We start from the raw sequence: 121,896 nt of genomic DNA on the forward strand, positions 1-121,896 counted from the left end.
AGTTCTAAAATTGCCATCAACTTTACTGCTCTGCTATGAAATACACAGGTCATGTGTTGTTAGCTTTTTATTGTGGTTATATAAGTAAATGTAAACTTAGAAATTTATTGTAAAGGAGTTCCCAAAGTCTGACATTACCTTTCACAATAGTACTTTTATAGTTAGTAATATAAAATAGTCAGTTTCCTCCCTTGTCAGCCTAAACAAATGTATTTTTATTTCCTCTCTGTTTAAGAGAGTACTGTCAAAAGTTTCATTGTTGCTTAATTTTCAATCATCTGCTTTAACAGGTAAATTCACTATCACTCCAGATTTCTTTCTGTGTCATGTATGTGCCACTTCATAGGTTAGAAAATGTCCTCTTTTGATGTATTTTTAAAGCAGTTATATTAGTAAGGACTGTGTAACTACTGTCCCCAAAGAAACTGAATTCTGCCCTTCATCTTCAGTGTCCAGAAGATCACAGGCTCCTCCTGTCAATCAGCCACCCTTTCTTCATAACTATCAAAAAGAAACAGCAAAGAAATCAGTCAGTAGTGACATTAAAGACATTTTCCTTGCGTCTGTAACATGCGCTGTTGAGTACCATATACACCGTTGATTAGAACTGTTTTTCTTGTAGTTCTTTAGAACACTGGCATCTGTTTGTATTTTTTCTTTTGTTTCGTTTTGTTTTGTTTTGTTTTTCAGCAAAGGCTGGCTTTTTCCTCGGGTCACTAGGTAGCTTTAGCTACCTCTTTTCATGCATCTTGCTTTCGTCCTTCAGGGGCTCTGGACAGCTGAGCTGTGCAAGGAATGCCTATGATGGATGGAAATGGAAATCTGCCTTCCCTGAGCAAAGAGCAGAGAGTGCCCAGAATATGGCCTGGGACTCATCTGGTGGGTTCCAGCACACACCCTCAGCTCCCTCAGCAGGAACATGAGCTCACGTGTTGTTTACCCTGGAATGGCTCTTTTCCTGTTAGAAAGGGTCACCCTGGCCAGGCGGTGGTGGCGCACGCCTTTAATCCCAGCACTCGGGAGGCAGAGGCAGGCGGATCTCTGTGAGTTTGAGGCCAGCCGGGTCTACAAAATGAGTTCCAGGAAAGGCGCAAAGCTACACAGAGAGACCCTGTCTTGAAAAACCAAAAACCAAAAACCAAAAAAAAAAAAAAAACACCCAAAAGGGTCACCCTGAAGCTTGGGGCTGGGGACAGGATACTTTCCCTTACCTGTGTAAACACATCTCTTCTCCAGATATCAGAGCCACAAGGGCAATCATTTAAGGCAGGATTGGTTGGTTGGTTGGTTTAATACACACATACACACACACACACACACACACACACACACACACACACACACACACACACACTATATGTGATATAGATAGGGTTTTGTGGTTGTTTGGACAGACTCTCACTATGTAGCCTAGGTTGGACTTGAACTCTTGCTTCTCCTGCTTACAACCATACATGCCACACCTGGCTGAGGCGAGGCTTTTTCCAGATAATTTGAAAGTTGGTATCCTGGAAAGGGGATCTCTGGGATGATCCTAGTTTATCGATGCTTTGTCTCTGCACCGCCGCTCACTCAGGGATAGCCACACCCGCTGGGATAAGGCTTTGCTGGGGAGCTGCTTGCCAAGAAATTGGCCAGAGCTAGGTATGATTTCACATGCCTGTTATCCAAGCACTGGGGAGGATGAGGCAGGGAGATCACAAGCTCACATCATATTGATTAGCGTGAGTTCAAGGCCAGCCTTGGTAACTTAGCAAGACCCTTTCTCAAAATGAAAACTAAAGATCTGGGGCATCAGGCTTAGGTGTCCAGGTTCTGGATCTCACTCCCCCAACATCGGGGAAGAGTCGGGGAGACTTGGCCTGGAGGCCCTCGCTATGGCCTCTTTCACCTCCGTTACTCACTCTGCTCCTGAGAAAGCCGCCCCTCACCTGGCATGCTCACTTCTTTCTTTGCCGTGTTCGGAGGTGTGGGTTTCATTTGTGGCCTAGGGAGACGTAGAGAGGCCCAGTTGGGGGGTGATCTTTACTACAGCCCACACCCACCTGTGAAGAGGGCGGGACCATTCTGACACCCTCAGCAGCCCTTCCGGGAACTTTGGTATCAGCTCCATAGATCCCGGTCGTCCCTGCCCCACCCTCCCCCTCCACCCCTGCTCTCTTTTCCCTCCAATATTAACATGGAGCAGAGTATTAGATGTGGGAGACTATGGAGAGGAGTGTCACCAGGCATCCGGGTGGGCACCGGGAACGCCAAAATCCCGTTCGGACTATGCAGGCTGGTCTGCCCGCCTCCCCACCCCCGCAGCTGGGGGGAATTGAGCCTGAGAGCGGCTTGCTGTAGGAAGAAGCGCTGACTCTCCTCTCCCAGCTGGGTCCATCTCTCCCGGGGAGGGCTGGAGCATGGCTGGCCAAATCTTGCAGACAGCTGAGGCTCGGAGCAACTCACCAGGGAGAGGGCGGAGCAGGAGGACTGGGTGCCCCGGAAGCGGAAGCGTTTGCGCAAGGCTTCTAGTACCTGAAGGGATGGTAAACACCCGCTTGTGTTGATGGAATTTAGGCCTCTGGGTCAGGAGTGCGGGGAGCTGACTGGGTACTCACCTTCTTGTCTGTGAGGCAGCCAAACACTAAGATGAAGACACCCTGAGGAGAGGGGAGTTAGGGAGCTGGTTAGTGTCGGGGGAGGCTCACTCCCCGCTTCCTCTCCCCACCTTCTATTCTCAGACCCTTTTTCTGATCCATATCCCAAGTCACCGCCTCAGTTTCTGCACCGGTCGGCCCCATTTGGTATTGTGTGTGCACGTGTGCATGCATGTGCTGTCTACATGCTACAGTGTGCACGTGGAGGTCAGAGGACAATGTGAGGGGTTCGGTTCTCTCCTTCCACCATCTAGGGCCCAGGGATCAAACTCAGATTGTCAGGCTTGGCGGCAGGCACCTTTACCTGCTGAGCCATCTCGCTGGCCCTCGAGTGCCTTTCCTAAGATCGGGTTAAGATTCGGCACCGGGGGTTGGAGATTTAGCTCAGTGGTAGAGTGCTTGCCTAGCAAGCCCAAGGCCCTGAGTTCAGTCCTCAGCTCCGGAAAAAACAAAACCAAAACCAACAAACAAAAAAAGATTAGGTACCGATGAAATCTAGACTTTGACACAATCATAAGAAAACCAGAGCGCAGAGAGGTTATATAGTTTGCCCAGAGTTACCCAGCCAGGCAGTGAAGGGATGGGATCTAGATTCAATCCCCTTCTAAAATTCTTGAGCCCAGTGATGGGCAGTGACTTAGACCATCATATATAGCACCCACCCTTGCCACTTACCTGGAAGCTGTTGAGAATGGTGAAGACGTACTGAAAGACGACAGAGCCTTGATCAACTATAACGGCCACACCCAGTGCCCAGGTGAGGCCAAAGATGGGCGTGAGAATAAGCAGGGCCTTAAGCACCCCCATGAGAGCGTGGCGCTTTTCCGAGGGGGGTCCCTCTGACAGAGATGGTCTCAGGAGCTTCAGCACAACGATGACCAGGACCAGCGCGTTCACAGTGACGATGGCCAGCACCGGCTCACTGAAGGCGTGCAGCGTGACTCCGTCTCCACTCAGCAAACATTTCCCCTCCCACAGGTATTTCCCCTGAGGCAAGTAGAGGCCCAGGGTGGCCCCTGCGAACCCCAGTGGGCACAGGTAGCCCAGGATCACCATCAGGGAGAGGACCAAGTACTTGGACAGCTGATGGAAGACAAAGAGCAGTTGGTGAGCCAGCACCAGGGCCTGTGCCAGCATCCAGAAAAAGGTGGCCAGGTAGAAAAAGTGGCACAGGAAAGCGGTGGCTAGGCAGGGAAGGCTGTGGTGCCCCGAAGGAACGAACGGGCTCCCCAGGAAGCACGCGTCTGCGACCAGCAGGCAGATCACCATGTTATACAGGGCCGCGTGGCGGAAGAAGGCGACCTTGTTTCGAACCACCATGCCCCACACCAGCCTGTAAATGACCAGGCACAGGAGCAGCGCCAAGACGGAAGCCCCGACACCCACTTGGCTCAGCAGGTCCAGGGTAGGATTCTCCAGGACGGTGTGCTGGGACATGAGGATGGAAAAAGCAGTGAGATGCCGGCAGAAGCACTGAGTGGCGGTGCTGGCGTTGGCCGCCTGTACCTGGCACCCTTTATCGGACCACCCGCCCTGACCCTGGTGGAGACTGTGGTCCCAGAAGACACAGTGCAGGGTTCCATTCACGTCTGCAAAGTCGATGAGAAGCTCTGCCTTTGTGAAGGCCTGGCCGTCTGCTGTGATGGAGACCACAAGGATCAGCCCGGGAGTGGCATACGGCGTGTTCCACAGCCCTTGTATATAGTGTGAGGGCAGGCGGTGGTCCAGTTTCTGCAGTACTAGGCTAGTAATACTGACATTAGTTCCATTTTCGACCAGCGGGGCCAGTGAATGCCATGGAATCTGTGCCTGCAGGAGGGGCCAGGCCGAGAAGGACATTTGGTAGCCGGAAGGAGAGGTGTGTGGGAGGAGCTGGCTCTGCAGGAACACATTAGATGAGCGGAAGAGGAAAGGATGCCGCTGTGGGCTCAAGCTGTGGACCAGGGTCTCCACGGCCGCCAGGAAATCTGAGCCCATCGAGGGCTCCTGGGCCTGGGCCAGAGTCCACAGGGCGCTGATGTTCCCATCTAGAATCTTGTCTGTGGTTGTCAGGAGATCCTGGAGGGACCAACAGTAAGGAGGCGTGTGATTTGCCAGTCTCCAGCGGCCCCCGCACCTAGACTGCACCCCGCCCCTCCATGGCAAGACCCCGGGCTGGAGAGAAGATGATTACCAGAGGACAGGTCTGTGAGGAGACCATCTAGAGCAGGGGAAGGGGTCACGTCAGCAGCTACTGGGTCCTGTCAGGTTCACGGTCTCCAAACCACACCCAGATCCTCTGCCTAACGCCTCTTCTCCCACTTGCATCCCTCGGGACCTCCCAAGTCCTACAAAGGTCCCTCTTCAACTCCATAACCTGTCCACTTCTGAAAAGCCAGGAATGGTGGCCAGTGGCAAGGGAGGACACTATTCTGAAGTTGAAAGCCACGTGAGGTCTGTGTGGCCATCACTGCAGTTTAGTGGGTAACAGGAAGGGTGTGTGGTATCTTGGGTCTTTTTTTTTTTGAGACAGGGTTTCTCTGTGTAGCCTTGACTGTCCTGGAACTCACTCTGTGCACCAAGTTGGTCTCCAACTCCCAGAGATCCACCTGCCTCTGCCTCCCGAGTTCTGGGATTAAAGGCATGGGCCACCGCCACCTGGCTGCCTGGCAACACCAAGGGCATCTGGGTGTCTTTGTGCCTATTGGGTTATCATGTATGGCGAGTGTATTCGATGATCCCATGCTGTGTGCCCGCGCATGTCTATGAAACTCATGCCTCCACATCCCTCCCTGCCTTCCAATATCAGGCTTTCTTTACTCTCCATGGCTTTGGAGACTGGTCTTTAAGAACAGAAGAAGTAGGAGCCAACACCTAGACTCCAAAGGGCAAGGGATAAAAGAGCCACCCCCAACCCCCAGTTGGCTCCCAGTGCGGCTCCGAGATCTTATGTTGGAAAATATTATTTTAAGGTGTGTTGCTTTTGTTTATGTTGCATTTGTTTAACTCTGTGAAGCTGTGTTACTGTGTAGTGGGTAGCCATTCCAGCTTGGTTCTGGAAGTTCCAACCCCCATTGAGACTCTGGCAACTGTCACGACTACGAGGCGGGGTGAGGGGAGGCGCCTGGGGACCCGAGAGCTGGATGGGCCAGCGCTCTCTCTGGGCACGCTCTCGGTGCCGGGACGCTGACCGGTGCAGATTGACTGTGCAGAGCTCCGGAGAACACTGCTGGACTGCGTTACACCTTCCCCAGACCCTGCGACCTACCCATTACTTAATTTGTGAGTTACGCCATTAAACAAATATCCTTTTAACTACGTGGAGTGGCCAAAATAATTTCTCCAATATTACTGTGCCTGTGTAACACACCTGATGGTCTAATAAAGAGCTGAACAGCCAATGGCGAGGTAGAAGAAAGGACAGTTGGGGCTGGCAGGCAGAGAGAATATAGAGAAAGAGAAATCTGGGAGACGGGGGAGAAGAAGGAGGAAGACTTCAGGCATCAGCCACCCAGCCACCCAGCCACCCAGCTACACAGCCAGACACGGAATAAGAAGGAAAGAAAAGGTATACAGGAATAGAGAAAGGTACAGCCCTGAAGCCAAAGATAGATGGGACAATTTTAAGTTAAGAAAAGCTGGCTAGAAACAAGCCAAGCTAAGGCCGGGCATTCATAACTAAGAATAAACCTCCATGTGTGATTTATTTGGGAGCCGAATGATGGGCCCCCAAAAGAGCAGAAACAAACAACAACAATCTCACCTTCAGGGCACTGTCTGTCAGCTCTGTTCTTGTCTCTGCTACCACACTGGCCAGGAAGGTCACAGTGCGCAGCATTTCTCGTAAGTCAGAGGAGGTGCTGGCCACCCCCACCTGCCCTTGTAGCTCTCTCAGGATACGCGGCACCTCCTCGTCCGGCTTTCCCTGGCCTTCCAGCAGCAGCTGACAGAAAAGACAGTGGGAAATCCTTTCCAAGGAGGAGCCACATCTTCCCCCAACTCAGTCAGCTCCTTGTCCCTCTGCTCCAGAGCCCTCGGAGAAGAAGGGATGGGCAGGTAGAAGGAGCCGACGATGCTGATGTTAAGAGGAGAGACACTACTTGATGGGACTGTTTGAGACAATCACCCACCCACCCCACCCCAGCCCAGTCCCTGGAGGACCCATTCCTTCTTCCTAGGTCTGCTAGGAGTCCAGATCAGAGAGAGGCTGAATGACAGGTAAGCCGACATCAGCAAAGTTTCCTGAATCTGAATCCTAAGGGAAGGAGAAGGAGAGGCATGGAGGGAGGGAGGGAATGCAGGCAGGCAAGTAGGCAGGTAGGTGGACAGACCGGCAGGTGGGCGGGCAGTTAGGTGTGGTTTACTGGGACAGTCATGGAGGTAGCATCTTTACCTGGGCTTCAAGACACAAGCTTAGGATCTTTGCCTCTGTGCAGCTGTTCTGGATGGGCCCCCAGATGCCATCAGACCCACAGAGCCTTTTTACCATGCCCCTCTTATTCACAGGACACGGGGCCTGTGCCACGAAGCCAGCCTTGGTGACATTCCAGGCAACCACTGAGAAGTCCTCGGGGCAGGTAGTGTCTCCATCTGAACAAGGATCAGTGAGGCCTCAGCAGCCACAATATAGCCAGAGCCTTTGTTCTGACCAAAACCTATGCGGGCCTCGATACCTGACTTAGTGGCCCCAAGACAAGGAACAACAAAGGAAGAGACCCCGTGTTCCAAGGACAAGCCACTTAGAGGTCAGCCAAAGGGACCCAGGGCCCACATACCCTGGATGACGGTGATGGAGACAGGAGCCACGAGAGGAGGCAGGTGCGGACTGTGAACGGTACACGTATATGTGGTGTCAGCTGCTGGGCAGCGCTGAACAGTCAGCACCAGGCATTGGGAATCTGATGTATTATACAAGGAGGCTGAGGGAAGAAAGAAGAGAAAAGTGAACCATCACTGGCGGAAGCAGGTCCTAAAATGCCACTTCAGAGTGGTCTTGGAGGACAAAACTGTGAGGAAGAGCTGAATGGGTGTGTCAGCATCCTGCTACTGCATACAGAATTTGGGTTTCACTGAATGTGCCCTATCAGCTCTGGGACTTGGTTTCAACATATTTTAAATACTCGTTCTTGCTAAAAAGAATCATTTTAGTTTGAATTATGCACATATCTATGTATCTTTGTGTGGATATGTGCATGAGCATCAGTGCCCACGGAGTCCAGAAGGGGGGCTTTAAGATCCGCTGGAGCTGGGGTTACTTGTGGTAAGCTACCCGCTACGGATGCTGGGAACTGATCTGGGGTCCTCTGGAAGGGCAGCAAGTGCTTTGGTTGCTAAGCCATCTCTCTAGGCCCAGTGCCCCCCCCCTTTTTAAAAAAGGATTTATTTATTCATGTATCTTATGTATATGAGTGCTCTGTCTTCATGCACACCGGCAGAGGGCACCAGATCCCATTACAGATGATTGTGAACCACCCACCATGTGGTTGCCGGGAATTAACTCGGGACCTCTGAAAAAGCAGTCGAGTGCTTTTAACCACTGAGCCATCCCTCTGGCACCCCAGTTTCCTCCTTTTTAAAAACAGGATGCTATTAAGCTAACCTCGCGGAGTTTACTGCAAGCGTGAAATGGGAGTGTGAGATGGAAGGTTTCTATCAACAGAACAGGGATTGCGCTGATGGGGTGAGAATACTGTTGAACATGGTCACCAACTCCCGTCCTAAACCGTAGCCTGTGCCGCCCAGAGGGACCCGTCACGTCGTTCATCTTTGACGGTCTCCTACCTTGGCTGCCCTCCCCGGGACTCCAGAGAGCAGTGTAGTTCAGTTTTGTGAGCGGTATGCAGCAGCTCAGCTGGAAGCCGGTGGAGGCAGCACAGGAGATGGACAGCTCGTCTGGGAGCCGAACCACGTCTTCCGTCTTCAAGGGCACCTGCACCACCCGATCCAGCCTCCGCCTGAATCCCTGGGCCTCAAAGATGCTCATATACGTACCTGCAGAGACATACCCACTCTGCCTCGCCCAGGTCTGCCTGCAAGCCAGTTCTCCGCCTCTTTCTAAGTCACAGCCCAGGAGCTCCAACTCTTCCCTCCTCTGCGGAGCACCAGGAGCTTACTCCCAGCCAGAAGGTCCCGGGACGGCCCTTTGGGAGGATACTCCCTCCCCAAGGAGAAAGAGATTTCTAAACAAGGCTCTTGGCCTGTCTGTCTTGGCCAGGGCTGATGAACTCTAAGGCGAGTCCTGTCCCCACAGTGCTCCCATGGCATCTAGAGTAGTGATTCTCAATCTGTGGGTCACGACCCCCCTGGGAATTGAATGACCCTTTCACAGGGGTCAACCTAAGACCATCAGAAAACACAGATGAGATTTACATTACAATTCGGAACAAAATTACAGTGATGGCGTTTCGAAGAAAATAATTTTGTGGTGGGGGGGGGGTCACCCTAACACGAGAAACCGTATTAGAGGGCGGCAGCATTAGGAAGGTTGAGGACCACTGCTCTAGACAAGCACCAACCAGTCTTTTCTCAGCTGGAACTGAGTGGTCTCGGTTTTTAACGTCCCCTCGTATTGTGAATCTTCAGCAGGATTTTTTTTTTCCTGAAAAGTAACTCTCAGATTAACTTTTTGGACATGTGCGTGCGTGCGTGCGTGCGTGCGTGCGTGCCTGTGTGTGTGTGTGTGTGTGTGTGTGTGTATGCACACGCACATGCACAAGTATGTTTGCTGTGTGGGTGGGCGTGTGCCACAGCATGTGTGGAGGTCGGGGGACAATCGCAGGTGCAGTCACGTATCTTCCATCTTGTTTGAGGCAGGGTCTCTTTGTTGTTTGATGTTACGTCTTCTGAGCTCTTTTTCCCCCCTCGCTTTCCTTTTTGGAGGTTTCACATAGCCTCAAAGCCACTGTGTACTCAAGGATGATCTTGAACACCTCGCCTTCCTGCGTTCACCTCTCGGATGCTGAGATTATGGGTGTGCACCACCATGCCTGATTTATGAGGTGTTGGGAATTGAACCCATGGCTTCACACCTGCTGGGCAAGCAAGCACTTTACCAACTAGAGCTACATCTGCAGGCCAGGCCAGTCATTTTAACATGTAAAAGAATGCCTGCTTCTCTGTATTTGCTCCTGTTGTGAAATATTATTTTAAGATGTGTTACATTTGTTTATGCTGTGGGATAGTTGTTTAATGATGTAAAGATGTGTTGCATTTGTGTTTTTTTCTAAATGTTTGATTTTTAAAAAAAGATTTATTTGTTTATTATGTATACAGTGTGCTGTCTGCACATGTCCCTGCAGGCCAGAAGAGGGCGCCAGCTCTCATTACAGATGGTTGTGAGCCACCATGTGGTTGCTGGGAATTGAACTCAGGTCCTCTGAAAGCCACCAGTGCTCCTAACCCCTGAGCCACCTCTTCAGCCCTTATGTTGCATTTGTTTAACTCTGTGAAGCTGTGTTACTTTACCTGTCTAAAACACATGGTTAGTCTAATAAAGACCTGAACAGCCAATAGCGAGGCAGGAGAGAGAGAACTAGGCGGGGCTGGCAGGCAGAGAGAATAAATAGGAGGGGAAATCTAGGCTTGAGGGAAGAGGAGGAGTAAGCAAGAAAAGAAAAAGGAGAGGAGGACGCCAGGGGCCAGCCACCCAGCCAACTACAGATAAGAAGGAAAAAAGACATGCAGAATGAAGAAAGGTAAAAAGCCCAGAGGCAAAACAAAGTTAAAGAGAAACGAGATAATTTAAGTTAGAAAAAGCTGGCTAGAAACAAGCCAAGCTAAGGCCGGGCATTCATAAGTAATAAGCCTCTGTGTATTTATTTGGGAGCTGGGCGGCCAGCCCCCAAAGAGTAATCACAAAAAAAAAAAAAAAAAAAAAAAAAAAAAGCCTGTTGTGCCTGCAGCACACCATTCCCATTCCCAAGACAGAGGCAAGTGACGTCATCATCCCATCATCCCCTTTGTTTGTGTTTTTAACCTCTTCATATATCAGGACAACTTTGGGTTTTTTTGTGAAGCCGAGAAAAGGTCTTAGAAACCCCAGACTACAATGCAAACAGTTAGCTGTGGTACAGAATGTTTCCTCACTATGAGAGTCTCTCTGCCTTTGCTTCCCCAGCAAATGGAAGGATGGAAAAGGTTCAGAAGAGGTGAGCGGGGGGGGGGGGGGGGGGGGGGGGGGGGGGGGGGGGGGGGGGGGGGGGGGAGAAGAGGAAGAAAGAGGAAGGAGGAGAAAGAAGTAGGTGGCGTATGCCTGTAACCTCAGCACTCAGGAGGCTGAGGCAGGAGGATTGCTGTGAGTTTGAGGCTACAGGATGGGCTACAGAGTGAGACTCTGTCTCAAAAATCCCGTGGGCGGAAAGGAGAGAGGAGACAGTTGAGGGCTACCTGTCCAGTAACGGGATAAGCTGGTGACGCGAAGGCCAGCCTGGCCCTGAGTGGACATCTGGAACACATTTGTCCCTGGCCGTAGGAAGATGCGTTTGTGGTTGTGTGGGTGCTGCAAGTACCACCTCAGGTTGGTGGCCTCCGCTGTCTTGAGAATGAGGTTCAGGGTGTCCCGAGGCAGCTGGGAGTCCAGGGTTAGGTCTGCAGAAACTATGGGGAAGTAAGAGACAGGGCCTTGGCTAGCAATTCCTCTTCTTCATCTCCTGAGGCCTGCCTCTCCACACCCCTCCGGCGCATCTTCCTTCCTGGCCATGCAAGGGTGACTGCTCCACCTCAGCCTAGTAGACCCTCCCGCTGAGAACTGAAATGCCAAGCTCTCTGGCTCACAACTTTCACTTTCCAGAGATTTGGGGCTGCTTCAGGGAAGCCCTGCCCCACCATATGTCTTCAGAGCTGCTTTCTTTTCCTTTTCCTTTTTGTAATATGAATTTTAAAAGGTCTTATAATAAAAAACCCAGAGCCAGATATCAGAGAAGCGGAACAGCCAGCCACTAGCTTACCTCTATGAAATCCTCAGCCTCAGGAGAGCGAGTTCCTGTTTCCTCATGCCTTGTACACCTTTCTGTGTCCTGCCATATTACTTCCCGGGAGGATTAAAGGCATCTGTCACCACTGCCTGGTTCTGTTTCTCTCATGTAGCCCAGTGTGGCCAAGAGCTCACAGAAATCCAGATGGATCTCTGCCTCCTGAGTGATAGGATTAAAGATGTGTGCCACCACTGCCTGACCCCCTATGTCTAATTTAATGGCTGGCTCTGTCCTCTGATCCCCAGGTAAGCTTTATTGGGGTACACAATATATCACCACACTTTTTTTTTTTCTGTGTAACAGCCCTGGCTGTCCTGGAACTCACTCTATAGACCAGGCTGGCTTCTAACTCCCAGAGATCCACCTGCCTCTGCCTCCTGAGTGCTGGGATTAAAGGTGTACACCACTGCTGCCCGGCCCAGAGCAACTTTCTTTAGTCTCATTTTTCAAGTCCCAAGCTCAGGTCTTTCTTCTTTCTATTTATTATCCTCAGTCAGAGGAGTAGCTGGGCTTGGACTAGCTGCCAGAAACATAGGTCTAAAGAAAAAGCACAAACAAACAAAAAACCCCAACAACCCAGAACAATTTGGAGATGCTAGTTTCCAAGTTCCCAATCCCTTCTTACCAGGTGGCAGCGACTGGCAGTAGCCAGGAGCAGGACCGTGGAAACTGCGGCATCTACAGAGATCGCTTTCCGATCTGACGTCGCTGTAGCAGGTAGGATAAAGGGAGCAAAGCCTAGCATTCCACCGGTAGCCAGGGAGGCAAAAGCAGAGCCGAGTCCCATCCTGTTTGACGCGACACTCTGTGACGGAGGCAGACAGACTGAGAAAGTGAGGCTGTGGGACCAGCCAGTGTCTGATTCCTGGGAGGTCTCAGGGCGGGCTGACACTAATCTCCAAGTCCCAGGAGATCAGTCCCACCCACCCAGCCATCCAGGACTCCGAGCAGCAGACCATGCTGAACAAGGACACCCCGGCGAAGTTCCCCCACACTCTGCCTGCCCCTTGTACCCTCTGCTCAAGTTAGAACACTGAGGCATGAACAGGAGGGGAGGGGTCTGTCCGGAAAGGAGATGAGGAAGAAACTGGACCAGGGAGAATTAATCCAGCTGCAACCCGCGGGAAATAGGGAGAGCTCGCTGTATCTTGGGCAAGCTGGTTAGCTAGTGAGCTGGGAGTCTGTGTACTGTTCCCAAGGAGCCCCGTTACCGGCCAGCTGCTACCTGTTGTAAGGCCAAGGGCGGTAAGCATTCTTGGGCGAAGGAATGTCCAGGCGGCTGGAAGAGTCAAGTTCTTAGGGAGCTGCTGTGGCTGGGTCCTGTTTGGAAACCCCAGCTGGACGTAGCTGGAGACCAGCGCTGATTCTATAGATGCAAAAGGGCAGCAGAGAAGAGGCGGCGAGGCCCCAGTGAGGCCCCCTTGGCCTTTCCGTACTCAGCTGGATGTCTCTGGGGACGCAAGCAGATGTCGTTTCCCAGAGCCTGCCTAGGTACACACAGGGTGCAGGACAGCCACGACTCCTGCTTAGCAGAGGTGCGTTCTGGTCCATGTCATCATCGCAAAGGTGCACATGTGTCCCCAGGCCTCCCACCTAAAGGCTGGTGTAGGACCTGTCTGCCCCCGCCCCCCAGAGTCTGTCCTCTCTCTGCCCACCTCGCTGCCCCCCCTCCTGTTCTTCTTTTCCTCTTCCTTACCCCCACTCCCCACCAGCCCCTCCACTCACCCCCTACTCCATTGTTTGGGTTCAGTTGCTGCCCAGAATTCCCTGCTGATGGTTTGAGTTCCTGCAAAGAGACAAGAGGAGAGAGATCTGAGGAGAGGAGAGCCTGGTCCCGAGTTCCTCCCAGCCCACCCCAGGGGCAGCCTGGCTATGCCGCTATGACTTAGTCTCTTAGAAACTTTTTTTAGGCTAGAGGCCAAATGTAAATATCTGGAGGGAGAAAAGGCCTTCAGAAGATGGGGGGACAAAGACACAATCCCAGGGACCCTGACAGGACCATCAGTCCCATCTGAAACCAGGAACCAGGCACACCCTGGGAGTCAACATGCTTTGCTTAGCTGCTTCCTGAATTTACCTGTCCCTGGGCCTCTAGGCTAATTGAGATGGCTGGGTCCAGAGCTCCCACAGGGAGGCAAGGGGCCTGTGAATCAACCCACTCTTTCCTCTCAAAATCTCATGTGCACAATGCGTCTCTAAACCAGGTGGCAGCACACACTTGCAATCCCAGCACCCAGGAGGCTGAAGCAGGACTTGTAGCAAGTTCAAGGTCAGCCTGGGCTACATAGTGTGTTCCAGACCAGCTTGGGCTACAGAATGAACGTTTATCTCAAAAAACAAACAAACAAACAACAACCACTCCCAAAATATAAATAATAAAACCAGAAGGAGACCAGGTATGGTGGCTCATGCCTGTAATCCCAGCACTTAAGATAATGAGGCAGGAACATCGTTTAAGCTCAAGAGTTCAAGACCAGCCTAGGCAACAAAGCACACACACACACACACACACACACACACACACACACTAAAAACAAGAAAAAAAAACTTGGTGGATCCATAAATACGAATATAATATAAACAGATAAGACTCAGAGAAAGCTACTGATAGGAATTTAGAGCTGGGAACTGCAATAGATTTGGAGTCGTAGATAAGTCAAGAATGATATCCATGCCTTCCTTGGAGGAAACATTACAGAATACAAGCCCAGGCTCTACCACTGCCTCCCAGACTTTCTCCCGTCTATGCCAATAAGCTTCCAGCCTGCAAAGGTTTTCTTTTCGGTTCATTATAAACTGCCAGTCTGGCCAGAAGAGCCTTTGTCCAAAGTGCAGCAGGTGCCACGGGACTTCGTAGGGTCTCAGACAAAAACATGGGCGTGTCCCGTCACCCTGGGCAGGAAGACTGGCTTCTTTGGGGGGTCTTGCAAGCTGGTTCCTTCCCTCCACCTGTCCTCTCGTCCCACACCTTGTGGTCCCTCGCAGTCTGAGGCTCTGGTTGTGGCCTCTGCAGATGTCCCCGGCCGGGGTCGTCATCCCAGTACTTACTGACTGGACTGTGGGGACAAACGTTGACTCCAACTCCAGCCGGAGAAGAGTCATGGCCAGGAGCAGCTGGGAGAGAGCTAGAGAGGCCATGGCTTGATGGAGCAGTCCCTAAAAGCCCTCCAGCTGTCCCATGATGCAAATTTCCCCCTGCCCCCCCCTCCCCCCCGCCCCGAGCTGGCAGGGCTGGCACAGGAGGAAGGGAAGGAAAGGGTAGAGAGATCCAGGCTGAAGTGACAGAGCAATCACCACAGCCTGCGATGCAGTCAAATATGTTTCCAGGTCACTGGGCCACCTGGACCCCACATGGCTCTGTGAGAGGAGTGTGCCTGGATTCCCCTGGGCTCTAGACCAAGGAGGAGGGGATACAGTGTGGTGGTAATCTAATTGTACTGAAATATTATTTTGATTGTATGTTAATAAATAAAGTTGCTCGGGGGTCAGAGCTATTAGAGCCATAGCAAGAGTGTGGCGGTGGTGGCACACCTTTAATCCCATAGATCTCTGTGTGTTCAGGGATACAGCCAGCATTGGAGACATATGCCTTTAAGACCTGGAGGCTGTACATTCAGACAGTGACGAGGCAGTCATGTGTTTGGGTTTGCAACCAATGAGAAGGCAGAACAACATACTATAAAAAAAAACGAACAGACAGGAAGTAGGTCTCTTTTCGCGAAGCTGGGACAGCAGGAGGAAGGGTGAGATTTTAGCTCTGACCTCTCGGCTTTCTCCTTTACATTGTTTCTGTGTTTCTTATTTAATAAGACGGTTAGTTACATCTACAATACAGATGCCAGGTCACAAGAAACAATGGGTCACGGAGCCAGGTTCAGGCATTGGTCCACGGGAGCTAGGACACTTGGATCATTTTTGGAAGTCCTCCCGGAAGCTGGATCATTGATCCAAAGCCAAGGTTAGAAAAGAATATAAGGGGTTGGGGATTTAGCTCAGTGGTAGAGCGCTTGCCTAGCAAGTGCAAGGCCCTGGGTTCGGTCCTCAGCTCTGGGGGGGAAAAAAGAATATAAAAGGGGGCAGTGATGGGCGGTGGTGGCGCGCACCTTTAATCCCAGCACTCGGGAGGCAGAGGCAGGCAGATCTCTGTGAGTTCGAGGCCAGCCTGGTCTACAGAATGAGCTCCAAGACAGCCAGGGCTGTGACACAGAGAAACCTTGTCTGGAAAATGGGGGAGGGTTACGTACAGTGAGATGACTCAGAGGGTAAAGGTGCTTGCCGCCAAGCTCAACAACCTGAATTGGTCCCTGGAACCCACATGGAAGAAAAGAGAGAACCAACTCCTCTTCCATCAAAGACCCTGAATCAGTTCCCTGTGCTGGTACATCAGAATACTTCAGGCTGGGTAATCTGTAGCAAACAGAAATCTATACGGCCCACTGTGCTGGGTCCCGGGAAGTCCAAGGCTGAGGGAGTGCATCTTCTGATGGGCTTTTGAATGTGGCAGGGCATGGAGTGTTATAAGAGGGCATCCTGAGAGGCCGGCGAGCCAGAAGGCCAAAATCTTTTCTTTTTGAGATAGGGTCTTACTCTGGCTGTCCTGGAACTCACTATGTGGACCAGGCTGTCCTTGAACTTAGAGACCATGCCAGCTTCCGACTCACAGAGATCTACCTGCATCTGCCTCCTGGCGCTGCGATTAAAGGCTGTTGACAAAGAATTAAAACATTTGGGGCTGGGGAGACGGATCAGTGGTTAAGATCACTGGCTGTTCTTCAGGAGGCTCCAGGGTTTGTGTCCCAGTATCCCACACGGCAGCTCACATTCATCCGTACTCTCGTCCCAGAGGGTCTGCTGCCCTCTTCTGGCCTTTTCAGGCACTACAAGCATGGGGTGTACAGGCAAACCACACATACACACATAAAATGAAAAATGAAGAAATCTTTAAAAAATTAAAACATTTGAGAAATGTGTGATTTAGAGACATAAGAAAAGCCAATTGGGGGCTGGAGACATGGCTCAGAGGTTAAGAGCACTGCTTGTTCTTCCAAAGGTCCTGAGTTCAATTCCCATCAACCACATGGTGGCTCACAACCATCTGTAGTGAGATCTGGCGCCCTCTTCTGGCCTGCAGGAGTGTGTGCAGACAGAACATTGTATACATAATTAATAAATAAATAAATCTTAAAAAAAAAAAAGAAAGAAATGCCAATTGACTCCCAGTAACTTCACAGCGGAGAACAGCTCTGGGCACAAAAGGGGAAGAAGAGATGGCGAGCAGCTGTAGTAAACAAGCTACAAGCTCTGCTGAACGACATATGGCAGATGGATGACACCATTAACTCCTGGCGCTGGATATCTGGATGTTGAGTATCTCTGACCACACGCTATAGCTAATATGGAGGATGATAAAGAGAGGTGAGGAGCCTTTCTATTTACAGTTCACATTCACAGATCTGAATCATCCTTTGATTTTTTTCCCCTAACATGTAAGCTTTTGTTTTGTTTTTTAAAGATTTATTTATTATGTGTACAGTGTTCTGCTTGCATGTATCCCTTCAGGCCAGAAGAGGGCATCAGATCCTCTGGGACCAGAAGAGAGACCTCATTATAGATGGTTGTGAGCCACCATGTGGTTGCCGGGAATTGAACTCAGAACCTCTGGAAGAACAGCTAGTACTCTTAATCTCTGAGCCATCTCTCCAGCCCTAAAAGGTACATATATATATAAAGGTACATATATATATAAAGGTACATATATATATAAAGGTATATATATATAGTTAGGACACAGACAGAGTGATGCATTTGTTTCATGATGACATTTTCATCCATATTTATCCTGACATTTTGTCTGTATTCATCTCTACACTCCATTGACCCACCCCTCACCTTCTTGCTAGTCACCCTCTTCCTCACAAGTAGTCCCCCTTCTGATTTCATGTCATATATATTCTGACTTTTTTTGTTTTGAGACAGGGTCTTACTGGATAGCCTGACTAGCCTAGAATTCCCTACATGAATCAGGCTGTCTTTGAACTCATGGAGATAGCCTGCCTCTGCCTCCTGAGTAAAGGGATTACTCCACCATGCACAGTATGACATGATATGTGTGTGTGTTTAAATCCTCTCTTCCTCTCTAAAGCTCTCTCCATCCTCTTTCATATCCTGTTTTTAATTTCATGTCCTACACACACTCGCACACACACACACACACACACACCTAGATTCTGCACACAAGAGAAAAACATACACTATTTGTCATTCCGAGCCTGGCTTATTTTGCAGGGCGACCCCCAGCTCCATCTACTTTTCATGTGTCGCAATTTCATTCTGTACATGTACCACATTTTATTTGTCCCAGATGGTCTTGTAGGTTGGTTCTGGTTTTTAAGCTATAGTAAATAATGCAACAAAAATATGGGCATGCAAGTTTCCCTGTGGTATGTTGACACAGAATCCTCCAGGTATAGGGATTCAAGGATGTGACAGCTGGGTCATATGGTAGTTCCATTTTTCATGTTTCGGGGGAGCATCTCCATACTGATTTCCATAGTAGCTGCACCAACGGCAGCTGATCTAAAGCCATGGTTCTCCACCTTCCTAACGCTGTGACCCTTTAATACAGTTCCTCATGTTGTGGTGACCCCCCAACCATCACATTATTTTCGTCGCTACTTCATAACTGTAATAATTGCTGCTATTATGAATCGTAATGTAAATATCTGTGTTTTCAGATGGCCTTAGGTGACCTTTGAGAAGGGTCCGTCAACCCCAAGCAGTCGCAACTCACAGGTTGAGAACTGACGCACTGCAGGCATTTGAAAAGCTTCCGCACAGGAAAGAGACAATCGAGTGAAGAGACAGCGGAGTGTGGGGGGTACATCTTGGTCAGCTGTATACTAGTCTGGAGATGAACCCCTAGAATCCATAAAGAATTCCAGCTGGGCCCAGCGGTGTGTGCTTGTAATCTCAGCACTTGGGAGGAAGAGGATAGAGGATTACCACGAGGTTGAGACCAGCTCCCTGGATTTCTGGTCTATTATGAAAGGTTACATATAACTGAAGGTCAGCCAGATGGAAAACATACACAGCAAAAGGCATGTGAAAATGGGCTTATTTCAATGCTTTATCTGGGCATGCCCCGCTCCCTCTACCTCCACATGGACACCAATCCAGAGGCACTCTGGACTTCTCAGCTTTGAAATGTGTATGGAAGCTCCATGACACATGCATGATTGACTATTTTTGTTTGGTTGTTTGAGAGAGGGTTTTCTGGCTATCCTGGAATTCACTCTGTAGACCACGTTGGACTTGAACACAGAGATCTGCCAGCCTCTGCCTCCCAAGTGCTGGGATTAACGGCGTGAGCCACCACCTCCTGACCAGGCAGGATTGATTATTATTCACGAATCCCCAACTCTGCTCTCCTAGTTGGGTGGGGAGGAGGGTTGACATTTCCAAGCTTCTAATTACAGAGCTGGTTCCCCTGGTAACCTGCCCATCTTGAGGGCAGGAGCTACCCAGGAGCTGTATCTGTCATCTGAATAGCATATAAAAGGACGTTCACCACTATGGGGATGCCTAGGGTTTTAGGGGCTATGTGCCAGAGAACTAGGTAGATACCAATAAAGTGTGTGTGTGTGTGTGTGTGTGTGTGTGTGTGTGTGTGTGTGTGTGTGTGTCTCTCGTGCGTGCATGCATGCATGCATATGATGTCATGGGGAACAATATTTCTAGGCCAAGGGCATCCCAGAGACAGGGAAGTAGTGGTAGCTAGAGCTGGCTATGAGGCACTGACTTTAATTGCCTTAAAAAAAAAAAAAGCCGAGCAGCAATGATGCACGCCTTTAATCCCAGCACTTGGGAGGCAGAGGCAGGCGGATCTCTGTGAGTTCAAGGTCAGCCTGGGCTACAGAGTGAGTTCTAGGAAAGGTGCAAAGCTACACAGAGAAACCCTATCTCAAAAAACAAAAACAAACAAATAAAAAAGATTATTCCTAAACCATTCCAGGCTTGATTTTCTAAAGGGAAAGTCTTGACTGCCAGGCCACACATTTTAAAGGGCTGTGCCTGTCGAGAGAGCTTAGAAATCAGCTTTTCCAATCAGTGCTTGACTAGACTTGATTTTCTGGTGGCTTTTTGTGTCGATTCCTTTGCTTGCTTGCTATTTTGTTCATTTGTTTTTGAGGCAGGAGCTGACTCAGTAGCCCAGGCTGACCTTGAACTTGTGACTGAGCCTCCTGTTTGACTTCCCAAATTCTGGGGTTACAGGAATGCACCACCATGTCTGGCTTCCCTGTACCTTCTGAGGGCTCCCCAGGACAACCTGACAGATTATACAGGAGTCAAGGCATTCAGATTTATCATCTGTCGGGGCATGGTAGCGCACCTCTCTTATCCCAGCACTTGGGAGGCAAAGGCAGGTGGATCTCTGTGAGTTGGAGGTCAGCCTGGTCTACATGGCTTTGTTCTATGCTTATCAGAGCATGTAGTCATGTATGCTGTTCTAACACTAGGTGGCGCTCCAAACCCAGGTTTGTACCAATTTTGCTGTAGCCTTAGAACCTAAAAAAAAAAAAAAAAGAAAGAAAGAAAGAAAAAAGAAAAAGAAAGAAATTTGCCAGGTGGTGGTGGTGCATGTCTCTAAACCCCGCACTCAAGAGGCAGAGGCAGGTGGATCTCTGTGAGTTCGAAGCCAGCCTGGTCTACAAAGTGAGTTCCAGAACAGCCAGGACTGTTACACAGAGAAACCCTGCCTCAAAAAACCAAAAAAGAAAAAAAGGAAAAAGAAAAGAAAAAAAAAAAGAAAAAGAAAATTGATGGGCGGTAGGTGTGGACTCCAGGTAAATGGGTAGTTGTCTGTCACTCTGCAGGCAACCCTGAATGAACTCATTCTTCTCATCACGATAGACTTGCATATGCCATTCTATGCGTGGCTGGCATCACCCCAATTTGGAGGCAGACATTTCCCCAGGTAATACACAAAACTGTTTATTACCTGCCCCTGCCCCTAACTTATTTACTTTTTAGAGGGACTGTATACTTTCTTACATTACAGTTTTGAGTTGCCGTTTAATGGGCACTTGATTGCTTCTGTCTTCCGGAGTTATAGACGCGGTTCGCTGCCATGCTGTAGGAAAAACTGTTTTTCCCACCCTCTCAACAATCAACACTTCTGACATCAGGACAGGATGTTCTCCCCCCAACGTCAACAGGCGTTCATTTCTGCACCAGATTCTGTAGCAGACACTGGTGGAGTCTCTTCTAAATCCGTTCACTTCTGACCCGATCTGCCCGAAGATACCTTTGGACCCCCAGGGCTCACCCACAAGGCTGCTGTCCTCTCCTGGTGCCAATCTCGGGCCCCAGGTTGTTTTGCTCATGTCTTTGACCCACGAGCTGCCCAAGATTCCCATGATATTTTCCTTGGATTCAATTGATTTGCTGGAGATGTTCATACGACTCAGAGAAGCACTTGATTTCCTTTTATCCGTGTATTGGCGGTTTGCACAATCAAGAGACGCAGGAGGCAAGCGATGTGGGGAGGCATTCGGAGCCCCCCTTTTCCCTTAACTATACCAACTTCAGGACCTCCGCATACAGCAATCTAGACGCTCCCCAAACCCAGCCCTTTCGGGTTTTAGAGGAAACTTCATGAAGCAGACATGATTGATTGTATCTTTGGCCATCAGTGATGAACCTGTACCGCCCCCCCTTCCTGGAGGCTGAGGGTAGAAGCCAAAAGCTCCACCTCTCTACCATGTCTTCATCCTTCTGGTGACCAGCCCTTATCCCGATGCTATCTGGGGTTCCTCAGCTACCAGATTTCCCATCAGAGAGACATTTCACAATGTCACAGGGTCTCTTTCACTTTTGCAATATGTCCCCACCCCCCAGTTATTTCCTAATATATCATTCCAAAGTGAGTATGAATGAGTATGAATATTGCTTTGGCACTTGCTGATGTCGGCGATGTGTATTTCTTTATTCTCTTGTGATTCATCTTATCTCGATGAACACGCACTGAGGGCCTCTTGAATACCAGACACTGTGCAAGGTCCAGGTGTATCCAGATGTGGCTCTCCCCACAGATAAGAAGGGTGAATGAGGCATGCATGAGATGCTGTGGGAGCACAGTGGGACAAGTCTAGGTGATGTGGAGCGGGAACCGAGACGCACATGTTTTCTTGGAGTTCTTGAAAAGCTGAGATGGGGTGGTTGAGTTTGAGGTTAGTCAGGGATATATAGCGAAACCATGTTGATTTTATTTATTTGTCTTCAAGTTTGGGCTACGTGTGGTGACCCATGCCTTTAATCCCAGCACTCAGGAGTCAGAGGCAGGTGGATCTCTGAGTTCAAGGCCAGTCTGGTCTACAGAGAGAATAAAGTTCCAGGACAGTCAGAGCTACACAGAGAAACCTTATCTCAAAGAACAACAAAGTTTTGTGGAGGAAAAGGAACAAGATGGGCCTTGTAATTTGAAGGCTGGACAGAGTTAATCGGGCATAAAAGAATGCATTCGACATACAGTCAGCGCTGTCTGGGAATATCGAATAATCCTGTATTCCAGGGAGATTGGGAGTGTGTGTGTGTGTGTGTGTGTGTGTGTGTGTGTGTGTGTGTGTGTGTGTGAAAGAAAAACTCCTAAGAGCAGGGGGAATTGCAAGTAGCGGAGGAAGCAAGCAGGAGTGGGAGGAACCAGCTGCAGGGGAGATTCTGGAAAGTGACAATCAGATTTAGGGTCAAAGAGGAACCCGGGGCACAGCTTTACCTGGAGTTCTGGGTTGGTACCTGGACTGGGGGACTGAAAAGTGGGCAGAAGGCACCTCGACAAGAGTTTCGAGCACTTTAGTTTGGCTTTGTCATTCTTTTCCTGCACACCTGATAACAATTTAAAAATAATTTAAAGGGCTCTGGGGCAGGGGGGAGGGGGAGAGGGGAAAGGTGAAGCAGGGGGATGGCACTTTCCAAACCAGCCGGGGCCACAGACCAAGACCCTATCTCAAAAAAGCAACAATCTTGTAACAATTCAAGAATATGTCAGGTTTCTCTCCACCCTCATTTCTCCCAGCAATCTTACTGTGTAGCGTAGACAGGCCTCAAGCTCATGGCAACCCTCCTGTCTCAACCTTGTGGGCACTGGGATTACGGGAACAAACCAACATCTCTGGCTTTCCAGATCTCTTCTTAATGGAATGAGCTTGCTCTCTTGTTTTTTAGCTTTACAAATAAAGTGATAGATTGTTCACAATGCCTTTGCCTCATGACTCCGCTATTCCCTCCCCTCAGCAGTAGAATCTAACCAGGCATTGGGGCTCACGGCTGTAACCCCAGCACTCAATTTCTAAGAGTTCCAGGCCAGCCTGGGCTACAGAGAGAGACCCTGTCTTTAAGAAAAATCAAGACCAGGAGCCAGAGAGATGTCTCAGTGGTTAAGGGCATGCTCTACTCTTCCAGAGTACCCGAGTTCAATTCCCAGTACCCACATTGGGTGGCTCACAATCTCCTGTAAGTTTAGCTCCAGGTAGAGCTGTCCTCTCTGGCCTCTGCAGACAGACACACAGACATATAATAAAAAAAATGAAAGTCAGCCATAAAAAAAACCCAACAAACCAACAAACCAAGATCACAAAGGAAAAGGGTGCTGGGATCTCTTCCTCCTCACCAGGGCTGGCTTTGTGGTCTCTTTTGCCTGAGGAATGACGCAGGAGCAATGTTGTATAGTCCTTTTCTTTTAATTAATTATTTCAGTGCTGGGGAGTGAACCCAGGACCTTGGACTCGCTGCAGAGGTGCTTGGTGCTGAGCCAATGCCCAGCCCTGACTTCTAAGTGGAAGTTTTCAAAGGGTCAGTTCTATTGAGGTATGACAGATAACAGTGTGTATATTTAAAGTGTGTAATATCATGCATCCTTGTGAAATGATTATGATTTATCAAATAAGACTGGAAGAACTGTTCCACTTAGTCCAATTCAAATGGCTGACCCACAGGCTTACAAGCAAATGTAACAGGTGCCAGGGAGGGATTTTAGGTTATTAAGTTTTGAGGGATTTGTTTTATTGTTATAAAACCCTTTCATTCCTTTATCTTTCTTTCTTTTTTTTTTTTTTTTTTTTTTTTTTTTTTTTTTTTTTTTTTTGGTTTTTTCGAGACAGGGTTTCTCTGCATAGTTTTGCGCCTTTCCTGGAGCTCACTTGGTAGCCCAGGCTGGCCTCGAACTCACAGAGATCCGCCTGCCTCTGCCTCCCGAGTGCTGGGATTAAAGGCGTGCGCCACCACCGCCCGGCTCTTTCTTTTTCTTAAGAGTCTGACGCTGTGGCCTGGCTTAGCCTGGAGCTACATAGCTCAGGATGGTCTTTAACTTATGGTGATCCTCCTGCTGTAGCTTTCTTAGTAGAGGAATAAGCCACCATGCTCAGCTGTCAATTGCTTATCTTTTAAAGTAGGTGTTTTGAGCCGGGCGGTGGTGGCGCACGCCTTTAATCCCAGCACTCGGGAGGCAGAGCCAGGCGGATCTCTGTGAGTTCGAGGCCAGCCTGGGCTACCAAGTGAGTCCCAGGAAAGGCGCAAAGCTACACAGAGAAACCCTGTCTCGAAAAACCAAAAAAAAAAAAAAAAAAAAAAAAAAAAAAAAAAGTAGGTGTTTTGTTTTGTTGTGTGTGTGTGTGTGTGTGTGTGTGTGTGTTTTTGCCGTGTTTTATTGAGACAGGGTCTCTCTATGTAGCCCCAGCTGACCTTGTATTCGTGATCCTTCTGCTTCAGCCTACTGACTGTTGCATTATAGATATGTACTACTATACCAGACTTATAGTGTATTTTCTTGTAGTTTTTTATCTGATAAAAATTTAAGATTTTATTTTTAATTAAGTGTGTGTGTGTGTGTGTGTGTGTGTGTGTGTGTGTGTGTATACATGAGTGTAGGTACCTGCAGAGGCTAGAAGTATCAGATCCCCTGAAACCGGGGCTACAGGAGGTTATGAGCCATCTGAAGTAGGCACTGGTAATTGAACTTAGGTCCTCGGCAAGAGCAGTAATGCTCTTAACCTCTGGAGAGCAATCTCTCCAGCCCTCATTCATAATTTAAATAGTTATCTTTGTATCCTATATTCTAGATTACTCACCAAAATGCTAACGTTAACACCTGGAGAATGTCAGAGTATTAATTCGAAGTCCTTTCCAATTATGGTCCCAATTCCTGTATTTAAGGTGGTTCTCTGACGAAGAAAGTATATCTCACGCTCACGGGGAGTGGAGCGAGGACAAGGATGGAGAGACTCTGTGCTGGCTCTTCACAGGGCGCAGTAGTAACTCACTGCTGACCGAGTACCACTTTACTTTCTATCTCTCTATAGTCTTTGGTGCTGTTTGCAGCTGGCACAAGGTTGCTACTCGAGGACACGGGCAGGAATCATGAAATCCCTACCTTTATACATTGTTTCAGATTCCTAGTCTTATTTTCTAAGAGTAAAGCCAGTCCAAATTTGCGTTCTGATTAAGCAAGCTAAATAGCCTTGGCCCCAGCACCAACATTTCAGAGCTTTACTTTGTAGCTATTTGCATTGGTAATCTTGGGGCTTCAATGACTGCCCTGGCTTTTCCAGGAATCCCAGAGGAAAGTAGCAAAATTTCCTGCCCTCCTGCTCCACTTACTTTTGTCTTTACTGGCACCATTGACTTCCACCCAAACCAAAGGACCACTGAGCCAACCCTCTCAAAGGTCCATGAGGTTGAAAATGAACACAGAAAAGTAAGCCAAATGACGGTGGCTCCATGTGACTCCACCTGCGGGACTGACATTAGATGGGAGTAGGGCTTGGAATCAGAAATAAGAAGAGTCACCCCAGGGCTGATGGTTCCTCATCTGAAAGGTCTGTGGCTTGGGCTCCATTTGGGTGCAGCTCCAGTGGGGAGGAAGACGGGGAGGATGGGCATCAATGGCTTCTTTGTTCATAACATGCAGCTGCTCAGTCACTCTCCGCACTTCAAAAAAAGCTGAAAACCAAACCGTTCTGTACACAACTTTGAGATCGGTTGTTAAAATTCCATTTGCTTATTATTGTGTATATGTATGGTGCGTGTGTGTGTGCGCACAGTTAGGATAACTTTTGGGAGTGGATTCTCTCCTTCTCCCGCGTGGGTTCAGGTCATCAGGCTTGCGTGGTAAATGCCTCTACCAGCTGAGCCATCTGCCTGCCTGCCATCACTTTGAACACTCTTATTTTAACAGCCAGCCTCACCAGTAATGCTTCTAAGAAATGATTGCTCATCTTTCAAACAAACTGGTGAGTATGTGGGTCTAAATAAGTTCCTGTATCTGTGGCTTTCACACCGAGACTGATTTGGGGGACCCCCTTCCTGGGGCTCTGGGCAGGTGTTAAGATTGTTATAAACCATCAAGAACCATCGTCAATGTTAAATGCCCTTATTACAAGTGTTCCTGGTGTTCAGTTTCCCTGTAAATAAGCTAGAATTTTACAAGATAGGGTAGCTTGACCCCCTGACTGAGAACTATTAGATTCCTGCCTGGTACCCCAGATGCTTCAGGGAAGGACAAACAGCCAGGTGGCCAGCTGACTGCCCTCAGACTAGCCCTTGAAGAAGCCACATGGCAACCTAGCTGCTTGCTGTTAAGTACAGCTTTCCCTCCTGAAGGCAGAACTCAGGCACAACTGTTTCAAACAGTTCCTGTTGGATGTTTCTGTCCTCGGAAGTCTTGGTGAAATCTAGATGATCCCGCACCCACCACCCAGGACAGGAGGAGCATCTCCCCTTGTGGCCTAGCAGAGGGACTTCCGTGACTGGTGCCAGACAATGCCACGGCGAGTGTGACCACAGTCCTCCGTTTCCATGAAGGGCTATTGCATAAATGCCACTCTTCTCGCTGTCCGGTTCCCGGTGGGAGCCGGCTGGGAGTAGTCGTTCTGTGCTACACCACTGCTGTTCCGATGTGAGGCCCAGTACCAGGGTCCTCTCACGATCTCTTTTCCGGCCTACCTCTGATCTTTGCCATAGAGGGGGCTGGCTGTGGAGACAGCCACGCTGGTGGTAGCTGAGGTAGTGGCAATGGAGAGAAGAGGGGGCTGAAGAGTGCCAGAGGGCGTTAGGTTGAGAGCCGAGAACTGAGGGAGATGGGAAGCCTCGTTGGGCGTGTATGCACACTTACAATCCCTGTATGCACTCCTGTATGCACTCAGGAGTCTGGGGCAGTAATGTGAGTGTGAGGTCACATAATAAGACCCCAGGCTAGCCTAAGCTACATGGTGGAAACACCACCACCACCACCCCACACACACCCACACCCACACAGAGCTATAAATAGCCACAGAGGACAAACTGCCGACCCTGGTCCCTGGAAAAGTCCCAGAGAGCTATCAGAGATTAAAGGCCAAAGGTCTCAGATATCGTGGGCCCCAAAAGCTAAAATGCCCAACCTTGTTCAGGGCTGGGGAAATCTTCAAATACCTTAAACATGAAAACTGCTTTTTTTTTTTTTTTTTTTTTAAAAAAAAAAGGCTTTAATGGCTAGGAACCCCAACTCTTTAGACCTGCACCAAGGCTCAACATTTGTAATCGTACAGCTAAAGGTCATAGTACCCAGGGTTCCCGGCATGAAAGCAGTAACAAAGACTATTGCCTGCTGTTGCTCTCGGTCTTCTACTAGGGCTCGCTGCTGCTGAGTCAGGAAAGGCGCCGAGGGCGACCTTTCCTATGCCCAGGCTTCTCCTCCCTTGCCTGGGATTCCCACCTGGGTAAAGGGGCCCCGACCGACCGGTTGATTGCTGACAATATCAACCTGGGCCTCTGCCGTCCCCTGAACCGTCACATTGCCTGCCTTTGATTTGGATGATTACTCACAGTACTGTTTGTTCCATGTCTGGGGAAACAAAGCTGGCCCTAACATGGTTGGGAAGCCGGTGGACATGGCCACTAAGAGAACACGGTTCCCATCTTCCTCCATCGACACGAGAAGCAGCAGGTGCTAGTCGATGTCGACTCTCGGCGTACCCCACACACGGTGGAACAGGGGGTATAAATGACCACCCACTCAGAGGTTCCTAGACATTCTTATGTAGGACGACTATTGAAAACTAAAAGCAAAGGGGAAAAAAAACCAAGTAGGCTAAATCCTACTTGAGGTTTAGTACAGCCAAGGACTTTTTTCCCCCTCCCCAAAACAGGGTTTCTCTGTGTAGCCCTGGCTGTCCTGCAACTTGCTATGTAGACTAGGCTGACCTTGAACTCAGAGATTCACGTACCTCTGCTTCCTGAGTGCTGGGATTAAAGGCGTGAGCCACCAAATTTCATTTTTAAGGAGCCATAAAGGGCTTAATGCCTGTTGGACGCTTTCCTAATCTCCTCTTCTACAAGCCTTAGCCTTGATTAGGAGCTGGTTTACAGGGTTTGGCAATGGCACTTGGTGACAGAGCGTTTGCCTAATATGTGAGAGGCCGAGGGTGTGATATCGACCGCTGCAAAACAATTAGACCTATCCTTTTCTTCTAACTCCGTATCATAGTAACTTGTATGATCCAGTGGTAAATTATTCAACTCAAAGTGGAAGTCTTACCACAAATTGAGTAATTTGGAGGCAAAAATATGACTTTTCTTTTGCTCTGTTCTGTACAATGGGAACAACTCTCTGGCCCCTGGTTGCTAGGGTGGACTAGTGATGCCCACTTGTTTCGAGAATTGGTGGTGGTATGTGTGGGAGGGTAGGTACCAGGGCTGAACCCAGAGCCTCCTGCATTTGAAGCTAAGTGCTGTATCCCAGGCAAGGACTATAAAACTTATGAGACATTATTTTTTATTACTGTATTATTATTTTGGTGCTGGGGTTAATAGTAAACCCAGGGCTTCATGCATATGAAACACTCATGCTTCACCACTGGCTTAGACCTCAGGCCCTAATTTTATTTCATTTATTTAAATTAACTTTTTTTTTTTTTTTTTTTAAATAAGGGCTCACATTGTAGCTCAGGCTGGCCCCAAACTTACAGCAATTCTTCTGTGTTGGTTTCCCAAATGCTGGGATTGCAAGTATGAGCCACAACATCTGATCTTATTTATTTTTTTCCTTTTATTTTATTTTACAATACCATTCAGTTCTACATATCGGCCACGGGTTCCCCTGTTCTCTCCCCTCCCACACACCCTCCTCTTACCCCAGCCCACCCACCCCCCATTCCCATCTCCTCCAGGGCAAAGCCTCCCCCGAGGATTGCGCTGATCTTATTTTTATTTAAAAACGAGAATAAAGCCATCACAAACTTCCATGGAAAGATTTTGTTCATTTCTATGACTTCAATAACTTTTATTGGTGTTATTAACTATATTAGTTCTTTAACTTCCTAGCTATTTTTACTTATCTGACAACATTCTTCCTTCTGACTAAATAAAACAGAAGCTACAAGAATTAAGTTCTTTTCAGGTGATATCACAAAGATAACATTTTTTTTTAGTGTGAGTTGATATTTTCTAAGATTACCATTCTCGAGGGTAATATGTTTGATTTTGAGGGCTCCAGATGGAGATGTCCACCTGGTGGAAGTGAGGCGCTAGGCTCAGTCTCCATCCTGGTGGAGGGGGATGGGGGAGAAGAGAGAGACATGGGCAGGAAGGTCAAAGAGGTAAAGTTCAGTGGCCGAGGTGGCAGGCAAAGGAAGCAATAATAAACCACACTCACTGCTGTGGCACCCTGGGAAGAGGAACAGCCAGGCCAGTAGAAGACAGTCCCTGCTCACTCTGGGCTGCTTTGATCATAAAAGCCTCCTTGAGTGAGATTCAGGAAAGAGGAGACAGGAGAGTGGTTACTTCCAAAGGCAATTTTGTTGAACACTTTTCTCTTTCTAGGCATTTTCTATGTGCGGGGGAAGCTGACCCAACCCTATGATTCATAGGACTCAGGAAGTCCTATCTTACGTGTGCCTGGTTTTAATGTAACCACCTTAAGCCACATCATTTCACATGACTGGTGTAATAACTGAAGGGAGAGCATCTTTCCCCAGATGAGTTGGTTTCATCGGAGACGTTAAATGACATAGTTTTATTGGATTTCAGAGGTGAATAGGATTTTAGCGTCAGTCTAACGCCTTCTTTTATAAATGGAGAACGGAAGGTATAGCAAGATGGTTCAAAGGGGAAAGGCGCTTGCTGCCAAGGCTGCCGACCTAAGTTAGATTTCTCGGGACCCACACGGTGGCAAAAGGAACCCAACTGTGGAAAGTTGTCCTGACTTCCCCAGGCCCACTACCCCCAACAAAACATTATTAAAACCAAAAACCAAAACCAAAACCGAAAACTGGGGCAGAGTAAAATGGAACTGTTGAGGATCCCTCAGACAACAAGATGTCAAAGTGCCAACCAAGTTCTCTATCGTTTCTGTTTAAGATGTCCTTGGGAGCTATAATTGATTCTAAGTTGCAACAGCCTTCTGCAAAGGAGAGGCCCAAGCTTGCCTTTACAAGCTGCAGGGCTGGAGAGTTGGCTCAAGAGCCGAGAGCACTTACTGCTAAGCTGAGGACCAGACTTTCTCCTCAGCACCCAAGTCCTGAAGCTCACAACGGCCTGTAATTCCAGCTCAGGGAGATCGGATGCCTCTGGCCTCCTCGGGCACCTATACTCATACACGCATACATAATTAACGAATACACACATAATTAAAGGTAACAAAGAAGTCTTTACAAAATTCAAAGTTGCTCTTTAAAACATAGTTACTAAATTGCTTTTGAGGTAGGAGGACCATGAGTTTGGCTAAAGTGATCCTCCTGCCTCAGCTTTCCAGCAAGCTGAAATTTTAAGTGTGCATCTGCACATTCAGCTCTGGGGAAAAAAAATAGTTGGGTGGTGGTGGCACACAACTTTAATCCCAACACTCAGGAGGCAGAGGCAGGTGGATCTCTGTGAGTATAAGGCCAGCCTGGTCTACAGAGCAAGTTCCAGGGCGGCCAGGGCTACACGGAGAAACCCTGTCTCAAAAACACCCGCCCCCCCAAAAAAAAGCCACATTGAATTTGCTTCCTTATGAAGTAACAATGCAGTTTATGTAGTAATATTAGCTTGCACCCATGCTACTTTTTTAAACATTAATTTTTATTTTATGTGTACTAGTGGGTGTTTGTCTGTATGCATGTCTGTGTACCATGTGCATGCAGTGCTCTTGGAGGCCTGAAGAGGGCATCAGATCCTCTGGAACTGGCACTGCCATGTGGGTGCTAGGAATTCAGTCAGGCCCTCTGGAAGAAAAGCCAATGCTTTTAAATGCTGAGCCATCTCTCCAGCCCTATCATATCACTTTTTAATGGTTTTCCAAAGTAATTAAAATATGTTAAGTATGAAGTTTGTATTTCTGGTGGAATAGTACAAGGCTTATATTTAAAAACCATTTGATGGCAAGATCCCTTTCTTACTAGAAGAAATATACAGAAAAGATTTTATCTTGGCTTAACAACTACTTTATATGCATCAGTTCATTAAGAATTGTACACTTAAGAGCTGGGTGTGGCGGCTCACACCTACCATCCTAGCACTTAAGAGACTGATAATATTTGAGGTTAGTCTGGGCTGTATTATGAGTTCCCAGCTAGCTGGGACTACATTATGAGACCCTGTCTCAAAAACAACCCCACCCATTCACACTCCCTAGACTTTAGAAAGGAGGCTGCAACTAAAAATTGGGCTTGGCATATCTTAGGTCCTAATAAGTGAATGACTCTAAGGCTTATAAAAGGAAATTTCAAATTAATTGCCCTCATTCCAGGAACTAGGGAGCCAGGCAAACTCACTGAGGTAGTCATTTTAATAGGACTACATTTCTCCCCACTCCCCCGGTCCCCCCAGACAGGGTTTCTCTGTGAAACAGTCATGCCTGTCCTGGAACTCACTCTGTAGACCAGGCTGGCCTCGAACTCACAGAGATTCACCTGCCTTTGCCTCCCAAGTGCTGGGATTAAAAGGCCTGTGCCACCATCGTCCAGCAATAGCACTATATTTCTAACTGGGTTGACCATTTCCAACCAAATAAGTGTCTCTGGAGAGGTAATGTAATCTGAATTTCTTTTTGCTGGTACTGGGGACACACAACTCCTGGTTTTGTGCTAGGGGAAGTGGGGAAAATACCTCTCATCTCAATGTTAATGGGTTGGCGATAATCTATGCATGTTGTCGGCAGGTAGGGCACGCAATAAAAAGTAGCAATTATTATTACACATTTCCTATTATTAGATACATAGTAACCACTGATGACTCGTTCTTTCTGCAATGCACTGGGATCTAGTTGTGTGAAAACACTCCTCGCAAACACAGTTAAGGCCTCGTCGAGATTGAGAGATCAATGGTTTTATGGGAGATCGAGGAGATTTAAGCAATTGGAATTTGCACCGGATTGAACCAGTGGAATTGGACGACGCAGTCCAAGGTTCATAGGCCACACCGATCTGAGGGGGACGGACTCCGATGGCTTTTCACGTCCCTTTATTGGACCGCTCCCAGTCTCCCGTTCTCCCGGCACCATCAATCCAGGGCTCCCGAGGCTCCAGGAGCTCGAGGCCCGCCGGGGCAGGAACCTGGCTCCGCCCTTGCTCCCGAACTCCCGCGTGCACACTCACCCAGACCACAAGGCTATTAAGGGAACCCCACTCAGCCTCCCCGCGGGTCCTAGACCAGAGAGCAGAGCAAAGGCTGCTGGGAAGCCGACCCTTCACCTCGCCTCTGACTGCAGTTCACCTATTTTGACTCTAGCAAATGAATCGACGAAGACCGCGGGGGGGGCGGGACTTGGCGGTGGCCAGCCCGTGCCGATTGGATGGGGGCGGCGCTAGGGGCGGGCCGTGCGAAGGGTGGCGTCCCTACCCGAGTGGGCGGGAGCCGCGGGGGTCTGCGCTTGCGCGCCGGGCCGGCTACGCGTGCGCGGTGGGCGGAGCGCGCCTCTGCCTTCTTTACCAGCCCAGGCTTTTCCCGTCCCTGCACAGTGCCCGTGCGCTGCCCGCGTTTCATCGCCCGGTCGCGGAGGGTCGCTGCCGCTGCGGAGTGGGCGTTCGGTTTTCGGGCCGTCATGGCTGGCTACGAATACGTGAGCCCGGAGCAGCTGGCCGGCTTTGACAAGTACAAGGTAGAGCGGGCGAGCGGGCCGGCCGGCGGGCGGGCTGGCTGGCTGGCGAGCGAGCGGGCGGGCGGGCGAGCGGGCGGGCGGCCGCCCCTCTCCCCCTCGCCCTGGCCGCGCCCTGGCGGCTGAGGGGCCGGCGCGGTCCGTGTCACCTTGTGCCTGCCGCGTGGCGCGCCCGGCGGGCGTTGTTGCGGGGATCCTAGCGGGGGCTCGCGGTCGGGGAGCGTGGGATCCTCCTAGGCCCGCCGCCCGGTCTCCGCACCCCGCGGGAGAATGCCTTTTTCCTTAGGGCACCCGAAGAGAACGAGAGAATTCCTTTCTCCCCTTTTTCCTATTACTTGTCACTGCTGTGCTTTCTCAGCCTCGTCCAGAGAGGGTGTCTGTTCCCTTCTTGTGCCCTTCTCGTGGTCTTCGTTTGAATGAACTTCCCATCTGCCTGTCAGTGCTTACAACTTCGGGAGGTCGGGATGGTCCTCTGGGGGATGCTCAGGGAGGGGAAGTGACTTCTCCAGGCCTTCGTGCAGATGCGCTCCACCCTGCCTCTGGAAGGAGGCTTCCCCTGTGGCTCGTGGCGCTGGCGCTGCTGGTCGAGACACATTGTGCGCTAGAAGGAACTGGGTAGTGCAAAGAGCGCGCGGGCTTTCGAGCACATAGAAACCCGATGCCAAAGTCAAGTTTCTGTTTGGCTTTGGGCGAGTCGTTGAAAACCCCACTATTAGGTTCTTAGCCCAAGTGTGAGTTTCTGTCATGCTTAGTGGATTGTAAAGGGTTGGAAAGAGCCTGGCACGTAATAATCCCCCCAGGAAATGATGGTTTCCCACCCAGATTTAGTACTCCCACCAGGGAACTACTGGCCATCTAGTCGTCTTAGCCTGAAATAATGGGCCTTTAGTGTTTCATCTTTGGTAAGCCTTTCCTGAGAGCAGTCTGTTCCTTTATGAAATTAATGTGCCTGTCGAATAGAATAGAATGTCCGAATGATGAGGAGGCATGGTCAAAGCACAGTGCTACACTGCACAGTTGGCATCCAGCAAACATTGGTGCAATGAATGAATATCTGGGGGAGGGTGTCTTAATTTTGTTTAACTAGAATATAAAAAAAAAAAAAAAAAAAAAAAACTCCGAGGGGCTCTAGAAGGCCCTAGGATATCCCTCTTTGAAGCAGCATTGGACCGTACCGTTCTGAATTGAGGTGGTGACTTGTCTTAACACTGTAACAGGGAAGAAGTCCCAGAACCTAACGTGGATCAGGGCCTTACAGCTTGTGTTCAACTATTAATACCTCTTGTTGTGTCGTCAGCCTCCCCGCCTCCCCTTTAATATATATGTTGCATTCTGTAAAGATTGACAGTTAAAATGTTTTCTTTTTCCTAGAGCCTGACAATTAGAGCAAGTTTTTATAAAAGAGCAGTTGAAGTTTAGTGAACCTTGTTTTCCTTACAGCCTTTTCTAGGTTTATGTTTTCCGCTAGACAGGAAAAGTCCTACTTTTTATCAGACATTTCAATGTGGTTTTCTGTGGGGATCCCCTCCGCCCTTATCTGATTCAGTTCCTGTGTCTGGCAGCAGGTTTCCTACCATCCTGGAAAACAAAGGTCAGTTTAGCTAGCGCCCCAGTGTTAATTCACTAAAATAGCTTGTTTATGTTATTTTAATTACAGTGAGGCTTTTTTTGGGGGGTGGACGGAACACATCCAAAGTCAAATACAAAGTTATTTAACATTCTTGTAGTAGAAGAAGGTTCTTTGCTCAATACTATACCACATTCCTATCTAAAGAAAGAATCAGAGGTGTCCAAAGAAAAGGAATCTGTGTGGTCAGTTTTGTTGGCTTGTGAATTAATACACAGAGATCTTTTCTTTCTCATTGTGTGGTCTTCAGAGAGCGCGTGCTTTATGGCTTCATGAATTGAAACACCACCCCCAAATGTGCCGTCAACACACTTAAAGAGGTTTTTATCCTCCAGTGTGACCTTTTATAATACAGCAAAAAGATACAGAGGGGAAAAAAATGATACTCCCCGAACAGCTGGTGGAAAAAATTACTTTTGAACCAATTTAATGTCTTTGTCGTCCCTGGAGGTACATCTGAGAGCGACTTGTGGAAACCTGGCGTGTGCACAGCGTGGCCGCCGAGAGGGGGGTGTTCACAGAGCGGTAGTTAGGTTTCTGTAGGAAGAAAGGGATGGTTGTGGGTACAGAAGAAAGCCTGGCGTGGATTCTGTTTTGTATGCTCTCGTAACACTTGTGTCCCCTGGCGGAGTGTTGAACACAGCCCTGTTCGGTACTTAGTTTGAGAATGAGTTGACTGTCTGCCCTCTGTGTTAGGACGGGAGCTCTAGGTAGGCAGAGCTCATAGCTGTCAGGTTCAACATGATTCGTGTCTCCACAGCATCCTGAGCCAAAGAGATGCCCAGTAAATACTGAAGGAATGGAAATGGAAAGAATAGTAGGTATTGTAAGTGTGGTAAAAGGAGCAGTACACGTGGGTACCGGAAGGCTTCTTTTGAATTTTCGCTTTGAATATGAGGGTGCCAATTTAGAAGTTCTGCTCCCTTGCTTCATGGCGACCTCAGACAGTTGTGTTGAAGAAGTCCACCTTCGTGAGGTTTATCATTCCTTTCCTCTACTCACTGTTTTTCCCCTTTCCTTGCTCCTGCTACACAGATACTCACTGTCGAGGGACTCTGTACTTCCATGGGTTAAACTGTTGTGATTTGCTTAGTCAGACCTAGGGAAGGCGCAGTTTTAATTTATAGTGCTGCGCCTGGTGTCACATTGTATCCTTTTGCTTTAGAGGGGAAACGAGCTAAGTACCTTGTTTAGTTTCCAGAGGAGAATTGCAGGAATTGTTTTCTGCTGTTGGTAGTTAATTTACGTGGCTCATGACAACTACCTGGTACAGGGACTGTAGTTACTGTGAATTTGTTACTATACTATTACAATTAAGAAGTTGGAAAGAGAAACGGTATTTGCATCTTGATAGCAAAGCCAGAGAACCAGAATCCAAACTGGCCTTTGGTCTTACAGTGGGCCATACAGTGTAATTTTATTCATTTGGCAAGCATTTATGGGAGATCTGCTTATCAGGCACAGCACTGGGGTTGCAAAATTAAGCTAAGTTGAAATTTCTGACTTCAAAGAGCCCAGTTGGGCGGCCTAGGGACGGGGTAAACAAGCCTTTATAAACAGCGAGTACAGGTCGTAAGTTCCAGGTGCCGTGGAAAAGGGTAGGAGGCACCACACACCGGTAGAGATGAGAGGTAGGGATGAGAGCGGATGTTAGACCTGAGGAAGACTTCACAGGTGATGGAGGTGAGGGCAAGGCCGGTCCAGAAAGATGAAAACTGAGTAGAGAGAATGCGGAAGGGAAAAGGCAGCCTGTCGGATGAGAGCCATGCGTTGAGAGACGGGCCTGAGAGATTTTCTGAGAACCACAAAGTGTGTGTTTGAGTCTAATGGCGGCGTGGCAGGTGAAACTGGCGAGGAAGGCAGGCTCCTGGCAGAGTGGGAGTAATTTTGTTCTGTGGGTTGGTGTCTGTGGCCCACATTTATTGGGTATCAGAATCACTTGGTGTGGGGGTGATTCTGATGCCAATAAATAAATACATCCCCACCTAAGAAATGTTGAAGGTCTGACTATTATGGCAATGGGGACCGAAAAGAGGGACTAGAGATTGTCTGTGTGTGTCAGTGTCCCAGTGTGCCTTAAGCTCCTGATCTCTTGCCTCGGTATCCGGAGTCCTGAGATGACAGGTCTGCGTCACCATGTCCCCCAAGAGAGCAGAGACCCGCCTTCCTTCCTTCCTTCCTTCCTTCCTTCCTTCCTTCCTCCCTTCCTTCCTTCCTTCCTTCCCTTTTTTCCTCCTCGACAGTCTTGATCTGTAGCCCAGCGAACCTCCAACTGCTGATCTCCCTGCCTCAGCCTGCCTAGGACTAGGATTTCGGGCATGAGCTACCACACCTAGCAAGGGCGAGGAGAGTCTAAAAAGAGGTCACAACCGGTAAGCCCAAACTGAATTTATCCAGCAGATACATTTAATTTGGCCCTTACTTTGTTTTAAAAAATCATTCTTTCCCATAAAAGTTCAGATTTCCAGATGCTCTTGAAAAATCAGAATCTTGGGCAACACTGTCCTTGAACTTCCTCTTTTGGTTCAGGCCCCGTGCCTAACTTCTTTTAAAAAAGGTATATGGCTGGGCGTGATTGCACCAGAGAGGCAGAGGCAGGTGGGTCCCCGTGAGTTAGAGACCAACCAAGGATACACAGTGAGACTCTATCTGAAAACAGGGGATGGGCGGAGAAATATGGCTGGGTGAGGAGGCACGTGCTTCTATGAGCCTGACATCTCTGAGGAGGTGACAGAATATCAAGGACAGTTCCAGATACACAGCAAGTTTCAGGCCATCCTGGGCACTGTGAGGCAGAGTCTCCAACAACAAAATGGAAAAACCTCCAGAAATCATGAATGAATAATAGAGCACTCGCTCTCCAGTTTACCGTTCCCCACTGGCCCACGTATCTCATGTAGGTCTTCTTTGTTCATTTGTCCTTTCCATCCCTGCTCTAAGACTGACAGAACGTGGTAACTGAGCGGGTAGCTGGGGGTGTTATTGGGGGGAGGGTAGGGGCAGATAAAAGGTAAGGAGGAGCCAGGGATGATTCAGGATCTGGTAGGTAGGTGGACGGTGGAGGAAGGTAGCTGTTGTGTGAGGCAGGACTTTGTGAAGCACTGTATTGTAATGCTTTAAAATTCTTTCTTAAAATGCCTTTGTTACTGTTTTTGTGTGGAATGGGGTCTCTCGTAGACCAATGTGGTTTCAAAGTCTAATGTAGCTGAGGATGCCCTGGAACACCTGGTCTTCCTCCCTGTCCCTCCCAAGTGCTGTGACAACAGGTTCTGTGACTCTATAGTAAACTAAGGTAGGGCATACTTTGTTGGATGGGGACACATGAATAAGTATAGTGTAACACAAATCGCTAAACAGTCTTATTAATAGACAACCCGGAGCCAGATATTGGGGTGAACGCTGAAATGTCAGAGAAGCAGAACAGCCAGCCACTAGCTTACCTCTATGAAATCCTCAGCCTCAGGAGAGCGAGTTCCTGTTTCCTCATGCCTTATACACCTTTCTGTGTCCTGCCATATTACTTCCCGGGAGGATTAAAGGCATCTGTCACCACTGCCTGGTTCTGTTTCTCTCATGTAGCCCAGTGTGGCCAAGAGCTCACAGAAATCCAGATGGATCTCTGCCTCCTGAGTGATAGGATTAAAGGTGTGTGCCACCACTGCCTGACCTCTGTGTCTAATTTAGTGACTGGCTCTGTCCTCTGATCCCCAGGTAAGCTTTATTGGGGTGCACAATATATCACCACAGTATAGTTTATGGATTTAGAATTAAAACAAAACTAATTGTTCTAAAGAACTCGCAAGCTGGGCATCGTAGCACATGCCTATAATCTCAGCACTCCGAGGCTGAAACAGGCAGAATACCAAGAATTTGAGGCCAGCCCAGGCTACATAGCAAGACCTCGTCCCAAAAGATCAAAAGGAAACAAAGCACCAGCTATCGTTTGTGAACGAGCTGTCCTCTGTTAAAGACAGTTTCTGTAATTTCAAAGACTAGCATGCTTCCCGAGTCTCAGTAGAAATAGTATGAGGAATTACTGATGTTTTGATTTTTGATTGTATTTGGACTGCACACTGCCTGTGGTGTTATCTCACATGTAAATATGGCAATGCCTAGATGTCAAATGTTACTCAGGAACAACCCATCATCAGTGGCACCTCAGTTGCCTTGATGAGATCATTCCTAGCACGTACATTAATAAGCCTTGGAAATACTCTAGGGATTTTAGGAAAAGGTAGGCAGTTGCCAGGTGTGATGAGGCATACATGTAATTCCAGGTGTGATGAGGCATACATGTAATTCCAGCACTGAGGAGGCTGAGGCTGGAATTCAGAGCCACCCGGGCAACAAGGCAAGACCATATCTCAAATTCACTCCTTCCTTTTCCTCCTTCCTCTATCTCGCCTTCCTTCTTTCCCTTTCTAAGCCTCCTGAAGAATCGTATCCTGAAGGACAAAAGGCGAGTGGATGGGGGAGTTCTGCCTGGTTCAGGGAGAGGCTCAGTAGTCCAGGGAGAAGGTCACTCCCCCGCTGGTGCTGTGGAGGAAACACTCAAGGACCCTCCTTCCACTTACAGTGCAGTGGATTGAGATCTGACACCAGACAGTTGGATCTAGAGTTTGTGTTCTTCTTGCTGCCTCTTCAACCTAGGAGTGGAGTATAAGCTATTCCTTGTTGGTACAAGCTGTATAAGGTTGGAATACTAGCCTGTAGTAATAAGCATAATCGGATACGTGTCTAATGGTTTGCAGATGAGAAAATGTGCAACGGAAACCAAAGTGCCATAGGTGGGCTATGAGTGCATTTAGTTGACTCCTGTGGATCCCTTATGTGCAGGGATGTAGTCCAGGACATTCAGTGGATACCTCAGCCCTGAGGCAACACAGAACTTTGTCATGGAATTTTGCTACAGAGCCATGCAAACCTATGGTAAAGTTTAATTTGTAACTTAGGCACAGCAAGAGGTTAATAACAGTAACAGTATACTCTAATAAAAATTCCATTAACATGGTTTCTCTTGATCTCTGTCAAAATACTCACTCTAGATCACACTTCTTGTGCTCATGTGACATACAGTGCCTAGTGGTGAGCTGAGTGAAATGAGTGACCCGAGTTGGGGATATGATTTTGAACATAATGTGATCTCACAATAATCGATCTCTAAACCTTGGTCCCTACTGAATGACTAATGGGTGGCAGTCTGTATGGCATGGATGTGCTGAATGAAGGGACAGTCCACATCCCCACCTCATGGGGCAGGAAGAGGATTTCTTCGACACTCTGAACAGCATTAAAATTTAAAACTTATGAATTGTTTATTTCTGGAGTTTTGCATTTAATATTTCCTGTGGTTGACTGAAGATGTAGAAAGTGAAACTGTGGATAAAGAGGGACATTTCACTCACAGCTCTAAGAATGAGAATGATTTTTATTAAATAGTAGGGGTCTAATATTTCAGCAAGAAGTACACATTCTATTTGTGGTCTTTAACAGGCATTCCGAACTCTCTAGCTTTTCTCTTCTGTGAAATTTGATAGTTCTTACTTCACAGAACCATTTTCAAAGTTGAATGAGTTAATATTTGCCAAGGGCCTGGTATAGAGTGTTAAGTGTATGAAAACGTGAACCTGCCATTCACGTTTCCCTGCTTGTAACATTAAGTGGCATATAACATACAAACACATCCCACTAATCTCACCCTGAGGTTATACCAAGTAATATTTATGTACTACCATGCATAGCTTTCTTATGTGGGTGCTGGGAATCTAACTCAGGGCCTTGTGTGCTTTATAAACTGAAGTATCTTCCCAGCTCCAGGACAGACATATTGAAGCATGGGGATCTCGGTTAAGAGCCCAGCTTGGGGTACATGCTACCTTTTCTCAAAAACCCAGGATCCCAAGTCCCAAGCTACACACAAACCTTGGTGTTTTTTGTCAACTTGACCCAATACTAGAGTTATCTAGGAAGAGGGAGGCTCAGTTGGAGAAATGGCTCCATCTCATTGGCCTGTAGGCAAAAATCTCTGGGACAGTTTCTTGATGAATGATGGATATGGAAGGGCCCAGCCTATCTCCCAAGTGCTGGAATTATAGAGATGTGTCAAAGCATCCTCTGGTTTGGTAGTCTTTCTCAGATTTCTTCCTGTTTTTCTATACATAACACAACAGGCAGAATAAGTATTTTTCCTCAAATACAACTCTCCTATGTAAGAATCTGCAGGGACCTTATGCATTTATTATCATATGCTTGATATCCAGATCCTCAACAATTATTTCCGTTCCCTTACTGAGGTGGACCTGCTTGTCGTCACGGCTCGCCCATCTCCTGGCTGTAATTCTCCAATCTGCTCTGACTTGTTAGCAGACGTAAATGGCAATGCTCACTGAAATGAGACCTCAATACTCTTTGAGTCATGTTGTCTGTGGGTGTAGTTCTTAGAGCCTCATAGTCATGAAGACACTGTAAGAAACTTAGTTTCTATTCAGGGTTCATACCCCTCCCCCAAATGCATTTGAAGTTTAGACTTAATGTTTTTGCATGTTTGTTGTGGCACAGTGCTTTCTTGCATTTAGCAGGCTTTAAATGGATATTTGATGTTTATTAAAACTGTGTTTGCCTTTTGCTTGCAATGTGATGTTTAGCATCACCCCCAGGAGGTGTCTGTGTGGCCACTAAGCTCTTACTAATAGTTTTTCCTTCAGTGAGGAGTCAAGTCTGTGCTTAGTTTCCCTTCAAAAAGGTTTGTTAAAAAGGCAGATTCTGGTGCACACCTTTATCACCTCCCCAACTCCCCCCCCACACTCTAGGGGCAGAGGCAGGTGGATCTCTTGAGTTCAAGGCCAGCCTGGTCTACAGAGTTCCAGACAGCCATGGATACACAGGATCCTTTCTCCAAAAACAAGTAAACAGACAAACAAACAAACAAACAAACAAAAAGGGCAGATTGGGTGGTCCCACTCTTGGGGGCCTTGATGCTGTGGATCTGGTTAGGGCCAATAATTTGTGTTCAGTTTGAGACCCACACTTTGAGAACTACCCTGCATCAAAGAAATATTAATTGTATCACAAGAAAAGGATGTGAAGGAGACATTATCTTACTGTAATATGCATACATTAGCTCTCAAACATCAAGTAGCTGTGGTTTTTCTTTTTTTTTTTTTTCTTTGTAGTAGTGAAGGTCAGATCCAGAGATCTGTCCACACTAGGCAAGTCCTCTGCTGCTGAGCTGTATCCCTAAGTCTTTTTTTTTTTTTTTTTTTTTTTTTTTTGAGATAGAGTCTTGCTATGTAGCCCAGGCTGGCCTTTTACTAGAGTTGTGTCTTCCTCTTCTTTCCTCCCGAGTACTGAGAATGTGCAACCAGGCTTCAGCATGTCTGTTCTCAGGCTGGGAAGAGAGTTGATAAAGTGCGTGAAGACCTGAGTTGGGAGTCCTAGTTCTCATATAAGAAGGCTAGGCATGGTGGCACAGGCTTGTAAACCCAGGATTGAAGAGGCAGAGATAGATGGTCCCTGGGGCTCACTGGTTAGCCATCTTGGCCTAGTCAGTGAGCCAGGTTCCTGTAAGAGAACACCACTCTCTCTCAAAACAAAAAGGTGGGTGGCTTCTGAGACAGAGTGCCAGAGGGTGACCTCTGGCCTTCACATTTATAGTACATCTTAGAAAAGAGGGACATCCGTCATCCTTGCTGTGCTCCGTTGGTTAGAAGCAAGCCACAGGTTCTACCTACCCTCAGGGAAGCAGAATGAGCCATCGAGGAGACACAAGGGAGCCACTCACGGGGAATCACCGTGAGATGCATGTACCATACACTGGGAGAGAAGAGTCTCTGGGAGAGCTTGTAATTATAGTGTAACGAATCTAGGACAGCGCTTCTCAACCTCCCTAATGCTGCGACCCTTTAATACAGTTCCTCATGTGGTGACCCCCAACCCTAAAATTGCCACTTCCTAACTGTGATTTTTCTATTGCTATGAATTGTAGTGTAAGTATCTGATATGCAGGATGTCTGATATGCGACCCTAGTGGAAGGGTCGTCCGCTCCAAAGGGGTTGTAACTACAGGTTGAGAACCACTGGTCTAGGAGTTTATGGTTGTGTCAAGACGGCATAGTCTGCCTTACAACAACGCCATCAGTTTCACTGGAGTGTTGTAAGATGACTTCATCTTACTGGACTCGGGATGTATACCTTAGACCTTCCCATTTATTACCTGTGCTGGTCGGATTTTATAGCCTCTTTATCTGTAGGATGGGGACAGGTAGTCGTTACCTTAGTCTCTTTTCCTGTTGCTAGGATAAAACACTCTTGACCAAAGCAACTTAAAGGACAAAGGATTGATTTTCCCTCCCAGCTGATGGCAGGGAGGCCAAGGCAGCTGGGGTTGGCAGCAGCTGCCCACATCAGATCCAGGAGAAGAGGGATGGATGCTTCTGCTGCTCAGCTGCTGCTCTCCATTCTACCGTCCAGGGTCCCCTGCCCAGGGGGGCAGGGATGGCGGGTCCCACCTTAGTTAACATAATCCGCACATGCTCAGAGGCCCATCTCCCAGGTGATTCTAGAGTCTGTCAAATGGCAATTAATACTCTCATATAGACTTTATAATATTAAGGGGGGAGCTGATAAAATTGTCCTTTGAACACAAAACATAAGACAAGTACAGTATGGTACTGTTAACAGGGGACCGGTTAGGGCAGCTTCCCGTGATGATGTTAAAACTTTGCTGTGGAGGGGGCTGGAAAGATGGCTCAGTGGTTAAGGGCGGAGGACCCAGGTTCAGTTCCCAGCATCCACTTGGTTGGCTCCTAACCACATGTAACTCCAGTTCCAGGGGGTCCCATGCCCCTCTGCCAGTACCTGCACCATGTATACACACACACACACACACACACACACACACACACACACTGGAGCACCTGCACCTGACCTGGGTGTTGGGACCCAGACTCTTGTCCTCTGCAAGAGCAGTACATACTCTTAACCACTGGTCATCTCTCCAGCTCATGGCTTCTCTTTTGAGCCTCATACATGTCGTGGACCCTGTGGTCTAGCTTCTCTTGCTTGATACTGTGTTGTGTACATTGACTACCTTCTCACCTTCAGGGGCACAGTTGGTCTGACCACTCTGACTAGGTAATGGGGGATAGGTCACATCTTCTTTGGTTTCCCAGAGATGCCATAGGAATTGTTATGCAGTAGGTGGCCTTAACATAAATTTGTTTTCTCACAGTTCTAGAGGCTAGAAAACCAAGGTCCTGGCAGGGCCACACCCTCTCTTAAAAATGCTAGGGGAAAATCCCTCTGCCTCAGCCTCCGGTGGCTCTTGGTATTTTTGGTGTGTGGCAGCCTTTCCAGGCTTGGCTCTTCTCCCCATAGTGCCTCCCTCCCTTCTGTTGGCCTGCCTGCCTGCTCTCTCCCACAGCACAGTTTACGTCATTCATAGCTTGTCTCATCTTGCCTCGTGATGTGTACCGTGCTCTCCCTTACGACCTAGCTCATGTTAGACTACAGACTCACTGAGCTCACCAGACACTGGTTTTCTTCACTATTCTCCCGCCAGTGATGTAGCACAGCCTCTGTCAGAGAGCACAGGTATTCGTAAATGTTGTAGCCTACGGATGGGGGAAGAGGGCATTATGCTTTGTTTTCCGACTCCAATTGAAATATTAAAACAGCTTTTGGTTTAGGCTCTTTGGGCAAACATTGCTTAGAGTAACTGTGGATTTCACCCAGACTATGAAAGTCTCTTACATAATTGCTTTAGATGACATTACAGAGTTCTGTATCCAGATAAAAATGGTGAGATCTAATGCAATAGTCATCCCGAGGAAGTGGCCTAGAAGTTTTACCTCAATTGGCATTTTTCTAAGACCTAAGGAATGGTGTTATTAGCATGACTAGAATTACATGCTGAGAGTTTGGGAGGCACCCTTAACTTTCTAGGGCAATTTCATCTAGATGTTAAAAATAAAGCTATCAGGGAAGTGTAGCAAATGAGTTGAGTCTAGCAAGATAAAGTGTCAATGGCCAGTGTAGTCTTAGGCTTTGCCTGTGACGGCTAGCTGCATACTAGTATAGAGCAGGGTGGCCCAGTGGCCTGTGTGGGACAGTCCTGAGGGGCCAGGTGACTGAAGGTATCTGGAGCCTGGGTGTAGATTGTTGCCAGAGGACATAAATTGTCTGAGGAGTCTGCCTTGTCGAGGACCGGAGGCTTCTGGTCCTGTTTCCTTCCCACTCAGCATCACTTGAGTTTCCTTTTGCCCTTGGTCAACCACTGAGGAGCCACAAAAGGCATATGTGTGGGAACAGATGAGGGCAAGTTGCTGTGATCGGGAAGGCTATTGCCAGGTGTTGAGAGGCCTGCTAGTTAGGCCTCCTCTGCTTAACTTGGTAGAGCAGATTGAAACACAGGGTTGAGATGCTGGGGTGGAGGATTTTTTAGTGTATGAAAAGTTGCTTAGCATCAGACTGTCTTCTTTCGGGAAGGGTGAGGGTTTTGGTCCTTGGTAACCGGAAGTACTTAAAGGGCCAGGTCATCCAGACTGCTCAGTTGTGGATCACACATGCCCTATAGACTGTGAAGCCAAAGCAAGCCATGCTAGACGTTCCCTGGATGAGTTGCTAGGGCCACATTCTCTGGGGTGAACCAGAACATCGCAGTGCAAAGTCAAAGTGTACTCAACAAACACGAGCTAACACCTCTGTCGGGTTAGTTAGCACCTTTAGTCTGTGTACTGGCTTTCTCCGCATCGTGAAGCTGTCATTGCCACCTTACTCCTTGTGACTCACGGGACGGTGAAGATTGGTTTACATGATGTGTGGCCTTCGGAAAGCATGGCTCTAGGTGGAGAGCTGAGTGTCTGTTAGGGCTGTCGTTTGCTGAAGCGCACACTGATCTCCTTGCTGTAGTATACTTGAGCTCACTGACTGCTATTGAATGTCAAATTAGGATCCCAGAGGGTAAAATGGCCCTTTTGTATTTATTTTATATTCTTAACTTATTCTGGGCTTCTGGAGTAGAGGTTTAAAGTGTCAGACATAAAAAGAGATTTTTTTCACACTGAAATGCCATCTATTAAAGATTTTCTTTTGAGATGGCGGTGGTGGCACATGCCTTAATCCCAGCACTCTGGTGGCAGAGGCAGGCAGATCTCCGAGTTTGAGGCCAGCCTGGTCTATAGACCGAGTTCCAGGACAGCCAGGGCTACACAGAGAAACCCTGTCTCAAAATAACAACAACAACAAACAAACAAAACAAAACAAAACCTTTTTTATTTAATTCAAAATTATGGAGAGTCGATGAACCAGACTCTTTGAATAAATGGAGTTTCGGACATGGCGCTCATTAGATGCTCACGTTGTGCCTTAAACTGTTTCCTCCTCACTTGAACTTCTTCCAGCTCTGGTTTGCAGCAGATGGGCTAGAAATGGGTGTTTTTCCAGTTTTTCTGGCCCCCGGCTCCATGCCATGGTCTGGGTACACTGTGTTAAGTGGAGGCCAGGGCACTCCCATTGAGTCATCTCTGCTGTAGACTACGTTCAGGCACCTAGGGCCGGAGGGCCAGGTGAGCTGCCAGTGCCGGTGCCTCCTTTCTGTGGAGCTCCCATGCGGTGACGTCTGATGCATTGTGTGTGTCTGTGTGTGTGCAGGTGCTTGTGTGGAGGTGCGAGGACAACTTCCGGGAGTGGTTCCCTCCTTCCACCATGTGGTCCCTTGGATGAGCTTGGGTTGTCAGTCTTGGCTGCAAATGCCTTTTCCTGCGGAGCCATCTTGTTGGCATTTTGGGGTTCTTTTGATACATGGTTATCACTATGTAGCCCAGGCTGACCTGGAACTCATCATCCTGCTTCAGTGTCAGTGATGGGATCAAAGCTTGCATCACTCTATCTGGCTCTTTCTAGTTTTATGTCTCTTCTCCCCTCTGCCTAGAAGAGGCCATCCTGCATTTTGTGTGTGTGTGTGTAAATTATTAGCATAACTTGTACATATTTACATATAATTATCTGCTAAAATTTCTTTGCCATTCTCCCCCCCCCCATTTCTTGCTAAATATTTCAGTTGTAATTGGGGTATAATATAACTCACCTACCGTACAACCCTAACTTTTGTGTTCGTTCATTTATACAATCTGCTTTTCTACTGGGAAAAGTTTGTCACCCCTTTGGTGCCCAGCACCTGTAGTAATAATAGCAAAGTCTAACATTGCCCTCACTATGTGTCACATACCACATCCTGTGATTGCCCTCTGAGAGAAGGGCTGTCACATTCAGTGCACAGGTGAGTGGGACAGAAAGGTCACTCAGAGTTGTCCAGTAAGAGTCTTAATGGTGTGTGTGAGGGGGAACAGATAGACCCCTGTAGATTAAGAGGGATGTAGGAGATTGAGAAAGTGCCTGGTCTGTGTTTAATGTATACAATATGCATATTACATATCCTGTATAATAACTGTAACAACTGAAAACGTGTACACATATATTTCCTTTTCTTTTCTCTTTCTTTTCTTTTCTCTTTCTCTTCTCTTCTCTTCCCCTCCCCTCCCCTCCCCTCCCCTCCCCTTCTCTTCAGAATGTTCCCTCAGTGCCAGTGCCTAAACTCAGTGCTTTATCACTCAGCTCTATCCCTGCTCAGTGATGTGACTGTCTTTACTGAAACACTGTAACATTATAAAGTTGATTTGAAAGACCCCCAGGGGAGATCTTCCTTCAGGAGAGACCCCAAACCCAAGGAACACACCGAAACCACAGATCAGATGCAAAAGCAAGAGGGTTTATTTAGACCAGGTACCCGGGGCGAAGTCTCTAGGAGGACTTGCTTCCTAGGGCAAGGGGGACTTTTTATGGGATCCCAGGGGCAGAGGCGCGGTTATAGAAGCGAGAAGCATAGTTACAGGGTTCCTATTGGTTGTTTCAAAGAAGGCCAGGGTGAACTTGGGGTCGGATGTGTGTGGCTGACTTGGCCTTGCCCAGGGTATAGTGGGTGTTTTTCCAGCCCAGCTGCTTATTCCTCAAGGCCAGGGGGCCAGTCATAAAATATCCTGATTTGACTCAACTGTTTTTCTCCCAAGGCCGCCGACCATAGTTATCTCTCTCCCAAGGCCGGATGGCTAGCCAGCCACAGCTGTGAACTCCTGTTTTTCTGATTCCTTTAGAATGGCGCTTCTTAGGCTAAGTTATTGGGGGGGGGAGCATTTCATCGGCCCAACGCCCCAGGTCCTCATAATGGAGTGGGGGTCTTTCAGATTGAGAGGCAAGGATGAGTTACTGATGATCCTGGCAGTTTGCACTTGGTGTATGTGAATGAAACAGCCACATTAGGATTAAGTCCATGCTTTGGGTTGGCCTGTGTACTTCCTCTGTGACCCTTCCCTCTTGTCATAAAGTAATACCTGACCACTTAACAGTTTTGTCCCATTGGATGGCTACTCTAGTGTTGTTGTCCAGAGGTTATAGGATACCAATAGATGTGCTCTCCAGGACTGTTTTGCACTATTGTTTTCCTTTAATAAATACTACTATATGTTTTAGTAATAAGGGTTAACTCTGAAATGTTTCATTTCTTAACAGTACAGTGCTCTGGATACCAACCCGCTCTCTCTGTATGTCATGCATCCATTTTGGAACGCTATAGTGAAGGTAAGATTATTAATGGCGTGCTTTTTTGTTTGAACAAATTGTGAGTGTTTTAACCCATCTCACAGAGTCTTATCGCTGCCACCCTCAGTTTATTCTTTGCAATTCTAGTTATTAGGTGGTCCACACAGAACTGTATCCTCAGCCTTCTTTTTACTTTCGGAAAATTTTGCTTTTAAATTTATTTATTAAATGTGAGTGTTTTGCCTACATGCATTTCTGTACCATGTGCATGCCTAGTGCCCTTGCAGGTAAGAAAAGGGCATCAGATGCCCTGGACCTGGAGTTAGAGATGGTTGTGAGCCACCATGTGGGTCCTGGGAATCGAACTCAGGTCCTCTGGAAGAACAAGTGCTCTTAACCACTAAGCCAGCTCTCCAGCCCCTTTTTGCTTTTAAAACAGGGACTTGCTGAGTTGATTTGGACTTGGAATCCTCCTGCCTCACTGTCCTGAGTAGCTGAGATTACAGACTGTGCTTGCAAGCCCAGCCAACAGTGTTCTTAGTAAGCTGTAACAGAGGTACCACCCTCTCACCCCTTTGGGGTATCTCCCTGTTGAAATCTAAATAATTACACTGTAATTGATCATCTTTATAAAAGGGCTTTGAAACCTTCTAAAATTAGCTGAATGCTATCATTATAGAAGTTTGTGCATTAAAGAATCATTTAAAGATAGGGGACAGGAGAAGAAAGAAATGTTCATCTACCAGCTGGAGTTATTGTTTTTATTTTAATATACCTAACACCTGCATATGATATTTCAAACTGATAGCGTTTTATGACCTAATTTTGTATGTTGTGATGTTTATTGAACAGAGCTTTCTTTACTTATTTTACAACTATTTTGAAAAAAACAACAACAGGTATTTCCTACTTGGCTGGCTCCCAATCTTATAACCTTCTCTGGCTTTCTGCTGGTTGTATTCAATTTCCTACTTCTGACATACTTCGATCCTGACTTTTATGCTTCAGGTAAGAATTTTATTATCTTAATACATAATTTTAAATGTTTTGAGTAGCAAAAATAAGGTGTGGTTAGTTAATTTCTGAATCTAAGGTGCTTATGTTTCTGAAAGTTTTGGGTGTTAAAATGTTATATTAAGATGCTGGAATTGTATATAAAACTAAGTTGTTTTTATATTATGTATATTCCGTTAAATTTTAGAAATATAGTAGTGCTAGGCAGTGGTGGTGCACACCTATAATCCCAGCACTTGGGAGGCAGAGGCAAGTGGATCTCTGTGAGTTCGAGGCCAGCCTGATCTACAGAGTGAGTTCCAGGTTAACTACACGGTAGAATCCTGTCTTGAAAAACAAAACAAAACAAAACAAGCAAAAAAGGAAAGAAAGAAAAGAAGTACAGTAGCATCCTACCTATTACGTTTAGATATGCCGTCTAAAAAGCAGCAAGGCTCTGGCAAATAATGAATAATTAGAAGCTGGGTGTCATGGTGCATGCTTATAATCCCAGCACTTTGTATGTGGGGGGGGGCAAGAGAGTCAGGATTTCGGGGTGAGCTTTAGTATATAGCATAAGTTCACAGACATTACAAAAAAAAAGATTTACATGTAGACAGAACTTTAGGGTTGTCAAACTGTCTAAGAATCAGTACTAAGTAGGGCCCACCAAGCCTACAATGCCAGGGATGACCCTCTCCTATCTCCAGTCATAGAAGAAAAATCACCTCTCTTCTTCAGGGAAAACGGTGTCGCCTTCCATCTGTTCATTTCTTTTCTTTACATGACTCCTGGTTTCCTCTGAAAATGGTCCTTAGTTGGGCCTTACTAGGTTTTTTGTTGTTTGTCTTTTTTTGTGTGTAATAGGGATTAAACTCAGGGCCTTACACATGCTAGGCATGTACTGTACCACTAAGCTTTAAATCCAGCTGAATTTTTCAAATTTTATTTTGAGGCAGGGTCTTACTAAGTTGCCCAGGCTGGCTTCCAACTTTCCATCCCTCTGCCTGAGCCTCTTGAGTAGCTGGAACTACAGGCCTGAGTCCTACTAACCTGGGACCTGCTAACTTTCACTATTAGTTCTGCATCAGAATACGTTGTGAAGTAACTTAACCTCTCATTAACAAGTAGCCCCATTTCTCACTGGCGGCAGGTGGGGTGGGGAGAGCTATTGTAATTAGACTATTAAAATCTTGGTTGCTTCCCTTTACAGCACCAGGTCACAAGCATGTACCTGACTGGGTTTGGATTGTCGTGGGCATCCTCAACTTTGTAGCCTACACTCTAGGTAAGAAACTGGCAAATGCTCATTTAGCCGTGGCTGGCATATCAGCAAGACTTCACTCATTAAATTATCATTTTATTCTATGCTTCACTCATTTTAACTAGGGTCTGTTAATGTCTTGTTCATTTATATTTTTGAATCTGTGAAAAGCAGCGTCACTGCTAGGGATTCAGAATAAAATAGGAATTGGCAGGCGACTGCTTGCAGGCCAAATCTGGATAGCTTCTATTTTTGGAAGTAAATAAGGTTTTGGTTGATGGTTTTTGTTGTGCGGTTTATTTTTGTTGTTCAGGAAATTTTCCCGAGCTCTTTAGTAATTTCCTGCATACACATCGTATGTCTAGGTTGTAGACATACACTCCTCAGCTTTCTCGGAGCCCCCTCCGCATCCTCCCTCTTCCCAACCTCATGTCCTCTTCGCTTCTTTACCCACTGAGCCCGGTTAGTGCTGCCATATGTCATGGGTGGAGTGAGCGCCATCGGGGCAGCCTGCCAAGAACCACACCCCTGACGAGAGTGGCCTCCCTTGGCACGGCTTTGCTGGAGCACAGCGGCCGGTGTGCCTTTCCTTATGTGCTCTCTGTGGCTGCCTTCCTGCAATAAAGGTGTGTTGAGGGGTTGCAGCCGAGTCTCACCATGGGTATGACCATGAAGCCGAAAATATCCATTATTGGGCCTTTACCACAGATTTACCAGCTCCTGGAGTAAGACACTATTTTGGCCTTAAGTTTGGCAAGGAATCCTGACCTGGATATTAAGACTGAGTTTATTCTTGTTTACTGTTACATCATACGTTTCTAGAACATTGCCTGGCACCCAGTATCAGTTCAACATTTGGTTTCAAATACATGTAAAATAGCAGACCTGAAGTTCAAGTTGTTTAAGTGTTTTCAAATACAAATAATTTGTTCTCGCAGAACCAGTATAATGTGGCACATTAGTGTTGATGTGGTTAGAGGTGAGAGCCGTAAAAGAGAAGAGATCAGTGAGGTCTCTAAGAGCCAGGGAAACCTTAGCTAAAGGTTACATGCTTGAGTAGAGGCTTTATACACTTGTTAGAAAAGGTGAGCAGGTTTTGAAGTGCTGCTAATGGAGTTGGTTGCTAAGGGCTGCCTGAGGACTAGGGAAAGATGGGGTGACCTGTGAGCTCTTGCTATCCGCAGCATTTCATATGAGCCTGCTAAGGCTCCATGTTCCGGTTATTTCAGGTCCACAGTTCTGCAAAGAGCCTCACTTGATACAAGCAGTTGGCTGCAGAGCTAGTCCTGAACTAACAGGAGGCAGTTTATAGTCTTTATTAAGTGTGACTGTACGAGCATTGCAGTTATTTGGCACAGTAGTAGTTTTGTTAGGGTTGAGCATGTCTTTCAGAATAATGGAGTGTCTTATAAATCACCACCATTCTGAGCAAAAAATGACATTCTGAAACATACTCAGACCTAACGTAGGGAGCTGGAATGAAGTTGCTGGAAAAATGCAGAAAATCTAATTAATATGTATTTTGTGTATTTGATGGTTTAACCATATGAGTTGCACAGAAATTAGAAAATCGTTAAGCCAGTGAATAAGAGAAAGATTTATTTATTTTTATTTTAAAGCTGTTTCAGCTACATAGGAGCAGAAAAGAATCCCAGCCCCGTGTGCCCCACCCCCGCCCCGCTTCATCTCCCCTTCCCTCTCTGTGAGAACACTGCTGCTCTCCTGGTACCCAGGCTGGAAACTTGGGCACCTGTCTTCCTGGGTCTCTTGTGCATCCCGTCTTTATGTAGTCTCTCAGTTTTACTTGTTTGGTTTTCTCCGAGAGTGTCGCTTGTGGCTCAGCTCCAGTTGAGACCCTCTTTTCTCTGTCACCTGAGTGGAGATCTGCACCCCCGCACCCCAGTTTGGGTCCTTCTTTGTTACCGTTCCTCTGCCACCAGCTTTTCATTCCCGTGGTGCTCCCCCTCTAGCTAGGCTAACCGACTAGGGCCCCTGTTTCCAGCCTGACAGTCACACTGTTTGAGCGAACCTAGCTAAAGCATGACTTTGTCTCGTGTCCTAGTCATATGTCTTTTTGTAGCTCCCTCTAACCCCCAAAACGTTTGGAGTGGCTCAAGTCTCTTGTTAGAGGTTTTGTTTGTCTCTAGTAGAGGACCAAGTGTGGTGGTTTACTTTTTTTCTGTTTTTGATGTATGAATGTTTTACCTGCGTGTACATATGTGCACCATGTGCATGTCAAGTGTCTGAGGAGGCCAGATGAAGGCATCAGATCTCCCAGAACTGGAGATAAGGGTGGTCGTGAGCTGCCATGTGGATGCTAGGAACCGCATCTGGGTCCTCTGCAAGAGCAGCAAATTCTAAGCCAGCTCTCCAGCCCTCCTTGAGCCTTCTGATACTGCCTCTGCGCTACTAGCAGCTTCTTCTTCTCCTCCTCCTCCTCCTCCTCCTCCTCCTTCTTCTTTTTTTTCTTCTTCGAGACAGAGTTTCTCTGTGTAGCTTTGGAGCCTGTCCTGGATCTCACTCTGTAGACCAGGCTGGCCTCGAACTCACAGAGATCCGCCTGGCTCTGCCTCCCGAGTGCTGGGATTACAGGCATGCGCCACTCCTGCCTGGCCCTACTGGCTTCTAATCAGACCCCACTGCTCCCGCACTTTCTGAGCATGAGTTGTGTTCTCTGACATCTGAATCTGCACTGTGGTTTTCCAGCCCAGCCATGTTGCCGATAGCACTTCTCTCCTCTTGAAAGGGCATACTCCTGTATCTCTTACCTGCTGAAATCCAATTCAGTCCTCATGTCCCCACTCACATTTCAGCGTGTCCTAAAGGCCTCTTTCATGCCTTTAGTGATTGTCTTCTGTCCCTTTCTCAGTTGTAAGCACTCCAAGGGCAAACTCAATTGTAAGAGTCTTCTCATTTTTACTTATTTGTCTTAATTGTACATATGTGGGGTGTTTTGCTTGTGTACATGACTGTGTTCCATGTGTGTGTCTGGTGCCTGCCGAGGCCCGAAGAGGCTGTCAGATGCCCTGGAGCTAGAATTACAGATGGTTGTGAGTCACCACGTGGGTGTTGGGACTCAAACCCGAGTCCTCTGGGAGATGAACCAGTGTTCCTAACTGCTGAGCTGTCTCTTCTGCCCCTTCTTATCATTTTTATAGCACCAAGAATAGTGCGTGCGATGTGCAGGTTCAGCCAGTTGAGTCATAGTGTTTGCTGACTGACTTCAAGTGAGGGAAGAGCAGAGCTGTGAAGAAAGACCCTTAGCTCACAGAGGATGAGAAGAGTGTGATAACTGAAGTCCTTTGATTCTTGGAGCAAGAAGTGGTTAGTTAGAGAATTGTAACGAGCAACCGTGGGAATGCTGTGAGAACTTGTGCCCTGTGTGGAGGAGTCCAACTAGAATGCTTCCTTCTTAGATCTAAAATGACGCCATTCGCCGGGCGGTGGTGGCGCACGCCTTTAATCCCAGCACTTGGGAGGCAGAGACAGGCGGATCTCTGTGAGTTCGAGGCCAGCCTGGTCTACAGAGTGAGTTCCAGGAAAGGTGCAAAGCTACACAGAGAAACCCTGTCTCAAAAAACCAAAAAAAAAAAAAAAAAAAAAGACGCCATTTTTTTTGGTGTAATATGATTACACTTGATGTAATATGATATGAGCTTTTAGATTCTACCTTGAGAAATTGTAGGGCTGGAGGAGGAGGGAGGGCTCCGTGGTAAGAGTGCTGTTGATCTTCCAGGGAACCCGAGTCCTGTTCCCAGCTCCCAGAGCGGGTGGCTTACAGCTGCCTGTAATCCCAGCCCCTGGGGATTCAATGCCTTCTTCTGGCCTTCGGCACCTTTTACACATCCGTGGCTCAGGTGTGTGCGCTCGAGTGCAAACAAACAAACAAATGATCTTTTAAGAAGGAGCTACCTTATTTCTGAGGTGTTTGGACTGCAGGAACTCTAGAGTAGACTCTGGAGGACTTCGGAGCAGCACGACATTCAATGGCTGGATTTGTGTCTTTCCAGTCGTTTCCTGAAGCCGATTTCTCCGAGCTGGCCAGCTGCTGACCTGTCTGTGCTCTGTGTTCTGTTGCAGATGGAGTGGACGGAAAACAAGCACGCAGAACCAATTCCAGCACCCCTTTAGGGGAGCTTTTTGACCATGGCCTGGATAGTTGGTCATGTGTTTATTTTGTTGTGACCGTGTACTCCATCTTCGGACGCGGACCGACTGGCGTCAGTGTTTTCGTCCTTTACCTCCTGCTCTGGGTAGTTCTGTTTTCTTTCATCCTGTCTCACTGGGAAAAGTATAACACAGGCATTCTTTTCCTGCCCTGGGGCTATGACATTAGCCAAGTGGTAAGTACACGGTCTGCCCTGAATGCTCTGCATGTTTTGGAGTGTTTACTGCCCTTCTCTCTCTTAGGCATTAGCAAGTTAGAACTGAGGTGTGGGGCTGGAGGGGTGGCCCGGGAGGGTTAAAAGCACTGGCTCGTTTTCAGAGGCCCCAGGTTCAATGCCAGCACCTACATGGCGGCTTACAACTGTCTGTAATTCCAGTTCTAGGGGCTCTGATGCCCTCTTTTGGCCTCCCTGGGCACCAGGCAGTCGTGTTATACAGACATACATGTAGGCAAATCACACGTAAAATTTAAATTTTTTTTTTAAAAATAAAGATTTTAAAAAAAGGAGAGAGAATTGATGCTGTAACATTTTCTTTTTCTGGGATGGAGATGTAACACAGTGCTGGAGTACTTGCCCGACATGTAAAAGTCTATAGGTTCTGTTCATTGGATTTTTTTTTTTTTTTTTTTGTTTTTTGTTTTTTGTTTTTGAGACAGAGTTTCTCTGTGTAGCCCTGGCTGTTCTGGAATTCACTCTGTAGACCAGACTGGCCTTGATCTCACAGAGATCCGTCTGCCTCTGCCTCCTGAAGGCTGGGACTAAAGACTGGGCCACCCCCCCTCCCCCAGCACATCATTGGTTTCAAACATACAAAAGAAAAACGTGACAGTGAGCCTTCAGTGGACTTAGTCCTTAGCTTTAGCAGTTACCCACACATGGCCTCTAGCATCATGAATGCTGTCCATGTTTTCCTAATTCTTTTTTTTTTTAAATTTTTTTTTTTTTTGGTTTTTCGAGACAAGGTTTCTCTGTGTAGCTTTGCGCCTTTCCTGGAACTCACTTGGTAGTCCAGGCTGGCCTCGAACTCACAGAGATCTGCCTGCCTCTGCCTCCCGAGTGCTGGGATTAAAGGCGTGCGCCACCATCGCCCGGCGTTTTCCTAATTCTTTTATAGGAAATGTGGTTAAGTATTTTGTAGTGTATCTCTAAATGATAAAATCTTTAAAAATGTTATAATTACAATGCCATTATTTATGTTAAAACTTAATAATTTCTTAATGTTCTTAAATATGACTTAGTTAGACATGTTGATTTTTATTTTATGTTCTGGAGAAAGTGCCCGTAGGACTGGATTGCTGGCCATTTGTCCTCCTTGCCGACTCCCTGGAGCAGAGAGCTTTGTCTCGGCGCATAGGCCTGTCTTAATTCTCTGCCTTGGGCTCTCGGCTTCCTGTGCTGCGGTTTCTCCGTCTGCCCTAAGAAGCCAATAGAGAAACCGGAAGCTGGGTCCACGTGTTTGCTGATGGAGTTGGTTAGGTGGGCAAATCGAGTCCTCCTCCGACTTCACCGGTTTGTGAGCCGCCTTTGAAGGGCTCCAGATGGTGACCACTTGCCTGCATTGCCTACATGGCGGCTACTTAATGGCAGTGTTGGAGGGGAAGAAGACTCACCGCAGAGCAGATTTAAGCCCTCTTTAGTAATCACTTTGATTAGACTTAATGACGCATAACGCACTGCTGGCTTCCTCGTTGATCAGCTGTTGACGCCGCCTTGTTCTGTCTGTGTTTCCTTCCAGACTATTTCTTTTGTCTACATAGTGACTGCTGTGGTGGGAGTTGAGGCCTGGTATGAACCTTTCCTGTTTAATTTCTTATATAGAGACCTATTCACTGCAATGATTATTGGTAAGGAGCTCCATGTCGAAGCCTGTTCTAACCACCACTTTGTTACCCACCCAAAGCAGTGTGTGACCGTAGCAAGTGATAACGCTCTTTCCTTGTTCTCCAGCGAGCAGAACAGCCCCACGGCCCTACAGGGTTTCCCCCAGAATGTTAGAGACAACAAGGGGGGTTGGTTGTTGAGCAGCAGGCTTTTCCTAATCGGACAGAAATGCCAAAGTAGATCAGCACACAAGCTTTGTAAAGTTGCTCTCCCGTGAGGTCTGGACTGTATTGGAGGACCTACATTTAGTGGATTTCAAGTGAAAATTGTTCATTTGAAAGAGGAGATGAACTATGGAGACTTTTATGAAAAATGAAGCCTCTCTTCCCCTTGGGTACCTTGGTGCTGTGTCGATGACCTCGGGGGGGTTTGGGGTGTGGTTGCCACTGTTATGGCCTGTCTGTTACCCTCTGCGAAGGCGGCCTGCACGGTAAACGGAAGCCACCACACCTGCTCCAACCTGTACCACCCCTCCTTTTCCAGGGGCTCTTGTCCACCCCATCACTTCAGCCCCATTTTTTTTTTTTCTTTCTGTTTCTTTGAGGCAGGATTTTATGTAACCAAGCCCTTGAATTCCTGATCCTCCTGCCTCCGCCTCCCAAGTGCTGAGATTAGAGATGTGTGTTCCCATGCCTGGCTTCAGTGTCCATTAAAGCACATGGTTAACGTTTAAAAATGCCTCAGACGGTAGATGTTTCTAAATTCTTTACATTTAACATTTAACTATAAAGTGTAGCAAACCTCCATGGGACAGGCGGCTCGATTGAGAGAGTCACTAAATGGCGGGAGAGGAAAAGTGACTTTCTCAAGGTTTAAAAAAACTAAATGAGCCACTTTCATACCGATAAACATTTGGTAGATGAAATAGTGTTTTCTAAATGTATGGCCCAGACCACGGAAAGGTCTGTGCCTACCAGCAGTTTCTAAGCTTTACGTAGTTTCTATCCTTTACCGAGCTGGAATAGGCAGGGTCGTGTTTAGATAAAGCAACAGATCAATAGCCTGTGTGTGCCTTTTGTGTTCATAGATCGTTAGCATTTTTTCTAGGACCCCAGAAGTGCCTAGGACCCTTGCCCTTTACTGCTTTCCAAACCCCTCGTGCTGGCCTGTACACAGTCCGCTGTCCTCGCGATAGCTCCCTCGGCTAAGCCCAAAGTGGATACGAGCGCATCGGGAAGCGCCCCGTGTCTGGTTGTCCCTGTTGTAATGATGAGAGGGCTCACGTATTGTATGCCAGTCCTAACAGTGTTTACTCTTCAGCTAGTGCTACCCGCAGACATTGCGGATCTTGTGTAGCTGTTCGTTCAGCAGACAGCTAGAGGACTAAAGTTAGTTGATGATGAAAATACCACGTAAAGTCCAAATGATGAGTGCAAAAGGAACTAACTGATAAGAAAGGTACCACTTAGAGTTGGGACACCTTTTTTGGATATATATACATTTAAATTTTACTTCAACTTGTAAGGATTGGCTTTCTTTTGAAATTTATTCTTTATAGTTATAGAAAAATACTCATGATTACAAAGTAAAATGTATAAAGCAATATATTCAAAGAAGAATAGCTTTTTTTAAAAAAAAAAAGATTTATTTATTTAATATGTATACAGTGTTCTGCCTGCATGCCAGAAGAGGGCGCCAGATCTCATTACAGATGGTTGTGAGCCCCCATGTGGTTGCTGGGAATTGAACTCAGGACCTGTGGAAGAGCAGCCAGTGCTGTTAACCTCTGAGCCGTCTCTCCAGCTCAGAAGTATAGCTTTATATTCTACCTATTCTCCTTTTCCCTCAGCCATTCTTAGTTTTCATTTTTTATATATTTGTGTGTGTGTGTGTGTGTGTGTGTGTGTGAGAGAGAGAGAGTGTGTGTGAGTGAGTGTGTGTGTGTGTGTGTGTGTGAGAGAGAGAGAGTGTGTGTGAGTGAGTGAGTGTGTGTGTGTGTGAGGGAGAGAGAGAGAGAGAGGGAGAGGGAGAGAGAGAGGTGTAGAGGACAACCCTCCTTCACCATGATAGAGCTCTGGTTGTCGGGCTTGGCAAGCATCCTTACCACTAAGTCGTCTCTCCAGCCATATTCTTAGCTTTAATTTACGGCTTAGGAAAGCATGCATCATTTTATCACCTTGTTTGTAGCTCCCCGTCTGTCGTCATTCCCCCCTCCCCCGCCACACTCACACTTGCTAGTACATCTATGATAGCGTCTAAGGGTTTTCCTCATCTCTCTTCTAGCTTCCTGATCCTTTAGTGTAGTGATAGACTGGCGTGTTTCAGTCAGTGTTTGGACCGTCTCCAGGCTTTTGCTCTCGCACACATTGCCGTAGTGAATAGTCTTGTGCATGTGTCTTTTCATGTTTTTGGCCAGGCTAGTGTGATAGAGATTCCTAGAAGTAGAACTGTTAATGAAAGACAAATGCCTGCCGTTATGTTGAACACTTCCATATCCCACTCCATAGTGTTGTTGGTTTTTTTTTTGTTGTGAAAACGCTTGTTATTTATAGTTTAAGTTTCACCATATAGTATATTGTCAGGTTTGTTAACCAATGGGTAAGAAATGATACACTGGAATAGTTTCAATTTGTATTTCTCATGAATGAACTTACCTAGGCTAAATAACCATTTACGTTTGTTTTCCTGTGTGTTTTTATACGCTAGCCCATTTTCCCAATAGAATTGTTGATCACTTCCTTCAGATTCCTGTGTTTTGTTTGCATTAGTCCTTTCGGTTGATTAATTACAGTTCTCTCACTTGTGGGCTTCATAAACTTCCCTTTAAGATACTTTTTAACTTGGTGGAATTTTTTGTTGTTTGTTTGTTTTTAGTTTTATTTTATGTGTGTGGATGTCTTGTTTACATATATGTTTGTGTACCGTGTGCATGTCTTGTGCCTATGGAGACCAGAAGAGGGCATTGCAGCCTCTGAATCTGGGGTTACAGATGGTTGTGAGCCACCATGTAGGTGCTGGGATCCGAACCTGGATTCTCCTAACGGTTGAGTCATCTTTCAGCCCCATGTCGATGGCTTATTTTGTATTTTTTAATTCTGTGTGCATGAGTGTTTTGTTTGCACACTTGTCTGTGTACCACAGAGGCCAGAAGAGGGTACTGGATCCCCTGGAATTGGAGTTACAGGTGGTTATTAGCCACCGTGTGGGTGCTGGGAACTGAACCCCGGGCCTCTGGGTGCTCCCAAGAGCTGAGCCATCTCTCTCTAGTCCCCCATCTTGGTGGGGTTTTTTTGGTTGTTGTTGTTTTGTTTTGTTTGTTTTCTGGAAGTTCCTATGTGATAAGTTAGAAATGTGAGGAATAAGATACTTTTTGTGGCCATAATACCCTTAGATTATATCTCATTTCACGTTTTAAAAATGAGTTACCTGATTTTTCTGTAGCAATTCCATCTTCTGGCCTTAAGTCTAGCCTTAAAGTATGGCACTCTGAAAAGCAGGTTTGCATCCATGGGTTCCATAGCCATTGTGTACTTGAAATTTAGAGTTTAAGAGAGAAGTCTTTAGCCGGGCGTTGGTGGCGCACGCCTTTAATCCCAGCACTCGGGAGGCAGAGGCAGGTGGATCTCTGTGAGTTCGAGGCCAGCCTGGGCTACCAAGTGAGCTCCAGGAAAGGCGCAAAGCTACACAGAGAAACCCTGTCTTGAAAAACCAAAAAAAAAAAAAAAGAGAGAAGTCTTTAACAGTTCAGTGTTCTCTAGAGAACGTAGAATAAAGTCCACTTAGAGAATAAATAAAGGTGCTTTTTCTCCTTTGGTAACTTACGTAGAACACGAACTGTCTGCATGCTTAATGTGCTTCGATTTCACGAGACTAGTTCCTGGGCAGGGTGAGCAGCTGGATGTTAAGAACTGAAAACAGCTCTAGAACTTAGCAGACGATGGGGTGTGACGGGGTGACTGTGCCGTAGGGCCCCAGTCGGTGGGTGGCTTTCTCAGAATGTCCACGCATCGTTTTTTAGGTTTAAGGTAAATAAATGTTGCATGGATAGGGCGGGGGAGAGAAACGGAAGGTTCTGGGAAGATTAAAGATAAACAGGAAGCAGCAGATCCCGAACGGTGTCTGCCCCCTCCCCCTTGGAGTAGCTCCCATGGACTTCCAGTCTGCTCTGCTCGGGCGCTGCTCTGGTGTCTTTATGACACCAGACAGTCCCTGCAGTTTTCAGGCTCTGTGCGGTTGGTACAACTGTTTTCCTATGTCAACAATGGAGGAAATGAGGCACGGGAAGGCCGGGGTGCCCAGTGTCCTGTTTCTGTGAGTAGCTGATGGCAGGCCGAAGTGAAGTCCAGGCTGGTCCCTTCAGACGGTCACAGGCTGTACCGCCTCTCTCACCTGTAACTGCTCTTTAGACAAGAAGCTTGAACATGAAGACTTCTGGGCCTAAAATACCAGACTTTTTCATGGATGCAGTTACTGTAAAATAATCAATCTTGAAATTCATAATAATTTAAATATTCTTCTTTTTAGGCTGTGCATTATGTGTGACACTTCCAATGAGTTTATTAAACTTTTTTAGGTAAGTATTTTTTTTTTTTTATAAGTTGTGTGTGTGTGTGGGGGAAGGCAATCTTTAACAGTTGTGTTGTAACCCTGACTGTCCTGGAACTCACTCTGTACACCAGGCTGGCCTCGAACTCACAGAGATTCACCTGCTTCTGCCTCCTGAGTTCTGGGATTAAAGGTGTGTGCCATCAGTCCCGGCTAAGTGTTTACTTTTGTGATTTGGACATTCTGAAAAGGTTTAAAAGCCTCTTTCGGATCTAGCGCGGGAAAGTGATCATTGAGGTTGTCTCTGTTGGCTAATGTAGTCAGTTCAGCTATACTGTAAAACGGTCAGGTCGTTTGTGAAGGTTTGGGGCTCAGCCGTCTTCAAGCGTGTCACTTTTGTGAGTGAACCTCCCTATAAGGAGTGGGTATTTTCTTGTGAAGTATACTGACTGGTTCACATTCTTGTTATGGAGGATTACAGTGTAGTTACTTCTGAGTGTGTGTGGGTTAGGACCAAACTTCAGGCTGCCATTCTCACATTGGGGCATGGTTTCTGAGGTAGGATAGAGGTGGACTTTCCATTCCGATTTGTGCAACCCCATCTTTGCTGGCTGTCCTGCCTTGCCTTGTTTTGTCCAAATATATTTTGTTCTTGCACATCTCAATAACTTTGCTCTGGCTGTTTCCTCTGCTCCTGTTATTTTACCTTGTTCCCTTACTCAGTCCCTTAGCGTTCAGCTCTGTCTTCCGGCCTCTTATCCATGTCCAGACAGGCTCTATATAGCTTCTCTTGTGGTGACTGTCATCTATAGAACTGGTACATTTTAAGTCACATGTGGGGCACGCTCATAATCGAAGCACTTCGGAGGCTGAGGCCTGCCAGCCTGGGCTGTGTACTGAGTACCAGGTCTGCCAAACAGTACACAGTAGGACCCCGTCTTTAAAAAAAATAAAAAGTGATAGCATTTAAAATTGGCAAGCCATACCGATCATTCGAGTCATTTCCTCCTCTTATAGATGAGGCTTTGATTGAGCCACAGTGTCCAGGGTAATGTGATCAATAACTAAACCAAGACTAGAACAGGAGCCCCGTTCACATGAGCGGGCATGCTGGATTACTCCCAGCGTACTTAGAGGCACCAAGATGTGCTGGGCATCTCTCTTCAGAGTCTTGTGTATGAAATATATCTGCCCTAAAATCCATATCCCTTTAAATTTTTTTTTTTTAATATATGTATGGGTATTTTGCTTGCATGTATGTCTTTGTGCCACATGCATTCCTGTTGCCCAGGGAGACCAGAAGAGGGTATTAGATCCTCTGGAACTGGAGTTACAGATGGTTGTGAGCCTCAGTGTAGGTGCTGGGAACCAAACTCAGTCCCCTGGAAGAATAGTCAGGACTTTTAATCTCCAAGCCAGTAGTTTCTCAACCTTCCTAATGCCGAAACCCTTTAATACAGTTCCTCATGTTTTGGTGATCCCCAAACATAAAATTATTTTTGTTGCTACTTCATATCTGTAATTTTGCTGCTGTTATGAATCATCATGTAAATATCTGGTATGTGACCTCTGTGAAGGGTCAACCCCCACAAAGGGGTCACGACTTACTGGTTGAGAACCACTGCTCTAAGCCATCTCTCTCTCTCTCTCTCTCTCTCTCTCTCTCTCTCTCTCTCTCTCTCTCTCTCTCTCTCTCTCTCTCTCTAACCACATCTTTCCATTCTTATCACAACTGTTGACTGGTTAGTAAGAAAGGGGCCAGGCATGGTAGTACCTTACTTTAATCCCAGCACTCTGGAGACAGAGGCAGGTGGATCCACATAGTGAGTCCCAGGCCAGCCAGGGCTACAATAGTGAGACCCTGTCCAAAATAGAGAAATGAAGGAAGGGGGCGTTGATCAGGCAGAACCTCAGTTATAATCCTGGCCTTGGTAGCAATTAATAAATTTAGAGCATTTCATCTTAACTTAGCCTGTCTTTAAAGTGGGGCTAATGATGTTGGTTCTCTGTGCTGTGGGACTGTAAATATGCATGAAGAATACATGTGAAGAGTTTGGAGACGTGAGTGTTAGGTGTGTGTCTTAGGTGTAATGGTGTTCTGTATTGATCTTTCAGAAGTTACAAAAGCAACACCCTGAAGCACAGCTCCGTTTATGAAGCCATGGTCCCTCTCTTCTCTCCATGTTTGCTCTTCATTTTGTCTACAGTGTGGATCCTCCGCTCTCCTTCAGATATTTTAGAGATCCACCCTAGAATATTCTACTTCATGGTTGGAACAGCTTTTGCCAATATCACAGTAAGACTTTTTATTTTTAAAAAATCACATGAGCCTCATGTGGTAGCTTATGCCTATAATTCAAGGCCAGCTTGGGCTACATGAGACCACATCTCACAAAACCAAAATAACAAAACAGAAAAAGAATCAAAGCAGCTTTGAAAGGTGCTCATTGCTGATTGGAGGTCGGAGGTCGGAGGTTGTCATTCCATGAGGAAGCTCGGTTGTGTCAAGGCTTAGGGGGCTGTTTGGAAATTGTTCTTCACATGGCACAGTTTTAAAATTGGGAGTTCCTTCTCCTGTCTCAGCTGTCCCCACACTGTGAGAAAATATCTTCTGTGGCATCTAGGTTAGCAGCAGAGAACCTGACAGGCCCCTTAGGGAAGGGTTCGTTTTGCTGTAAGAAGGGGAAGAGTTCATCATGGCGGGCAGTCATGGTGTCAGGTCCCAGTGTGGGTCCACTGCAGCTGCCGTGAGGAAGCAGCTAGGAGACTGTGCTCGGCTCACCTCTTCCTTTCCATTCAGTCCAGGACTCCAGCGCGTGGATAGTGCTGCCCACACAGAGAGTGGGTCCTCCCCCTCCTTTAAACCTCTCGGGAAACTCTCCACAGACATGCCCAGAGGTGTGTTTCCGAGACCATCCTAAATCTAGTCCGGCTCATAGTGGAGATTAACCAGCACGACAGCCTTACTGTGTTGTCTTGGTCTCTTCTGACACGGTCCCGAGATCAGTGTCTCAAGGGTGGGTCGGGCCAGCTGGGGCCCTGAGCAGTTGAGAGCTATTGACCATATTCTCGAAAGCAGCTCTGCAAGTGTGGCCGGTTTGGAAAGTGCTTTCTAATCGATGCCCATCTTTCCCTCCCCTCTTCTTGCTTCTCCCAAGTGTAAGCTAATCGTTTGCCAAATGAGCAGCACGCGGTGCCCGACTTTGAACTGGTTGCTGCTTCCTCTCTTCCTGGTGGTGACCACAGTGAGCGTGGGTGCGGCAGCCTCCCACCTGGAGAGCCTTCTCCTTCAAGGGCTCACGGCAGCCTTCACTCTGGCTCACATCCATTACGGAGTACAAGTGGTGAGTAGCGGAGGGCCGAGCGGGCGGATAGACTGGGGAACCTGCAGAGGAGGCTGGCTTAGTGTAAGAGCTAGGAGGTGGAGGAGACAGGCGCCCAAGGTTTCGGTGACATGTAAGTGTGTAATTTCAGACGCTTTTCTAACGATTATACCAACTACAAATTATTTTTAAGTGAGTGATTATGGGTAATTAGTTCTTATTTTAAATCGTTATATAAGTGATTTTCTTGTTGAGAAAACACTGTCTGTGCTTTTCACTCTGTGAGACCAAATAATCCGGTTAGTTTTTGTTTCTTTAGTCTTAGGACATTTTTATTGCTTACTAATTTAATTTGGGGAAAAGAGGTAACATTGGTTTATAGTACTTCCCCGTCTATTCCTACTCCTGTGAGAAATGGAATAGGGTTTCTGTTGCTGTGATAAACACTATCACCAAAAGCAGCCCAGGAAAGAAAGGGCTTATTTCCGCCTACAGTTTCATGTCACGGTCCATCCATAATCAACAGAGGCAGCCAGGGCAGGAGCCCTGAGCAGGGGCTGAAGCAGAGGCCATGGAGGAGCACTGTTTACTGGTTCGTTCCCGTGGCTTGCTCATTCTGCTTTCTTATAGCACCCAGGACTTCCTCCCTGTCCGTGGGTGGCACCACCCTCTATAGGCTGGACCCTCCCACATCATCAATCAAGAAAGGGAACCGCGGGCTTGCCCACAGGCCAGTCTGATGGAGGCATTTTCTCAGTTGAGGTTCCTCTTCCCAGATGACTCTACCTTGTGTCAGGTTTAGAGACCAAAACAACAGCTGGCCAGCTCGGGCAGACTAGAGTTTTAGACTAGAGGAAGTCATTGGCAGTATTTCAGTTTTTATCTCAGGAGCCTTTACCTTTATCAGCAAATAATGAAAAACCGTGGAGGAAGATGGTTAGTATTTCCAGAAGGGGCAGAGCACCGCTGTCGATGCTAAGGACGAAGAAGCAGGAGATAGCTTGGGGCTAACCTGGGCTCCAGGGCAGAACCCTGTCTCCAGAAACCACAAACATAAACAAGCACTTTGTGCACCCACTGCTCTCCTCCCGAGTAAGAGTCACGTCAGGATGAGTGGACGATGATGTCAGAACCGTGTGCCTCTCCCTCCCTCCCACCCACCTGAACAGCTTTTCTAGTTTTCTAGTTATTTTACAGATTTCAGTCATTGCTACATAGTCTACCAGGGAGCTCACCAGTAGTACCCAGTTTACTAGTCCTCATCAGTTGATCTTATTTCCCGAGTGATTTAGTTTTTACGCTGTTGGTATGAACGAGTTGAAACACTCCTGTCTTTGATTGGTGTCATTTTGAGAGGATAACTGCAGGGACGGGTGTGTACCGGGCATCCACACTGCTGCTCTAGCGCCTGCTCCCTGTGTTTGGTTTGAAAGGAGCCCTGCTGAGAGTCGGTTTGATGAACCAAACATCCTTATTTCTGGATTATTGTTGTGAGAAACCTGATGAACTGATGTCAGATAATTGTTGATATTTTTATTTTTAAAGATTCATTTTATGCTTTCTGCCAATTTCCTTGGGCATTATCTTGCTCTTTCATTGATCATATGAGTGATAGAATGCTATTGCCAGTGTCTTGTAATTTCAAAACAAAGTGTCACTATGTAGTGTGGTCCTGGTTGGTCTAGAACTGACTAGAGACCAGACAGGCCTGGAGGCACCTAGCTCTGCCTCACGTGCCTCTACCTCCTGAGAGCTGGAGTGAACGTGTGCCACCACACCTGGCTAGAATTGTCTCTTTAGAAACTGCATTTCCACCAAAACACATCCCTTTTGTGTGTGTGGAGTTGTGATGTGAGTGTAGTGCCTGTGGAAGCCAGAGGAGGGAATCCGGTCCTGTGGATCTGTGGGTCTGGGAACTGAACCCAAGTCTTCCATAAGCACAGTACACGTTCTTAACCACTGCCGTCTGTGCTGAGGATTGAACCGAGTGTCTTACACTCGTAAGCATTTTACTCACTGATCCCACTGCAGCCTTCAGTCTTTTTTACATTATAAAAGTAGCACACATTTATTGGTAAAATCTGGACAATAGTGCCTGTGAGATGCTCAGCAGGTGAGGCCTGCAAGCCTGGTAACATGCGTTTGATCCTGGAACCCCCATAAAGATGGATGGAGAGAACTGACTCCACAGAGCTATCGTCTGACCTCCACACGTCCACATGTGTGACATAGCACACATGTACTATACACATATCCAACACTGATAAATAAAAATCAAGTTCTCATGGAGTCAGTAAAGTGGCTGCTTGTTCCCAGGTCTCAGAACCTCCTGGTGGAAGGAGAGACCTCACATGCACACGGTGGCACACATGTGCCCCTCTCCCCAAATAAATCTGAAAAGAAAAAGGGGAGCCGGAGAGATGGCTCAGTGGACCAGATGACCTGGGTTTAGTTCCTAGCATCCACGTGAAGGCTCACAGCCATCTGTAACTCTGGTTCCAGGGGATCACATGCCTTCTTCCGGATTTCTTGGGCACTGAACACACATGGTGAACAGACATACATGTAAGACAAAAATAATCAAACTTAAAAAATAAATGATCATTTTAAGAAATCTAGACAATAAACATGCTAACAGGAAGAACATCTTTCTTGTCCATCTTTGTGCTATTTATTACTTCTAACCAGAAACCACACAAAGTCTTGACTTACATATAAATGAAAAGTATCGAAGAATTGTCTCCTGCCGGGGATACCCTAGCCAACATGGCCTTCAGATTCACAGACTTGATTTTTGACCGGTTTATCCAGGCTAGGAAGCATTTCCTGGCAGAGTGTATAAGAAGCTAACTACTGAGTCTAGCTTATCAAGGCAATTGTTTTCTTTACAAGCTGTTGGAGGGCTGATAATCCTGTAGTTCCTCAATAGGTTTGAGTGTAACGTGCTGCTGGAGTTGTCTGCTTCCAGAAGGCTCCACTAGAGCGACTGGAGCTTGGTTCAGCAGAACCTTTTTGTTCCTGGCAGTTTTCCTGCGTCAGTAAGGTACTGTCTGAGAGAGTGAGTTCTGAGTGTGTTCCCGAAGAACCCGGTGCGGGTTGTGACTGTCTTGTGTTTGCTCCTCTGTAGGTGAAGCAGCTGAGCAGCCATTTTCAAATTTACCCCTTTTCACTGAGGAAACCCAACTCAGACTGACTAGGAATGGAAGAAAAGAACGTCGGCCTGTAATCTTCAGGAAGTCCTGTAAATAGACGCTTGTAAATATCTCCTCCATCACCATCGGACTAAAGTGGTCTGCTTGACCGATGTGGGACCGCAGTGTGTGGCAGGCATGTGGACAGCAGGAATGAACGTGATCTGAGCTGTGGAATTTTGGATTTTCTAACTTCCAACTTTATTTTTTTATAAAACCATGAAACATTTTGGTTAAGCACAGTGTACATTAAACCAACTAAATGTTCCTAGCTTCATGAGTCCATAATGTTTTGACTCATACAGAGTTCAGGATGCTTCACTTTTATGTCTGAGTCCATAATGTCTCGACTCATACAGAGTTCAGGATGCTTTACTTTTATGTCTGAAGCCCCCAGATTGATTCAGGAACACTAATAATGTTCAGATAGCCACAGCATGTCTTAATATTTGATGCTTTATAGAAGGTCTTTAGCTGCGTAAATGGTAGACAGCTCAAATCTAATGTAGAGAAGCATCAAAAAAAGTCTCTTTGGCCAGAGATACCAGTGACTGAACAGCAGTGCTTAGTTGCCAAATCATGGTGGTTCTCCCAGGAAACTTCGAGAGGATGTCTGGGGTCCTGGCCCTTACTCTGGCTAAATGCCAATAAATGCTTTCATTTTCTTTTAGAGAGAAGTGTTCTGTTGTTACTCAGTAGAGGAGGGATTTAAGTACAGCTCACCACTGTGGCATGGTTCATTGTTTACCTGTGGTACTTCCTCCTGTCAGGATTGGGTGGGTGCCTGTGAGCACTGATGCTTAAGGTTGTGGGTGACAGTCCCATTCTCATGAGGCTGCAGACACAGTACCTTATGAGAGAAAAGTTAAACTGGAGTTAGGAATCTCAGAACTTCCTGGTGACCAGATCCGACCCTGGCACTGCCTGTCCACCTGTCTTGGCTTGCTTTCATTTTTCTCTCCTGGGGGTGAGGTGCTGTGGTTTTTAATCTCACACCAGTACGGCAGAGAGACTCTCTCTCCCCTAACTCTCCCACCTCCCTATTTGAAGAAAACTTTTGATATATATACCTTCCTGAGTATTTCCTCCCTTAATACGACTCAGTCATTTTTGAGGTTTACTGACAATACAGACCCTTCAGCTGTACTGTTATCTCTTAAATCTCACCTTTTTATGACTGGATGTTTTCTTTCTTTGGGCTTTGTCTTTATTTAGTTTGGTGGTGAAATTTCTTGCTGATTTTAGTTTCCACTGAATGAGGTTTGTGCTTAAATGAAGAGTGTGTCTTAAACCCCTTTTTTTTTTTGGGTAGGTTGCACTTGGATGAGATAGGCACCACTGTGTTGATATGTAATTAAATTCATAACTGTTATCACCTATGAACGTGACCATCTTTAAATGTTGTAGCTCATTCCTTTGTTGAGTTTCTGTCTGCTGCTTTGTAAAAAGTGACTGGTTGATACTCCTCCACCTGAACGGTTTTAAATCCTAATCATTGTTGTATAGCCTGTTGAAAGTGATCCAGGAGCTAACCCACAGTTCTGTGCTCAGTGTTGATTGTTTGTAAGGCTTAGGTGTGTTTGGGGACTTTCTCTGAGACACAAATATGAAAGCAGAAATTGATGGAAAGTGGGTAGTGGTTCTGTGTTTGTTAATAAATTGCCATCATGGAGGTCAGAACACAAGCCAGTTACATGAAGATCACTGTCCTGTGTACTCAAGCTCTGTAGAACTGAATTGGGCAACTCGGAGTCGGGAAAGAGCTTTGTGATAAGGTTTTTGGCTGATGATTTCACTCTTTTCTTGGCCTTGTACACAAGAATAATCATTGTATAAAAGAAAATAACATAAATATTTATAAAATAATGAATTTGGACCACAGGCTTTCTTCACCTTATGCAGTATACTGAAGATCATGTCCTATAATTTGAGCCCCCCCTTTTTTTTCTTTTAAATGTATCTATCCTCTTTTTATTACATCAAGTGGATTTGAAAATATGTTTTGTGCCTTTTGTTTTGTGTTTAACGTGTCTCGGTGATGGTAAAGAATTCTAGTTTAGGTAATTTTGTTGACACTGTTGAGTGGAAGAGAAGGCTACTTACAGGGAGGCGGAACCGGGCAGTCAGTGTTTCAGAATCCTGTGGACTTGGGACTCCTTCCTAGCCTGCTCACGTCCTGTCTTGATGGTGCATCTTAAAAGACCCGTTTGTTGTAGCGGTACAGGAGGGGATGAGGGACTTGGTTCTCATCTGTGCGTCTCTGTCACGCCCCTTCCTCTACACTTCCCAGATGTAAAAGGTACGGAAAGCTTATGTACACTATTTGGGTGAGTTGACCCCACAGCTTTTCCCAGTGTCTTGGGGAGAGGCCTTGCGGTCAGGAGCACGCCTTCACGCTTTCTGTGCGTGGGAATAGAGTGCCTTAGCCAGTCTAGGGGTTTGCATTGTTACTCTGCTGGACGCATACCACAGACACCTTCAGAGCCTTCTCTTCGGGTCATGGTATGACAAAGCCCTTTCAGGCTTGCCAGAAAATAATCTCCCTGTATCGGAGAGGGTGTGGGATAGAAAGATGTTAACAATACGTGGATAGAGGCTGCCACCTCTGATCTTTCGATAACATTTATGATCTTGAAATTGCCACAATCACTGTCTTGAGAAATAGTAATAGTTGATAGGTTTTAGAGCTGTAGAGTAACTTTGAAGTAAAAATATAACCATTCTTCCTTGGCATTTCAATATTCCGAATGACGTACTTTTAATTCCAATTTTAAAAAGAAAACGTTGAACATGATTTAGGATGTTACAAACTGCTTCTAATACTGCCGTTTGTTCTCTGCTCAGGCACTGGGGAGGGAGGTTTATGTCTGGGGTTAGCACATGCTAAGAACATGCCAAGAATGTTGCTTGTGGCTTGGAACCTGAACATTAAAGGAATATGTTGTAGTCAGAAGGTGTGTGGGTGGCACCTTGCTTCCCAAAGCAGACTTGAACTCCATGACCTATGAAGAATAAAAAGATAATTTTTTTAAATTGGAGGTATTTAAGTCCAGTACTGCTCCCCCCCCCCCTTTTGGAGGTGGGGTTCCAGAAAGGACATCCTAGCTGTTCTAGAACTCACTCTGTAGACCAGGCTGGCCCCAAACTCAAAGATCCGCCTGTCTCTGCCTCCCGAGTGCTGGGATTAAAGGCATGTGCCTCCACCACCCGACTACTTTTTTCCCTTTTAATTAGAACTTGAAACCTACTTGTAGCCACCACACAGGACAGAAACAGCTCATTGAGGGCAGGCTTGGTTGCCTCTAGACCTTGCCACATTCAGATGGTGAATGCATTTTATCTCTTGGCTGGTGAAGGACCGGGAACTCCCCCAGAGAAGGAAGTAAAACCTGTGGGTTGCAGCTTTGAGTTTTGAGTTTCCCAAAGCCAGAAGCAGAGAAGTACTCTTTGTGGTGATGTCTATGTTCAGAGCCTTATCTTGACTCACTTCTGGTCAAGCCCTTTGTCTGTCAGAAATCTGTGGCGTCAGACCAGAATTTTTTTTTTTGTCTTGTGAAATGTCATTTGAAGGCAGCATGCCCTGTCTTGAGCATCCCATGGGTGAGTAATCTTACTATAGTTAGCTGCCCCTGCTCCAGCCTTTCAGAAAGAACGGTAACTAGTGTGCCGCATTGAAAGGAACATTCCTAACAGGAAAATGGTGTTGAAGTAATCACTGTGAAACTTGAATGTGTGAGGCTCTAGGAATTTTTAAAGGCTAGCATAAATTTCTGCTTTTCTTTTATCAATTATGTAATCCATGTGATTTGTATATTTTGGGTTTTTTGTTTTATAATCCTCTTCAACAGTGGTACAAGTGACTGACATCAGAACAGACCAGTGGCTTCAGGGTACGTGGTAAATCATGGTGATCTAACTTTCCCAGAGAAAGTGGTGATGTGTGTGTGTTTTTTTTCCTTGCATGGACCCTCGGGAATTGGCTTTGCTGGCTGACTCATTTCCAGGGTTTTTACAGTACAAACTAAACGTAACTTACTCTCCAGCCTGCATGTTAGTGGCGTACTTTGCTCTTTAATAAACAGACTCTCAAGAGATAGTACAGCAGCTGGCTATTGTCTCTGTCTTTTAAGCAGGGATCTGTTCTTTTTATAGACATTGAACAAGCTCACATTTAGGGTAGCAGGAGGAGTTTGCCATTTGGAGATCTCCCACAGGCAGCCTGAACAAGGTTTTGTTCATTTAGTGAGGAAGGCTGGGTTCCCAGGATTGGAAAGTACCCCACGGACTGATTTTAGAGTATTTGACAAGGGCTGTCTCTCTAGGAAAATACCTTTGGGCAGAACAAGAAAGGCTGTTCGGCTGTTCCTCTTGTCTCCCTTTCAGAGAATCATTCTTAGAAAGCTGGACTTAGTCAGTCTGGCTATGTTTATGGCAGTTGGATCATGGCCATTGAAAGTCTAAAATAGAAAGAGAGGCCAGTGCCCACTTCAGCTCTAAAACGAAGTCAAAGATCGCATTGACTATCCAGGGAGGGACTAAAACTGTGGGTGTTCTCTATCACCGTGGCTACAAGATCTTTTAAGCAGTTTCTTTGGTTAACAATCAGAATAAGCGTGGATTTGGATTTTTCATAAACAAAACTAATTATTGATGCAGTCTTGATTGTGGTATTCCTGGTAAGCACTTTTTTAATATCTAGAGAGAAAAACTCATGACCTGGAACTTGTTTATTTTGTACTTGATGTAACTAAGCAGGTTCTGGAAGTGGCCTGTTTTAACTTGGCTGCATCACTGATCTATTGCCAATTACTGTTATTAATCAACAGGCTAATGATTAGCTCATTTCAAAATGTCCCAAGAAAGCAGAAGTCAGTATTGAACTCCGAATTCTAGTTTTTTTTTTTTTTTTTTTTTTTAAAAAAATGTTGTTTGCCCCCTTTGGGGGCAGAGTGGAAGACCACAATGACCAGTGTGTAAAGGAGGCCACCTGCTCTTCCCTTTCCCACCAGGCAGTGGGTTAAATGATGGCAGTTAAAAAAAAGAATGGCTGCTGTTTTGAGTAAGGTTTCATGTCCTGTGCTGAGAATGTGCGGCAGGGATTGTGGCCGGGAGTTTAGTTTGGTGCCATTACCAGTGGATTTTCTGTAGTCTTCTGAAGCAAGAGGACAATTCCATCCCTTCCCCTCTGTCCCTACAAACCACCACGGGAGCACGCAAGACGTGTTCGCTGCAAAGAATGAAAATTCTATCAGAGATAAAGATAAAAAGGACATCATAGCTTCCCACTTTCAAGTACTTTTCATTGTAGCTGGCCTGTATAGGACTTGCTGTGCTAATGGTAAACATGTGGCTTTTCTTTAATCTGCTTCCATGTGCTCTGTATATACACACACGTTTACTATGTACACCTATTCTCTGTCTGTACATATGATATGGTATCGACATGGTGTTTACTCTTGATTATCAGCCAGGTGGTAACCTTACTAGACTGTTGCTGTGTGTGGACTTGGTGTGCCCATGGTCCACATGGAAAGCCTCTTACCCACCCGGAGCCATCTCAGGCCTTGAGAAAGCCCTCTAGGTGTATCACTTTCCACTTCCTTTTCATCAGGGAACTGATGAACCAGAAAGACTGGTTTGGAGAATGCTGGCCGCTGTGTTGAGGGTTAAGGTTTCTGGGTCTGCTGGGCCCTTTTTGACCAGGCGGCAGCTTTGGGAGCAGTGTGCCTGTGAACTCCTTCAGGGAAATCCTTGCCCTTGCCAAAGCAGAGCTCTGCAGCTTGCTTAACTTTACTGGAATGTTCCAAGTCTTGTGATGTGATGTATAGTAGAATACTCCGAGGCGTCTGAATGTGATGTTTGCATTATCTGTGATACTGTTCCCTGCTGCTAGTCCAGATAATCAAGACCTGTTTCTTGTCACCTGATTCTAGAAGCCTTGACCTCTCAACTGGATTTATGTTCATGTCTGCTGCTGTGAACTCCAAAAGTAAAGCAGTAGGTTTTAGTTTTAAACTGTTTAATTCTTTTATTGATAAATATTTATTGTAATAAAAATAATTTTTAAATCCTTTTAATTGTTTTCAAGTTGTCTCTCTCTCTCTCTCTCTCTCTCTCTCTCTCTCTCTCTCTCTCTTTTTTTTTTTTGTCCTTCCTTGGTAGATGCGAAAGGGAAGACTCCGTAATGGGAAGCAGTCCCAGCTGCTTGATTCAGAACCATTGGTCAGTATAAAGCACAATAGTAAAGGTTTGATTTTATATATATGTGTGTGTGTGTGTATTACATATACACATACATACATCAAACAGACAGACAAACAGATAGATAGGTGAGTCTTACTTAGCCTTCTTCATTGGCCCCAAACTTGATATGTAGTCAAGAATGTACCCAGTAAGAATGTACCCAGTTCCACTCATCATTACTGGGATTACAGGCGTGTGTGCCATCCGGCCTGGTTTACCTTGTGCTGGTGTTCCAGCTGAACTACATTGCTAGCCCTGAAAAGGGGGTTGTTGCTCTCTTTCTGGTTAATGCTTGTTTTGGGTATAAAGAGACCAGCTTGCTTTCAAAGACCATCCTGGGTATGACCAGTGAAGGTAACATCTCTGCATGATTCCTCCAGGAGAGCATGGAAGTATAAACACAAACTTGATTTTTTTTTTCTAACCATGTTACAATCTTTATTAACTTTTTAAAGATGGGGTCTCATGTAGCCCAGAGTGGCCTCAAATAGTGGGTAGCTGAAGATGACTTTGAACTTTCGACTCTCTTGCCTTACCTCCTGAGTGCTGAGGTTACAGGCATGGGCCACCATAGCACATTTAATTCTGTGCTGGGGATTGAACCCAGGATTTCATGTACACTAGGCAAGCTCTCTACCAACTGACCTTACATCTGTACCCTCTAGGTTAAGTTTTAAAAACCTTTCAGCTGTTGTCCGAGCTCTAACACAGCTCCTGGCTCCTCTGCTTCCTCTTCCTTTCTTCATATGGAAATTTTTAAGCATGTACATGCTGGCGAAACGGGCATGCCACTGCCCACGCGTGGATGTCAGGACAATTTGTGGATTTGTTTCTCTTCCACTATGGGGGTCCCATGGAGTGGTTGGGCTTGGTGGGAAGCAGGCATCCATTATCCTAGCCTCTCCCTTCAAACATTAAATACTAAAAAAGTTTTTAAAATGTATTAAAATTGGATAATAAAGATTTCCTTCTGGCAATTGAATTGGTAAAATTTACACAAATTGGGATATACAAACAAACCAAGATTGGCTGGGTGGTGGTGGTGGCGGCGGCGGCGGCGGTGGCGGCGCACGCCTTTAAACCCCAGCACTCAGGAGGCAGAGGCAGGAGGATCTCTGTGAGTTCGAGGCCAGCCTGGACTACAGAGCAAGATCCAGGAAAGACGCAAAGCTACACAGAGAAACCCTGTCTCCAAAAACAAAAACAAAAAAACAAAAAAACAAAAAACCCCAAGACATTTCTAAAGGGTGTCTGACATCCCTACACTCCAGGTAAGGTCATTTGGTGTGAACACACAGGTGGAGAATTGTGACTTGACTTGTGAAATATGATCAATGTGTTGTGTGTCCCTATGCCCCCCTCCCCCAGAAAACTAAGCAGCTGGGTGTGGTGATGCATACCTATAACCCCAGAGCTGGGGGACTGAGGAAAATTGCCTGGAGTTTCAAGGCTAGCCTCGTACAGTGTGAGTGAGCACCAGGCTAGCCAGAGCTGCACTGTAAGGCACTGCCTATATCAACAAACAAAATGAACCTAGGTCCCAGGGATATTCATTTAGTGAACTTTCTCCCAATTTTCTTGTCTCTTCTATGTATATTTTAAGTCCAATTGGGTGATGCTTTCCATGAACCATATCTTCCTTTTTGTATGAAGTAGAGTTGGGGTTTAATTTTATACACACACACACACACACACACACAAGCTTAGAAGTTAAGAGAAAAAGAAAAGCACTCAGAAAAGATTCCTGAAAGCATGGGTATGGTGGACTTCTCTAAGAGACTTGCCTACATCTTTTTTTAATTTTTTTTTCCTTTAATAGATCTTGAGTGTCATTTTAGATCATATAAATTCTTAAATTCTGTATCACCCCACAAATGCTTTGGCAATTTAAAAAAATTATTTAATTCTATTTTATGTGCATTGATGTGAAGTTCCCCGGAACTGGAGTTACGGTTTTGAACTGCCATGTGGGTGCTGGGAATTGAGCCCAGGTGTGGGGGATTTGTCCCCACTTTTTCACCCAGGGTACTGGAGCAGGGAGAAGTGGGAAATATTTAGATAAAAATATAGAGGGGAGAGACAGATAGGAACACAGGACAGCCTCAGGAGGGCCTGGGTCAAATCCCACCAGCCCCTTCTGTCTCTTCTGAAGGGCTATTTATAGAAATGCCAAGGAGTGGAGCAGCCCAGTGCAGACCCTCCAAACACCTGGTAACCACGCACGTGCTCAATCCATCCCCTTATGCAGCCCTGCTGGGTAAAGCAAGCTCAGATCTCACTAAGAAACCCCAACACCCAGGTCCTCTGGAAGGGCCCCAGTGCTCTGAACCACTGAGCCATTTCTCCAGCTCCAGCTTTAGCAGTTTTTTGATGGCTCTTGTGCCATACCAACTTTTAAAATATAAGTAATCAGAATAAGCATACAGATCCATCTGCATTTCTTCACTCAACATATAAACATTGAACACTTACCATGTAGCAGGTATCATGGCAGATGCTATAGTGTACAATGCTGAATAAAAATCATCAGTCTCCTCAAAGAACCCCTCATTCCCTAGGATAGGTATTTTAAGTAGACCTTGGCACCATATCTGTTAATTTGAGATGTTGATAAACCTGGCAGACTGTCCTGAAAGGGACCTTCCCAGTGTCATGTGTGACATTTGTTCCTCACACCCATGAAAAAAGTTACTGCGGCGCAGACATCGTGGCTTTCACTCTGTAATCCTAGTACTTGGGAGGTTGCCACACAGTGAGCTCCAGGCCAGCCTGGGCTGCAAAGTGAGATGTGTCTTAAGGCAACAAAACCACCCAAAACAAACAAAAAGGCTTATTACATAATTGAGATTGGCCAAGAGCAGCTGGTCAGGGAGCGGACTGAGCCAGGAAAGACTAGCCCGTAGCCTTTACTGTGGGTATGGGTCCCTGTAGACGGGAGTCTCTAGCAGATGCTGGGAATCACCTGCCTGCAAAGAACGTTTGGGCACTTGTTTTTGTTTTGAAGATTGTGTGTGTGTGTGTGTGTGTGTGTGTGCGTGTAAGAGGGAGGATGCCAGAGGAAGCCAGAAGAAGGTGCCAGGACCTGTGGAGCTAGAGTTACAGGCAGTTGGGTGCTGGGAACTAAACTCGGGTCCTCTGGAAGAGCAAGTGTTCTCCATAGCTGAGCCGTCTCTCCGGCTGCATGGTGGTGGTTTGCTCGTTTGAGATGCTGGGGTCGAGCCCAGAGCCTCACCCATACTAGGCAAGTGTAATATCACTAAACGAATTCCAACTCCCCTTTTTAAACAGCTGTCCCAGATATGGAGAAGAAAGGAGTGAGCTCTAAGAGCAGACAGTAGCCAAACAACAGAAAAATGGAGTCAGTGCCTTCCCACACAAGAAGCTAGACTGATACCTGGACGTCATTAGGGCCGCTCATCACGGATTATGCTTACTTGTCATGGATTTTTTTTCCTTTCCCCCCACTATACAGATGTTGTTGGCCTGAAACTTGATATGTAGACCAGTCTGGCCTTGAACTCACAGAGATCCTCTGCCTCTGCTGGGATTCAAGACATGCACCACCACACCTGGCTTTTTTGTTTTTCTTTTTTCTTTTTGAGACAGGGTCTCTTGTAGCCCAGGCTGGTCCCTTACTACGTTGCTGAGAATGACCTTGAACTTCTGATTGTCCTCCCTCTGTCTCCCACGTCTTGGAATTTTATGGTTCCTTTGTCCTCGATTGCCTCTTGTGTAGCAGCTCATTCCCACTGATTATCTCGTGGTGTTCTACTCACAGCCGCAGCTAACCAGATGATACATGTACAAGCACACACAGACACGAACCAGAACCTGACGGAGCCGAGGCCCCCAGGAGAGTTGAATGCCCCAGCTTACCAACAAAGGAGAGAGCTTTAGTAGAAGACCCTAAATCATAGAAGCAGCTACCCCTGTTCTCACCACTTCCAGACTTGGAAAAACTGATACTTAAAATGCACTAATAGGAAAAAGAAGTGTCCCAGCTTGCCTCTTGGCGGGGCTTGTTCACCGAGGGCGTATCTCCTTGGCATGACCTTTATGTCATGTAGACAAGCGTTAAATACTTCCTTGGCAGCTGAGGAAATAGCCTTCAAAGAACTATGATTCGTCCAAGGTGGCAGGGCAAGTCCAGGATTAACGTCTGTGTTCTAAGAACTTTCTGTAGCTGTCTGTGGGCTGATGGGGTGAGGCCCAGTCTAGATGACACTGGTAGGCTGTAAGGGCTGGGGACGTCACTGCAGCGACAGAGCCCTTGTGTAGCGTGTGTGAGCCCCTAGGTCCAAATCTCCAGCGCTATAAAAATAAAACGCTCTTGGCTGGTGTGCTTTTGGAATAGTGCCTTGCAATGTAGCCCAGGCTGACCTGGAACTTTTTACAATTCTCCTGCCTCAGCCTCCCAGAGGGCTGATTGTGAACCACCATGTCTAGGTAAAAGGATTTTTAACTCTCTCTCTCTCCCTCCCCTCCCCCTCCCCCCCTCTGTGTAGGGCTTAATTAATTTAGAGATAGGGTCTCATTCTGTAGCCCAGGATGGCCCGGAACCCAGTTGTTAATCTCCTGAGTGCTGCAATTCCAGGGGTGGCGGTTTTATTTTGTTTTGTGTGTCCTGTCCCTGGGGCTCCGACCTATCTACCCACTTGCTGGTGTGGGCAAACCCTTTACCACTGTTCTGGATCACAAGCCCACATGCATGGTTTTAATTCTTAATGAGAATTTTTTTAAAATTTATTTAACTTTATTTTATGAGCATTGGTGTAAAGGTGTCAGATCCTGGAGTTACTGACAGTTGTAAGCCACCATGTGGGTGCTGGGAATTGAACCCAGGTCCTCTGGAAGAGCAACCAGTGCTCTTAACCGCTGAGCCATCTCTCCAGCCCTATTTTTTTTTTTTTTAACTTGTACGTTTGCGTGCTCGAGTGCCAGTGCAGCCTGTGAAGGTCAGAGGACAACTTGTCAGAACTGGTTCTTTTTCCATAGTGTGGGTCCGAAGGATTGAACTCAGGTGGTCAGTCTCCTCGGCAAGAGACATCGCCTGCTGAGCCATCTCTGCGACCCGGGAACATTATTTTTGTTGGCAAGGGGACATGCTGTGACTAAGGAATAATGTTTTTCTGCAGACTGCTGCTTTGGGAGAGCTGTGGTGTCTTTTTTTCCCCCATCAAACCATTCTGCTCCTGACTGCAGGTGATGATGTTCGTACTTGGGTTCATACTTCCGAAAAACCCGCAGGGGGCTCTCTACACTGCTCTGGGAAAGGACGCACTATCCTTAGCTAGAGCACAATGCTTTTCATGCAGCAGGTACTCAGTTACACTGGAGGAATGTGCGTTTTAGAAATATTCATTTAGTCAGTGGATGATGAATTTTGGTCATTCGAGTCAGAAAGTGATGAGGTGCCAGCTGCCTTCGTGGGGACAGGACAAACCAGGCCATGCAAACTAACTTCAGGCAAGGGGGATAAAGTCCCCAGCTGGGATACAAACGTACGAAGCTTGGTGAGGACCAAAGAGCTGCCGCGCGCTCAGCGCACGCACAGTTACTCCAGCTGTGGGTCAGGTGACTGCCTTCCCCTGGCAACGGCTTGTTCCTAGCAACCGAGCCGCGGCCTGTCCAGGCGGAGCTGCCCGTGGGCGGGAGGCCGCTGCCATGAATCCGTCAGGAAACCTTGGGGTCATAGAGCAGAATGGGGAAGAAAACTTAGCTACCCCGATTCACGGGCCCTCGGTGCATTCGGATAACCCGCAGGAGCGCATCCAGGCCCGGCGCCTGCGCATCGCTGCTCGCCAGGAAGCCCGGAGGCGGTGAGCAGGGGTGGCCCGGAACCTTGACCGCAGTGAAGGAGCTGGGGGCGGGCTGGCTGGGGGCCCTGCGGTGAAGGGTGGGTGTGCCCTGAGTGTGAGCAGGAAACTTTTTCTTTCAGAACATTCAAGCAGTGAGTTTTAGGCCAGCTAGGTGTAGTGGCTCATGCCTTTAATCCCAGAGGATTAAAGAGGCAGAGACAGGCAGACCTCTTTGAGGTCAAGGATAGCCTGGTCTACCTAGTAAGGCCCTGTCTCCTCAAAAGAAAAGTAAACGTTTTCATTTCAATTAGTGGCCACACTCACTGGCCCCTAGGTCATGCTGATGTACTGTAGCAAAGATCAGGAGAGCTACTTGTTTGTGCTTGCAGAAATTGATAATCATTTGCTAGAATCCATCCAGGTATTTCGAGGGCCAGAACCGTGAATTAGGAGGTGTGAGGGGAACCTCCATGCCTGCATCCTCGCCACGCCCCCTTGGCTCCGAAGTCTTTATTAGCTTCGGCACAGTCGAAGAAGGGACAGCCGTTTGGCTCCCACACTGTGAGAGCGCTTACCCAGGCTTAATATGGCAGCTCTTGACTTCTAAGTAGTTCAGTCCATTTTTGCTTTGGGTGAGCAGAAAAAAATGACCATTGGCTGAGTGTACCGATCCGGCAGAAGCCTAAGACCTTGGTACCCGTGTGGCTTCATCCTAGTTGGGTAAGGCCATGATGAGTCGCTAGGTATCAGCGATAACTCAGATCTTGTTTTAATTGTCCTAAAACTGTCTGGGTAGCCCTCTTGGCTCGCTGTCAGTTCCCTGAGGTCCACCAGTCCTTGGGGGGGAGGGCATCTGCGGGCATCATTACAGTGTGTTTGCCACTGTCTTCCAGGTTCTTCCTCCTGGGGACCCCACCACCTCATTAGTTAATAGGTTCTGGGATGAGAGCTGGTATTGGTTCAGGAACGGGGCAAGGCAGGAGCATTCTCAATGTGTCCGTCACTGCGTTCTCTGGCGAACAGATGATCTGGACTCTCGTGTCTGCCCTTCTGTTGGGCTCCAAATAGTGCCCAATTTAACCGTCTCCAAAGCTGTCTGTGGATCATGCTTCTGGCTGTCGCTCTGGCCTTGACAGTGATACTGGGGGTTCCCTCAGGAAGTTTGGGGGAAAGAGGACAAAGTAGAGTGAACAGAGGGAGTGAGTGGCACTTTGGGAGCTGTGACGAGGACAGTAAGGAGGAGAGGAGAGTAATAGGTGTGGGACCCAAAGACAGGCAGCTAGAAAGGGTGGCCTGAAGCCCCAGAAAGAACTAGCTAGCTAGGTTAGAGTAAGACATTTATTGGCTGTGATAACGGTATACGATAATGTCTCAACAAAATAAAGGCTACTTTCTCCATGGGAAGGGTGGCACTTTCGCCTTCAAATGGCTCTACTTAACTTCTTGGGGACTGGGGCGAGGGGTCAAAGGTATCACCCAGGAGACGAGGGCAGGAGGCGGGTGCTCTGGTTCTGGGGAGGCTCTGGATCGGCTTGGACTCTTTATGGTGGTGGTTTAGAGAGAAGTACTGGACTCAGGACAGCGCTTAGAGTTGGGACTGATGGATGTTCCGGGTTGGCTGTGTGAGCAGAAGATGGTGAAGGTGGAGGGCAGCCGGTGGCGGCGTCTATTCCTAGGGTGATGGAGAGACGCTGGTGGGAGAGCCAGGCGGGACATCAGAGACTGGGTTTTGAACATGTTAAGCAAAGTTGGACATTGTAAGGTATTAAAACCGAGAAGTCCTTTAGGCATTTGGAAACAGATCTCAGGTCGAGGAGAGAACTGTCTTTTAGTAATCTTGAGTAGCCAAAGAGTCAGCCCACAGAAGCGGCCCTCGTGGATCATTAGGCAGAGGCTCGTGGTCCAGCCCCACCCCTGTTCCAGTCCTCTTTGTTAGTGGATACATAATGTAACAATGCATTGGCAATACCTTTGGGGTAGGGGAGTCTGTTCTAGGCAGTGATCCTGAACTCCCTGAAATTCTCCTGTCTCAGCCTCCCAAGTGCTGCAGACACTGGGTGCCACCATATCCGGCATATTTGTCATAATATTAAAATTGATTTTTTTCCTGCTTTATGGTAGCAGCCTATTTCAAGTTTCCGAGTGATGGGTATTCAGAGTAAAATAATTTTAAATGCTCTTTATTGTCCCTGAAATGGGAGAATTTGTATGATCACATACTTGTATGTGTGTATAACTAACATGACCCTCCACACACCCCTTTGGAGATTCTAGCCTTATTTTCCCTTGTCTCAATTAAAGTAGAAGGCAAGAGCCAACTTCTGAAAGTTGTCCTCTGACTTCCACATGTGTGCCATGGTTTGAGTATACACACACACACACACACACACATACACACACACACACACACACACACACACACAAATGAATAGATAAGTAAGTTTTTTTAAAAAGATAGTTGTCAGCTCTATGTGGTGACACATGCCTTTAATCCCAGCACTCAGGAGGCAGAGGTAGGTGGATCTCTGTGAGTCTGAGGCCAGCCTGGGCTACAAAGCAAGTTCCAGGACAATCAGCGCTGCACAGAGAAACCCTGTCTCAGAAAAACATAAAAACAAACAAATGAAAATAGTTGTCATCAATGTGGTGGCACACGCCTGTAATCCCAGCACTCAAGAGGCAGAGGCAGGCAGGGATCTCCGAGTTCAGGGCCAGCTCTGTCAAAATAGGGAGCTCTAGGCCAGCCAGGGCAAAAACAGTGAGACCCTGTGTCAAAACAAGGCAAAACAAAACACTCACGAAACCCAGAGAAATGGCTCAGCAGTTAAGAGCAGTGACTGTTCTTTCAGAGCACCTGGGTTTGATTTTTAACCCCCATGGCAGGTCACAACTGTCTCTAACTCCAGTTCCAGGGGATCCAATGCCGTCTTCTGGATTCTGTGGGCGCTGTGCAGGCACATGGTACACAGACATACATGCAGGCCAAACACCCTTTAACATGAAATAAAATCCTAATCATAAAGAAACTGTTCGGCACAATGGAGGAAACAGGTCTACTCCAGGTAAGGAGAGGGTGTGGCTCAGTGACCAATCATGTGCCAGTTCCCAGCACAAAAAGGAAGAGCCAGAGTGGAGGGGAGAGGAGGGGAAGGGAGAGAAAAGGAGGAAAAGGAGGGAGGAGGGAGAGAGGGAGGGGCCATTTCAAAGGAGAGAAGTACCCACAAGCTCCCAGGGTGAAGAAGATGAGTCAGTTGCTGTGGTCCATGCCAGTGACTCCATGACTTAGGAAACTGAAGCAGACGGATCAAGAGTTCCAGGCCATCCTGAGCTACATAAGGAGGGCCTGTCCCAAAGAAAACAACACAACAAAATGGGACAACAGAGGATGACCATGCCCAGCTTCCTGTGGGGGCTGGAGGCCGGAGGTTCGAACTGAGGTCCTCACAGTTTCTATTTTCCCAGCCCCTGGTGGATGGTTTTTGTTTTTAGTTTTTTTTTTTTTTGGTTTTTTTTTTTTTTTTTTTTTTTGGTTTTTCGAGACAGGGTTTCTCTGCGTAGTTTTGCGCCTTTCCTGGAGCTCACTTGGTAGCCCAGGCTGGCCTCGAACTCACAGAGATCCGCCTGGCTCTGCCTCCCGAGTGCTGGGATTAAAGGCGTGCGCCACCACCGCCCGGCCAGATTTCTTTATTTTTATGTTATGTTATATGATGGTGTAAATGGACATTTCCTGGTCCCCTACACACACACACACACACACACACACACACACACACACACACACACACACACACACACCTGCCCCTCTTGCCTCTTCCCAAATACCCAGCTGCTGCTTCCCAAATAATTGACTCAGGCTTAGTATAAATTATAAATGCTCGGCCAATAGTTCAGGCTTATTACTAACTAACTCTTACACGTTGTAAGTTAACCCATGCTCCTTATTTATGCTCTGCCACGTGGCAGCACCTTTATTAGCATGACACACTCATCTCCTGCCTCCTCTGTGTCTGGCTGGCAACTCCTGACTCCGCCCTTCTCCTTCCCATCGTCCTTAGTTTGATCGCCAGCCTATACTTCCTGCCGGCTATGTTTTATTAAACCAATGCGAGTGGCAAATATTTACAGTGTGCAAGAGGATTATTCCACAGCATGATGGTTTTGCCTGCACGAATGCATGTGTACCACGTGCATGCCTTGCGCCTGGGAAGATCAGGGCATCGGATCCCTGGGACTAGACTTGTGACTGATTTCCGAGGCATGTGGGTACTGAGATCTGAACCCAGGCCCTCTGCCCGAACAAGTGTTCTCAGCCTCTGAGCCGTCTCTCCAGCCCTGTAGTGAGTTAAACTCACGGCACATTTTAGTTTGGTCTCGCCTCATTTCAAGGGCCTGTTAGTGGCGTGTGGCCCATGGCCACCGTATTGGCCAGCACCGTGCCCGGGAGGTCAAAACGGATGGATTAAAGCCGAAAAGGGATTGAAATGGAAACTTGGTGACAGTTTATAGCCGTCACTTTCCTTTCTGAACCCCTGATCTTTGTTCCAGGGATTAGCTGGAAGTATTTAGACAGCGTTGGTTATTAATTAATTGATTGATGGCCAATGTAGGAAGTTTGAGGTGGGGCTGGGGATACAGACGGGGAAGTTAGCCCGGCAGCATCCTAGCAGAAGGGAACAATCAGTGTTCCTTCCAGGAAAGCGAGGGGTCAATTCAGATCAGGAAACCGAGAGAGAGCGAAAGGATGAGAAGGACTTGGGTAAGATTCCCCAGCGGGGGCTCTCAGCTCTCTTATCTCAAAAACGGGCTGCGGTGGACTTTGAGCAGAGTGGGCGGAGCTGAGGCCAGTGAAGGGCTCTCCTTGTTTCCTAATGAATGCTGGAAGCCTGACAGATTCCTTCCTAAAGCCACTGGGAGCCCTTATGACTACTTGTGACTTGGGAGTGAGGGAGGCCCCCCCCCCGCCCCCCGCTTCCTTCATCCCCGCCCCCCCCCCAACTTCTGCGTCTTCCAGATAGTGGGAATCATCGGTGTTGGTCACAGTGCCTATCTCAACTGGCGTCTTAGTTTTTTTTTTCTTCCTTTTTGAGATGGAGCTCCACTATGTAGCCCAGGTGGCTGGCCTTAAACTCACAACCCTCTGCCTTGGCGGCCTGTAGTGTGCTGGATTCAAGCCAAAGCCACCACGCTCCGCTCTCGAGCTTACTCGAGGTCACACCCATCCTTTTCTGGGCTAAGCAGCTCTTTAGATCACTGTTGTGTAAGTGACATAAGTAAGCTGTTGGGACTGGAGAGACGGCCCAGGGGCTAAGAGGGCACGCATACCGCAGGACCAGCGCTTGGCTCCCGGATATCCACATCGGGTGGCTCATGACCGCCTGAAATGCCAGCTCCAGGGGACTCACCGCCCTCTTCTGGACGCCATGGGCACCTACATCTGCACCTGCACATACCCCCTCCCCCAACACATACACCTGTACATCATTAACAATTAAAAATAAGCTGGGCGGTGGTGGCACACTCCTTTAATCCCAGCATTCGGGAGTCAGAGGCAGGTGGATCTCTGTGAGTTCGAGGCCAGCCTGCTCTACAGAGCGAGTTCCAGGACAGGCTCCAAAAGCTACACAGAGAAACCCTGTCTTGAACAACCCAAAATAAATAAATAAAAATAAAAAACAATAACTAACTAACTAAATAAATAAATCTTTTTTTTTTTTAAAGTCAGCTTTTAATATGCCTGAGACTGTTCCGTGTTCCCACTGGTTTAAGGGCTGCAGTCATTTTGTGCTTCTCTATTTGTGTCCTTGTGAAAACTTCAGAAATTTAGTAAAGATGAGGGCCTATAGGAGAGGAAACACATTTCAAATTGTGATCATTTTGACCAAACTGCCCTTTATTCAGATTATTACACATTGTGTAAATAGCACCTGATACTTCCAACCTTTAGAATCTTTTCCAGTCTGATGGCAGACTAGGGATGCGTGCTGGATAGTTTCACGTCAACTTGACACAAGTTGACAGTCGTCTGAAAGGAGGGAACCTCAGTTAAGAAAATGCCTCCGGCCGGGCAGTGGTAACACAAGCTTTTAATCCCAGCACTCGGGAGGCAGAGGCAGGCGGATCTCTGTGAGTTCGAGGCCAGCCTGGTCTACAGAGCAAGATCCAGGATAGGCACCAAAACTACACAGAGAAACCCTGTCTCAAAAAACCAAACCAAGGCTGGAGAGATGGCTCAGAGGTTAAGAACACTGACTGCTCTTCCAGAGGTCCTGAGTTCAATTCCCAGCAACCACATGGTGGCTCACAACCATCTGTAATGAAGTCTAGTGCCCTCTTCTGGCCTGCAGGGACACATGCAGGCAGAACACTGTATACATGATAAACAAATAAATCTTAAAAAAAAAAAAAAGTGTTTAAGCTCTTAGCCGGGCGGTGGTGGCGCACGCCTTTAATCCCAGCACTCGGGAGGCAGAGCCAGGCGGATCTCTGTGAGTTCGAGGCCAGCCTGGGCTACCAAGTGAGTTCCAGGGAAGGCGCAAAGCTACACAGAGAAACCCTGTCTCGAAAAACCAAAAAAAAAAAAACCAAACCAAACCAAAAAAAAAAAAAAAAAAAAAAAAAAAAGAAAAGAAAAACAAACAAACAAAAAAATACAAAAAAAGAAAAGAAAATGCCTCCTTAAGATTGGGCTGTAGGCAAACCTGTAGGACCTTTTCTTAATTAACGAGACCATTGTGGGTGGTGCCATCCCTGGGCTGGTGGTCCTGGGTTCTATTAGAAAGCAGGCTGAGCAAGCCATGAGGAGCCAGCCAGTAAGCAGCACCCTCCATGGCCTCTACATCAGCTCCTGCCTCCAGGTTCCTGCCCTGCTTGAGTTCCTGTCCTGACTTCCTTTGATGATGAACTGTGACATAGAAGTTTAAGCCATGTAAACACTTTCCTCCCCCAATTTGCTTTATGGTCATAATGTTTCATCCCAGCAATAGATGAACTAAGGATGTAGCTGGATTCCTAGGGGGTCTATGCTGTGGGGTCCCAAAGGTCCAGGCCCAGCTACCCATTGGAAAGGCCAACTAAAGGCAGGAGAGGAATTTACTCTTAATGTGGCCGCACTGGCGAGTGAATGCCAATCTGTCCCTGGCTTAGCTCTCAGGCTGTGGTTTTCCTGGTTGACCATATCTCAGGACCAGTGAGGCAGAGCCTGTCAGAGATAAGGAAGTCCTTGCTGCCCTGGGCTGGTTTTAATTCTCATCAAAGGCCGTTCACCATGCAGACCTGCTCCCTCCTAGAATCCAAGGTAAAGCCCCCGGAGCTGAGGACCGAACCCAGGGCCTTGCGCTTGCTAGGCAAGCACTCTACCACTGAGCTAAATCCCCAACCCCTTCCAAGGTAGAGCTTAAGGGAATGATTCAGAGAAAAGGAAAGGCAGGACAGTGAAAAGTGGCTTCAGCTGAAATCCACACCTGCCGGTCATCATGGAGACAAATGGCACAGAGAGATGCCAGCCACCGGGCACCGTCTTGGTTACTTTTCCTGCTGCTGTGTCAAGGGCGGCTCTCGGGGGAGTTTATTCCAGCCCACAGTTCACAGAGGGAAGGATCCCGGTCAGGGCTGGTGGGTGGTGAGTCTTCCCACTTCAGCTGTTCTGTCAAGACAAACCCCATGTACACTCCAGACACCCGTCTCCCAGGTGATTCCAGATCAAGGCGATTGATTGATAGCACTCAAGTCTTTTTCGCCTGATTGGGCTTATTCAAAGATGGGCTTGGTATGCCAAGGTCCTCCATTCTCTTACATTTGCTTCTAGCGTGTGTTTTTTGTTTGTTTCTTTGTTTTGTTTTTTGTTGTTGTTTTTGCTTTTTGTTTTTTGAGACAGGGTTTCACTGTGTAGACCAGGCTGGCCTCGAACTTAAGAGATCCACCTTCCTTTGCCTCCCAAGCGTGGGGTTCAAAGGCCTGCGTCACCACTGCCTGTTGTTTTGAGACAGGGTCTCTCTACATAACCCCGGCTGTCTTAGAACTCAGAATGTAAATGCTCCCACTGTTTTTATTATCATTGTATGTATGGTGATTCCCCCCCCCCCCGCCGTGTTTCTGTGGCTGGGGATCGAACCCAGGGCTCTGCTCTTGTTAGGCAAGCTTTTTACCACTGAGCCACATCTCTAGTTCTTGGGGTCTTATTATTTAAATATTTATCTAAGTCTGGCGTGATGACTCATGTCAACAATCCCGGCACTTGGGATCAGAGACAGGTGGATCTCTTCAAGTTCAAGGCCAGCCTGGTTTACATATCGAGTTTCAGGCTAGCTAGGGGTTACAAAGTGAAAGTCTGTGTTCAAAAAAGAAAAAAAGAAAAACAAAAGAAAAGAAAATCCAAGGGGGCTGCTTTTGGTTCTGCGAAGGAAGAAGCGTTTAAAGACGGAGCAGAGTGCAAACACTCGGGTAACAGCAGCCTGCCGCTGTGGTGTCTTTGTGCCGCAGGGAAGCCTTGGGAGAGTATCTGGACGGGAAGAAGGAGAGTGAGGAGGAGCAGAGCAAGAGCTACAAGCAGAAAGAGGAGAGCAGACTGGTACGAGCCGCCGGCGACAGCCGAGACCCTTGGCAGGAGGGAACTATACCCTCTGTGTTCCTGTGGAGTCTGCCCTGTGTGTGTGTGTGTGTGTGTGTGTGTGTGTGTGAATGTTGGTCCCCATCCCCTAGGAGTGAGCTTTCAGATTGTGGGTTCTTGTCAGGAAAGGTGGCGCGTGTCTGTAGCACCAGCATCCAGGACACTGGGGCAGGAGGATTGCTCTGTGTTTAAGACTGGCCTAGGGCTGGTGCACACCTTTAATCCCAGCACTCGGGAGACAGAGGCAGGTGGATCTCTGTGAGTTCGAGGCCAGCCTGGTCTACAGAGCGAGATCCAGGAAAGGCGCAAAGCTACACAGAGAAACCCTGTCTCGAAAAACCAAAAAAAAAAAAAAAAAAAAAAAAAAAAAAAAAAAAAAAAAAAAGACTGGCCTAGGATACAGTGTGAGCCTGTCTCAAAGACAGAGAGAGCGCCGGTGTCCAAAGCACAAGGGCTGGAGGTCAGATCCCCAGAACCTGTGTAAATACTGAGAGGGCGGGCCAGCAGAGAAGCGACCCCAAAGCAAGCCGGCTTGGAATTTGCTGTGTAGACCAGGTTGGCCTTTAAAAAAAAAAAAAAAAAAAAGATCCACCTGCCTCAACCTCCTGAGTTCTAGGACGAAAGGCGTGCACTACCACTCCCAGCCTTAATTTTTAAAATATATAATTACATTTTATTTATTTTATGTGCCTGGGGTATATGTGCCATGGTGCATACGGCAGAGGACAGTTTGTGGGAGTCGGTTCTACAGTGCAGGTTTTGTGGGTTGAACTCGAGTTACCTGGTTTGGCAGCAAGGCCCCTTAGCCCAGAGAGCCATGTCATCGGCCCTCTTAAGTTCTTTACAGAATGTTCTAGCTTTACAGACTCTCATCTCTTCGTTTTTCAGAAACTGACGAAACTGCTGCTCTGTGGCACCGAGTTGGTGACAAATATCCTGGTGGCTACCGACATCCGAGAGATCCACAGGAGGGTGGAAGAAGAAGAGATTAAGCGGCAGAGGTGAGGCGTGGACCGCGCTTGCGCACTGGCCGACGTGCCGGTCCCGATGTCTCGTTTGAGTCCTCGGAACGAAAATCTGTCCAACTCAGTCTCTCAAGAAATCTCCTACCTGCTTCTCACGACTCCGCCTTCCCTCCCTTCCCACCTCGCTGTCGTCTTCCTCCCCTCCTCGAGTGTCCCAAGCTGCGTGGGCTGAAAGGGGTACAACACTCCCTTGATCAGCACGGGACACTCAACCGCGCAGTTTGTTCTGGAATTGAGTGTGAAGAACCGTAGGAAGTCACACAAGGGGGCTTATAGGGCTTCTCTGCAGCGGCCAGAGGAAACGCAGCAGGCTTTTAGGTTGGGCTGGGAGGCCAAGTAGGGTTTTCAGTTGTTGAGAAGGCGTTTTAGGTTTGCAATCTCCGCATGGGCTTGGGAGTGGCAGGTGTGGCTCAGATGCTGCCAGCGGTCCCCAGAAGGGCTCTTGCAGGTGCAGCTTGTTGAGTAGAAGGTGCTGACAAAGCCCGTGGTGACTACGGGGGGGCGTACAGTCACCTGACGTCAACACCCGCCTCTGCCAGCAAACTTCTTTTTTTATGGCTCTATGGCTGTCGCAGGATTGATAGAAACCTGGGCTTGGAGCGCCCCCTAGTGTTGTACCTGCAGAAGCGACGACGGGCTCAGATGAGGCATCCATACTTGGAGACGAAGTGTTCTTGTGCACTGGGGTTTCTTTCTCTTAGCCGGGCTTCTCTGATCCTAGTAAACACCTTGGAAAACCGTGTGGCTTGTTTTCTGCAGTCTGGCATACAGGACCGTTACCTGAAGTCATGCTGAAAGATGACGTCACTGTGGCTGGCATTTAGAGGCGCTGTTTCAAGCTTACGTGATGGTGAAGATTTGGAGGGCAGAGGAGAGGGGGGAAAAACAACCAAGGAACTCTACATTTAAATCTATTAAATGACCAGACCCACAGGTAGCCCAGTGTTATGTACATATATGGCAACGCATTTTAGAAAAGGAAAGAAAAATTGTGATGGGTACCGTGACCTACCTCGGAGAGTGGAGGTGTAGGGGATGTGATCATAGGAGATTTATGTTGTGGCTCCTGCCATTAAAGAAATTTGTGCCCCTTTTTGGTGACAGTCTTATAGAGTTATAGGCATTCACTGGTGTGGTCCTAGCCACCATTTTCAGAAGTGTTCATGCCTCAGCTCTGATGGCGTCTTCTCCACCGCATCCTTAGCGTACCCCTTCACAGGCCCTCTTTGGGATCTCCAAAAGGCACTCCTGATTTTGTTACTGATGATGGAAGGGGACGCCCGAGGCTATGCTGTTAATGACAGCATACATAAGAATTTAAGAGCTGGGTGTGGAAGTCATGCCTGTATTCATCTCAGTCCTGGAAAGTTGAGGAAGGAGAATAACCTCCATTTTGAAACCACTCAGGGGTACCTACTGAGTTCCAGGCCAGCCTGGACTCCCAACAAAAAGAACTTAGGTAAAGCTTGTGAAGTGGTTGCCAGACACTGAGCCCCAAACAGTGTCCTAACAACGGGTACACGAGGTTGCCAAGGTAGGTGTTTCATCCTCTGCCTGGTACAGAGGAGGAAAGGGAGGCGTGTGGAGGTTTCGTGATTCGTCTTGCGTCTACTCACAGTAAGGTCAGGATCTGAAGCTAAGATGTAATAATTCTAAATACGTCACTGTCTCACCCAGCTCGGCTAGCTTCATGTGAATGCGTGGAGGTGCTTGAACACGGCCTTGTTTTTTTAAATCGGGGATGACGTTTATGAAGAAGAGGCTTTGTCCGAGTCACTTGTCCTGATGCTTTGACAAAGTGCCCGACAGGATCAGCTTAGAGAAGGGAGGGCTTCTTTTGGCTCACAGTTTGGGGGTCACAGTCACAAGGATGTCATGTCAGCAGGAGCCCCCGGGCAGCAGCGGCTCACACTGCAGCCGAAGCCGAAAGGCAGAGGGAGCTGAACGCTGGGACTCAGCTCAGCTCCTGCTTTTGACTCGGCCCCGGACGTCAACCCTTTAATCTACGCATGGGTCCTGCCCATATTTAGAGCTGGTTCCCCACCTCGGTTGACTTAATCTTGACATGCCCTCACAGACACGCCCGAAAGTTTGTGTCTATGGTGGTTCTAAACCCCGCCACGCTGACAAACAGTATTAACCACCGCAGATTTCAGTAGAGATTTGAGCATGGGCATGCAGAGACAGGGAGAGAGACATGGAAGGGTCCGTGCTTTCGTGGATGGGTTGTCAAGAGATGGGCTGGCTGGGTCTGCCTTGGCAGGGGCTTGATGTAAGTTACTTGGGGTGAAGCATTCAACTAAAAGGGTGTGGGTAAGGGTGCTTGCCCCAGGACTGACAAACTGAGTTCATCTCTGGGACCCACGTGGTGAAAGCAGAGAACTGACTTCTTCAAGTCTGTTCTGTGTCCTCTACATACAGGCTGTGTCACATGTCTGTCCCCACACACATGTGCCCATACACACACATACAAAAACACAATACATAAATAAATATGCAATACAAAATTAAGCCCAAAGTAGTTTCCCCAGAGTTTGGTTTTTCTTTGGGTGAGCGTCTGAGGGGAGGGCCTGGACCATGGAGCCTGTCTAAAGAAAGCTCTCAGGAGAAGCTGCCTGCTCCTCTGGAAGGCAGGACCTAGGGCACCCAGCCTGCTTCTATTTGCAGACTCGAGAAGCTGGAGAATGAACTTAAGACCAGCCAGGACAAATTTGACGAAATCACGGCGAAATGGGAGGAGGGCAGACGGAAGCGGATTCCCCAGGAACTGTGGGAGATGCTCAACACCCAGCAGGTGCACTGCGCGGGCCTCGTGGAGGACAAGAACAAGCTGATCAGCGAGCTGCAGCAGGCAAGGGGCGGGGCCTCCGTCCCGGCTGAGAGGGGGCGTGGCCTGGTGGTCCTTGGCTTTTCCTGCCTTGCTTTATCATCTAGCCTGTGAACTAATTCAAGCCCGGAGTGGTGATGTGCACCTGTAATCCCGGCACTTGGGAGGCTGCTGGAGGACGATAGCAAGTCCAAGGCGTATGGGCTGCAGCAATGAGATCATGTTGAAAAACAAGAAAGAAACCCACTTGATTGTATTTCTGTTCTAAGAGGAAGCTCCTTAGGTGCTATGCCCGGCAGCTCTCTCAGGAAGATGGTCTCCAGTTCTGTTGACTCCATTCTGTGTGCTCAGCTTCACTCTGTTGATGGTTTCTTTTCTTCTTTCTTTCTTTCTTTCTTTCTTTCTTTCTTTCTTTCTTTCTTTCTTTCTTTCTTTCTTTCTTTCTTTCTTTCTTTCTTCCTTCCTTCCTTCCTTCCTTCCTTCCTTCCTTCCTTCCTTCCTTCCTCCCTCCCTCCCTCCCTCCCTCCCTTCCTCCCTTCCTCCCTTCCTTTCTTTCTTTCAAGATTTACTTATTATGTACACAGTGTTCTGTCTGCATGTATCCCTGCAGGCCAGAAGAGGGCACCAGATCTCATTACAGATGGTTGTGAGCCACCATGTGGTTGCTGGGAATTGAACTCAGGATCTCTGGAAGAGCAGCCAGTGCTCTGAACCACTGAGCCGTCTCTCCAGCTCCTGCTTCTGTATGTCTTACTTCCACTGCTTCTTGTGTCTGCTGGCTGGTGGCTTCCTGACTTCCGGGCGTCTCCCCCATTCTCTCCCCACTCCCCATTCTCTTCCCCCTCCCCCTCCCCCCTCCTACTCTCCCCTTCCTGGTGCCTAAGATTTCTCTTCCTATTTATTTTCTCTGCTCGGCAGCCCCGCCCATCCTTTCTCCTGCCTAGCTATTGGCCGGTCAGCTCTTTATTAGACCAGTCAGGTGCCTTAGGCAGGCCAGGCGAAACAGATGCAGCACATCTTTACATAGTTAAACACACACTCTTACATCATTAAACAAAATACAGCAGTAACACACCTTTACACAGTTAAAGTAATATTCTGCAGCATCAACAAATGTAACACATCTTTGCCTCATTAAAATAATAAAATTCCACAACAGGCCACCACACCTGGATATTTTTTTTTTTAACCAAATCTTTCTATTTAGGCTGGGCCAGCCTTGAGCCCACTATGAAACTAAGTGTGGCCTCAGACTCACTTAGTCACCAAGGCTGAGTCACACTCACAACCCTTCCCTCTCTAGGCCATGCCACGATGCCTGCCTTGATTCCCACTGTTTACAGATTTGAATGGGAGGTGGGGGGTGGGTATGCCTGGAAGCTCTTGCTTCTGTCTCCATCTCTGACCAACTTCTGCCTGTGCCCTTCTCAAGGAGTTAAAAATAAAGGATGACCAGTATGTGAAGGACTTGAAGAAACAGTCGGACGACATCAGCCTGCTTCTGGAGAGGATGGAGGAGCAGGTGAAGAACGTGATGAAGAACTTCCGTCAGGAGCTCTCTCACATCGAGGTGAGGGCTTGTGGGGACGCCTGGAGGACAGCCACACCTGTCCTGACAGTCCAAGGTGGGGCCCCAGTGGCTCCGACCTCTGGCTTTAGGGTTTGTTTGCTCACTCATTCACTTATTCAACAAGTAATAGTCAAGTGTTTACTGTAGGGCAGGCAGCGTTCCAGGGGCGGATGAGACAGCCATGAACCAAACAGAGCCCCCTCTGGAGCCTGGGTCCTCACGGGCGACGACGGCTCCCGCTAAACACGTCAGTTCCTAGGCATTTCATCCGGCTGGTGCTCATAAGTACTGTGACAGGGTTGGCGCACGTGCGGCGGTCAGTTTTGGCGTCACTGTGGCCAGCACCCCAACAAGACAAGTTAAGGGGGGAAGGTCTGGCTTCGGCTGGTGGGTTGGGAGGACTCAGTTTGTCCTGCGGGAGAGGGCGTGGCACCGAGCAGTTGACGGGAAGGCGGGAAGCAGAGAGGACTTTGCCTGGGCTGAAGAGTGTCCTCGTCTCCCTTTCCCCCACCCAGACCCCCCCCAGCCTGTTTACTCAGGGTCCTAAGCTGACGTACCACCCATATGCAGGACGGCTCTTTTCCTAAGTCCGTCTCAGGCTCTCCAGGAGGTGTCGGTTCAAGCTGACAGTAGAGAATAAACCACAGGGAGTGAGCCAGGGATGTCCGGCTGGTGTCTGGCCGTCGAGATGAGAGGTAGGGACAGGAAGTGACAAGTAGGAATCAGAGGTCATTGCCTTGGATTCGAGTGACACGTTCAAGACTGAGATGGGGTTTTAGGTCCTCCAAAAATGGAAGAGAGGCAAGAGGGCTGGGCCCTCTCCTGACTGTCGCTTCCGCAATGGGCAGGTCTTCACCATCTGCAGGCTGTCTTTGTAGCCATGGCATTGCTGGTCAAGGCTGAGGTACACGCTGAGGTTGGCCCTGTGCTTGCCAACCAGAGCACCTCTTTTGCCCCTCGTCCCAGGCCTCTGGTAGGCCGGGCTGTGGGATTCTGGGCAAGCTTCCTTTCAGAATTTATGAGAAGTACGCATTTGCCGACTTCCCAGTCAACTCTTTCAGCAGCCATCTTGGCCACACGAAATTCGGCAAGTCCCCGTTGGCACGCCGCTTCACCTGTATGACTAGGCGCTTGTGTGGCTCCCCGAAAGTTCTTGGGCACTGGCGGGGGGACACCCCCACCCCTGCAGTGGAAACCGACACCAGGATCTTTCCCTGTCTTGGTCGCAGAAAGCCTTTGAGCTAGAACGGCAAGAGTTACTGTCCAATAATAAGAAGAAATGGGAACGAGCGCTGCAGGCTCACAACGCCAAGGAGGTAAAGGGGCGCATGAGTGGGTGGGGGGTGTCCAGGGTGACCTGCTGACCCCGTGGGCAGTACTGGGTATGGCCGGGCCTCGAGCCTCAAGACCCTGGGGTAGGACTCACATGGCTCATGCGCCTTTCTGCGCTTCATCATTAGTCAGTGTGGCCTAAGGCCGAGTGTGTCCGGTGGGTTTCCACCATCTCGTCATTGGCGTCTTGGGTAGCCACTCTGGTCGTAGTATTTGTGGCCCAAGGAAGTGTCTTTATTTTTCCTTTTTTTAAGAGAGGGTCTCATGTAGCTCAGGATGGCCACAAACTCTCTATATGGCCAGTGACCTTGATCCTCTGCCTCCATTCCCCGAGTGCTGGGATCATAGGGATGCAATGTTATTATGTCCAGTCTATGAAGTACAGGGGTCCAACCCAGGGCTTCCTTTGTGCATGCTAAGCAAGCAACTCTTTCAACTGCGTTATCTCCCCAGCTCAGGAAACTTTAAGACACACTTTACTTAGTTATTGTTATTGTTTGAGACAATCTCAAATTGTCTATGTAGACCTGGCTTGCCTGCAACTCAATATGTAGAACAGGCTGGCCTTGAACTTGTGAACATATAAAACAGGCTAACCTTGAACTTGGAACATGCTTAAATCTGATTGTTGGGATTACAGGTGTGTACAATCCAATTTTTTATTTTTTATTTTTTTGGGACCGGGTTTTTCTGTGTAGCTTTGGAGACTGTCCTGGATCTCCCTCTGTAGACCAGGCTGGCCTCGAACTCACAGAGATTCACCTGCCTCTGCCTCCCGAGTCCTGGGATTAATTTAAAGGCATGTGCCACCACTGCCTGTCTGTACAAAATCCAATTTTAAGACACATTTAAAACATATTGTATCACTTTATTTCATAGGTACACAGAACAAAGGAACAACAGGAGTAAGGTGCATCATTATTATTATTTTGCACTGTAAAGGCTAGGTTATAGGGTGTGTTTAACTTCTTTTCAAAATTTATTTTTTAAAAAGATCTGTTTTTTTAAATGAGTAGATAAGTGAGCATACGTGACTGTGTATAGGACCCCAAAGCCAGAAGAGGTCATTAGATCTCCTGGAGCTGGAGTGACAGTGATGTGGAGTCCTGTGGGTGCTGGGAACCGAACTTGGGTCCCGTGCAGGAACATTACTCTCTCAGCAGCTGAGCCATCACTCCAGCCCGTCTGACATCTTTCTATAGTTTCTACAATACAAACCCAGCCAGGACTCTGAGAACTCAAAGCCTTTGAACGCCAGCGGATCTCGCCGTCCGAGAGACTCCCAGGCCGTCTGTCGGGCTCTCTGCAGGGTTGAGTGGGGAGGAGGCTCCTGGATCTGACCGTCTGCCCGCCCTTAGCTGGAGTACCTCATCAACCGCATGAAGAAGGTGGAGGACTACGAGAAGCAGCTCAACAAGCAGCGGGCCTGGGACTGTGAGGAGTACAACACCATCAAGATCAAGCTAGAGCGGGACGTGCAGGTGAGATCGGTCGCCTCTGAGTGTCTCAGCTGCTACCCGTGGGGTCTCAGAGGCAGCTGCTCACTGAGTAGTATTTCTTTCTCCTCCTCCTCCTCCTCCTCCTCCTCCTCCTCCTCCTCCTCCTCTTCCTCATTCTTCTTCTTTTTCTTTCTTCTTCTTCTGGATAGGGTCTAATGTAGCCTAGGCTAGTCTTGAAATCTTGAGTAGTCAAGGATGACCTTGAACTTCTGATCTTCCTACTTCTAAGTGTTGGGAGTTACAGATGATTGTGAGCCACAAATACTTTTATTTTAGGCCCTTCATGCCCTATCTATCTATCTGCCTGCCTGTCTGTCTGTCTGTCTGTCTATCTATCTATCTATCTATCTCTCTCCATCACCTATCTATCCATCTATCTATCATTCTATCATCTGTCTTTCGTCTGTCTCCATCCATCCATCCATCCATCTCTCATTTATCTCTATCATCCACCCACCCATCCACCCATCCATCCACCCATCCATCCATCCATCCATCCATCCATCCATCCATCCATCCATCTGTTTTAGTTTGGGTTTTTTGTTGCTGTGAAGAGACACCATGACCATGACAACTCTTATAAAGAGAACATTTAATTGAGGTGGTGACTTACAGTTCAGAGGTTCAGTCCATTATTATCATGACGGGGAACATGGTGGCGTGCAGGCAGGCATGCTGCTGGAGCTGAGAGCGCCTACATCTTGCAGGCAACAGGAAGTCGAGTGACTGTTGTACTGAGGGGAGCTTGAGCAAAAGAGACCTCAAAGCCCGCCCCCACAGTGACACACTTCTCCAACAAGGCCACATGTGGTGGTAATCTAATTGTACTGAAATATTATTTTGATTGTATGTTAATAAATAAAGTTGTCTGGGGGTCAGAGCTATTAGAGCCATAGCAAGAGTGTGGCGGTGGTGGCACACGCCTTTAATCCCATAAGATCTCTGTGTTCAGGGTCAGAGCTATTAGAGCCATAGCAAGAGTGTGGCGGTGGTGGCACACGCCTTTAATCCCATAAGATCTCTGTGTGTTCAGGGATACAGTCAGCATTGGAGACATATACCTTTAAGACCTAGGGGGCTGTACATTCAGACAGTGACGAGGCAGTCATGTGTTTGGGTTTACAACCAATGAGAAGGCAGAACGACATACTATAAAAAAACAAACCGACAGGAAGTAGGTCTCTTTTCGAGAAGCTGGGACAGCAGAAGGAAGGGTGAGATTTAGCTCTGAGCTCTGACCTCTCGACTTTCTCTTTTACATTGTTTCTGTGTTTCTTATTTAATAAGACGGTTGGTTACATCTACATCTGGCGCCCAACGTGACAAGAATCCATTAAAAACTGCTTGGCTTGGCGGCAGGTCCGCTTTCCCGCAAGGGCGGCAGGCGGCCCGTGGCGGCGGCGGCGGTGGCACGCGGCGGCCGGCGGCGATCGGCTTCTTAGTCCGAGCCTGGGTCTAGTTCTGCTTGACCTCAGGCTGGACTATCGGTGAGCTGCTTGCTTAAATCCTGCTTGCTTAAAGCCAGTGCTACAAACAACTCAGAGTTGCCCTGCCGAACAGGCCCTGCCTGTAAAGCCAACGCACGTGGTCGGAGCTTAAGGAAGCCAGACCCAAGCCTTGATTCAGCACAAGAGGGAACACGTGGCTGCATTTAAACTTTAGCCAGCTACGCTTTCTTGCGCTCGCTCGCTCGCGCTCTCTCTCTCTCTCTCTCTCTCTCTCTCTCTCTCTCTCTTTCTCTTTGGATTTACACCTGGGACACTAGGTGGCTGTTTTGAAAATCCCCTCGGATTTCTACTGTTCTACGCAGATTTGGTAAGTCATAATATATCAGATATTTTAAAGGAAACTATCTAAAAGAGAATTTTTTTCCACGTTTAAAAAAAAATGGGTTTTATGTGTACATTGGAAGAAAATTGGTTTTTGTTTGAAATTTTAGGCAGTCTGGCAATGGAACAACTATATAATATTAGTATTGGTGGAATTATGCACCTTATCACTATAATAATCCACATTTTAATATTTAAAAAGATAGTCAATTTAAGTGCCAGGATAACAGCTTTAGAAGAACTTGCTAAACCTGTAAAAATTCAGACAGAAGAAATTAACAGTGAAGTTGTTTCAAGTCGGGATCATAAGGTTGCAGAAAGAAAGCCTGTTTTCACACAGTCACCCTTAATTTATCCTGTAACCGTACAGCAGATGCCTGATCAAATGGCTACACAAAATAATTGGGCTCCAATTGAAATGTTGGATTTAAAAAGGTTTAAGGAGGCAATAGTATCTTATGGCATGCATTCCCCATATGTAAAGCAAATGTTAAACTCTTGGTCAACATATAATAGGATAGTACCACAGGACTGGTGGACCTCGCACAAGGTGTTCTGGAACCCAGCCAGAGACTTCAATTTCTGACTTGGTTTAAGGAGGAGGCTAAAAACATAGAAAAACAATGGAGGAATAAAGGAATACAAGTTTGCCAGGATCAGCTTATGGCGAAGGCCAATATGCTTCAGCACAAACACAATGTTTATATGATGTCCAAACCCTAATTTTATGTCGAACGGCAGCCTTGAATGCATGGGACAAAGTTGAGGAACCAGGAAAAAAATCTGAGTCATTTACAAAGGTGAAGCAAGGCCCAAAAGAGTCTTTTACAGATTTTTTACAAAGACTGGCTTCAGCAGTAAAGAGAATGGTCTCAGATTCAGAAGCTAGTAAGGCAATAATTGAATCTTTGGCCTTTGAGAATGCGAATGCAGCATGCAAAAGAATAATCAGGCCATTAAGGGCAAGATCTGCACCTATGGAAGATTGGATTAGAGAAACAATTAATGTTGAAGCTGATGAGCATGATGATACATGGTAGGAGAAGTAATTTCAAAAGGTTTGAGGAGTGTTAGATGTTTTGGATGTGGAAAGCAAGGACATTTGAAAAGGGACTGTAGACAGGTCATTCCCAGAAACAATGTTTCTTCAAGGAACAATGGCAACAGAAGGCCCCTTCCTTCTGGAGTATGCAGAAGGTGTGGTAAGGGAAAACACTGGACCAACGAATGTAGATCAACAAAGGACAGACAGGGTAATCCTTTGCCTCAGTCTTCGGGAAACTCCCAGAGGGGCCTCGTGCAGGCCCCCAGTGCAAATCCAGTTCAAACCTTTCCTGCAGCCATAGAGGAAATGCCTGCTCTGGAGAGCGATTAAATAACCAAATGCCTATTGGAATAAATCATGCTGGTCAGGATGATGAAACAGAGAGAATAGAAAATTCAGGAGAAAACATAAAGAAAATTTTTTGGCAAACTTCTATTAATGAACAAAGACCAAAATTAACAATAAAAATAAATGGTGTTTTGTTGTCTGGTCTGGTAGACACAGGTGCGGACGTTACCATAATTGCACCAGAATTTTGGCATCCAACTTGGCCTCTTCAGGAGGTAAACGTTCAACTGTTAGGAATTGGGACATTATCTCAGGTGAAACAGAGTGCAAGATGGCTTGAATGTATAGGTCCAGAAGGACAGAGAGGAAAATTAAAACCATATGTGGCTAACATAACTATGAACCTGTGGGGTCGAGACTTGTTGCAACAATGGAATACTCAGATTAACATCCCTCCAATCTCAGAAACAAATCATAAACTAGCACATGTTACTGAGAGAAATATTAGAAGATATTGTTCTAATGAGTGGTCACCAGCCATCCATATTATACAAGAACAGGGCACAATAACTGATGATCTTCCAAAGACACCAACAGCTCTACCTTTAAAATGGTTAACAGACAAGCCTGTATGGGTCCAGCAATGGCCTTTAACAACAGAGAAACTCCAGGCTTTAGAAGAGCTGGTAGAAGAACAGTTAAATGCTCAGCATATTGAAGAATCAACCAGCCCTTGGAATTCTCCTGTATTTGTTATTAAAAAGAAATCTGGTAAATGGAGAATGGTAACAGACCTTAGAGCAATTAACAAAGTAATTCAGCCAATGGGCTCTCTACAATCTGGGATGCCTTTGCCTACTCTGTTACCAAAAGGATGGCCTCTCATAGTTATTGATTTAAAAGACTGTTTCTTTTCAATACCCTTACAAGAAAAAGACAAAGAAAGATTTGCTTTTACAGTGCCTACTTATAATAATTCTCAACCGGTTAAAAGATTTCAATGGAGGGTCCTCCCACAGGGAATGTTGAATAGCCCAACTCTGTGCCAATATTTTGTACAACAGCCATTGGAAGTGATACGTAAAAAATTTCCTAAATCTATAATTTATCATTATATGGATGATATTTTACTAGCTGACTCAAATGCAGATACTTTAGAAATAATATTTGAAGAAGTAAAGAAAATTTTGCCTTGCTGGGGATTACAAATTGCTCCTGAAAAGATACAAAGAGGAGATTCTATTAATTATTTAGGATATAAAATAGAGCTACAAAAAATTAGACCCCAAAAGGTGCAAATTCGGAGAGATAGACTACAGACTCTTAATGACTTTCAAAGATTATTTGGAGATATTTCTCATCTACGAACTATTGTTGGGGTAAAAAATGATGAACTGACTAATTTGTTCAGAACCTTAGAAGGTGACAAGGACTTAAATAGTCCAAGAGAATTATCACCTGAAGCTGAGAAAGAATTGGCCTTGGTAGAAAAGAAAGTGCATGAAGGACACGTGGATCGTATTGATCCAAAGCTGGATTGCATTTTGGTTATTTTACCTTCTAGGCGTTCTCCTACTGGAATATTAATGCAGAGGGAAGATATTATATTGGAATGGATATTTTTACCAAATAAACCAAATAAAAAATTAAAAACTTATGTGGAAAAAATCTCTGACTTGATTTACAAAGGAAAACTGAGACTTCGTCAATTAGCAGGCATAGACCCAGCAGAAATTGTCGTACCATTAACTAAGGAGGACATTGAAAAATTATGGACAGAAAGTGAACCTTGGCAAAGAGCTTGCAGTAATTTTTTGGGAGAAATTAACAGCAAATATCCCAAAAGTAATAGAATTGATCTTATAAAGAGAGCTGATTGGATCTTGCCTCGAATTGTACGGCAAAAACCCATATCTGGAGTTCGTACATTTTATACAGATGCCAACAAAGAAGGAAAGGCAGGTTACAAATCAGAAAATTTAAGTAAAGTGGTTCAAAGTCCGTATAATTCAGTTCAAAAATCAGAATTGTATGCTATTCTGTTGGTATTAATGGATTTTTCAGAACCTCTCAACATAGTAACTGACTCTCAGTATGCTGAAAGAGTGGTGTTACATATTGAGACTGCAGAATTTATCCCTGATGCTTCAGAATTAACTTCACTATTTATTCAATTACAAGATACAATCAGGAAAAGGAATCATCCTTTATATATAACTCACATTCGATCCCATACTGGTCTGCCAGGCCCTCTAGCACAAGGCAATGATGAGATTGATAAATTATTGATAGGAAATGTGCTGGAGGCCTCAGAATTTCATAAAAAACATCACGTTAATAGTAAAGGTTTAAAAAAGGATTTTTCCATAACCTGGCAACAAGCCAAAGAAATAGTAAAGAAATGTCCTACTTGTTCCTTCTACAATCAAACGCCATTACCAGCAGGATGTAACCCAAAGGGTACTCAGAGAAATGAAATCTGGCAGATGGACGTGTTTCACTTTGCAGAATTTGGAAAATTGAAATATGTACACCACACTATTGATACTTATTCAGGATTTCAATGGGCAACTGCTTTGAGTTCTGAAAAGGCTGATTCTGTAATCACTCATTTGCTAGAAGTTATGGCCATCATGGGTATACCTGCACAAATCAAAACTGACAATGCTCCATCATATGTCTCTGTTAAAATGAAACAGTTTTTTGCTTATTACAATATAAAGCATATTACAGGCATACCACATAATCCTACAGGTCAAGCAGTTATAGAAAGATCAAACAGAACTCTAAAGGATATGCTAAATAAACAGAAATGGGTAACAAAAACCCCCAGAAATAGACTGCATAATGCTCTTCTAACTTTGAATTTTCTGAATGCCAATGAGAAAGGAACAACAGCTGCAGAGAGACATTGGATAATAGAAAAAACTACAGAATTAAATCAGCCTATATACTTTAAGGATGTGCTGACCTCAGAATGGAAACCAGGGTATGTATTACATTGGGGACGTGGTTTTGCTTTTGTTTCTACAGGAGAAGATAAGCTGTGGGTACCATCAAAATTGATAAAGTTTCGATTTGAACAAGAGAGACCTCTTAATTGAGGAGGTGATAGTTCATCAACCAGCATGAACATCCAATTTAAACTAACTTGTATCAATAAAACATGCCTTTTCATTTAATCAGATAATAACTTGCCAAAAAGGAACATCCCCAAAATTAGTCTTGGGGAAAGGTTTTTGTTTTTGTCTTTTAGGAAAATGAAGGTTAAGGAATCTGAAGAACACTGGACAAATGAGACAACTGAAGAAAAGGGACAAATCATCTATCCCAAGAAACAGAATGAAACGGTGTATGGGTATATATTATCTAAAAAATTTTATGTCTTCCTAAATGTTTGTTTCTGCTTTTCTCTAAAGATTTAACACTATTGGTTTTCTAATAGTCCCAGTTCAATTAAAATTTAAAGCTGACTTTGGAGTTGGAGAATGGCTCTCTCCTTCTTTAAAATCAAGCATGTTGTTAAAAGGTAAATGCAAACTCCCTGTATCATGCCAGAATAAGAGCCATCTTCTGCTATGGTACAGGACAAAAGCAAAATTAATTAAGGGACTATTCTATTACTAATCTCAACTCTTTGATTCTATTCTGATTCTTTAAACTTTTCTCAAAGTATAAATTTTATATCAAAATTTATAAGATTAATATATATATATACATTTTAAACTTTGTTAAGATATGAATGGTCACATAGAGTACTAACTAATTCTAGAAAAAAGGCTAGCTGCATATATATGTTTTTGTGTTCGAGTCTCTTATCAGTTTTCTGCAGGAAATCACGGCCAGGCCTAACATCAACTGAAGTCTACAGAAAGAAGATGGGGCCCCACAACAACAAAAATTCCACGTGGACAATAATAATATCATTAAGCTGACAAACATCATCCACAGATCAGCTTTGAACTACAAGGTGCTCAGAGCAAATTTGAGATGACTAGCTGAGATGATCCAGTCTCAAAGACTACTTGAATAAGGACTTGAGATAAACCCTGAACTTTGGCATTATACACAGACTGGATAATGAAGGATATAGTTACCTCTCCTAGAATTTGACAATTAACCTAAAATCTTTCTTTCAGGATAAAGAAAACTTCGCCCATACCCAGCAGGAAGCAATTTTAAGAATACGACGCCCACATTCCCAAAGAGGTGGTGTGGGCAGGTGGTTTTTTGGTCTTTTTAATGGGTTTTGGGTCTGGGATAATTTTCAGTATTTAGGGGGTTGGTTACAAGTTATTGTCAAGGGTTAAGAAAAAGGCTAAGCAAAGGAGATTAGATTTAAGGTTCTTGTTTAAAAAAAAAAAAAAAAAGAAAGAAAAGAAAAAGACAATTACTAATTTTAAATACTTTACATTGGATTGGATTGTTTTATATTGTATACAAATTTGAAACTGATATTGTTAGAAAATGCTATATGTATATTTCTAATTGTATTTATTCCATCCATTTAACAATGTAATGCAAATTTCTGATCCTTGAATGTTATTATTATCAACTATTAGGATATAAAGAAATGAAAGCTAGTAGTTAGACATTATCATAGAACTTGTAGTCAGATTAGATATGTTTTAAAAAATTAAGCAGAGATGTTTTAGACAGGTCATCTTCAAACCCTTCAGAGATCTACAGAATATGGCATTTAAAATGTTTTAATAACTTAGAAAATTTTTCTTTTTTGAGACATGTCAGCTCCTGGCAGTACTAATCTACTTCAGAGAAAATATGGGCATTGAAGAAACTGCATAAGGAGTCAACTTCCTTGTGGCAAAAGTTAGCCACTGGACAACAAAGTATCCTCGAATCAACAGGACAAAATGGACAGACAGAACACGAAACAAGGGACTACTGATTCTTGCCAAAACAAGTGTGGTTATGGCTTTATCAAAAGGCATCTTCTGAGGCCAGGACAATACGGCCCCATCCCTGAAATGGCCTTCGCATCCGGAAAAGGTACGGTGCCCTTTTCTTCAAAGCAGCTTAACAGGCAGAGGGCCAATGGATTCTGTTGTACAATGGAACAGCAGCTGAAAGCTCATGCCTCTCGAAAGTAGACTGGCATTTAATAGAGGGATGTGGAGAAGAAGGGGATGCTGAGATGAAGCCATATATACACAGCCAAGAAGAATGGACAGCTGAATTAAAAAACTGTCAACAATTTCCAGAATTTAAAATCCTGAATCATGACAGGACACTAGTGGAATTCAGGTGTTTCTGGTACGTGGACTGCTCTCACCCAATGTGAGGTTGAACTGTTGACCTTGTGTACATCCTACTTCACAAATGAGTCTGTCAGATACACTAAGCCTATAGGCTGAAGATGATGCCCCAACACTGCGGAGAAACCTCAGGTGACTGCCCAGGCAGCTGGCTGTTTCTGTCAACTCACAAAATTTTTTGGAAGTTGCTTGCATGCACTTCCTGTTTTTATTTTTGTTAGCTAATATTATTCCCTTCTTGGGTCTCTGAGGGAGTTGAAGATTAGTTAGTTATGGTTGAAGATTAGTTAGTTATAGTTGAAAATTAATTAGGATAGAAAGTGCATTAGATACATCTTGGATTTACCAAAATAGGATAGATAATGGAATTATTTTCTCTGATTTGTCAAATACCTGTTTAGGTATTTATTACTTGTATATATTGTATATAGTTATTGTACTTTTGTATATAGTTTTTCTTTTGTTAGTTATAACCTTTTGCTTTTTTTTCTTTTTATTAAAATAGAAAAGGGGAAATGTGGTGGTAATCTAATTGTACTGAAATATTATTTTGATTGTATGTTAATAAATAAAGTTGTCTGGGGGTCAGAGCTATTAGAGCCATAGCAAGAGTGTGGCGGTGGTGGCACACGCCTTTAATCCCATAAGATCTCTGTGTTCAGGGTCAGAGCTATTAGAGCCATAGCAAGAGTGTGGCGGTGGTGGCACACGCCTTTAATCCCATAAGATCTCTGTGTGTTCAGGGATACAGTCAGCATTGGAGACATATACCTTTAAGACCTAGGGGGCTGTACATTCAGACAGTGACGAGGCAGTCATGTGTTTGGGTTTACAACCAATGAGAAGGCAGAACGACATACTATAAAAAAACAAACCGACAGGAAGTAGGTCTCTTTTCGAGAAGCTGGGACAGCAGAAGGAAGGGTGAGATTTAGCTCTGAGCTCTGACCTCTCGACTTTCTCTTTTACATTGTTTCTGTGTTTCTTATTTAATAAGACGGTTGGTTACATCTACAGCCACACCTCCTAATAGTGCCACTCTCCTTGGGGGTCGTTTTTTTTTTCAGACCACCACGCTGTCTGGTATCTTTTGTTCTGGGGATTGAATTTAGAGTGTCATGCACACTAAACACATGCTCTACCCCTGAGCTACATCCCTAGCCCTCTTCTTACTTTTTATTTTGAGACAGTCTCAAGTTACCCAGGCTAGCCATGAAGTCACCCTGTAGCCCAGGCTGGCTTTGAAATCATGGCATACCTGCCTCATCCTTAGGCTGAGGTTGTAGGCTTATGCCACTAGGCCTGGCTGGTCCGTGCTCATTTTAAATCGTAAGCGCAATTCTCACTAGGAGCCGTTGTCTTGAATACCGGGATGGTAACCACAAAGCATGTGCCAGGCACAGTGGCAGTTAATGCAGGGCCGGGGATGGAGCCAGGGGTGTGATGGTGCGTACCATCCATCACGTGCCAGAATTTACAAGGAGGAGGCAGAAGGATCAGCACGTTGTCTTTGGCTACACAGTGAGGTGGAGGCCAGCCTAGGCTACATGAAAACCTTATCAAAAAAACCAGCAAACAAACACCAATAAGCTATGCTTAATATATAGCAGTCAAGGATGGCTGTGTTGAGACTAAAACCGGAGATGATTGACAGTGGGGCACTGGTGTGGAAATTATGTTAAACACAGAGAACACCAATGACCAGGTGTGCAAATCACTGTGCCCTACAGAGGTGGACTGTGGGAGACACAGGTTTCTGTGAATTGTGCGGGATCCTTGGCTCCACTGCCAACAACCCCCATATGCCATTGCCTCTGGGACCCCAGTGGGAGATGCCTTGCATCTGCGACCTGGTGGAGCCCGAAGGGCTCGGGGCTGGTGCTGGGCACTCAGCACACTGGCAGTGCCCAAGATGTTGGTTCCTGGAATTGCTCTCCAGCAAAACCAGGAGCACATGTTTGGAAGAAGCACGAGGAAGCAAAAATGGCCAACAAATAGTCAAATGTGTGCAAGTGGAGATGCAAATCAAAACAATCGGATGGCGGTTGCCGTGGTTTGGTTGCCTGGGTCTGGTTGCTTTGGGGTTTTGCTTATAAAATCAGCATAGTTAAATTCTTCCAGATTACAGAGGGGGAAACCGACAAGTCCTTCCGCTCTAAGATTTCTTTGCGGTATCCAGTGACGTGAGACCATGGAAGTGGTTCACAGAGCTAGCAATGTGCTACCAAGGGCTGCAGAGATGGCTCAGGGGTCAAATGTACTTGTTCTTGTGGAGGACTGGGCTTGGTTCGCAGCATCCACGGGGTGACTCTCAACTGCCTGGAACTCAGACTCTGGCCTTCACCTGCACATAGAACATATTTACATGCAGGTGCTCACACATACACATTTAAAAAAAAGATGGTGCTGGAGATGTTCCTGTGCGTGCGTGTGTGTGTGTGTGTGTGTGTGTGTGTGTGTGTGTGTGTGTGTGCACATGCACGCACACTCATGTGCATATACCATGATATAGACATAGAGGTCAGAGGACTTACTTGTAGGCTCAGAAATGACTTCCAGAAGTTATTTCTCTCTTGCCCCTGTCCCCCCAACCCTTAAATATATTTCAAAGTATGACTCACTGTTGGAATGATCACCTAGTGTGTACAAGGCCCTGGATTTGATCCCCAGTACCATTTTCTAAAAAAAGGCAAAAATATTTTGAAATGTATGTAGGAAAATACATTTTTTTCTGATATAATCTGCCTTTAAAAATGACATTTTTGCTGGGTGGTGGTGGCGGCGGCAGCGTATGCCTTTAACCCCAGCACTGGGGAGGCAGAGGCAGGCGGATCTCTGTGAGTTCAAGGCCAGCCTGGTCTACAGAGTGAGATCCAGGACAGGCACCAAAACTACACAGAGAAATCCTGTCTTGAAAAACAAACAAACAAAAACTAAAACAAAAACAAAAGACATTTTTGGGGCTGGAGAGATGGAGAGATGACTCATTGGTTAAGAGCACAGGCTGCTTTTCTAGAGGACCCGGGTACAATTCCCAGCACCCACAGGGCAGCTCACAACTGTCTGTAACTCAGATACCCTCGTACAGATGTACATGCAGGCAAAACACCAATGCACATAAAATAAATTATTTACAAAAAAAGTGAAGACAGCCAGGGCCACACAGAGAAACCTTGCCTCAAAAAATCAAAGAGTCAGTGAGTTCCAAGTTCAGTGTCTTTAAAAAAAATAAGGTGGAGAGTGATTGAGGAAGAAAAACTGATGTTAACCTCTGTGTTCCACACAGGCATGCAATCCCGCACACACACGTGAGCACACATAGATACCACATACTTGTAAACAAAGTAACTAATACATTGAAGATTTCAGCATGTAGACCAGGCTGGCCTGGAACTCACAGTCCCTCTGCCTTGGCCTCTGGCTGGCTCTGATTGTTCCAGCCTCTCTACTCAGGTTTCTACAAGCCAACAGAGTGACCTTTCTACAGGGTAGGGACTCCGCCGCTCAGCAGCCTGAGCGACACCTCCTTGACTTGACGATATTCTGAATCCTCAGCTTGGCACGGCTCAGCTGCACAGCCCGCTTCCTCTCTAGTGGTCGTTGCCTGGTGTCTTGCATCCTAAAGTGCTCACGGTCTCTCCCGGCATCTCTGACCCTTGCTTCTGTGTCTTGGGCGCCAGTTCCTCTCCCCAGAGCCTGGGGTTCACTTGTCACCTCACTGAGTCCTACCCATCCAGCTCTCAGCAGACATGAGGGTGCCATCTCCTCAGGGCTGTTTCCTGGTCTCTCGAGGTCAAGGGCTTCTGACTGAGGAAGGAAAGTGTTCCTCTCTGTGGCCTGCATAGCACCCTCTGTGTACTTTGAATGCCCTTTTTTTCTTTTTTCTTTGAGATGGGTTTCTTTGTGTAACAGTTCTGGCTGTCCTGGAACTTGCTCTGTGGACTGGGCTGGCCTCGAACTCGCAGAGATCCATTTGTCTCTGCCTCCCAAGTGCTGGGATTAAAAGGCGTGTGCCACCACCACCTGGCTTGAATGTCTTAACATGGATGTGTACTTACTGTTTCAGACCTAGATGGGAACTATGATTTTTCAACAGTGGTTTCCCAGAAGCATCTAGAAAAAAAATGTGTGACATATATTAGTCACACGGTAGATAGAAACTGACCTGTCAGATGCCTGTCTCCTTTCTCTGCTCCCTGATTGTGGTATTTTAAAAGCAGCAGGAAGGAGTCACACCCTACAAAAGGGCCCATGTGGGCGGTTTATTGAGGGGGAGGGAGGGGCGAGAAGGGGGCAGAGACAGTCCCTGGGGGTCGAGAGCAAAGGAAGAGAGACAGACCGACCGACCAGAGGTGTACAAGGCCCGCCTTTTATAAGGAAACATGGCGAATGTGCACAGGAGGTGCCCTTAGTGGCTGCAGCTGAGGTCTATCCTGTCGGGACCCTAAGGGCAGGCCAGTGCAGATGCCTAAATGCTAACACTGATCTCTGCACACTGTGAATAGGCTGGCCCATATTACCACCCCCAGGGAGCTACCCACCAACATGCCTTCCACCACGAAGGGCTGTATCCTTTCTCCCTTGAGGAAAATAATGGTGTCTGTCCTCTTACATGAACCTAGGATGCTTTCCACTGATACTGCTACTCTGGGAAACAAAACTGAGGAAAATTCTGATTTTGTGGTAATTATTTTCTGGTGTTTTTAAAGGCAGCTTTTTCATACTTTTTTATTAAAGGGTCTGCACTGGGAAATTCTCGACACACTCTTTCCTCTTTGAGTGTGCAGGTTTAGTTGTGGGATGATTGATTTATATTTTATCCATTTGTCATTTTATTTATTTATTTATTTATTTATTTATTTATTTATTTATTTATTTATTTATTTATTTATTTTTCGAGACAGGGTTTCTCTGTGTAGCTTTGCGCCTTCCCTGGATCTTGCTCTGTAGACCAGGCTGGCCTCGAACTCACAAAGATTTGCCTGTCTCTGCCTCCCGAGTGCTGGGATTAAAGGCGTGCGCCACCATCGCCGGGCTCCCATTTGTCCTTTATTTCACCTCTATCGACACTTCCTTTTTCTCCCTAGATTTATTTTGTTTTCGTTCTTGTTTGCTTGTGTGTCTCTGTGTGTATGCACATGTGTGTGCAGGTGTCCGCAGAAGCACTGGATCCCCCAACATGTGTGCTGGAAACCAGGCTCCCGGTCCTCCGTAATGGCAACACGTGCTCTTAACCACGGAGCCGCCAGCCAGTCCAGCCCTGTGTTGATAGGTAGAATTTCTAGTTTAGGTTGAGGCACACGCCCCTGGGGTCCCTCTAGAGCGTGACTTGAACAAACCACCAAGGTTCCAACCCGGTGCGGCATGTGCGCGCATTTGCTTTTAAAATGCACACCAGATTCTCGAGCAACAGCTTCAGCAGATGAAAGCAACTTACCAGCTCAACCAAGAGAAGTTAGAGTACAACTTCCAAGTGCTGAAGAAGAGGGATGAGGAGAGCACTGTGATCAAATCCCAGCAGAAGAGGAAGCTGAACCGGTGAGTGAGTGAGTGAGCGAGCGTGCGAGCGCGGGAGCGTGGGAGCAGATAGAACACGAGGGAGGGAGCGCGGCTTCTGTGCTGTCCCCGGGGATGGGTAAGTACTTCTTTCTCCTGCAGGGGTAGAAAAAAGTCAGGTGGGTGAGGGGGGGGCACCTTCGTCCCACCCGCTTTTGCTACCCCCCCCCCCCCACCACGCTTTCCTCCTGTCAATCAGCCTGCACGACGTCCTCAACAACCTGAGGGCAAAATACGCCAAGCAGATAAAGCAGTTCCAGGAGGAGAACCAGACCCTGGCCTCCGACTACAAACGGCTCGTGGGGCAGTTCAAGGAGCTACAGAGAACCATGAGGTGTGTGTGTGTGGGGGGGGGGGTGTCCTGGAGTGGGGGCCATGGCAGGCCGGGGAGTTGGCAGGGGCGCGGGAGCAGCGATCCCATTAGACTTGAGATGATCACCAGTTCATCTGGAGCCAGCCCAGGCATCTGAAGACTCCCTCATGCTGTCCGTTCCTCTGTCCCTTGCATTTCTCGTTGGGACAGCTGCATTTCAGGCCACGCAGGGTCCTGGCGCTGGGGATTTGAAATTCTTGCTCAGGTTCTTGTCCTGTGGACAGGTGTGGGCAGGGGGCCAGGACCCAGGCCTCTGGGGTCAGCTGTGGCTGTGCTCAGGGGACCCCTCCTTTCACAGACACTTCGCCGTTATTGACGCGGAGAAGTTCCGGGAGATTTGGCTGATGAATGAAGAAGAGGCGAAGGCGCTGGCGCAAAGAGCCTTCAACGTGGACAGCATCATCAGTGCCCAGCACCTGGGGCTGCCCTGGCAGATGCCCGACTACTGGTTCCTGAAGAACGTGGGGCCAATTTCCCTGCAGCAGCGGAAGTCGGTCACACAGATACTGGAAGAGCTGCTGCTGCAGACAGGTGACTAGGAACGGCCGCGGAGGCTGAGGGGCCCCCTGAGAACACAGGCTAATGCGCCCATCTGACCCCGGGAAAGCAGGAGGGATGCTCGGTAGCCAGCTAGTGAGAGGGTCCAGCGGGTAAAGGAGCTTGCCGCTCAGCTTGACATCTTGAGTTCACACCCTAGAACCCACATCTTAGAAGGAGAGGACCAACTCGCAGAGTTGATCTCTGACCTCCACACATGTGTGCCTCCACATACAATAAATAAAAGCACATACTTCCTTTCATTTTTGTTTGTTTGTGGTGCCCAGCACCTCACACATGTTAGGCATGCTCCGAAGTCACTGTGTTCTATCCACAGCCCTTACTTTATTTTCTATACCAGTGGAGATTATCTGGTTGTAGTAAAAATTCCCCTTTTCTGGGGCTGGAGAGATGGCTCAGAGGTTAAGAGCGCTGACTGCTCTTCCAGAGGTCCTGAGTTCAATTCCCAGCAACCACATGGTGGCTCACAACCATCTGTAATGAGATCTGGTGCCCTCTCCTGTATACATAATAAATAAATAAATCTTTAAAAAAAAAATTTTCCTTTTCTCCACATGGTACCATGTTGACTCTGTGCCTGAATTCACTCAAATAGCCCTCTGATCATCACAAGCTTGTTGCTGAGTGAATAGCCCTGTTCATTTGTCTTTTTGTTTTCTCTGTTGGAAAATTGTTGGGACAGATCCCTACAACTACCTTTGCTGGGTTAGCGGGCAAATGCCTTTGCTGTCTTGTTGGAAATCACTACAGAGATGTTTTCAAGTCCATAGTCTCAACATGTATGCTATCTGAGACTCAGAATCATGCATTTTTTTTTTCCTTTTGAGAGAGTCTCATGTGGCCCAAGCTGGCCTCAAACTCTGTGTAGCCAAGGCTGGCCTTGAACTCCTGATGTTCTTGCCTCTCCCTTGCAAGTTCTAGGATTACAGGCATGTGCCAGATCATAGAAATTACCTTACCCTTTGAATAACCAGTAAGTCTTAGGTGATTTGTCATTTTTTAAAAATATTAATTTATAGTTAGGCATGGTGGCACATGCCTTTAATCCCAACACTCAGGAGGCAAAGGCAGGTAGATCTCTGTGAGTTTGAGGCCAGCCTTGTTGCATGAATTCTAAATGGTCTTATAATAAAAGCCCAGAGCCAGATATTGGAGTAAATGCTGAAAGATCAGAGGAGACAAGCCACAGCTGCTTCTCACCTCACCAACCCCTCAGCCAATCCTGTCTCCACAAATCCTCAAACTGAATGCCCCTGAGTCCTCAGCCGAAAGGGCTCCCTAATTCCTTTCTCCTCACACCTTATATACCTTTCTCTGCCCAGCCATTTCACTTCCTATCTCAACCTTCCTACTGCTGGGATTAATGGCATGTGTGCTTCCCAAATACTGGGGTGTGTGCCACCACTGCCTGACTCTGTTTCTCTCCTAGACTGGGTCAATCTCATGTAGCCAGTGTGGCCTTGAACTCCCAGAGATCCAGACAGATCTCTGCCTCCCGAGTGTTAGGGTTAAAGGTGTGTGTGCTACCACGGCCTGACCTCTATGTTTAACTCTGTGGCTGGCCCTGTCCTCTGATCTTCAGGCAAGCTTTATTTCTTAGATGACAAGTATCACCACACAGCCCGGTCTACATAGTGAGTTCTAGGACAGCAAGGGCTATTACACCCTATCTTGAAAAAGCAAAATAATAATAATAATAATAATAATAATAATAATAATAATATAGTGTGTGTGTGTGTGTGTGTGTGTGTGTGTGTGTGAGAGAGAGAGAGAGAGAGAGAGAGAGAGAGAGAGATCTCCACAGCACATATGTGGATCGGAGGACAAGTTGCCGGAATTGGTTCTCTCCATCCATCATGTGGGTCCCAGGGATCAATCTTTGGTTCTCAGGCTTGGGGCGAGCGCCTGTGCTCACTGAACCATCTCACCAGCCGATATACCATTATTTTATTTCCTATTTTCTGATTAAGAATTAATAGGGTAACAATGGGGTAAAGCATTTTTATTTTTTAAATTGTAGTTTCTCTCTCTCTCTCTCTCTCTCTCTCTCTCTCTCTCTCTCTCTCTCTCTCTCTCTCTCTCTCGATGTGTCTTTCTTGTTTTTTTCCCCTTGAATTACAAAAAATGATGTGAGTGTATGCTACATGTGTATGCCTTAGGAAGCCAGAAGGTGGCGCTGGATCTCCTCGAGCTGGAGTTCCAGGTGATTGTAGACTAATATTGTGGGTGCTGGGAACTGAACTTGGGTCCTGTACAAGAGCACTAAGCGCTCTTAACCTCCGGATCATCTCTCCAGCCCTTTTCTTCCCATTTTAAGAGAAGTTTTGGCTCCTGCTGTCAGCTGTCAGTTCTTGGTTGACAGGGTTTCTCTGTGAGGCCGCCATTTTCTTTGAATCGACTGCTCCCGATCTCTGTGGGTTTCGAAATCATGTAACTTGCCTCCAGGGCTGTCTCCAAATGGCAAATAAATAGGTTCAAACTCTCATCTCACTTCTTGGCTCCTGATGGGACTCTAAGCATGAAGCCCCCAGGCAGGTGCAGTTTGGGGAAATACATCATTCTGGGCTGGCCGTCCCGATTCTCTAGTCAGACTCTGATCCATCCCTAATTTTAGTCCTCACACTGTAGGATTTTTCCAGCACTCAGATGTGATTGGCCACAGAGAAGCAGTAAGAGGCCCATTTGGTCAGGGAAAGCCTCCTGTCTGCTTCTCAAAGTCCACAAGGCCAAGACGCCACCCTCTCCCCTCCTTCCTTTCTTGACCCACTTGCAGAAGATGATGATATGTCAGAAGACGAGGCTTACATGGACCTGCCCCAGCAAGTCTCAGCAAAAACTACCAAAAGGATCTTGATGCTCCTGTGTGACGAGTCGGTAAGGCCTCCGAGCCCGGGGGGCCTGGAGCCAGGAGTGGCGGGCCTGCCCAGAGAGGGGCCCGGGGAGCAGACTTGAAAGGCCGTGCTTTGAGAGGCCTAGTGGGCAATGGCTGTTCCCACAGCGGGCCAGCGGCTGGTTGACAATAACGTTTTCCCCTTCCACTAATCCACCTGCCAGGTCTGCCACTCCTGTGGCTGCACCAACAGTGGCCTTTCTCCAGCTCTGTCAGGTCTAAAATGTTTGCGCTGTGTTGGCAACAAGGATTGGACGTGGAGTAAGGGCATGTTGGGGCTGGCTCAGCCGGAGCTAAGTCGTTGCAACATCTCGTGGGTGTTTCCTAGATGAGGTGGTAGCTCAGCCTCAGTGGCCCCCCCCGGGGCAGTCAGGGCAGTTTTCTTTGGCGTCGCTGAAGCCACTCCAGCTGCAGGAGTCAGCTGGCAGGTCCCTTCTGTCATATGCAGCTGGAGAGCATGACCTCCTCAGCTCAGTGTGGCACTTGGCTTCTCCCTACCCCTCCCCATCTGTGTTACAGGCCGTGTGTTCCAACGTGGCTCGCTCTTCCTCCACACCGGGTTCTTCTTTTCAGTGTTTGCTTCCGGGTTCTGTAGCGATTTGGAGGGAAATGGGGGAGGCGGGCACTGAGGATGAGTCCTGTTTGAAGCGCTCTGGAGACTCGGGTGTTTGTCCAGTGGCTTGGGGGTGAGGTGGAAGGCAGTCTCAACCCAAGACGGGAACTGAGTTTGTCCTTGCCTCCTGAGACTGGCTTAGGCGTCCCCAGAGGGCCTTCCCTGAGGACCCCACTGCCCAAAGGCTCGCGGTTAGAGGTTCTGCTCTGTGGCATTGTCCCCGGAGGGTCACACTGCGGATGGCTGCAGATCCTATGCCTTGTTCCTGAAACCTGGCTCTGACGGCGGGACCCCATCTTCCTTTCCTCCTCAGGGTTTCCTCATAGAGAGCAAACTGCTGAGCCTGCTCCTCCCCCTGGAGAAGAGTGAATGCTATCTGCTGAGGTTGGACGCCATCTTCTCTGTGAGTGCCACTGGGCGGAGAGGACGTGGGGTGGGGGTCAGAACCTGTTTTCTCAGTTTTTCCTCAACCCCGAGACTGCACCGGAGTCCTCCAGGCCTTTCTGGGCTCACTATCACTGCCTTCCTTCAGCTTCAGTTTGGCTTTGGTGTCATGGTGTGTGGACCCCCCTCCCCCGTTGGGGGTCATGTGTGGACCCCCCTCCCCCGTTGGGGTCATGATGTGTGGACCCCCCTCCCCTGTTGGGGTCATGATGTGTGGACCCCCTCTCCCCTTGGGGTCATGATGTGTGGACCCCCCTCCCCTCTTGGGGTCATGGTGTGTGGACCCCCCTCCCCCTTGGGGGTCATGGTGTGTGGGCCCCCCTCCCCCCTTGGGGGTCATGGTGTGTGGGCCCCCCTCCCCCCTTGGGGGTCATGGTGTGTGGACCCCCCTCTCCTCTTGGGGTCATGATGTGTGGACCCCCCTCCCCCGTTGGGGTCATGATGTGTGGAGCCCCTCCCCCCTTGGGGTCATGATGTGTGGACCCCCCTTCCCCCTTGGGGTCATGATGTGTGGACCCCCCTCCCCCCTTGGGGTCATGGTGTGTGGACCCCCCTCCCCCCTTGGGGTCATGATGTGTGGACCCCCCTTCCCCCTTGGGGTCATGATGTGTGGAGCCCCCTCCTGACTCTGGGCTTTGCTCCAGTGTTCCGATGGTTCCAGTTCACTCCATCTTCCAGCTCTCACCCTGGACCTTCTATCTGGGCTCCAGGGATGCTGAGGGGAGCCGCTGACTCTGGTTCAGAGGAGCTGAGGGCCTGTGAGCACCCCGAGTTCACGGCCTGTTTGGTGAGGCCTCTGGGCGGCCATCTTTGTTCTCTCCTCAGGCCCTGGGAATTGAAAGTGAGGAGGACCTGTACAAGCTGGTGAACTTCTTCCTTCAATACCGAGCGCACCGATTATCCTCTGCTCAGGTTGGACAGGGTGCCGCTGAGGGGGGCGAGCGCGTCATTCCTCCAGAGGCTTGGCTTCCCCACGGGGTCCTGGCTGTCTTTTCACTCTGGCCCTGTGTTCCGACGAGGCACATCCCTCCCTCACGTCGTCTTCTCTTGTAGCTATTTGGGGGATAAGGCAGGGTGGGCATGGGGTCTGCGGGGAGTTGGGGGTGTCTATGCCAGGAAATGGCTAATAGCATTGGTTTAACTATTGCTTTTTCTTTTTGCAAAGGGCAGAGTGACTGGGTGTGTGTGTGTGGGGGGGGGAATGGGATGTTGCTCTAATTGAGGCCCAAGGCCTCTCTTCCTGGGCTTTCTTCAAAACCACTGTGAAGTCTGAATGCATCACACTCTATCTATCTGATCCATCACACTCTCCTACGAAGCAGGGCTCATTTGTAGCACCGTGAATATTACATTGTAAATAATTTCAGTATGAGCTGCAAAGAGCAACTATCTATTCTGGAGAGTCACGTTAAAAGTTACAGGCTTTTAATTTAAAAATGTTTTTAGTGGTGGAGCGCCAGGTTGAGTTTCCTGACAGCCTTCAGAAAGAGAGCCCTTCCCCAAGGAAGGGCTGGGGAATGTGGCTTCTTTGGAAGGTACTTGCCTAGCATGCAGGAAGCCCTGGGTTTGATCCGTAGCACTACATCCACCGTACATGGCGATGCAGGCCTGTTATCTCGGTACGTGGAGGAGGAGGCGGGGGGTGGGACAGTCTCATTGTCCAGCTCAGGCTGTCCTCAAACTCTTAGTCTTCCTCCGTCACCATCTTAAGTCTGGGATGACACGTGAGCATCACCACACCTGGACCAGGACAGGCAACTTTTAACACGCGATCGGCTTTCCTTGTAAGGAGGGCCGCACAAGCGAGGACTGCCCAGCTTCTTTCTGCCTGTCGGGTTAGCAGCAGAGCTCGACGTCTGCGAGCACATAACCGACGCTCTGCGTGCTGGCGCACTCAAGACCTGCTGGGAGTGTAATGCCTGTCACCTTCCTGAGGACGGTTTGACAGCGTCAAACCATATCCTTCACAAATCTCCTAGGATTTTGTTCTATAGATAGAGCTTAATACAGCTGACTTTCTTTCTTTTCATCCTTTTTTTTTTTTCTTAAGACAAGGTCTTATGTAGCCCAGGCTGGTCTCAAACTCTGTGTAGCAGAGGATGACCTTGAACTTAAAATTCTCCTCCCTCTACCTTTCAAGTGGTGAGATAAAGGCACACCCCTGGATACGCTGCTTAATGCAGTTGAAACGATATGCATATTATAGTTTTCTAAAAATAATTTATTGCATGTGCTTTTGTGTTTTGCTTGTATGTCTCTGTGAAAGTGTCAGATCTCCTGAAACTGGAGTTACAGGCAGTTATGGAGCTGCCCTGTGGGAATTGAATCCCAGTTTTCTGGAAGAGCAGCCAGTGTTCTTAACCACTGAGCCATCTCTCCAGCCCCTATATTATAGTTTTTTTTTTTTTTAAATTGCAGCATTATTTGAAACAGAAGACTTTCATGCTTAAGGAGTGTATTTAATAACTTATGGTGCACTCACACAATGGGACACTACTCAACTACAAAACAAAGACCAAGGAAGTTCTTTTATGATTATATGAAAAATCCATAAGGTTGGTTGGTCTGTGAAAAAAAGCAAAGTACAGAACATGTACAAAGATTTATATTAAGACAGCAAGGAGGGGGCTGGAGAGGTGGCTCAGAGGTTAAGAGCACTGGCTGTTCTTCCAGAGGTCCTGAGTTCAATTCCCAGCAACCACATGGTGGCTCACAACCATCTGTAGTGAGATCTGGCGCCCTCTTCTGGCCTGCAGTCATACATGCTGTATACATAATAAATAAATAAATCTTAAAAAAAAAAAAAAGACAGCAAGGAAGCCAGAACTATGGCTGGGTAGGTAGAGGCACATTGCCACCAAGCCCAGCAGCCGAGTTTCTGGGACCTGCGTGGCGAATGAAGACAGCAGACTCCCACAAGTTGTCCTCTGATCTCCACCCACGTGCCCCTCCCCCACAAATAAATAAATGTAATTAAAAACAGGGAAAGTTATGTACAGGTTTGGTCAGAGACACGCTGTGTTTTTTTTTTTTTTTTTTTTTTTTTTTTTTTTTTTTTTTTTTTTTTTTTGCTGAGTGCAGTGGTGTGCACTTGGAATCCTCAGCTGAGGCAGGGGGATCATGAGTTTGAGACCAGCCTGAGCTCTATAGCAAGATGGTATCTCAAAAATAGCTTTTATTCCCCACCTCACCCCACCCCAGGGGACCCACTTGCTGCATAGGAAGCTTGCTAACACTGGTTTGCCTGTGGAAAGGTAAACTGAATGAACTGGGATTGGGAGACAGTAAAGAGAAAGACTATTTAAATTTAAAAGTTATACCGGAGTCGATTCTGTGTTATGAGTCAAGGGTATGTATAGCATTGGATCACATGACTATCAATACAGTAAACACCCGGGACCTGGATTCAGAGACAGAGTACAGCGCTCATTTCAGGGCCCCGTGTACCCCCTTTACTCACCTGCCTGCCTTCTGTCTTAATGTAAGTTTTTTTGGAAGCTTGCTTTGGTTTCTTCTCCTGTTTATCACGCCGTGTTTGGGAATCACCAGTGCCCAGCCAACCATGTCCCCCTCTCTCCAGCACAGCACCCCCATTCCGCCAACCATGTCCCCCTCTCTCCAGCACAGCACCCCCATTCTGCCAACCATGTCCCCCTCTCTCCAGCACAGCACCTCCATTCAAACTAACACAGCGCGCACAAGCCTCATGTCCCAGCTGGAGCGTTTGAGCATGATGTCCCAGGTGGACAGGAGGAGCATGGTGTCCAAATCGGAGCTGGAGCCCACAGAGCAGGGGATCCACGGAGGCGACAACGAGAGCCTCGTGGGCAGGATGTTGAGAGAGAAGGAAGACCAGTCTTCCCCCAGGCTCATCCACCCCAACGATGTTCTCAAGATTCTGGAGGCCTTTGTCATGGGGTTGAAGAAACCCAAGTATGCGGCGGTGGTGGGGTGGTGATGGAGGACTTGCCTGAGACCCAGGGACTGGGAGGCTGGGAGGCAATCAGTGGCGAGTTAGTGGAAAAGGGGCAGTGAATACGCACATGCACATATGCACACACACGCACACGCGTGGGCGCGCCCACACACAATTTTTTTTTTTTTTTAACATCAGCAAGTATATGACTGACTTCCGGTACCATCTGGTTTTGACTTTCAGGGACACTCGGCCAGTCCTGAGAGTGAAGAAGGAAGTTCGAGATAACTCCAAGGACACCGAGTACTGGGAATCCCTGGCCAATGTTATCCCTTTCTCCAAGCAGAGCCTCTGGGATGCGCTGTACAAGGCCTTGGAGAAATATTAGTCAGTATCAGAGCCTGGAAGGGCTGGGAGCCGGGTGGTCTGTGGGGACAATTCTGTCGGGAGCCATAGTTGTGTCTCCCATGCTCACATGGTTTGAGGTGGCAGGTGGCGGCACCTCTAGTCCCCGTCTCCTTGTCTGTCCCTGCTAGCCTGGGAGAAAGGAGAATGTCCAGTTCTTCCTCTACTTGGAGGCAGAGCAGAAGCACCCAGGGCCTGGCTTCGAATCCGTAGAGAATGGAAGACCGAGCTGGCCTCTGTCTGACCTGCTTCCTCTGCCCCACCCCCAGCCTCGTGCTGACCGACAGGGCCAAGATGCTGATGGAGAATGACTCCCTGGAGCAGCAGAACGCCGAGATGCAGTCTCTGCTGCAGCAGTATCTCCAGGCCAAGGTGAGTGGCAGGATGGTGGGGCCGGAGCAAGATCGGGAACCACACCCCAGGAGGAGACAGTTGCCAGCAAGTCCTGTCGAGGCCAGAAAGCCTGTAACTCTGTCCCTTTGATGTCACGGTGCCACTCTTGTGACTGCTCTTTCGATTTTTAATTTTGTTTTAATTTTTTGATGCCATGTGTCAGGTAGCCTGGGCTGGCCTCAAACTCCATATGTAGCCAAGGATGACCCTGCAGTTCCAATATCCTGCTTTCATCTTGGGGAGTTGGGATTACAGGCACGAGGCACCACACCCTGTGTGTGTGTGCAGTACAGGGGATCAAGCCTGGGGCTCTCGTGAATGTTCGGCAGGCGCTCTACAAACTGAGCTACATCTGCTCCCCTCCCCTTCTCTCAGCTTGCACGTTGTAGTTCAGGCTTGCCTTGAACTCATGACAATTCGTCTATCTCAGCCAGCCTCCCAATCATAGACCCATTCTTAATTTCTCTCTCTCCCTCTCTCTCCCTCTCTCTCCCTCTCTCTCCCTCTCTCTCCTTCTCCCTCTCTCTCTCTCCCCCTCTCTCTCCCTCTCTCTCTCTCTCTCTCTCTCTCTCTCTCTCTCTCTCTGTGTGTGTGTGTACATACCATGGTACACATGTGGAGATCAGAGGACAGCGTTGGGGAGTCAATTTTCTCCTTCCACCATGTGGGTCCCAGGGATAGGACTAGGAAGTCAGGCTTGGCAGGAAGAGCCTTTCCTGCTGAGCCATCTCACTGACTCGGGATAATCTCTCTACATAGCCCTGGCTGTCCTGGAACTCACTCTGTAGACCAGGCTGGCCTCAAACTCACAGAGATCCACCTACCTCTGCTTCCCAAGTGCTGGGATCAAAGGCGTGCGCCACCATGCCCGGCCATAATTACTCCTTTTTAAAGAACAGTACCAAGTCCAGAAGTAGCTTCCAGGTCCCAGAACCGCCCCAGGGGTTGTATAGTCCTAACAACCTGCCAGGGAGCTGGACAGAAACTGTCCTCCCCGGTTCAAAAAGAGAAGCAAGCCTGGAGATTTGGTGAAGCTCCCAAGAGCACTGAGTTTCTCCCCCTCTGCCGGACCAGCTTCCTAGGCTATGACGGCGGGTCTCCGTGAGTGGGGAGCAGATTCTGTGCTGCTGGGGTGTCCCCCTCCGGTGACAACTATAACTCCGTTCCCACGGACTGGCCAGGGGAGGAAGGGGGAGTCCTGTGACCTGGCTGCACACACCCTGCGGCTGTGGAGTGACACTCTCAGGGTGGTGCTGAGTCCCAGGCCAAGAGGGCCATGGCAGTCTCCAGTCCCTTGTCCAAGTGTAGGGGATGTATGGCTCCAACCTGGTCTCAGGCCCCAGGCCACACCTGGAAGGTGGGTGGGGGGAGTCTTGGCATCATGATGGCTTCTTGGCCCATGCCAGGACTTAAGACATTTGGAGACAAATGCCCCCCCCCCCCATTTCCATGGATGTTTCTGCGTACAAGAAGATGGAGATGAGGGGGAGGATAGACTGAGGAAACAACAGAGAGGGGAGAAGGGAGGGGAGAGTTTTAAGGGGATGGGCGGGAAAGAAGTCACTCCCTGATGGCAAGCAGGAAGCCCTGGCACCCTCCAGACCGGAGGCCTCTCTGCTTTGGAGAAGCAATGTTTACAGGGGTGGGACTGTGGGAGAGAGCCAGCATCTGCCCGTGAGCCGCCCCAGAAAGCCAGAAAATGACCTCCACCCTCTAATTTCCAGGTAAACACTGAACTGCAGATTCCTCCAACCCAAAGCTTCCGGATGCCCGCAAAATAGAGATGAGGCTGCAAGCCTGCTGTCTAGAGTTCCCCACCTGTCGCCCGAGAGCCTGGGCCCACCCTGGGTTTTCCGAGCTGTTGTATCTGCCTGCCAAAATAAGGCAGCCACGGTCCCCACAGTTCTAATAAAGTCTTTGAAAGCTTTGGCCGAATGCCTTTAAGGAGCCGAGACCAGCACTCGGCTCCCTTTCCGCTCTTGGGACAATCCTGGCTTCTCTGGGCGGAGGCTGGGGCTTGGGAGTTGTATGCCTTCAGATTATCTCCTAGCTGAAGGATGTTCTCCATACTTGGGGGCCTCTGGGCTGTGGAGGGGGGGGGGCTCTTCCATCGGCAGCCGGGGTTGGCAGCCCTGGGCCTGAAGCCTACCTGAAATACTCCACCAGAGTTACAAGAGTCTTACCATCCCCTC

The 121,896-nt window shown here is 47.3% G+C and overlaps 3 protein-coding genes across 3 annotated transcripts; 2 read left to right on the forward strand and 1 right to left on the reverse strand.

Moving 5' to 3' along the window:
• Positions 1-54: 54 nt before the first annotated feature.
• On the reverse strand, positions 55-14,728 carry Adgrf3 (adhesion G protein-coupled receptor F3). The gene is made up of 14 exons (XM_028874292.2): positions 14,639-14,728; positions 13,316-13,376; positions 12,816-12,956; positions 12,216-12,395; positions 11,004-11,213; positions 8,400-8,609; positions 7,394-7,537; positions 7,012-7,208; positions 6,382-6,561; positions 3,315-4,697; positions 2,601-2,642; positions 2,449-2,517; positions 1,932-1,987; positions 55-501 (listed from the first exon to the last, which is right to left on the reverse strand). Exons 1-14 carry the CDS (start codon positions 14,726-14,728, stop codon positions 477-479), a joined length of 2,988 nt encoding a protein of 995 aa, XP_028730125.1. The 3' UTR covers positions 55-476.
• A 17,766-nt stretch (positions 14,729-32,494) lies between these two features.
• Selenoi (selenoprotein I) lies at positions 32,495-72,123 on the forward strand. Its single transcript, XM_028874305.2, has 10 exons — positions 32,495-32,696; positions 47,884-47,952; positions 48,813-48,921; positions 50,120-50,194; positions 54,251-54,513; positions 56,075-56,183; positions 60,685-60,733; positions 62,821-63,001; positions 63,864-64,049; positions 67,156-72,123. Exons 1-10 carry the CDS (start codon positions 32,640-32,642, stop codon positions 67,252-67,254), a joined length of 1,197 nt encoding a protein of 398 aa, XP_028730138.1. The 5' UTR covers positions 32,495-32,639; the 3' UTR covers positions 67,255-72,123.
• A 6,931-nt stretch (positions 72,124-79,054) lies between these two features.
• On the forward strand, positions 79,055-121,633 carry Drc1 (dynein regulatory complex subunit 1). The gene is made up of 17 exons (XM_028874320.2): positions 79,055-79,281; positions 87,739-87,826; positions 88,754-88,866; positions 91,558-91,741; positions 93,150-93,287; positions 94,517-94,603; positions 95,978-96,100; positions 109,955-110,094; positions 110,312-110,446; positions 110,784-111,016; positions 113,817-113,917; positions 114,860-114,949; positions 115,816-115,902; positions 118,655-118,923; positions 119,150-119,293; positions 119,581-119,683; positions 121,429-121,633. The coding sequence occupies exons 1-17, from the start codon at positions 79,127-79,129 to the stop codon at positions 121,483-121,485; spliced, it is 2,247 nt and encodes a 748-aa protein (XP_028730153.1). The 5' UTR covers positions 79,055-79,126; the 3' UTR covers positions 121,486-121,633.
• Positions 121,634-121,896: the final 263 nt, after the last annotated feature.

The sequence above is a fragment of the Peromyscus leucopus genome, chromosome 22, assembly GCF_004664715.2.
Source record: "Peromyscus leucopus breed LL Stock chromosome 22, UCI_PerLeu_2.1, whole genome shotgun sequence".
Lineage (NCBI taxonomy): Eukaryota > Metazoa > Chordata > Mammalia > Rodentia > Cricetidae > Peromyscus > Peromyscus leucopus.

What these genes read in the sequence shown, in the direction of transcription:
- Adgrf3 (XM_028874292.2), bottom strand. Translation starts at nt 14,728, where the DNA reads ATGGCCTCTCTAGCTCTCTCCCAGCTGCTCCTGGCCATGACTCTTCTC. An exon ending in CTGCCAGTCGCTGCCACCTG is followed by an intron (nt 11,214 to 12,215) that starts GTAAGAAGGGAT and finishes ACTTCCCCATAG; the next exon opens with TTTCTGCAGACCTAACCCTG. An exon ending in CTCCATCACCGTCATCCAGG is followed by an intron (nt 7,209 to 7,393) that starts GTATGTGGGCCC and finishes ATCCTTGTTCAG; the next exon opens with ATGGAGACACTACCTGCCCC.
- Drc1 (XM_028874320.2), top strand. Translation starts at nt 79,127, where the DNA reads ATGAATCCGTCAGGAAACCTTGGGGTCATAGAGCAGAATGGGGAAGAA. An exon ending in AGAAAGAGGAGAGCAGACTG is followed by an intron (nt 87,827 to 88,753) that starts GTACGAGCCGCC and finishes TTCGTTTTTCAG; the next exon opens with AAACTGACGAAACTGCTGCT. An exon ending in GAGCTACAGAGAACCATGAG is followed by an intron (nt 110,447 to 110,783) that starts GTGTGTGTGTGT and finishes CTCCTTTCACAG; the next exon opens with ACACTTCGCCGTTATTGACG.